Source organism: Cajanus cajan, chromosome 11 (genome assembly GCF_000230855.2).
Source record: "Cajanus cajan strain Asha chromosome 11, NIPB_CcT2T_4, whole genome shotgun sequence".
NCBI classification, from domain to species: domain Eukaryota; kingdom Viridiplantae; phylum Streptophyta; class Magnoliopsida; order Fabales; family Fabaceae; genus Cajanus; species Cajanus cajan.
The window spans coordinates 29,450,362-29,568,914 of NC_138527.1; the positions used below are offsets into that span (position 1 = coordinate 29,450,362).

Sequence of the window (118,553 nt, forward strand, 5' to 3'; positions counted from 1 at the left end):
CTGACAACAACTTATGCTTTCCCTTGTCCTTGTCCCTCTCTCACTCTTCTCCCCAACCAGACAGAGAATCAAAATTACAAAACAATTTTAAGTGACCTCAATAGTTCTTTGTCTACTATTTAAAAGAGTTTCGGTATGGGTAAGTAAGTAAGTCCATCAAGAGGATATGCTTCCATTGAGTAACAATTTTCGATTTAACTTCTTAATGTATTAACAAATAATTTATGTGTTTTATGTTTACATGCAAGCTTGTAACAAGTGTGCAAGAAAGAGCCCTACACTTCGAATAACTAAAATATATCATGTGATGGATACTCCCTAAGCTGATGATAAACACACCTCCACTCTCGTATAAATACACTCTCTTTTTAAAATATATATATATATATATATATATATATATATATATATATATATAAAATGTCTAAATTACTCTTTAAAAAAAATGAAATTCCTAAATTTACACCTCCCTCCCCCGCACCCCACACTCCACATCCTTCTTCTTCCCAAAGTCTCTTTCCGCTCAATGTCATTAAGTAATATACTTTTACAGTCATTCTGAATAGAAAAAAAGGACTAGCCCCACCATAACCAGCATAAGAAAGACTCTTTTACAATCATTAGCATTCCGGAAAGTACTTTTATAATCATTAGCATTCCGGAAAGTACTTTCCGGAATAGTAAAATTATTGTTCACATAATTCCGGAAAGAACTTTCCGTAATAGTAACTTTAATATTATGGAAAGTACTTTCCGGAATTATGTAACAAAACATTTCCGGAAAATACTTTCCGGAATAAGAATTTAATATTATGGAAAGTATTTTCCGGAACATTTTTATATAATTCCGGAAAGAACTTTCCGTAACAGTAAGAAGAAGAGGAGTGCCAGGAAGAGAAAGAAGAGGGGTGTGCGAGGTGCGGGAAAAAAAAAAGAAGAGGAGTGCCACAAAGAGAAAGAAGAGGGGTGTGCAATATCAGCAAGTGATCTTGTAAGAGAAAGACTCTTACTTGTTCTATGGAAAGAAACACTAGTACAAAAATGACTTTTAAAATCGGACATAAAGTAGCCATTTTAAAAGTGACGCGGTGGCTTGTACTGCAACAGAACGGCCCCAGAACGGCCCGTGCTGCAAGCAGAACGGCCCGTACTGCAAGCAGCACGGCCTGTACTGCTTGCAGAACGGGCCGTACTGCTTACAGAACAGGCCGTACTACTTGCAGAACGGGACGTTCTGAAAGCAGAACAGGCCGTTCTTCTTGCAAAACGGCCCGTTTTGGTGTCGTTCCAGACTAAAGTTTACATGCTTATACAGGATAAGGGAGGTGCAGGAAAGGGAGGTGTAAATTTAGGAATTTCATTTTTTTAAAGGGTAATTTAGACATTTTATATATTTTTTTTAAAAAGGGGGTGTGTTGATACGAGAGTGGAGGTGTGTTTAACATCTGCCTACTCCCTATGTATTGTGTTTGTGACACTAATTAAATTCGTACGGCCCACAAATCTACAACAGGTTACGTGGCCCATGTATCTAACCCTTATATGTCGTACAACAAAATATATCCAACAAGTTAAAAAAAAAACTCTTCTTTCTTGATTTTGAATAATAATTTATTTTATAAAAATATAAATATTTTTATTTTTATCTTTTAAATTTTAAATTTTAAATTATTATTTTTAATTTTTATAATTTTTTAAAAAATATATTTTAATCTCCTAGATTATTAATAATATATTTTTAAGTGATAGATTAAGATAGTTATATAATATTAATTTTAATGTGATATTTTTATTAATAAAAGGTATCACTAAGTAGATTTTATAGAATAATATTTGACATATTCATGAACAAAATTTATGTATAAAAACTAAAATAATTTTTTTAAAAATTATAGAAACTTAAAAGATTAGTTCTTAATTTGAATGATTATAAATAAATTTATTTTAAATTTAAAAGACTATAATTATATTTAAACTTTTATAAATAATGAATTGTGTTTTGAGATATCTTTGATTCTTCTTTAGCTTCACTAACTATCTAGTATTTTAATTCACAGAAAAAGTGAACTAATATTTTAATAGGTTAAATATTTATTATATATAATTAAAATTTATAATAATTTATATAAAAAAATTATATTTATAAATATAAATTATATTTAAAATTTATATAAATAAATATTTTTAAACATGTAATATTTTAAAATTTTGATAAATAATTTATATTGTAGTATAATATTATTTTTATTTATTAATAAATTATTTTAAAATATTAAAATTTAATTTATATGTGATAATAGAATTTGAATTAGATAAAAAAAATTTAAAAAAATATTTTTGTTGAAAAAAATCTCTAAAAATGATCTATATAAGATAAAAAATTATATTTAATATATAGGAGATTATGGCAAGCTATCAATACATCCAATGAAAGTTATCAACAAAAAACTACTAACAAAAGATCATAAAGAAGTATAAGTCAATCTCACCAGATAAGCTCGTATGAGCATACAACGGTTGTGATTCTACATGCATAAGTTGATATTTGATTAAATTAAACTTGTTTAGTAAATATGTTCATATTAATAATTTTTAAATTATTTTTGTAAAATATTTTAACTAGTTTATAAGTTCTAAGTTATCAAATTTTTTCAATTTAAGGGGGGTGTATTGGTTTAGGATTTCGTAGGATTTTAAAAGACTTTTTTTGAGTAAAAAAGTCCATTGGTATTCAATCAGGATTTTATGTCACTTAAAAACAATCCAGTGGTATTCAATCTAGATTTTCAAGATTTTTTAAAGAGTCCATTAAAATCCACTGGTATTCATTTGAGATTTTTTACAACTTAAAAACAATCCATTGGTATTCAAAAATATAAGGATTTTAAAGGATTCTTGTGTGAGAGGGATTTTGAAGGACTTTTTAGTGTTATCTATAAATACCAGATTCATAAAACAATCCCATCCAAACCCAACGGATTTTGAAGGATTGTTTGAAGTGATTTTTCAAGTGTTTCAATAATTTTCAAGTGAGTTTTTCATTTTTTTTTCTATGCTCCTGTCTTCTCCATTTTTTCTCTACTAATAATACTACACTATTGTTCATTGATCATATATAATATTATAGTACTGTTCTCATCTCATTCTCCTATTTTGTGAAACTCTGATATGTAAATGATAGTGTCATTGACTTGCTCTATTTTTCTGTTCGTTCTCTTTAATTGAGTTGTTTTATTTTATTCTATGTAGTTGAATTTGTTCCTTTATATAACAAAAAAAATGCTTGAAATTTCAACTTTTAAGTGGTAATTTTTTTATAACACACGTCAAGAAAAGAAAAAGGTGAAAGATGAAATTGATATCATAATCTCTAAATATATATATATATATATATATAAGATGAATTTGTTAGGGTTTCTGTGAGTAGAATGAGATGAAAATGGATCTTAGTTGGGGGAAGAACCCTCTCAGCATAAAAACTGCGAACTCTCTCATTCCCTTGAATTTGTTACTCTTATCCCTCCTTTTATGACTCAACAATTATTTTATTTTTTTTTACTATGAATTTTTATTTTTATTTTTATATTGTGAAATTAAGATTTTTTTTATATTTTTTTAAAAAAGAAAATTAACATAAGGCATTGCAGTATCTAATTTTTTAGGGTTTAGGATTTATGCCTTCATTAGCTTATTTTTAAAAAATGAAATATTGTTAAAATATTTGTTAGAATAATTTACATTTATAAATATCGTTAAAAATTATCATATAATATATAACTAAAATAATATATATATATATATATATATATATATATATATATTTTTTTTTCTTTTCTATATCTAAATACTTCCGTTTATATAAAAAGATTATATATCTAAATATTTTCTCAGTATTGAATATACTGATTTTTTTTTATATAAAAAATTATCTTTTGTTTCTATATTTTCGTTTTTACATTTTTTTTATAATGATTGAGATAGTTGATCCATTTGGATAGCCAAGATATATTCGATCTTGTATAATTGGTGTGCTTCTAAAAATAATAATATAATTTTATTGATTTTGTCTTTTATCCATAATTATTTATATAACTAGTTTTCAACATATATTATTTTAGTAATTCAAATGGGAGATTCACATGGAAATAATAAAGAAAAAGGAAAAGAGAAAGAAAACTATGAAGCTTGAACCAAGGAGGATTCCGATGAATTGTTACAATTGATAGTGGATGCTATAAAAAGATGATAGAATATTATGGAGAATTATTATTATTATTTATCTAGACATTATTGTTTTTTTTATTATTTTTATCTTTGACTCTTTTTAAATTTGAATGCATGAATTTTTTTTTAAATCTTATCAAATTTTAAAACTTCACAAAATCCCACAGAATCCATTAAAATCCTGATTTAAAAGTCTTGTAGAATCCATTAAAATCCTGATTTTAAATCTTGTAGAATCCTGCAAAATCTTAAAAGTCATGAAAATCCTGCAAAGTCTTTTAAAATCCGCAGGATTTTTTTTCACTAAAAAAGTCCTTTAAAATCCTAATCCAATACACCCTCCTAATTCTCGCTAATTTACTTAAAGAATTACCTTTTTTATTTTATTTTAGAAACTACTCTTTTTATGTATTATGTCACGTTTTATCTAACATGTTTTCCATTTTCATTCATACAAAGCGACATTGTGCATCATTGACAACAAAATCGTCAAATGTCCACCACTCTTTTGTAATATAAAATTTAAAAATTATTATCTTAATTAATTTTTAAGATGATAGACTATATATTAGAAATAAATTTAAATATTAAAAGGTGCTTATAAATAATTTTAATTCAATCAACTAGTTTTTAAACTTTCAGTTTTTAATTTATAATTATAAATTTTTAGTTAACTTATAAACTACTTGTACCTGCACGAGGGTATTCCGGTAATTTTGCTACTCATGTTGAGTCTTCGTCCTCCATGATGTATCCTAGGGAAAGAGAGGGGTACCTGCAAAAGGCACTCCAATGCTTAAGTCAGTCAGTCTCAGAGATATCAGTGCTAATCAAACTGGTAATTATGAAAACGTACCTCTCTTTGTCACTAGTCACACTTATTTATACTAACCTTGGTGGGCTCAGGCCCATATGCAGGCCCATAAGAGGATCCATTAACGATACGAGAAGTCCTCAGTGTGATCACGCGAGGAGTTATAGATTCTTCTAAAGTGTTTTCCCTAATATTTATACCATTATCTGGTATACTACTTTTTATTTAACACATTTTAATATAAATTGAAATGATCGATTAGATAGGATAATCAGCTGCATTCAACTTCGTAACGTTTACAGATTCATTATTTATCTCAAGTATAAATATGAATTTAGATTGTAAGTTGGCATCACCTATAATGAAGGGGGAAAAGGACTGAATATACATTTGTTTTCATTAAGAAAAAAAGAACCGAAAAGATTCTAGAGCTGAATTGTCGAGCTTCATTAAATAAGTGAGTCACAATCGTTTATTTTAATAAATTTCTACTACTAATAAAAATTTCTTAAAAAGTGTTACTTACATTTCTTCATGTGTTCTTATAACATGAAAATGATGTTAATAGGCTGCAAGGAAAGTTAGTGAGAGATGTAGAAATTTTAAATAATGAAGTAGTATTTATATATAAGTTTATAGTATTAAATATATAAGTTTTAATTTTTTTAAAAAAAATATAGATATATATTAAAAAAACATTTATGAAATTTCATATTTTAAAAATATCGAATGATTTTTTGACCATTTTATTTTTAACACTTTCAAAAATATATTTTTTTTTCTATATAAAGAATTAAATAATTATTTAACCATTTATATTCTATATCAAAATTTTGACCTTTTTTCTTTTTTAAAAATAGTATAATGAGTTTGAATTAATCATCACTCTTTAATCCTTTTACTAACTTAACTTAACTATAATTAGTACTATTTCCATCTCATAATGAATATGATCCTAGGTTACACCAACTAGTAATGAAGAAACTTTATGATTAATCTTTTTTAATTTACTAAATAATGTAATATAATACTCATTTTTTAAAGAATATTATGAAGAGTATAAATGAAAAGACGAAAAAAAGATAACTAATATTATATTAAAATGTTAATATGACACTTATTTGGAGACTTTTTTTTTTCAAACACAACACTTATTATAAAATAAAAAAGTATTATATATAGAGTTAATCATCCCTACACTCTCAATGTAAAGTTTTTTATACTGACAACCAATCATATCTTTTAAAGTTGATTATTTTGTTATTATTTCATTAAATAAACAACTGACATGTCACTATTAAAATATATGATTGGTTGCCAATATAAAAAAACTTTACACTAACAGTGTATAAGTGATTAACTCTTATATATATTATAAAAAAATACTTCAAAAAATTTATATATTAACTTTGACTTTTTTACAAAATAAAATATAAAAAAGAATATAAATACCTAATTTTTAACATAACAAGTATGAGCACATTATTATAAATTTATAATATATATATATATATATATATATAATTAAATATAAAAAAATCTTAATGAGGCACCCATTGTGATCATGTAGATCTGATCTCTGAGCAAAACATAATATATTAGAAATCTCCTAATCAGTAGTACTCCTTTGTTGTCTATTCCTCCATGAAGAGGGGTACTATTTCATGAGTATAGAATAATAGTCCACTTTTGTATAGATCAAATTCAAAGAAATATTCACTTTTTATTTCGTTTAAAAAAAATAAATTCACAAAAATAAAAAACAATGATTTCTTGAAAATAAACTAAACCAAATATATTCATGCTACTTGTTACTTTCCAAAACGAGGCAGAGTAGCTTGTGCTTCATTATGGCTTCTTTGTTTTGTCAATCTTCTGGTCCCTAACAAATCAACAAGCCCAGCATCAAACTTGATCATATCTTAATGGTGCCTTGCTGGTTTAATGACTAGTACCATGACTGTTTCTTGATTAGGAGAATTCATGCAGACAAGTTTCTCAATCCGAAAAAAGTGCATATTGTTGGTCTATCTATATAATCAATATGTGGATACCCAGTTGGATTTTAATTTTATTCAGCAAGCTAGGTTTTTCTTCTTCACATTAAATTCTGGAGATGAGGCCATTAAATGTCTAATTCTAAAAATTTTACATTCGAAATAATCAATTTTCAGCATGAGTGAATGTGTTAAAAAAAATGTAATGACTAGAGATATAACTGAAATACACTATATAAGAAGAGTTCGATAGAATTAGAGTGATAATCTATTTTTCAATAGTAATCAATGATTTGATACACACACCTTTGGGTTTACGAAAGGCCAATTTCCTGATTACTCAAAACTGGCTCCTAAAACTTTGTAGAAGTGAAAAATCTAGTTTGGTTAGTAATATAAAGAGAATTAATGTGTGTGGTGCCTACAAATCTATTCATGGATGGACACTAGAGAGAGAGCAAAGCACACTTTCTTGCGTCGAGTGGCCACTATCTTAGGTCCTCCATCATGATATATACCTTCTCTGTAGCATAGCCAAATTGGCGTATGCATGAATTGACATTATTATTAGGTCATTATGAGAGAAATTAAGAAGGTCACAATTGATGTTGAACTTTCAGGAATTGGTACATGCAAGTTATTAAAAACGGACCGAGACTTGTGTTGAAATCTTTCCCAAAAGCTGGCACACCCCTTTTTGTCCTCAGCTGGACATTTAGATAGAGAGTATGATTTGTGGAAAGTTTGTGTTTGGTTTAAGGTTTCCCCAACAAGATGCGCGTATTTGACATGAAATTGAGAAGCCATGAATCCTAACTTCTGCGTTGTATGCGAATTTAACGTGATTTTAGAGTTAAACGGATGTAGAAACAAACTATTATTTTTGGGTAATCCAATATTAGGATTGTTCAAACAAGACAGCAAGAATCTAAAAACACAATAAACACACAGACCCCAGATTTAACGAGTCATGCGTGCACAACAATTATTGGTGGAATGTAAGCATGAAAGATAGGCAAATTCAGAATGAACAAAATATATAATTGAGAAAGATAGGCAAATTTTGACATATTTAGCTACACTTTTACATCTCTCGTAACCATAGTTAGTTGATTTCAAATACAATACTTACATTCTTTTACAATTTCGTTTTCTATTCTGTTGAGTATATATTTTAAGATTGATAAAAAAACAAAAGAATAATTTTACATTTATAACAAAAATTATATAATATCACTTTTGTATTTATCTTTTTCTATCACTTCATTTATTATAAAGAAAGATAAACACCAAATAATATTATAGAAATTATTATACAATTTTTGTTATAATGTAGTTTCACTCAAAATAAAATGATTTTTTTTCTAACATTAATTTAAAAGGTTAACTCAACTTAACTATTTTAACTATAATTCAAACAAACATTTAATACTCTCCCGATGTTTCCCCATCCTAGAGAAGATTATGGTACTATATTAAAAATAGAGCAGAGGTCCATCATTCTTAATATAGTTATAAAAGAAAAGAGAATTAGTTGTTAATTCTAAATTAAAACAAAATATTTTAATCACATTCCTAAGCAAGTAATACGTCTTTAACACGGGTTGTCTTACCGCATATTTAATTTGGAGCCTTTAAGAGAGGAGCACAGAAGCCAGTGGAAGAACCATGCAACCAAATTACTTTGAACTATGTTCATAGAATCAATATGCGAAGTGATCAAATTCACTCTTTTATTTAGGACGAAATTGTCGCTGTTCGTGTCACATATTCTCAAGAGTAATGATGCTATATATATGGGTTTGCATAGTCTTAACAAAATATTATAATTTCTTATAAATTAAGGTGAAAACAAACAATGTGTGTGTAGGAAAGTTTAGAAGCTATGATGAACCAAGCAACTCCTTGATTCTACTGTGGAGCCAGAGAGCAAAGAGCGTAGTAAAGACAAAATGGTGGTGAATTCAGAGAATAAAAGACCGATACTATAATGGGATGGGAATGACGACAACCTGAATAGTATAGGTCAGAATATTTTAGGATGATTTTGTGTCATACTCTTTTTGCAGGGATGATGTTTCTTCTAAATTTTGCTTTGGTTTTCTTTTTGTCCGCGTGATGATTTTTACTTATTGTCTTATTCACATGGATAATACTGGTTTGTGTCTCACAATTAAATTATTTAGTATTTATTTTGTGTACACTTAGATGAAAATTAATTACTGCTCTACATAATGAATATTTTGTATATTAGTATGATTAAAAAATATATTTATTTTAGGAAGTGAGTAAAATATTTCATTTGAAAAAGAATCAAATCAAATGATAAAATATTTTTTCAAATTTTTTATAAGATTACTTATTTTGTTTAATACATAATTATGTCTTAAAAATTGTTTATTGCAACTTAAAGTACCAGAAAATAACAAATAACCGTATTATTAATTTCTTAAATAAACTACAAAATTGTAGAAAATCAAAAACTCATTTATATTTTTTTTAATTTAAGAGCGAAATTAAAATTTTCAAAAATGCAATCCATAGTAAAATCTTTTTAATAATTTAAAATATATAGGTTTAGGGTTTAAAGAATACGTATAAAATAAAATAGTTTAATGAAGTATTGAAAGAATATGCTAGGATGAAAAATGGAAGTAAAAGGTGTTTGGATGAAAGAAATGAAATGACCTCACTATAAACCATTATCTTTAGCGGTGACAATGAAGTGGGTGGATACAATTTTCTCTACATTGATCTTTGTCTTCATTTCCATATCATATTCATCCTTGTTTTCATCTTTATTTTTTATATCTAATATATATGAAATTTGTATTATCATTCTCGTATTAGTTGGATATCGAATATATTCATATCTATTTAAAAATTAATTAAATATTATTTTAAATATATATATATATATAAATAAAAATTTTAACATAAAATAGTAATTATAAAATTACATGAATTAAACTTTATTTGGCATAAATTAAAAATAGAATGAGAAACTATATATATTTTTAGTAAAAATTTTAAAAATAAATTAAATATTTATAAATTTTAAATGAATACGTGTACGATTATGTATGTACTCATCCCATCCTCATATCTAATTTAATGAATTGGATATTATTTACTTATATTTAAGCAAATCGAATATTCTCTATTAAAGTCTAAACAAGTTTGAATACTCACAAATATTTATCATCTCTAATTATCATAGTATATTTATTGCTATATGTTGCTTCCTTAATGTCAATATTGCAATAAATAATTATATTTTTATAAATAATGATAAAGGTGTAAATACTTTATAGATAAAAAAAAAGGTCTAAATACTTTTAAAATGAGCTTTATTTGTCAAAGATAGCAAGTAGTAGTTCTTCCATTGTAATTGCTTGTAAAGTTTATTAACAGGATATTTTATTTTATCAAGTCTTGCATAAAACGTGAATTTTCATTTTATTTTGTAGATTTTTAGTCTTGTAAATTAGTGCTTTTAATTACATAGGTTAAAGATTATTTAATAAATTTTAATAAATATATTTAATTATTTTAGAAAACAAATATTAAATATTTATATTTTAAATATTAGAAAAAATATATTTTTTGTTATTGTTATTTTTCCTTAATATTAAATATTTTTTATTTTCAATATAGTGTCCTTAATTGATTTTATTTTAACTACTTTTCCTTAATCAAATAAAAAAAAAAGCTTTTAGTTTTATATCATTTCTCTAACTTACACATTAGGTATAGTTAGAGAAATAAATTTAAAAAAAAAAAAAAAAAAAAAAAAAAAAAGAAACATTTATCACATGAAAAACACAAAAGTCATTTAATGTTTATATTATTAGATATATGTAAAGTCTTTAATTCATGTAATTAGCTGGTGCATAAAATAGAAAAATCATTTTCATTATGTGTTATCCAAAATATGGGATTTTACGTTTTAAGATAAGAAAAATGTCATTCCTCGAAGAAAAAAAAAAACGAAGAAGCGAAAGGCTAACTAACATACAGTTTTTATCGTATTCTTTATTATTGATTAAAATTCGTGTAAACATCATTAAAATAATATTGCGTTAATTTCATTCAATAATAAACAGATCTTGTTAAAGAGTAATCTAAAACTACTAGTTATGAAAGGGTTTTTTACTAAAAAAAAATTGGTACATGCATATTGAAAATACTAGTTAGGCTCATGATATATACACCTCTTTTATTTTTTAAGTACACCTCCTTTATTTTTTTTAAAATTATAAAATACTGTAGTTTTTTTTTTATTTTCTAATTTTACACCTACAATTTTCAATTTGCTACTGTACCTGTCTGCGGGCACACTCGTAGTCTTCTGGGGTGTAGGAGAGCCGAATGGGAGCTTCAAGTGGATTCTTCAGAGGGGGGAGGTACCTGCAAAAGGTACTCCGACGCTCAAGTCAAGACAAGCACGATTTTCTAGGGTAATAAATGAACAGTGACATACCTCGTTACGTGTGACCTATTTATAATACCTGACATGGGCCTGAGCATGGTGGGCCTTCTCTGACATTTACCAAATTAGCTAATACGATGTTAATCGGCTGATTATGTCTTAATCATGTGCTTATCCTTGTTAATCATAATCGTCGTTCTAATTATTCGATGCTGACTTTTGGCCGAACCGAGACAAAACGGCCGAAACGTCCTCTCTCGGCTTCTGGCCGAGCCGATAGGGGAAGAACACAGTTCTTAGTCCCCTGTCGAGCCAAAGTGGTATTCGAGCAGTGTCATCTGATAGTACATGACGTGCCGGTCCACGTGGCCGATCCACACAAAATGAGGTGTATTAAGGTATTGTTAGCTAAATTTGGGTTAGTTATATCTGCACACAAAATGAACCAAAAAGAGAACAATTATATTGCAATGGTTCAAAGGATGAGTGGAATTTGTTCAATAAATCTCATCCAAAAAGAGGTAAAATTGAGACTTAACATCGGCCTACAAAGAAGGCCAAGTGGTTATCACTGGTTCGAACATAACATTGTTTGCTTCAACCATTTACCACCTCCTACAACGGATTTAAAGTAGGGTTTTTCAAGGTGATGATTCGGCCCGAAAACGGCAACAAATACTTTTTTGATGAAGCAGGAGAGGCATTTTTTCCTTTGTATTGGACTCGGGCGCCGAGAAAATATGATGTGGTGTCGAAGTCCAAGATGTCTGCTGAGGAGAGAGCTGACTTGGAAGTGTTAGAGAAGTTGTTGCGGCCGTTGCCGTGCCGAGATCTCGTTCGCCTTATGAAATCAGCCCAACCTGTTGATGATTTAATTGGTATAGTGTCTGTCCTTTACCTGAATTCCTGTGTTGCCATTGATTTTGACTAGTATTTGTGCAGGTATTATGGCGAACTACAAAGACAACTTGGATATTCGTGCCCTGATCCAAGCCTAAGTCGCAAAGCAATCGGCTCCACATGGAGAGAGCCGGGCTCCGGCCCGTGAACCGGTTCGACCTCAACAGCAGCCGAAGGAGAAGAGCAACCAGGATGCTCACAAAGCGAAGAACAAGAGAAGGGCTGAGGCCGAGGCCGAGGCGCGCTGGCAAAAGCAACAGAGGCTGCCTGTGCTTGTGGCCCCTCAGGGCCTTGTGAGTCCCAGCTTCTTGGCGTCGAATGTTAGTGCCTAAGACTACCTGAGTCAGGATTTGACTTCGGAGATGGGGCAATCCATACTGGGGCAGATGACTTCGTCCCACAAGTGGACTTTTTTCTGCGAGTTGCAGGCTCGGGCCCTGGCTTTGGCTCAAAGCATTATGATGCAACTGAACGCCGAGGCCGACGGGCTGCGCCGACAGCTGACCGAGTCGGAAAAGTCCGTGCAGGAGACCTTGGCGGCTCTATCTGAGGCTCAAGGTCATGGCAAGAAATGTGAGGCAGAGCTGGACCGTCGGAGCCGTCAGAATGATGACCTGACCTTGAAGGTTCAACGATTGGAGCATCTTTTGAAGGCCGAGGCTGAGAAGTCGGCTTTGCTATTGAAGGAGCTGGAAGCCGAGAAGAAGGACTTCGGCGCATATCAGGAGAGGGCTAGGAGCAAGGTGCTTTCTCAGCATGAAACCGGTTTCGCCCAAGTGGCTCGGCAAGCCCGGTATTTTGGAAGCCTGCCTGTGGACTTTCAATTTGATATGACCATGGACTTCTATCGGGGGAAATTTGTCAATCTGACCGAAATCCCGTCGAATGAACAGCCGGACACTGAAGTTCCTGTTCGCCATGAGGCCGAACCGAGTGGCGACGGCCATGTGCGAGAGGAAGTAGCCGAGCCGGAGCCTTCGATCCAAGGGGAGCCCGAGGCACAAGCTTAGGGTTATTATGTTTCTTTTTTATGATTTTGTATGCTGGGGCCGATAGTGCCCTGTCGAGCCGAAGTGGTATTCGAGCAGTGTCATCTGATAGTACATGACGTGCCGGTCCACGTGGCCGATCCACGTGGCCGAGCCGAAATGATGTCTGAGCTGCGTCAATATCTGATAGGACATGACGTGCCGGTCCACGTGGCTGATCTACGTGGCCGATAGGGTCCTTCCGGTACAGCTACTTTCTTCTTTTTTTTCACACATTTTTTTTCCCTTTTATTTTCACATGCTACCAAAATAGGTGGGGTGAAGGAAAGGTAAGAGGTGCATGTTAAAATTGAAGAAAAAAAAGGAAGATGTATGAAAAAAAAAAGTACTAAATTAAATATTGTAAATGTAAAATTAAAAAATTAAAAATTAAAAATATTTTTAAATTTTAATTATTTTTTTTTTCAAAAAAGAGGTGTAATTATAAAAAAAAGGAAGTGTATATATCATGAACCTACTAGTTATGAATTTGTTGGGTTGATCGTTGAGCTGGGCTTGTTTCTACTGTTCTTCTGATGTATTGGGCTAAAATGGGTGAATTCTCTGAAAGACCACTTTCACAAGTGGTCCATGGGTGCATCATCAGTTTTCACCCTTAGATGCATCTAAACAAGTGACCATAATACACCTTACCACACTGGATCTAAATTTTCGATTTTTTTTACTGATTTTTTTTTAAATTACCCAAAAAAAAAATATGTGGCAACAGACGCAGCTGCTACTGACACTCGGAACGGGCCGTTCTGAAATCAGAACGGGCCATTCCAAATGAACAAATAACACATAAATATTGGACCAGAACGGGTCGTTCCAAATGACAAAAAAACACGTGACGAATGGAACGGAACGGCCAGTTCCAACATCAGAACGGCCCGTTCCGAATTCAAAAATGACACATCAATAATTAAATCAGAACGGGCCGTTCTGAAAACGGAATGACCCGTTCTAACTACAAATTTGTCACACGAATTTTTTAAAGCAAAATAATATTTTTTTTCCATTCTACTAAATTACATCTACACCCTAAACCCTAAACCCAAAAAATCTTATACTAAGGTCCATAATACAAGACCAAACAATATAAACTCTTGTACTACCAAATATATAAGAAAAGTGGTCATCCACTAAGGCTCATAATACAAGACCAAACATTATAAACTCCTATACTACCAAATATATGAGAAAGGCGGTCATCCATGTAAAGTCCAAGTAAAGATAACCTTAGGCCCACCAAACCCATTGGGCTCACTAAGCTCAGAAGTAAACAAAAGCCCAAAGGCCCACAAAGCCCAAAACTAGGCCCAATAAGCTTAAAACCCAAAAAGTCTTATACTAAGGCCCATAATACAAGACTAAACATTATAAACTCCTATACTACCAAATATATGAGAAAGGTGGTCATCCATGTAAAGACCAAGTAAAGAGAACCTTAGGCCCACCAAACTCATTGGGCTCACTAAGCTCAGAAGCAGTCAAAAGCTCAAAGGCCCATGAAGCCCAAAATTAGGCCCAATAAGCTTAAAACCCAAAAAGTCTTATACTAAGGCCCATAATACAAGACCAAACATTATAAACTCCTATACTACCAAATATATGAGAAAGGTGGTCATCCATGTAAAGCCCAAGTAAAGAGAACCTTAGGCCCACCAAACTCATTGGGCTCACTAAGCTCAAAAGTAAACAAAAGCCCAAAGGCCCATAAAGCCCAAAACTAGGCCCAATAAGCTTAAAATCCAAAAAGTCTTATACTAAGACCCATAATACAAGACCAAACAATATAAATTCCTATACTACCAAATATATGAGAAAGGTGGTCATCTATATAAAGCCCAAGTAAAGAGAACCTTAGGCCCACCAAATCCATTAAGTTCACTAAGCTCAGAAGTAATCAAAAGTCCAAAGGCCCATGAAGCCCAAAACTAGGCCCAATAAGCTTAAAACCCAAAAAGTCTTATACTAAGGCCCATAATACAAGACCAAAATAAAAGTCCAAAGGTCCATGAAGTACAAAACTAGGTTAGTGAGCCCAATGGGTTTGGTGGGCCAAAGGTTCTCTTTACTTGGACTTTACATAGATGACCACCTTTCTCATATATTTGGCAGTATAGGAGTTTATATTGTTTGGTCTTGTATTATGGGCCTTAGTATAAGACTTTTTGGGTTTTATGCTTATTGGGCCTAGTTTTGGGCTTCATGGGCCTTTGGACTTTTGATTGCTTTTGAGCTTAGTGAGCCCAATGGGTTTGGTGGGCCTAAGGTTCTCTTTACTTGGGCTTTACATAGATGACCACCTTTCTCATATATTTGGTAGTATAGGAGTTTATATTGTTTGGTCTTGTATTATGGTATTAGTATAAGACTTTGTGGATTTTAAGCTTATTGGGCCTAGTTTTGGGCTTCATGGGCCTTTGGACTTTTGATTGCTTTTGAGCTTAATGAGCCCAATGGGTTTGATGGGCCTAAGGTTCTCTTTACTTGGGCTTTACATAGATGACCACCTTTCTCATATATTTGGTAGTATAGGAGTTTATATTGTTTAGTCTTGTATTATGGGCCTTAGTATAAGACTTTTTGGGTTTTAAGCTTATTGGGCCTAGTTTTGGGCTTCATGGGCCTTTGGACTTTTAATTGCTTTTGAGCTTAGTGAGCCCAATGGATTTGATGGGCCTAAAGTTCTCTTTACTTGGATTTTACATAGATGACCACCTTTCTCTTATATTTGGTAGTATAGGAGTTTATATTGCTTGGTCTTGTATTATGGGCCTTAATATATGACTTTTTGGGTTTTAAGCTTATTGGACCTAGTTTTGGGCTTCATGGGCCTTTGAGCTTTTGACTGCTTCTGAGCTTAGTGAGCCCAATGAGTTTGATGGGCCTAAGGTTCTCTTTACTTGGTCTTTAGTATAGGAGTTTATATTGTTTGGTCTTGTATTATGGACCTAAGTATAAGACTTTTTGGGTTTTAAGCTTGTTGGGCCTAGCTTTGGGCTTCATGGGCCTTTAGACTTTTGATTGCTTTTGAGCTTAGTGAGCCTAATGGGTTTGATGGGCATAAGGTTCTCTTTACTTGGACTTTACATAGATGACCACCTTTCTCATATATTTGGTAGTATAGGAGTTTATATTGTTTGGTCTTGTATTATGGGCCTTAGTATAAGACTTTTTGGATTTTAAGCTTATTGGGCCTAGTTCTGGGCTTCATGGGCCTTTGGACTTTTGATTGCTTTTGAGCTTAATGAGCCCAATGGGTTTGATGGGCCTAAGGTTCTCTTTACTTGGGCTTTACATAGATGACCACATTTCTCATATATTTGGTAGTATAGGAGTTTATATTGCTTGGTCTTGTATTATGGGCCTTAGTATATGACTTTTTAGGTTTTAAGCTTATTGGACCTAGTTTTGGGCTTCATGGGCCTTTGAGCTTTTGACTGCTTCTAAGCTTAGTGAGCCCAATGAGTTTGGTGGGCCTAAGATTCTCTTTACTTGGTCTTTAGTATAGGAGTTTATATTGTTTGGTCTTGTATTATGGACCTAAGTATAAGACTTTTTAGGTTTTAAGCTTGTTGGGCCTAGCTTTGGGCTTTATGGGCCTTTAGACTTTTGATTGCTTTTGAGCTTAGTGAGCCTAATGGGTTTGATGGGCATAAGGTTCTCTTTACTTGGACTTTACATAGATGACCACCTTTCTCATATATTTGGTAGTATAGGAGTTTATATTGTTTGGTCTTGTATTATGGGCCTTAGTATAAGACTTTTTGGGTTTTAAGTTTATTAGGCCTAGTTTTGGCCTTTATTCATAAGATGTTTGATGTCATTGAGGAAGGGGTTTCATATCTCGCTCAATTGAAAAACTATACTTAAATTTTAAATGTGATTTAGTAGAATGAAAAAAAAAAAAACAAATATGTAGCCAAAACGGGCCGTTCCGAATTCAGAACGGCCCGTTCTGGTTTAAGTAATCATATGTTATTTTTAAATCTGGAACGGGCCGTTCAGATTTCAGAACGGCCCGTTCTGGTGTAGTTTATCACGTGTTTTTTTTTTTTCTTCTAGAACGGTCCGTTCTAGTGCATTATTCCTGTGTTATTTTTTCATCTAGAACGGGCCGTTCTGGTTTCAGAACGGCCCGTTCTGAAAGTGACAGCTGCTGCGTCAGTCATCATAACACGTGTTTTTTTTTATAGATAATTTAAAAAAAAAATAGTTAAATATTCAGAAATTTTATCCAGTGTGTGAAGGTGTACAATATATTTTCTCACTAAATCACAATCTCAACCATTCATTGTTTTTAATATTATATCTATGGTGATTTTAAATGCACCATCCATGGACCACTTGTCCAACTTCTCTATCATAGATATCACCTTTAAAATGAATTGGGTTTAAAAGGAGCCCAGTGAACCACACGACAAAAGAAATTTGTCACTTACATGGATAACTAATTTTATTTTTTCTACATTTTTTTGTTATAATAAACTAGAGAGATCGAGACACTTCGTGCCTCTAATAATTATACACAGATAAATATTAAAAATTATACAAGATATAAATTTTTTTTTTTACATTCAAGAATATAAATGTCTACTAAAAAATGAAGATCAAACAAGTAATTACTAAAATATATCTCCTTTATAATAAGTATAGATTAAAATCAATATTTATTTACGATTGAATGAATAACTAGTTTTTAGAAGATTAAAAAGAGGAAGAAGTAGACAATGATTTGCATCATAACAAGAACGTTTATGTTAAACTATCAAAAATAAAATATCAAGACTTAAGCGTAATTATTTTTGAGGAAAAAATAATTTACGTTTGTTTGTATTTTCCAATATTTTATGCACAATTCTTCTTAATCTTCTCTAATGATGGAATGTTAAAAAAGAAAAGTGTTGCATATGATTCGAAATTTATAACTCTTTTATAATAGGCAAATGTTTCTTCATTAGTAGTCACGTCTTTAAAACCTAATAACTATTCATGAAGAATTACAACTATTTATTTCTTTTTTCTTTTTTGCCCATCAAAATAACTGATACTTTTAACATTTATACATTATATATAGACTACACCAAATAAGATATTATAAATTCCAATAAATTTATCCTTATAAAATCAATTTAATAGTGACAAAATCTTATAAATAACATATAATCTATTTTAATATAAAAAAGCAAATTAGTTCAAACACAATTTTAAGTTTATATAGATCATAATTTCTTTTTCTTTTTGTAATGAAAATACAATTAAAAATATACATATTTTTAGTAAATTGAAAGAGTTCATATTTAAAATAATAGATCATAAAATAATTTAGGTATAATGATTCCTTATTTCAATGTATATTTGAAATTATTTGGGTTGAACATAACGCGCAAGTAAAAATAAACTTCCTTCCTAATTTGGATAGTAATTGAAGTTATATATTATTGCACATTGGATGATGAAAATATAAAATGATCTATATTAATTTTATTTTATTCTTTTACAAATTTATAACTTGTGGATGATATGTTGTATTTACTGGTTGAATTTCACCTATGTCTTATACTTTATTTCAATTTAATAACTTATCTCCAAGAACATATTTATTAAGGTAAATTTTGTTTAGAGTTAAAACAATAAAAAAAAAATAGTTATAATTCACAATGATCATTTAAGGGAATCAATGAGTTATTAGTTAAACTATACAAACTAATATATATTAAATTTATTAATTATTATTAGAAGAATAATTCAAAATTTAAATTAGATATAGTCATGAAAATTCAAGAGAAATTATTTTAAGAATTTATAATCTTTAGTATATTATTTAGATTTATATATTTTATCATTTTATTTCCATTTTTTAGGCATTTATTTTTTTTCTTTTTAAAATTATGATGGTTATAACATTTAAATATTACATTAGAGCTTATATCTATTTATAGAGTCGAGAAATAAAATTTTAGGGTGTGTTTTGTTTAAGATTTTGAATGTGTGGATAATTTCATTATGTTAAAAAGATTTTTTTTTTCATAGGTGACATTAAAGTTTGAACACACAAATGTTTGAAATCCCATTATTTTATGTTAAAGCAAGCATTTATGTTTGAAGATAAAGTTGTATTAACTCAAAATGGAAATAGATAAAATATCACTTCAAAAGAAAATGAGAAAGAGGGAAAGGGAAGAAGAAGCAACTTCGAGCTTCCAAGGTGTATCCTACCACCACCTCAACTTGTTTTTTCTCTTTCACAAATCAACCACAAAGAAGAAAATAACTTTAGTAACGAAACTATCAAGCACTTTCTTAAATACTCTGGATTTGTGAAGAGAAAAGAAAGGTAAAAGAGAAGTATTACAAATATTATATATATATATTATTGTAGATAATATAATATTATATATTATTATATAAATTATATTATATGTATAGCCTTTTAATTTTTAAAATGATCATTACAAAATTCAATTATTTATATTTTGTTTCTTGTTATTATTTTAATCTTTATAATATATCTAGTTTTTTATTTTAGTTCATATAATAACTTATTTATTTTAAACTAGTTTTTTTAAAAATTAATTAATTTATAAAGACTAAAATAAAATTATTCACATAGTTAGAAAGATAAAGAAAATAAATATATGCCATGGCTAAAATCAAATATAAAAAAAACTAAAATAAGAGAGAGAGATTCTTACATTGTATTTATTAAAGAAACTATTTATGGGTTTTGACTTTTGAGTAAACAGAAGTGTGGAAAGGAAAAAGGGTATTTATAGATTTTAAGAAACAAAATCTTAAGTTAACTTTTATTTTTATTTTTATTATTTTACAACATTGAACGATGAAAGGCCCGAGTTTTATCCACCGAAATAATAAACGGGAAGGTTTAGATTGAGTTAAAATTTGAAAATATTTTGTAGCATATTGTGCATATAGTAATATTAATATATTTTGCAAAACTAAATTAAAATTGTACAGTAACTCATTCCCTCACTCTCACTCTCACTCTCACAACACAACAATGAGTCGCAAGAGAGACAGGTCCCACTTTTCCCGCCACGACGCCGCAAAGCGCCGCCGCCCCTTGCCGGAGCCCGCGGAGGAGGAGAGACCCACTATAAGGCCGCCGCCGCCGTCCGCGGTGGTCGTCATGGGCCTCCCCCAGGACTGCTCCGTCCTCGATCTCAAGTCCCGATTCGAGATCTACGGCGCCATCTCCCGCATCCGCATCGACCGCGACGCCGTTGGCTACATCACCTACCGGACCAGGGACTCCGCCGACGCCGCCATCGCCGCCGGCCTCGACCCCTCCTTTGAAATCACCGTTAATTCCAAAAAGGTGCGTCCTTTCTTTTCCCCCTTTCTCACTTAGGGTTTCGAAACTCCCAGTTTTGGTAACGATTGTTTAGAATTTTGACGTAAGTTTTGAAGAGAACTATGGTGGAGTGGAACTGGACGCAATTGACGGTGATAAGGCCTGAAATTGAACTTATTTGACGAATCCTCAATTCTCTACTTCATTTTATAGAATTTTGGTAAAAGTTTGAATCTTTAAGTTGAAGATAGTGTTACAATGAAGCTTGGAAGTTGAAACTGAAGAGCTCTGCTCAGTAACTCGTTTCTTGTAAAACTGGGTTAAAGGGGTAAATTAATGATTTACGTTGTAGTTGCATTTTTTGTCTGCAACTTTCGATATGGTGGAAAATGGTCGTAATTGCGGTTGCAAAGAAATCAAACCTTGAGGTTGTTGTGGCCTTGGTTTTCTTAGGGTTTGCTTTATTTTAAGTAAGGGTAAAATGAGTGGTTTAAATTATTTGAGTGTGAAGCTTTCTTAATTGAACTAACTTAATTTGCAGTCTCATGCATTTTCATTTTGATAGGTGGCAGAGGGTGGGGGGATATACTATATAATCTTCCATCAACTAGAGCTAAGACCTAAGTAGTGTTTACAAAGCTTGGACAATCCATACAAGCTGATTGTGAGGTTGAGTTAGACTGTATGTCTAAATTCTAATTATGAGAAAATTGATGATTAATATGCCCTATATTTGGTAATTGATCCTTACAAGTTGGTAATGAGTGTAAGGTTGAGTATTATCATACATTTATTATTTGTTGGTCTAATTATTCATTTGGCTTTTATATTTGCATAAACTTTACCTCTAAATCTCTACACTTCAAAATTGTACGTTTTAACCAGTACACAAACACTTTTAATTCCATTATGGTCCCTTTTGTTACATTTTTTTATCCATAGGAAAGATTACAAAGACGTGATGAGAATCGAATCCAGGTCCTCCCGCATCTGCCCCAATCCTTTCCCCCCTCCCCCCTCCAACCACTAGGCTGATCCTAGTGGTCTGTCCCTTCTGTTACCGATAATGACATGATAACGTTGTTCTATCTAGACTGTTAAAAACTGCTATAGAACTGAAACTTGCCCTGTTAAACCACCGAATTTTTTTTGGTCGTTTTTATTCACCACCAATTTTAAAATGAAGGATTTTTTTTCCCTCTCTTTAACTCTCTTTTCCCTTCTTCTTCTTTGACTCCCATAGCTCACACCTAAACACAATTATGAATTCTCTGTCCTTGTTTAACTATTCATGTATAGAACTTTACATGTGATTGTTGCTCCTGAGGAGAGTTGGGTGGTTCTTGTTGTGGAGACGGTGGTGCTTGTTGTTGCAGCAGAGGAGAGTCTAGTGGTTGCAATGGTTGTTGCAATGAAGGAAGCTTGGGCACTACTCGGTCCAATGAAGAGCTAAGTGGTGATTGTTGCTGGGGCGGTGGAGTAGAATCTTGTTTTTAAATTTTTTGGCAATTAAAAATAGCCAAAAAGTTTGGTTATTTTATACCGCTAGTTTTAGTTTTATAGCGGTTTTAAATAACCTAGATGAAATGGCATTGTCATGTCACTAACAACAAGGACCAAAACAGACAATTTTTAAAATAAGAATTAAGAACTATAAAATAAAGTTTATGCAACTATAGGACCTGTTGAAAATAGAATAAATCAATCAAAATCCAATTCTGATTGTGTACAACTCACCAGAAGTAATTGTAATTAGAATTTGTATTATTCCTAGTTTTCGTTATTATTTAGCCATAGCATTTATAGGGATAATTATTCCCCTGATTTTTAGGCTAGATTAATGTACATATTTGTTTTCTCTTTCCCATTCATTTCCCATATTGTATCAAGTATTATTCAGAGAAATATAATCCATATTTCCGCAAGACCAAATGAGGAAATAAACTTTATTTGTTTTTTATATATGCACATATTATCAACGGAGTGAAGGCTAGGGTGGATCACGCTGGAGCATAACTTTTAGCCGTTAGATTAATCTCATCTCTCATGTTATACCCTGATTCTATCCCACCGTATTATTCTTCTCCCAAGTCTCTTCATCTCTAATGAAAGTCTGCCGGATGATGTTCCCCTGTTCTTTATACTTGAAAATGAAGCATTGAATAGTTAAAAGAACGGTTCCAAGATGCAAACAATTAAGATCTGTGTCATGTTGGGTTTTCTACTTGAAAGCGAGCGGCACGAACTCCGTTGGTGGCTCCAGCAAGTCCAAACAGGAAGCGAGATTCACCACCTACTTCCACAGCACCGGTGGGAGAATGCGATATGGTGGTGGGTTGGATGTATGATAAAACCCTGGAATGAGATTAATCTAACAGTTAAAATTATGGATCACCTATTAAGGTGGTCCAAGGCCTTCATCTATCAACCCTTGACCTTTTAATTAATAATTGAAATGTCTTGTTTTGCCCTCTAAATGAGTTTACTATAAAACCACTGAAACTGTTTTTTAAAACCTTTGCGGTGAATGCATTGTTCTAGTAATTTAGAGATGTTTGAAAGAGATTGATGTGTAACAGGTTCAGGTGTTGTGGGCAACGGATCCTCTGGCCATGTGGAGGCAAGGAGTAGGTAATAGCAAGGATAAAGGGTCCATGTCAAAGCTCGTGCGTGCTGAGGTACCCTTGAGCAAGCATGGAAGAGGTAAAAGACTCGCGTCGACTATAGGTAACACCAAACGCAGTGAGGATAGCTCGGGTAGCTCAGTTTTAGACGTGCCTTTCAAGGGCAGAGAAATTGTTGCATATGATGATATCCTCTAACTATGAAAATCAGTGTGTAGAGAGGGTTATCTTATTCTGTATCAATAACTTTAATTTGGCATATTGATCTTTGTAGTTTTCCCCCCTTTTGTTGAGTATGTTCTCAATTAATGAGATACTAGGAAGTAACTTATGGATATGATTGTGATGTTTAATGCCTACATCGTAAATGTAATGTAAATAGTTGGTTTTACATTGTGTTGTCTCGTCAATTCTTTGGATTTGAAAGTAAAAGTTGTTCTCCTATGATTTGTTCACATCAGAAAACCTCATTATTTTGAATAAACAAACTCCTAGATTTGTTGTTGAGAGTGTGATTGTCAATATTTTAGTACAGATTTAAAACTGAGTTAGTCCCCAATTTTATTAGACGGCACTCATTTTACTATTTTAATATAAAGTGACAAATAAAAAAGAGATTAAAATTAATATTTTTTGAAGTTAGCAAATAATGGAGGATTTTTAAAATATCAAAATTTGAATTGCCTCATTTATTTAATTTTGATTTTTGAAGACTATTTTATTGATTTACTTTTTTTATATATTATTTTTCTTCAATACATTGTCTTTATTTTTGCTTGTGACATTGCGATTTTGCGGTCATTGGTTCTAGGGGTGGACAAAACGAACTGAACTGAACTTATAAAAACTATATTGAACTTAAAAGTAGTTTATATGAACTGAACTAAATTAAATATTAGTTCAGACGAACTGAACTGAACTATTCTTTTGTGTCATTGAACTGAACTGAACTATACTATAAAAACTTGAACTGAACTGCAATTTAAACTGCACTAAACTGTTATGATATTTTGAATTGAACAATTTTGACTCATTTATCTATCAAAATAGGACACATTTGTCAACTTTACTTTATTTTCCATTTTATTTAAAATTTTCAAAGGAAAAAAATATAAAATTAAGCCAAACAAACTTAGTGAATTTTAAGCCTAAAAATAAGTAGTTTAACATAGCTCAATTGATCCGTTAAGTTCAACAAAATTAATACAATTTTTTTTCAAATCACTTTTTTTCTAAAATTTTGGTTATTAAACTATCGAACTAATCTATTAAGACATAACATGTTAAACACATTTAATTTTTATTTTTTTATAAAAATAGTTCAATTTTTATAATTCAGTTCAGTTTTTATAGTTCAGTACAGTTCAACTTTACAACAGTTCAGTTCAGTTTTTTTTAAACAGTTTAGTTCAGTTTTTTTTACAAACAGTTCAGTTTTTTATAATACAGTTCACCACCAGTTCAATTCAGTTTAGTTTTTTTTGCCCACCCCTAATTGGTTCATGACCAACTCAGACATTGATTTACAAGTTTGAGGGCTTGTGTTTTAAACAAGAATTAATTCTTTTTACTATATACCTGTTTTAATATAAAATTTATAGTTGAAATTAGTTAAATGTAAATTTTAATTATGTTTAATAATTTAAAACTAATTATATTATAACTTTAACACAAATGAACATGATCAATGGAAAGTGAATGTTTATGAATTAATTTATTGAAGTTTTCTCTTGTTTATAAACTCTGCCAAAGGTTCCAGTGGTGTTCAATGATTTGCCATCAAGTGTTTTGTTGTACAGTTTGATTGTTGCGTTCCATTGCAAAACTTCATTTCTATATATATTTTTTTTCCTATATTATAGTTTATGACTTGGAAGTATAAGATAATTTGTGGCTACATTTTAGGAAATGCTCAGTTGTGTATTATAATTGTTTTTTACACCATTATGTATTATAATTTTAAACTAACTCCTTTATTAAACTATCTAAGTGTACTTAGTTAAATTTTATTTTGATTATAATAGGGATTTAAACTTACGGATAATGCTAGTTGAATTTACTAAGGAAGAAAAAAGGTAAAATACTAATATATCAGTGATGTCAAAAAAGAAGGTAAGAATGAAGAACTAACAATTTTTATTTTCTTTTGCATTATCATACAATTATAAGTCACTATGATAAATTTATTGGTTTTTTATTATAATTATTCTAAAAGGGGCATCAAAACTGATTTTTAATTTTTCTTATTCATAAAACTCAAATTTATTTTTAAAAAATATTGTACAAACTATTTAATCAATTGGGTCAACTCTTTTGATTGATTTTTCTTCTTTTTTCTTTCACTTTATATTTTTACTAGATATATATGTCACTTTATTTCTTTTACATTATATATATTTTTAAAATTAAATTTATATTTTTTTAATGCAAGGCGCTATAGTCCATAGCGACACAAAGTCGCTATTGACCATAGTGACCTCTTTTTTATTTTATTTTATTTTTATAATTTTTTTATTTTTAACATTTAATTTAGCATATTTTAAAAAAAAATTATTTTTTCTACTTATTTTTTTTCCCGTTATTTATACTTTTTTTCTTCACTTAATTATTATTTTTTATATTATATATATTTTTAAAATTAAATTTATACATTTTATTAATGTATAATAGAGGTATTATGACTCATAGCGATATAAAGGCGATATAGGCCATAACGACCTCCTTTTTTTAAAACATTTAGTTTCTCTTTTTTATTTTCATTTTTTATTTTATACTTCTTTTTTTTCGTTTATTTCACATGTTTTTTAATATTATTATATACTAAAATTTTAAATAAATTTTTTATTCAAATTTAATTAATAGTTCTAAAATATGCATGAAGCCTGCGTGTGTGTCGTTATTGTTGGCTGTAGCGACTTTAAGTCAAGCACTATAGAGTGTAGTGACTTTTGTAGTATAGCATTCATGGCTTCTAAAAAAGAAAAATTAACACATAGCACTGGTATCGTGTCACTATGACTGTAGAAAATAACTCAAAGACATAAATAATTTCAAAACAACCCGTTTAAGTAATTTGTTTTGAAAAAAATCCTAGAACGGTCAATCAACATGATATGGACCCATATGGAAGAGAAAGATGAATCAGAGAAACGAGTGTGGAGTTGGGGTGCTGGAACGGAGGGTCAGTTAAGAACAAAGATTCTTCAAGACGAAAACTTCCCTCAACTCCTTCATCAACCCTCTCTCTCCTCCGTCTCTTCCCTAGCCTGTGGCGGCGCTCATGTCATAGCCTTGACCTCTGGTATCAACTATCAACACACCATCTTTTCTTCTTTTAAATGCACTTTATTTTGATCTTAATATCATGTTAAAAAAATCATGAATTGTAGCTGGGAAGGTGCTATCACGGGGGAGGGGCAATTCTGGCCAACTAGGCCACGGTGAGGTTGTGAGTAACGCTTTGTATCCAAAGGCTGTAACATCATTGGATGGTTACGTCATAACCCATGTCACCGCTGGCTGGAGCCACTCAGCTTTTGTTTCAGGTATGGATTATTCTTCTCTTTCTCTCCCCACTGTGTTTCTCAAGTGTATCTCTGCTGAAACTCGAAAGTGATTGTTTTTCTGTGAATTCGGTCTTGAATTTGGAAGTCAATGTCGTATATCTGTATAAAATGTTAAATAAGTTTTTATATTTAACTCTTTACTATTATTTTAGTTTATATATATCACTTTAGTCACAAGTTTATTTGAGTTTTGGACTGATATGAATATCAATTTGCATTTTTGGAAGACTGATATTACAACTTCTAGATTCTGAAACTACTAGCATATTTCAAATTTAAGGATCAAAATGGGTTTGTTACACTTTTTTTTTTCTGTATTTTGATTTTCAGATACTGGGTGTGTGTTCACTTGTGGGGATGGCTCGTTTGGTCAACTGGGGCATGGGGATTATGCCTCGCACTACTCTCCTGTCAAAGTGTCATGCTTTGTTGATCAGCATGTTGCGCAGGTGGCATGTGGCATGCACCATTCACTTGTCTTGTTAAAAGGTATTGGATTGGTTTTGGTGGTGGTTGTCTAGAATATGTATTTGTCTCTCACTTTGTAGTACTTTCATTTTGCTCCTTTATTTGGCAAAGGTCGTTGTTGTTATGCTGATTGTGCAGGAAATCAAGTTTATGGATTTGGCTCTGGGAAGCGTGGTCAACTGGGTGTCAACGATAGGATCAAATCTGTTAATGTTCCTAGAGTTGTCAGTGGCTTTGAAGGTGTTGAAATCGTTGAAATTGCTGCAAATGGAGATCAAAGTGCTACAGTATCTGGTAAATTCACCACTTTCACTTTGCATGGTATGTCATTTCCATTTTTGGGTCATCCGGTGACATTCATATACAAAAATTGTTGGCCTGAAAGTGGCACTACATTCTTCTCTAAATGGTTCTATTATCTTTAGTTGATGGGCATGTTTACACCTGGGGTAGAGGCTTCAAGGGCTTTGAAGATGCTCATGTTCCTCAGTGCTTGAACTCGACTTTGAATTTTACCAAAGTTGCTCTGGGATGGAACCATGCTTTAGCTATGAGTGGTATTTATTGACAATACATACCCAATAAACGTTATGGTTTCCTTGCTTTGTCACTCTCCTATTGAAGATGTGCATTTTGTTGTTATTTTTGCATAGGTGAGGAGGAGGTTTATATGCTAGGTGGGAACCACCCTGGAGTGCTTAGTGATCTTCAGAATATAAGACCGGCTAAGCATTTACCTGGTAATGCATTTGAGTTACTTTGAACCATAAAGACATCATAACTTATGTAGTTTCTTGCAGCATAGATCTCTCATCCTTTAGAATGTCACTTATTGCCATCGAGTTCCATATTTATAGATTTGAACTATTCATTCGCTGTCATCATCATCCATAACATGGCCGAATTTTTTATGGAAGTAGAATTTTTTGAAATTTTTTACCAAAAATGCACCTATTACACTTTATTTACACGTTTAGCACCATTCACTATTCATATTCAGAATTCGGTCTCCGGGAAATCGAATTCTGAACTTCAATTTTTTTTTTTTTTGTGAACTTCAGAACGGCCTGTTCCGCTTGCACACACGTAGAATGTTAATTTTGAAAATGGAACGGCCGCAGAACGGGCCATTCTAGAGTTATGCGTTAACGCATATCTTGAGAACGGCCGTTCTGCGGCCGTTGCATTTTCAAAATACACATTCTACGTGTGCAAGCAGAACGGGTCATTCTGATTCTAAAACAGGCCGTTCCAGTTTCAAGATTCGCGCTCTCTCACCCTCAAATCAAAAAAACAAAAAAAAATTAAAAACTCAAATGCATTTACCTGGTAAAACATTTGAGTTACTTTGAACCATAAAGACATCATAATTTACGTAATTTCTTGTTTTATAGATCTCTAATCCTTGAGAATGTCACTTATTGCCATCGACTTCCCTATTTCTAGATTTGAAATATCTAATCATAAACACAATCTGTGTATCTTTCATCCTATAATAAAATACGGGTGGTGGCACTCGCGGTGGCAGACGCGCCGGGGCGGTGGCACGGTGGCGGTGTTGGGTGGTGGGTCACGATGACGAAGAGAAGAGAAGATGGTGAAGGAGTGAAACTGAAAACCCTAACTCCTTTTCTTTTTCTCCCACCAAAAGTCTCTGACCTAACCCAGCAAGAACTATGCAGTAACCCTCCCTGTGTAGCGTGACATTCGCCTCAATGAATAACTGGGCTGTGGGCCAAGGCCCAGCGATAGTTTTTTGTTAAGTGGGCTCGTAGTAGTAATGACATTCTCCCGCATCCGCATCGACCGCGACGCCGTCGGCTACATCACCTACCGGACCAGGGACTCCACCGACGCCGCCATCGCCGCCGGCCTCAACCCCTCCTTCGAAATCACTGTTAACTCCAAAAGGGTGCGTCCTTTCTTTTCCCCCTTTCTCACTTAGGGTTTCGAAACTCCCAGTTTTTGTAACGATTGTTTAGAATTTTGACAGAAGTTTTGAAGAGAACTAGGGTAGAGTTTGGAACTGGACGCAATTGATGAAATTTCAGCTTAGTTGTTTAGAACTCGATAAATTTTTGAAGATTTGAATTTTAAGGCGACGGTGATAAGGCCTGAAATTGATTTCAAAAAAGGTCAAATATTAAAATATCAGTGATGTCAAAAAAGAAGGTAAGAATGAAGAACTAACAATTTTTATTTTCTTTTGCATTATCATACAAGTATAAGTCAATATGATAAATATTGGTTTTTTTTATTATAATTATTCTAAAAGTGGCATCAAAACTGGTTTTTAATTTTTCTTATTCATAAAACTCAAATTTATTTTTTTAAAAAAATTGTACAAAGTATTTAATCGATTGGGTCAACTCTTTTGATTGATTTTTCTTCTTTTTTCTTTCACTTTATATTTTTACTATATATATATATGTCACTTTATTTCTTTTAAATTCGCTAAAGTTAATCTAGTATAGATTATTGAATAGTTGTACGTTATCTTAGATTCAATCTTCGTCATTACTACTATAAAAACAAGTATATATTATATTTATTAAATTGAATATCTCAAGTAAATTATAATTAGTTCAACAAATTTGATGATTTTTTTTTATCATTTGTCTGAATATTAAACTGCAGTTAAATATTTAACTAGCATTTGTAGGATAGAATGGTTTAGTGACGTTTAAAGATAACAAATATCCACACTTTTGTATGTATCATTTTTATTAATTATTATTTTTCTTACATTTTGTTGGTATAATCTTCAAATATTGCACTTTTTCTGTTTCTGTATTTTTAAAATATTGTATATTTTGTCCTAGTAATTTCAAAATCTCGCATAATTACCTCCTTAATTACATGTCATGTGACTGGTGTTATTGGTGAAGAAGGATTCATATTAGTGCCATGTATACAACCATGTAAACATTAGGAGTCAATGTTTTCACTTCAACATTAAACTAATGGAATGGACACTTGAATAACGGAAAGACAATATTTATGAAAAGTTAAAAATATAAGAAAAATAAGTTGTAGAAAATACTTTAATAGGTGTTTGGATGGAGGATTTTGAAAGAAAATTTTGAGAGATTGTGCAAATTTAGGAGCTAAAAGTAGTGTTTTAAAAATCGGATCGGACTGGCCGGTCGGATCAGTTGAACTGGGAATTGGTGGTCCAGCCGGTCCAAACCTTAAGTTGGATTGATTATGTATTTGACCCGTTTTAAATCGGATTGAACCGGTCAATTTTTCGGTCTGATCAATGAACCGGTGGGTCAAACCGGTTCAATCACAAATTTTTATTTTTATTTTTTAAAGGGACCACAACCCACAAAAATAACAATGAAAATTAAATCTTTTAATGGAAGAACAAAGAGTCTTATTAAACATAACAATAACTACTTGTTTTAATGTATTTATTTGTAATATATGCAACTTAAATAATTTTTATAGCATTATTAATTTTAAATTATATATTTAATAATATATTATCTATGTAGATATTACATATTTTATCTTGTGATATTAATTGCAAGTATATTATATATGTAGATATTATTTATATTTTTAATTTGTATTAATATACAGTTTAACATGTAACTTTTTTTTATGTATTTCTTTATACAAAATAAAAATAATGATAATTTTGAATAATATGAAAATTGAGATTTAAAATAAGATATAAATTTTTTAAAATTTTTAAGTATAAAATATATTTAACATGAATTTTTTTAAAAAAATAAAAATAAAAACCGGGTCATGTGGTTTAATTAGTGACCCACCGGTTCAACTTTTGACCTACTGACCCAGTACCTTAACCGGTTTGATGATCGGTCCGGTTTTTAAAAAGTAAAAATACTATTAAACCATTAAGTAAGAGTTTTTAATTTTTTTCAATTAGAGTATTTTTAAGAATTAAATTAATAAGAGATTGTGTTGCTTTTTATCTTTATTTTGAAATTAAATTTTAATATTTTTTAAATTATCTATTATTTAATAATTAAAAATAAATTAATATCACAATATAAAACTATTTGTGAGAATTTTTAGTTAAATGATAACGTAATTTTGTAATTAAAAATAGTTCCCTTGATTAAAATAGTTCCTTATCATAAATCTAACATATAATTTATATTTTTAACACTATTATAAAATTTAATTATAATGTATTTTATATATTAAATATTATTTATTATAAATGTTTAATTATGTAAAATAAATATTTGTCTGAATACTAAAATAGTCATTTATTAAACTCATTTTAAAGAGTAATCGACCACAATTAACAACCACAACTTATCACATCACATTCTTCTATATATAACTTTAAATAAGTATCTTGAACGAAGTTATTTGTAGAAACTCTTATTTAATAAGAGTATTTTTAACTAATTTTCTTTTAATAAAAATGATTTTAGATATTTTTTTAATTTCTCATTTCTCTCCATCTATTATATATATATATATATATATATATATATATATATATATATATATATATATTTGTTTTAAACTGAATTTATTTTTTAAGTTAAATATGTTTTTAGATCTTGTAAAATGAGTATTTTTTAATTGTCTTTATAATTTATTTTTTATTTTTTAGTCTTTCTAAACTATTTTTGATTTTATAAAATAAATAAATTTTAGTTTTGTTCCCTATAAAATATTTTTTCTTTGATTTTCATTTATTTAAAATCATTATATTTGTCACTAATGACAATTTCAATATATATAAATAAAATTTGTTGTAAAGACATAATTTTTTTTTGAATGTGTTATTCACTAATTATGGGTAATACCTAAGAGTATCACTTAACTTTTTAATAAATAAGTAGTTAAAATTAATAAATAATAATAAAGATTAAAAATAATAATTTTAAATTTTAGAAGAATAAAAAATAAATAAATAAAATTTAATAAAATCAAAATCAAAACTTGTTCACTTTATAAAAGAAAATTAAATCTTATTTGTAAAAAACTATTATAATTAAAAATACATTTGTATTAAAAAAATAAATAACTTATTATAAGATGTAATTTATATATTTTAAAATATTTATTTATTATGAATTTTTAATTTAATATAATTTCCATACTTAATTTTGTTTTTTTTTCATAAGTTATTATAATTTATATAAAATGATCATTTCTTATGTGCAGTTTCAACAACAGATGCATAAACAAAAAAAGACTCCGTTTCGTGGTGCGATTAGAGTAACATAGTCGTCAACACTCAGAGACATAAAAGTAACTGAAACTCAAAAGCGTTGATATGGAAGAGAAAGATGAATCAGAGCAACGAGTGTGGAGTTGGGGTGCTGGAACGGAGGGTCAGTTAGGAACAAAGATTCTTCAAGACGAAAACTTCCCTCAACTCCTTCATCAACCCTCTCTCTCCTCCGTCTCTTCCCTAGCCTGTGGCGGCGCTCATGTCATAGCCTTGACCTCTGGTATCAACTATCAACACACCATCTTTTCTTCTTTTAAATGCACTTTATTTTGATCTTAATATCATGTTAAAAAAAATCATGAATTGTAGCTGGGAAGGTGCTATCATGGGGGAGGGGCAATTCTGGCCAACTAGGCCACGGTGAGGTTGTGAGTAACGCTTTGTATCCAAAGGCTGTAACATCATTGGATGGTTACGTCATAACCCATGTCGCCGCTGGCTGGAGCCACTCAGCTTTTGTTTCTGGTATGGATTATTCTTCTCTTTCTCTCCCCACTGTGTTTCTCAAGTGTATCTCTGCTGAAACTTGAAAGTGATTGTATTCCTATGAATTTGGTCTTGAATTTGGAAGTCAATGTCGTATAAGTGTATAAAATGTTAAATCAGTTTTTATATTTAACTCTTTACTGTTATTTTAGTTTATATATATCACTTTAGCCGCATGTTTATTTGAGTTTTGGACTGATAATATTAATTTGCATTTTTGGAAGACTAATTTTACAACTTCTAGATTTCTAAACTACTAGCACATTTCAAATTTAAGGATCAAAATGGGTTTGTTACACTTTTTTTTCTTCTTTTTTTTCTTTCTGTATTTTGATTTTCAGATACTGGGTGTGTGTTCACTTGTGGGGATGGCTCGTTTGGTCAACTGGGGCATGGGGATCAGGCCTCGCACTACTCTCCTGTCAAAGTGTCATGCTTTGTTGATCAGCATGTTGCGCAGGTGGCATGTGGCATGCGCCATTCACTTGTCTTGTTAAAAGGTATTGGATTGGTTCTGGTGGTGGTTGTCTAGAATATGTGTTTGTCTCTCACTTTGTAGTACTTTCATTTTGCTCCTTTATTTGGCAAAGGTCGTTGTTGTTATGCTGATTGTGCAGGAAATCAAGTTTATGGATTTGGCTCTGGGAAGCGTGGTCAACTGGGTGTCAACGATAGGATCAAATCTGTTAATGTTCCTAGAGTTGTCAGTGGCTTTGAAGGTGTTGAAATCATTGAAATTGCTGCAAATGGAGATCACAGTGCTGCAGTATCTGGTAAATTCACCACTTTCCCTTTGCATGGTATATGTCATTTCCATTTTTGGGTCATCCGGTGACATTCATATACAAAAATTGTTGGCCTGAAAGTGGCACTACATTCTTCTCTAAATGGTTCTATTATCTTTAGTTGATGGGCATGTTTACACCTGGGGAAGAGGCTTCAAGGGCTTTGAAGATGCTCATGTTCCTCAGTGCTTGAACTCGACTTTGAATTTTACCAAAGTTGCTCTGGGATGGAACCATGCTTTAGCTATGAGTGGTACTTATTGACAATACATACCCAATAAATTTTATGGTTTCCTTGCTTTGTCTCCTATTTAAGATGCGCATTTTGTTGTTATTTTTGCATAGGTGAGGAGGAGGTTTATATGCTAGGTGGGAACCACCCTGGAGTGCTTAGTGATCTTCAGAATATAAGACCGGCTAAGCATTTAACTGGTAATGCATTTGAGTTACTTTGAACCATAAAGACATCATAACTTATGTAGTTTCTTGCAGCATAGATCTCTTATCCTTTAGAATGTCACTTATTGCCATCGAGTTCCATATTTATAGATTTGAACTATCCATTCGCTGTCATCATCATCCATAACTTAGCACCATTCACTGTTCATATTCAGAATTCGGTTTCCGGGGAATTGAATTCTAAGCTTCAATTTTTTTTTTTTTTGTGAACTTTAGAACGGCCCGTTCAAGATTCGCGCTCTCTCACCCTCAAATCAAAAAAACAAAAAAATTAAAAACTACTTAGAATTCGGTTCCCGGAGAACCAAATTCTGATCACAAAAAAAAAATTTTGAAGCTCAAAATTCGGTTCCCCGAGAACCGAATTCTGAATATGAACCGTGAATGGTGCTAGATGTGTAAATAAAGTGTAACAGATGCATTTTTGGTAAAAAAATTTTAAAAAAATTCCATTTCCGTAAAAAATTCTAACATGGCCACTTTACTGATAATTCTTGTATATTAGTTAAATGTAAATAAAATCTTGTAAACTGAGTGTATCTTTTGGAAAGTACTCAATATATTCTGCAGACCAAAAGAGGCAACCAAAGTGTAGAACTATTAGATTGCGTAAGTTTATGGAAAAAAAAACAGTAATATGACACTGCATGAATTTGGAGGTAATTTAATGGGATAAGAAAAATGCAGTGTTTTGTATTATATAAAATTCTTAAGGCTAAAAACCTATTTTGGTCCCTTATAATAATTGTTTGTTTCAATTTAGTCCCATTTTTATTTTTGGTCTCAATTTAGTCCCAAATAAGTTAATTGGTATCAATTTGGGATTTCTGTCCAAATTATTTAAATGGAGTTAACTGTTGGCCACGTGGATGCCACGTAAATGCATAAGTGGATGCCAAATTTCGTGAAAACACCTAGAACCAGAACGGCCCGTTCTGAAACCAGAACGGGCCGTTCTGGGTGCACTCTTGGTGTGTTAATTTTGTATCTGAAACGGGCCGTTCCAGATGCAAAATTAAAACACCACAAGTACAGCAGAACAGTCCGTTCTGAAATCAGAATGGGCCGTTCTGGTTTCGGAACGGGACGTTCTGAATCCAGAACGGCCTGTTCCAGAACTCAGTGAAGACAATAAAATATTCTTTATTAATTTTTTTAAAAAATATAATAATTTTAAAAAATATTTTTTTATGGTAAAAATTTTAAAATTACTTATTTTTATAAAATATAATTCTTATAAATAGAGTAATAATTTTTCGTTTTTCTCTTTCTGTCTGAAAAAATATTTAAGTATCACTTTATAATTTTTTGCAACTTATTTAAAATTAGAGGAATAAAATGATAAAAATTAATAGGATAAACATAATAAAATTATTAATTTATTTTCTTTTAGTGTCTTCTAAATTTTTACATTCATCTAAAACAAAAATATATTATATGTTAATTTGAATTAATTTAACGAAGTATCATATGATTTTTAATTTTTAAAATTTTTTTTATAAATTTGATCTATACATAAAAAACTTTTTAATTTAACAATTAAATTTTTAAAAATTTAATATTAAACATTAATTATTAAATAGAATAAATCTATTAAGACTTACTCTTGAAGTAAGTAAATTTTTTCTTCATTAAAAATGAATATAATTTTACCACAAAATAAAAAATAATTAAACAATAAAGTAAAATATAAAAAAAAATATTAAAGTATTTATTATATTAGATATAACAACATAATTAAAATATAATTAATAATATATATTTTATAAAATTATTAATATTTTATATATAAAAAAAAGAATGAAACAAATTTTAGTGCCCCCATTATGATTAACTTATATCTGTCCCTGCATGTGGTTGTGTGGTGAAATGTTAGTCATGTGTATCCTCTTCCTTTACTTCAAGTTCTACCTCTTCAAGAACAGGTTGTTGTTGTTGGGGTACATCGTTAATGACTTCAAGAAAAAATATCATATCATTTCATCTTTTACTGCATAGTGTCAATTTGTTAGTAAGTGGTTCACTCCAGTTTGAAATGAAATAAAATTTGCTACAATTGTCTTTAGTGATACATTGCATTGTCCTTAATGATACATTGTATAGTCTAACTGTTTAGCAATTGAAGTTATCAATTTCCATTGACAATATTACCAAATTCAGTGTTTGAAATACTTTGTACCTTGGGTCTTTTTCCTTCCACGATTTACAATCGTGAACTATAATCATTGATCGTTTATGTTTAGCAGTCTGGAACCAGAACGGTCCATTCTGAAACCAGAACGACCCGTTCTGGTTGCACATTTAGTGTGTTAATTTTGCACCTGGAACGGGTCGTTCCGGATGCAAAATTTACACACCAAGAGTGCACCCAGAACGGCTCGTTCTAGTTTCAGAACGGGCCGTTCTGGTTCCACCTATGCATCTACGTGGCATCCACGTGACCAACAGTTAACTCCGTTTAAATAATTTGGACGGGAGTCCCAAATTGAAACCAATTAATTTATTAGAGACCAAATTGATACCAAAAATAAAAGTGGAACTAAATTAAAACAAACAATTATTATAAGGGACTAAAATATTATTTTAGCCAATTCTTAAATGGCTTTACTCTTTATAATATTCTTTTTTTATTTTGTATAAGATTTTAGAGAAGTCAATTTGGAGAAAGTCCCTGGCCTTGATGAGATGAAGATTACTGATATTGCTACCGGAGCTGAGCATTCTGTCATTGTCACAGGCAAGATGCAGTCTTGCTCTCAAGCTAGTTTAGAATCACATAAAAGTGCTGACTTCTTTCATTCCTATTTTCAGAACATGGAGAAATAAAGACATGGGGTTGGGGTGAGCATGGTCAACTTGGTTTAGGGGATACTTGCGACCGAATCAGTCCTGCTACAGTTAGTCTCGATTATGATCTGAATGAAGCTGCATCAATTAGAGTTTTCTGTGGAAGTGGGTTCACGTTTGCTATAACCATGCCCTAGATTATTCTTAAACTTGTTTAAACGCTAATTTGATATGTGCATGTCAAAAGTTGTCAGCAGCTTGGTTCTGAAATTCAGTGTGTTAGTATACAGAAAACTTGTTTAAACGCTAATTTGATATGTGCATGTCAAAAGTTGTCAGCAGCTTGGTTCTGAAATTCAGTGTGTTAGTATACAGAATGGTACATGCCAAGAAAGTTCTATTTCTGAAATATTATTTTGGATTCAGGATGCATTGTTCTGGAAAGCCATAGGCTCGGCTCCACGAACACCTCAAAAATTTGACAACTATGAAGAAGGGAAGTGAATATGAATGATCCTCTTAGAAAAATAAAGGATAGCTGTTCACATCTTTCCAATTTATAGACTATGATAGAACATGCTATGACATTCCCATTATAAGTGGGTGATCATTCACCATATTATTTTCCTTTTTACAATAGAACTCCAAATTTTAGTCCATTTAATACTGTCATTCTCCCAACAGAAAATGAATTGGAATATTTCGGTTTCTTATTATATTCGAATAGATTGGGACTTTCGAATGTCTCGACCCTCGCTGCTCATCAATTGAAGAAAAATAAAGAAAAGAAAAATATCAAGCTGGATTTCAAAGCATTAATTTCTAGAACTGTAAAGATACGCTAAAACTGAACTATTTCTCATCTTTTACAATTGATCATAAAGTATGCCAATAACAACATTCAAAACAGTGAAGACTTGTGAACCTTACTACAAACATTTACTCGTATCATTTGATACGGTGAGGCATCACTTCCACAATTACATGAACATGTTAAAAATGATTGAATGGGATTAGTTTGACATCAATCAAGATATCTACATCTAAAAGTGGCACAAGGACTAAGTAAAAGAATTAATGAACTACTCGCTGAATATTTTGTACAAAAGCGAAAAAATGGGGGAAAAAATTGGTGACTAACCTAGAGCATGTCATCATCTTCTATGTTCTACAGATATTATCTCATGCTAACTCTCTGTTACATCAATCACTAATGATGAGAAGATTATTCTCATAGCCATGGCTTGTAACAACAGGGCGTAACGGATCAACTTTCCATTCTCCATCTACAATGAATTTCATCTGCAACAGAAAAACAAGTAATTAAAATGTCTGCTACGTGTTTCATATCGGGCACTACATCTACAGGTTTAAGACATCATTACAGGATAAAATACAACTAACCTCATATCTTCCAGGATACAGCAGCAAGTTCACAGAAAACATACCACTACTTAACTTCTCCAGCTTTCTCTGCAATAAAATTACTATTTGCTAAATATTTTATGTATTTACGTCTAATGTGCTCAATATAAGTAATCTGAAAAGCATCCCGGGAATCTATATAAAAATATTCGGTCATTCCAGATCAGATTTGATTTAGCAAAATACAAAAGACAAAAAGAAAATCAATATACTTTTATCAATCAACCACCTACAATTGACCGAATCCTGGATATATAACACAGGCAGACCTATCAGGTAAAAAATAGTGGTTTATGAATCCTTAAGTCATATTGTACGCATAAATTCTACGTGGTTTATCTTTGAGCAAGGTTGTGCGTGTTCCGTGACCCATGCGAAAGGCATAAAATGGTATGAAACCCATGCTGAGAAGGTGAGAACCATGAAACTCATCTTGAGAAAGTGGTGGCGGCATATGAATGGTTTTAGTACATCTATTTACACAAACAATATATTGTAAAACAGGATATAATTTTTTATACCTTTTTTCTTTTTCAGAATATACTGTTTCTAGTTTAAGAGAAAAACACAAACTGTTTTTTTTGTTATATTTGTTAAACATGTTTTTTAATTTGTAAAATTTATTTCAGCTGAAAATATTTCGAACATATTTGTTTTAACATCTACTTTAACAATTAAAAAGTTCTCGGCAAGAGAGCAGACCTTGGTGGACCAACCATCAAATGATCCTGTTAAAAGTACTTCTTCAGCCTTAGTTGGCCAAATTACACAAGTAGTCTTTAGCATTTGCAAAGCTTTTTGAGCATTATTAATCTTCTTCTGCTTTTCTTCAACAACCTTGTGTGCATCCCTGGGAGAAATGAATATTGTCAAGATTTATGTTATGTATATATGACACAATAATTGAATCGTATCTCGGGGATACATTATTGCCAATGCCATCTTTCCTTCTAACACTGCCAACTTAGCCCGTATAGAACGCAACCTGTCTTGAGCATTTATCATCTCATTTTCCTGGAATTCCCAAGCATCGGAAAGCTTTGCTAGATTATCAGAAGAGTGCTTTGGGTCCTATTCAAGAACATACAGCAAGCAGATCAGGACTAGCATAGGATCCCAAGGAAAGGCCTTAATATTAATGTTGACAATTAACAGTAAATGAAAAACTATTCTACTGAAAGAGAACCCTTAACCAAGATTCTTTGCAGTAAATAAAACTAAATTTGTGGTAGCTATTAGCTCCACCTGCACGAATTAAATCACGCAAACAACTGTTCAGTATCTTAATTGTTCTCAATTTATCAACCCACAGAGCCTGTGAAACTCCTTGCTAACACCAGTCAATGCACACATACAGCATATCTGTAGTCCATACTAAGACCCAAGAGATAAAGGGAGATGCCCAAAAAAGTGGAAGATTTTGTATAGACGAGAAGCATCAATTAAGTTTCTTTTTTTTATGAATCATATTGGATAGGCTTAATGCACATAGTTTTAGTAACATTCAATTTCTTGGAGTATAATATGTTAATTATAAGATGAAAATTGATAAACAGATTGTGTTTGTATCCTTTGTTGACTCCCTTGGCTTGTGTGGTTCTCCCAGCCCAAAACATATTGCACAGAAAAATTCCCCTCTGCCCTCAAAAATAGAAGTGGCAACAATATCTATTCATAATACATACTAGTCAGGTCCAAACTTATTGCAAAGCATAGAAAAGACATAAATGAGCTAAGCTAACATCACTAGTGCTTTAAAAAAATAGAGAAAGACCTGCAGCAAAGATCAAAGATTGGATATACTTCACTGTTGTTTATTTCAAATAATTTGTAACTCGTAAATAAGACCCCCCACCAATAAAAAATAGTAAGATCATAGGCAACTGCAACTCACAGGGCATCAAATAGGTAAATCTTGTGTTGTTTCTTTTCTACTCACAGGGCATCAAATAGGTAAATCTTGTGTTGTTTCTTTTCTTTTTGTTGGGGTAATTCACAGACAAGTTCCATTACTAGTTTATTATATTATCACACTCACTGTCTGCATTGCAGTTATATCTGTGCTAGACCTCAACGAGTGAAGAACAGAAGATAGCTCCAATTTCAGATGCTGTATACGGGATTTAATGTCATTATTATTTGCATTTCCATCAAGAGAATATAATCCTGTTTCTTTGTTTATAAGTTCAGAAGAAAACTCCCTTCCGTTGAGGATATCAGGTTGTCCTGAAGCACCACTGATACCTCCTTTCTGAGTTTCACCAGGAACAATTTCAGCATCTGTATATCATAAATTCATAATTATGAAGATATCAGTTGATCCCGACTACAACAATAAGACTACAACAATAAGACGCAACCTAAAAATGTAAACAAGATTACCTTCAAAATCTGCATCCGAAACACCAGTTCTCTGAATAATCCAACTTCTCCACATCTCTGGCTCAAGCGAGTTTCTTAAATTTTCAGAACCTAATCCGTGCTGATCATGTTTGATCCGAGAACCACTAAGATGAGTGCTTGTAGGGCTCAATGAGGACGCTCTACTACTATTTTCAAGGCCAGCAGCTAACTTTACAACACAGGAGATACCCAAAAAAAAATATTTTAAAATTTCAACATAATGAGGGACATCAAAAGCGATATTTCAAAAATTCATTATCTCAGATTCAGGGTATTAAACATTAAAACTATAGCTTAAACTAATAGGTAGAAATATATAATAGAATAAACATTGGAAATGTGAAAGTTTGATAATAAAAAATTCAATATTCAAATGCTCCAGAACTCCAATATAGTTAATAATATCTTTCTTTAATTTTTCTTTATACTTTTAGCATATGACGTAAAGAGTAATGGAAACTAAAGAACAGCCTAGAACATTTGAAGGGGATAATATTTACTTACTGCATTCATTGTTGTTCTATGATCCCATTCATCTTTATCTTCATTACTTTCGCTAAAAACACCATCTTCTTTCTCTATTAAGCCAAGTCCTAAAACACTATTTCTTTGTTTCTCCAACCGATTCAATATACCCTCAATGCCAGATTCACCGGTTTCAATTTTCCTGTATAACAGAAAGTAACACTCAGGATACCGCTTGTCACTTGAAGTTACATATAATTCATCTATTGGGCAATAGGAACAGAACAGTACAATGGGAAGAAAAATAAATAGTGGACACTTATAAATTAGCTCATTGTTGCCAGATTAAAAGAACAACAACAAAGCCTTCTCCCACTCGCCACATTGATTAAGCGACACCATAATGTTCTGACATAAATCATATCTACAGAGAAACAACTGTCACCTAATTCTCACACAATGGTTTTCCCTATAGCTTGGGTCTCCCTCTACCTCTAGCAATTGGGCCGCCCTTTGTTTGATTTACCTTCCCCACTTGGGGCAGCTTCCACATGTTTTCTCCACACATGCTTAAACTACCTACGGTAAGCTTCTACCATCCTTCCTCTAATAGGTTCACCAAACTGTCTACAATGCACCCTAACCCTACCTCGTCTAGTATGTCAACTCATCTAACGCGACATTCTTATTTCTTCTACATTGAATTTATTATCCCGTTGGTTTTGCATCAACATCCAGTTCCATAACAACATTGAAGGTCTTATAATTATGCAGTAAAATCCCCCCTTAAGCTTCGTCTATATCTTTCAACCACAAACAACACTCAAGTCACTCCTCCCTTCCATCCATCCTGCTAGAATCAAGCTGCAAGATTAAAATCGCGCACAACATTTCCAAATTCAAACATCCAAAGCCCATGTGTGGCCCTCGAATCTCCCCTACACATCAAGAAAAAGAACACTTTAATCTTTACCACGAGAAATTCCAAACATCCAGAAACACGGGAAAGCGGCAAACAGAGCCCTAAAAAGCAAAAAAGAAGAGGAGAGGTGCATCATTATAACGGGATTCTCACACTGAACCATCCGTTCGAGAAGAAGAAGAAGAAGAAGAAGCAACCCCAGAAGGCCGAGTTGCATTACCCTCAATTCCACCGCTACCCCTATCTTCAAAACCGCGAATTTCCCCCAACCCATCATTCAAATCCCACCCAAATGCAAGCCACCCTCCTTCGTTAACAATAGCGTTGACCAAATCCACCCTCCCCGCAGCAACCAACTCCTCCTTTGTGGGAAACACTCCAGGTTTATCGGAACCCTGCATGAACTCCAAAATCTGGGACTCCAGAGAGGAGAACTCGCCCTCCCAATCCTTGCAGCGCCGCAAGAACCCGGAGCAGGACCAGCACAAACCCTTGTAACAGTTGAGAACCGAACCCGGTTCGTTGAGAAGCGCGAACCGGCGCAGCCTCCCGGTCGAGGCGGAGGAGAAGTAAAGAGGGGGGCAGAAGAGCGAAGGGGTCAAATGGGGCGAGAGAAGAGAAGAAGAGGGTGCGGTGAGGAAGTGCATGGTTGGGGCATTTCGTCGAACAGTTACTCGGCGAAAGAGAGCGTGAGCGGTGCGCGAGGACAAAAAAGGGAAGTGGGTGTGAGGAGCGCAAAGGAAGCAACGAACAATTCCTATTCCTGTAATGAAAAGAAAAGGGAAAGGGAGTGACTTTTTGTAATTACGCACTTTCGTGACAGAAAGATAGATAGAGATAGAGTGTTCTGGCATTTATTTTCGAATTCCTCACTTCTCGTAACGCCAGTCCAACAAAACGAATCCTCGTGTAATAAATGTCATCACCTTGATAGCCGAAATAAATTATTTTTTTATAACAAAATATACTATTTTATATCTAAATTTAAACAAAAACTTATTACTAAAAGAATAAATAACATTCAAACTTAAATAAAAAGTATTATAAAAACCATATAATTAAAATAGTCAAAATTAATCTAATATTCAAAATTAAAATATTTCAACATTTAAAATTAAAATAATTCATCGAACATAATTAATTTTTTTTAAGTTACAAAACTTACGGTCATTATTTAAGTAATATATACTCGTTCTGATAAAATCATTATATATTATTAATAAAATCGTAATATTATAAAATATTATTAGGTAATAATTATAGTAATAAAATAAAATAACAATAATAATGAATTTGTAAAACGTGAATATATACTCAAATCAATTATGGTCAGATCTAGTGGATTAGAATAAGATTTATTTAATAAAAAAAATCAAGTTAAACTAAATTTATTTTATATCATCGATTTTATTGTCTGATATAAAACACGTGGTAAAAAAGAAGTCGAAAAAAAACTAAAATATTATTAAAATAAGAAACTATTTTAAATAATTATCGTAAAATCATTTGCTTCTTTTTAAAAAATATATATATATGATAGTATACCAGCATAAATTAACTTATGCTTTGTTTATAATTTCTAAAATAATACTACTTAATTATTATAACATTTTATATTAAATTTATTTTCTTTCTTCAATTTGTAACATATAAGTTCTAATATTATATTTAATTAGTATGATCAAGTTACTTGATGTTTCTATATTTTATTTAATACAATTTTTTAAAAATTATTAACATTTATTAGATCAACTGATAAATTTATTCTCACATAAATTAACTTATGTAATAATACTACTTAATTATTATAATTATTTTATATTAAATCTACTTTCTTTTTTCAATTTGTAACATATAAACTCTAATATTATAAGTTACTTCATATTTCTATATTTTATTTGATAAATATTTTTAAAAATTATTAATATTTGTTAGATTAATTGATATTACACTTAATTTTCAAATTTTAAAGTTTTGTATTTGTAAAGATAATTATTTTTTAATATTATTTTTATTATTTAAATAATTAAAGATAAAATAGTCTAAAAAAATATGTACTTTTAATTAGATTATTGTCTTTATATATATTATAGATAAAAAAAAATAAGGAAAATATGAGAAGAAAAGCGTAGAAAAATAGATAAGAAATTGAGTAGAAATAAAAATTGTTTGGTAAAAGAAAAATAAGTAAAAATTTAATTTTAATTTAAAAATAATAAGTAAAAACTATTATTATTATTATACTAGTGTATAAAAGATATTTTATGTTTCTGTGAATTATTTTTATAAAATAATAAATAATATATATTATATAATAGTAAATGATTATTAAAAATACAAGTAGTTATAAAAGAATAAAAAAAATTATAATTTGTAAAAAGATAGTTATAAAGATAAAATTGTTCAAAAATGTTAATACAGACAATCTCCTTTATCCATAGTACAAATTATTATTATTGTTGTTGTTATATTTTATAAATAATTTTATTTATAAATAATAAATAACTCATTATTATTATTATTGGAAGTTTAATTTTTATAATAATTTTACTTAAAAATAATAAATAAATTTTATTTTTATAATTATTATATTTATTTTTTATGGATTTTAATATTATTATTATTATATATATATATATATATATATATATATATATATATATATATATATATATAAACCCTATTTTTGCAACAAAAAAAAATTAATAAATTCCACACACTTTCCCTCATTTTAAAGAAGTTTTACAAGATAGACCCCAAGTTCAAATATTAACACTTTCATCTTCTTTAATTATATTAAAAACACTTTACTTTTTAATTTTTCTTTATTTTTCAATAATTTTTTACACTTCTCTTCTACTCCTTTTATTTTTCTTTCTAAATACACCCTAAATATAAATGCCAGTAACTAGGATAAAATGTTAATTTTAATAAAAAAAATAATTATAACATCAAAATTATTCAAAAAAAAATAAACATGTAACTACAACTAGATATGCCCCTGTATACCAATATCTGGTATTCTTAAATATTTTTCTTTCATATTCTTGTATAATTGTCTAAGTTATTCATTGTCTTGTACAAATAGTTCTAACAATCGAGGTAAAATTTTGGATTTTGTTTAAAAATTATAGCTAAAATCAAGTATTGCCCTTCATCAATTTTGTTTAAGTTGTGCAAGCTTCGTTTTAAAAGTTTTTATAGATAAATAATTAATTTAATATCGATTTGTTTTTTCACATTATCATTCAATTACTTATTGGCAATAAAAAAAGGAATTATGCAAACATGTTGAGAAGATTTGTGTAGTACCTTCTTTTAGGAATCTCAAAAAAATTATCACATAAATTGAGATATTATTTATGCAATAAAAATGAACAAAGTTTAAGATATAATAAATAACTTGATAAAGAGAAATAAACTCATAAATTGTTATTATATAAAATGTTGTACTTGAAATTTTACTCTGATGCATTATGATATAACTGGTACCTTGGAATATATATTTATTACTCAATCATAAATACACATACCATCTCAAAACTCAAAATGCAAAGTTGCAAGTGCAACCAGATGCACACCCTGTTTAAATTATCTTGTAACACTGATATATAGCACCAAGGACGGAGCCAAGGGGGGACCTACGGGTGCCACGGCCCCCCCAACAATTTTAATTTTTTTTTATATACATATATATTACTATATGGCACCCCCTATTTTTAATATAAACTCATATGTATAATTAAATGAATAACCCAAATTTATTTTTTTATTCAACTTTTGGACTTCTGGTACGACCTGCTATGTGGTATCACTTTGGAATTTTTTTTTTTTTAAAAAAATGTAGCGCCTCATTTGATCATTCCAATTCTTGCCTTCTCAAGTCTCAAGTAACACTGGCAATAGGAATAGGATTGGGTAGTGACTATTGACTAGTTAGCATCACAATTCACAGCTTGCACCACGTCAATCAATAATCATCAATTCGTCATTGATTCTTATTTCATAACAACACCTGCACCGCATCATTGGTTCTTCAATCTCTCCTTGGCTCCTTGCGTCTTCAATCTCTCTTTTTATTTTAGTTCTTCAAAAGGTAAATTAACACTTCTTTTTTGTTACTAATATTTTAATGAATGTTTTCTTTTAATTGTTTTAATATTTTCCCCTTTGCTATTATGCTGAAAACCCTTTTCCCCTCAATTTAATTAGAATTTGTTAAGAGTGTTACTGTGTTAGTGTTGTTGCCTATTTCGTATGATTTTTATAGTTTTAAATTCTTTTAGGTTCAATGAAGATGAGGAAGACAACTATTGAATCATTTTTCAAAAGAAAAGAGAGAGATGATGAAGAAACACTGTCTAATACACCAATTTCAAATTTAGATACAAATGTTGATGATGTTGCTGAAGTTGATGAGCAACAGCCACCTCCTCCCAAAGCTTTGAGGACTGAACAAGAAACAATTGAGAGTGGTACCTTGATTCGCGATCCTGGAAAACGTTTACAAATTTGGAACTATCCTATTAATCAACAAGATGATATTCGTAGGGCGTATGTGAAGTTTGGACCATATCAATTTTTAATGGATTTGTATCCACTTTCAGGTCTTGAAGATCATCCTCGCCGATTTCAAGCTCATTGGTTTAGAATGTTTTCTTGGTTAGAATATTCACCGGAAAAAGATGCTGCCTATTGTTTTCCATGTTTTTTATTTTCTAAAAAACCAAGTCCATTCACTTCGGCAGGATTTAGAAATTGGAAGAAAGTGAATAATGGAAAAGATTGTGCATTTTTATCTCACATGGGGAAAAATATTAATTCTGTTCACAATGCTGCTCTTAGATGTTTAGAAGATTTCAAGAATCAATCATGCCACATTGATAAAGTGTTGAACAAGCAAACTTCACAGCAAATTCTAAGCAATCGGTTGCGTCTTAAAGTATCCATCGATGTGGTTAAATGGTTGACATTTCAAGCTTGTGCTTTTAGAGGACGTGATGAGAGTTTGTGGTCAACAAATCGAGGTAACTTTCTTGAAATGATTAAACTCTTAGCTTCTTATAATAACGAAGTAGATCAAGTTGTCTTGGAGAATGCTCCTCAAAATGCAAAATACACTTCACCTACTATTCAAAAAGAAATTTTAAATGTTTTTGCTAGAAGGGTGCAAAATGAAATTCGAGAAGAGATTGGTGATGCAAAATTTTGTTTGATTATTGATGAAGCTCGAGATGAATCTAAGAGAGAACAAATGGCTATTGTTATTAGATTTGTTGATAAGAATGGATTTGTTAAAGAGCGCTTCTTGGATTTAGTACATGTGAAAGATACTACATCATCCACTCTTAAGCAAGAAATCTGTTTAGTATTGTCTAATCATAATCTCAACATTGAAAATATTAGAGGCCAAGGATATGATGGAGCTAGTAATATGCGTGGAGAGTGGAATGGTTTGCAAGCTCTTATTCTTCAAGAATGTCCTTATGCATATTATGTACATTGTTTGGCTCATCAGTTACAATTAGCTCTTGTTGCTGCATCTAAAGATTCAAGTGATGTTCATGCTTTTTTTCAAAACTTGAGTAGGATTGTTAATGTTGTGTGTTCTTCTTGCAAACGCAATGATGAGTTACATGATGCTTATGAGACTGAAATTGCACGTTTGGTTGCAAATGATGAGATTGAAACTGGGAGGGGAGCTAATCAAATTGGCACACTACAAAGACCTGGAGATACTAGATGGAGTTCTCATTTCAATTCAATATGTAGCCTTCTACGCATGTTTAATGCAACTACTTCAGTTCTTGAAGATTTGGTGGTTAATGGAACTGGCTCTCAACGAGGTGATGCTACTTATGCTTTCAGAGTATTGATGTCTTTTGAATTTGTTTTCATTTTACATGTTATGAAAGAAATTATGGGAATCACAGACAAGCTTTGTCAAGTTTTGCAGCAAAAGAATCAAGACATTGTGAATGCTATGTGTTTGGTTTCTAGCACAAAGTCACTAATTCAAAAGTTAAGGGATTTTGGTTGGGATTCTCTTTTAGAAAATGTTAACTCTTTTTGCAATAGCCGAGGTGTACCAATTCCTGATATGAGTGCTACTTACTCTGACATAATTCGAACTCGGCTTAAAAAGGATTCTGTGACAGTTGAGCATCATTATCGTGTAGATATATTTACTGCAGCGATAGATTATCAATTGAAAGAATTGAATAGTAGATTCAGCGAGCAATCAACTGAACTTCTTATGTTGAGTGTAGCTTTGGATCCTAAAGATGCATTCAAATCATTTAATGCTTGTGATATTTGTAGTCTAGCTAAGAAATTTTACTCTTCAGATTTTTCTGACCAAGAAATGATTCATATGGAATATGAATTGCAACATTATGAGTTTGATGTGCCAAAGGATCCCAAATTTCATAATTTGTCAACTCTTGGTGAATTATGTCAAAAACTAGTAGAGGTTGGCAAATCAAATGTTTATCCTTTAATTGATCGATTGATACGACTTGTTCTTACTCTGCCCGTGTCAACAGCAACTACAGAACGTGCTTTTTCAGCTATGAAGATTATAAAAACAAGTTTGCGCAACAAGATGGAAGATGGTTTTCTTACTGACTACATGATTGTTTATATTGAGAAGGAGATTGCACGAAGATTTACAACTGATATGATAATTGATGATTTTTACTTCATGAAACAACGACGGGCACAACTTAAGAAATAAAGGTACATACTTGAATAACTTGATCTTGCAATATGTTCGATATATTTATCAAATGTAAATATGAGAAATAATTTTTATTAAATTATGTTAATTATTATCTAGTTTTGTCAGATAATATGCTTTTGATACTTTAATTTTCATTTATTATAAATTATATATTATTTATTCTCGGCCCCCCAGTATTGAAATCCTGGCTCCGTCCCTGTATAGCACTAATATTAATTATACAACAATTGGTGTATAAAAAAAATGGAACCCAAAAGCTAATATCTATGTATATTTGACATCTAATATTTGTTTGATAAATAAAGTATTTTTTTTACCCTTCTAAACAAATATTTAAGAGATACAACTATTTATCAACAATGTCACTCTATGTTGATTTTGACATAATTTTATAAGTTGTTATATTCATGCATTTAAGTTTTTGATCTTATAACTTCTTTCTCTTTTTTTTTATTGTTCTTTTTTATTTCTCACCGTATTACATCTATCATTTTTTGTGCATTCTTTTTTTTTTTTTAAACAAAGGAGGATAAAGTCCAAGGAAAACAAAAATTACAAACGGTGATTGTGGGTTAAAGGCAATCTCATATTATTCTTCATAAGCAAATTAACTTCTCTCATAAGAATTGAATCTAAAATACGCAATTTAAGTTCCCAATGTAAAGCTCTAGAGGTAAGAAAATTTGCAACATTGTTGCCCTCTCAAAGCACATGCGTAAGACAAAGGTATCAATCCCTCCAAATACAAAATCTAATGGTGGAGACCATGGTAAGCTAGGGGTGAATACATATTTATAAATTATTATACAATAAAAACCAACCATTCAAACTACAAGAGAGCTTGATCTTGAATATGACATCAAAAATAATAAACAACCAAAGTAATTCCTTATACTAAACTTAGTTCTTGTACATTTGGATATGGCACTACTTTCTTACATGCACTAAGTAAATGACTTGCCAAACAATTATCTAACTATATATGCTAGATTCATATACCCCATGACAAAATTGTATTAGAAGAATAGAATGATTGAGGTGCTAAACAATTTGTACCATTTGCTTTATTCATTATTATGATGAAAAAAATAATTATCCATCATATAAGTGAACACTTCATTGTAAATGCGATGGAATTTCAAGTTAGGAAAATTTCATTTGAAATTCATATGTGAAAGTAGTTGCCAACCACCAAATGAAAGAAATACTAATAATAGATGATATGCAGAAGGTGTTTACATAATAATGTTTCCTTAGTGTATAATTATTTGTTCCTAATGGTAACAATTTTACCTGGCCACTTGTGTTTGGCATGCCAAGGACATATGCTTGTCCAAAATAACCATGAACAGAGAGGATGACTACATTGATTATTGTTGGTAACATGCTTAAAAGTTTCTCCAAGTTCACTAGGTCTGGTGCTTTGAGTACTTCTGATAGATTTTACTTTGTCTCGTTCACTCTTCCTCTAGTATCTCTCAATCCTCTCTAACCCCCACTCCTTCAACTTGTCAATGAAATTGGTACTAACATTGGCATTGTGTTACGACTTTCAACACCCTTAGCCTCTTATATATAAAAAATTATAAACTCTACATTACCTCAAAATTTTGATATGTAGTGTCTTTGGAAAGTCCTGAGAGGAATACATCAGCCACTACCAGTGCCATTTAACATTTAAAGCTTTGTAGAATAGTTCATGCTATCATTTGTCATCGACCTCTGCCAGTGTAGATGACAAAAATGGAAAATGAATATTAAAGGTATAAATTTGGTGCTAGTAATATAATATTTATGAATTTCATCTCACACTCTTCCACCTCAAAAAAAATTACAATTTTAACATTATTATCAAAAAACTTATGGAGTGAAATGACAACTTTACTACTTAAACACACTTCTACATTAGTAATGAATAAAACTTACTAGTTTGACCATCATTTTTCATGACCTCTTGAAGCAACCCAAAATAAGATGTGTCATTATTATCAACTTGTAGTCCATGATAATACCGAAACAATATGTTTTGAAGTGTAACATACAAATGATTAACACAAAAAAAAAGCAAAGAAAAAGTCATCAAAGGTAAAATCTCATTAACAAATTAACAACTTGCAATGCTTGTGATAAAATAGGAACATGGGTATCAGGACAATAAAAAGGAACTCCGACAATGTTAGGTAAGTTCGATAGTCCTTGGCTTGAAGCAACATACCCATATGTTGGGAATTGCATTTGGGGTACCATAGGATGTACCATAGGCTATATTGGGGGTACCATAGGATGTATCATAGGCTACATTGGGGGTACCATAGGATGCATTGGGGGTACCATATGCTGCATTGGGGTTAACATAGGTTGTAGTTGGGACATAATAGGGTGACCGCCACTGGAACAAACAACATGTTTGATTATACAATTTCAATAAAATTATTAATCATTGCTAAGACATGTACGTAACCATTTCTCAACATGCACATTACCACAGTCATGTACATACAGGGGATTATGTTTCAACTTTTTTTCTTTCTTTTGCTTGTTACTACAACTGCTAGATTTCCCTTTCCCTTTCTATAGACAAACAATCTATTACTTAATAAAACTTAATCTACTTTGTCAGTATGGCTTCTAGGCTTAGTTGAAATTACATGGTCCTGACCCTTACTTACACTTGATGTCATTATTTTTGCATCTTACGAAATCAAAGAAGTTGATCATCTCATTTGTTACACAAATGAAACAAATACTCAATTAAAAAAAATTATAATTATTGTTAACAAGAAACTTACACTATCAGCTACAATGTTGGATTTAGAAGATTCTGATTGAGATAACTTATCATCATTCATACTCTTATCATTTGTACCAACACGCACTGGACATGTCTTAATATTGTGTTTTGTACTGGTAAAATTTGAACAATGTCTTGACCTCTTCATACCAATCTTACTCTTCTTTGGAGCACCTTTAGTCTTAACCACATTGGGATCACAAAAGTGCTTTCCTGATGGGTTTGGGGTGTCAACAAAATCCTCTAATTTCTCATACTTATCAATGAGCTTCAATATTTCATTCATTACCTCATTGTATAGTCCTTTCTTTTTTGAAGCTATTTTGCAAAACCTTGTACAAGCACCATAATATGCCTTAAACCAAGCAAGCTCCATCACATCAAAATCTACTCCCTTGGATGAGTATGATGACACAAAATCAATCTTAGCCTTTTTAGCCCATCGTGTCAAAATGAGATTGTCTAGAATATGGTCCACATGCTCCTATTTCATGGAGCAAAAAATATGAGAATAAGGAATACCACGTGACTCGAAACGCCTACATTCACAATAAAATATTGGCCTTGAAGTATCATAAAAAACTTTCATTTCAACATTACGATGACAATACTTAGTCAACTTCAAGATCAATTGGTCCCCATTTACTACTCACCCAGTAACAATTAACGTACTAACCAATACAATCTTCTCTTTAACTTCTATAAAAATTGTAGTGTAGATTTTTGCAGCAGCCTTCTCAATCTCATAAAGAGATGTCGTCAACACAAGATATGAATATAGAGACTTAAAGTTAGCCACTAATTCACTTTCTATATTCTCTCAAAGCTTGTTCAAAATCATGTATAAATTCAAAAATGCTGCATTTTTTCCTAACATATGTCTTCATGATTGAATTAATAGCTTTACATTGAGAAGTAGTACGTATACGACCAAAAAATATATCACGCAAGTACGTAGTGGCCCATGATGATCTATTCTCATACATTTTGGAAAACCATTTGTTCCCCACAAGTCTATGCTTCTCAACCATCTACATCCAAAAATCTTCAAATTCCTTCGAAGTGAAATTCGAATACATTGCTTTCTTGAAATCCATCAAGAAAGGAGAACTCTTAACATTTTCACATGTATTTTTATGCAAGTGCCAAGCACGTAGTCGATGACATGTATCTGGAAAAACATGTTTTATAGCCTCCCTCATTGCCCATCCCCATCTATCACAATTGTTTTGGGATGTTTGTTCCCCATTACTTCTAAAAATGATTTTAAGACCCATTTATATGTGTCAATGGTTTCATCTAACACCAAAACACAACCAAATATGACGATTTGTGAGTGATAATTACATTTAGAGAAAATTACCAAAGGATAGTTTTACTTGTTTTTCTTATATGTCGTGTCAAACGTAAGAATGCCACTGAAATAACTTCCATATGCCCAAAAAAGTTGCTTCAATCTACCATCACTATTAGTTACAAATTTTGCGTACAACATGGGATCATTGTCAGCCTTCCCACGAAGATAACTCAAGGCAGCAACAACATCTCCATCTTTAATCTCACCACACATTTGACTATCTAAATAATTATATAAATCTTTCTTGGTAAAACCAACACCAGCATCTCCACCCTTTTGAGCCACCACGTACCCCATTATATGACAAGTTTTGGTACCATTTGAATGTAAGCTATCAACTTGAGCTTTATCTACATCCATCAATCCACGGTAAGCTAGGAACAAGTGCACATATCTTGAAGGTGTTTATTCATGGTTAAAGGCCACTACAAAACACGTTGTTGTCCATATTGATTTCTTTAAGTTGTAGTGTACATGAAGCCTAGCTTGACACTCAACTCGTGTAATACGTCTGTGATCTCTTTTCCTGTCTACCCTTTTAAAGTGCTTTTTGTAACGTAAAAAAAATAAATTCAGTAGCTAGAACGGACCGTTCCAAACTACTGATTGGGAACGGGCCGTTCCGGAAGGAGAACGGGCCGTTCCGAAGGATCTATAAATAGGGGTTAGGGGCCTTCAGGAAAATGTGAGTTTTTAGAGAGAAGTTTTAGAGAGAAGGTCTCTGGGTCAGTGAGCTCCTTTCTCTCCCAAATTTCTCTGTTTGACTCCTTTTCTCCTCTAGATCACTAACTCCTTCTGACTTTTCTTGAAATTCAGATTAGAAAGATTGCTTTGGGAGGATTAAAGTTTCGGGTTAAGCTTTGGAAGGGAATTCTATTTCGTCACAGTTGCTGGCTATTTTGAGCCAATCTTCAGGTAAGGGAAGCTAGAATGTTTGTTATTTAAGTTGCATGTGAGATTAGAAATTCAATTGATGCATGAAAGTAGAGGATCCATGGCTGGATCGGAGAATTCGCTCATTTTTCGAGGTTTTGGGAAAAATGAGATTTTCAGGTGGAATTGATGCATCGGATGGGTGCATGTAGATTTGGAGTTTGTTTTTATGTTGTATGGAGCCTATGCATTGTGTTTTTGTGTTTGCATGTGGCTGGATTTGTTAGTTTGGATGAGAGTTTCTGAACTCTCTGACTGGGATTAGGCTAGGGGCAAGTTGAGCGCGCCAGGTGTGGAAGAGCTTAGGGCTCTCGGGTTGGATGTTGGGCCAGATGTGATTTGGTTGCGTCAGGCGTGGATACTCTTAGGAGTCTCTGTTTCAAGGACACCGAGCGTGAGTTGAACACGCTGGGTGTGGATGAGTCTTAGGACTCTCAGGTTGGGATCAGGCTGGGCGAGCTCAGGCTACGCCGGACGTGAATATGTTTATGAATGAATTGATGCTTATGCATGTTTAAAGTTGAAGTTTTAGATCATGTATGTATGATATATGATGTATGGTGAGGTGTGATTCATATGTATGCTTTGTGATGATACGTATGAATGTTTGAATATGATATGACATGTGTATATGTTCATATGAGTATGTTTATTGATCATAATGGTAGGTAGACCATTTATGATGTATGATGCATTATTGCATGTGATGTCTTATGACATGTGTATGATTGTTGATCATGATGGTGGGCAGACCATTATGATGTATGATGCATGATTGCATGTGATGCCTATGGCATGATTCTAGCCTAGGACTTGAGGAGAGGAAAAATATTTTCGAACTGGAAGAGCTCACATAGAGTCTCTTGAGAGTGGTGCTTGGATAGGCCACTGATATATGAGAGTGGTGCTCAGGGAGGCCACTGGATTTGGGAGAGTGGTGCTCAGATAGGCCACTGGGTTGGGTGAGTCTCCTCTAAGTCCTTAGCTAGTGTTGGAGCGGGGTATGAGGTCGAGGGTTATTCCCTTAACCAAGTACTCGGGAAGGTGCGTGGATCCTTGCGGATAGTCGGTGAGCGAACTCCACTATTGACTTGGTTATGCATGCCAAGGTCGTGGTAAGCCCGTACCTAGTTGTGTTATACCTGACGGTGGATCTGGACTTCCAATTGTGTAAGTGACATCATCTGAGTAAACCCGAGTGAGGATTATATATCCTGTTTAGCTCTGACCGAGCGGGCGCATTGGGCGTGAAAACGGTTGGGGTGGTTTCGGTAGGATGGAATGTCACTTATACAGCTTTATTGTTATGGAGATCTCCTAGGTGTATGCGTGACGAAGCATTAGATGATTGATATGCATTGATATCTGTCATGAGATGCATTTATTGCATGATTATTAATATGATGAAGTGTGGTGTTTGACTTCATGATTGGTGAATTGTATTCTATACATGAATAATATTGGATAGAGTGTATGGTGTGACTCTATGAACATGATTGATAGTGGGATGATGGTGTAGTATAGATTATTATTCTATAGTTGTATGATTGATTTGTGAATTCTAGCTTACCCTTCTGTTTCCATGTGGTGGAACTGCGATGATCATACTTGGTATGGGAGCAGGTCAGGACTAGCTTGGAGTTGAGGTGACCGCTGCGAGACGGGGAGTTGGATCCTCGTGTTAGAGTTACCATTTTGGGTAACGATTTTGTTTGTGCTTGACCGGCACTAGGGAATATTATTTTTGGGATGACTGTACATATATAGAGTTCTATTTTATAACCAGAAACTTAGTTATTTTTATTTTTATTTGTACATGTATGGATGAGTTATCCAGCTTAATATTTCTCTTAGTTTCACTAGCAGTAGTGCGATTCCACTAAGTGTATAGACCCTGGCGGGTCGTTACACTTTTAGCTTCTCAAACCTTGTTTATTACATACAAATTGCCGCATTATCACTTTTCCATTGACATTACGTTTCACTTCATCTTTTCTTACCACAAAACCATGACATTTTGCATATTTCTCATAAAAGTCATATGCTTCCTCTTTACTTCCAAACTAGCTCATATTTATCATTAGCCGTCAAGTCTATAATTTTTTTAAATTTACCATCTCTTATGTTCATATTTGAATTCACATTTTTATCACACTGTATATTATGATACATACTATCATTTTCATCAGATTTTTTAGAAGAAACGGAATGTTTAACATCTCCATCATTACTTAAATTAACCGTTGACAAATCATCAAAGTTATCCATCAAATGTAAAGTTTACCCTCCGTTGTTTGAGAACTATTAGAAGTTATCACCTGTCAAAAACCCACAACTATAAGGTGTTTAATGCATACAATATCATCAAGTAGCAAAAGAGAAACAAGAAAATAGATCAGTATGGACAAGTTAATTCCACGTAATATACTAGACAAAAACCTAGGCACACTCATAACCATAAAAAGTATACAATAACATTAATTTGGATTACAAATTAAAAGTCCATTACACAGGCCATCAATATAGGTGAAAGAAACTTTCAACCTAATCATCCAAGAAACACGTAATAAAAAATCGTTGCAATATTCCAGAAATTAAAAAAATAAATAAATAAAAAGAGCATAGCGCATGCAATCAAGGAACGAATAGGGAAAATCAAATTGATAGAATCGGAAACAAATTGCAATTAAATAAAAGAAAACGGAAAAACCTAATGCGAGATTGATCGAATCTGCAAAATTAAGACTAAAAGAGATCTAAGAAGGGGATTTTAGACAATGGGGAAACAAATAAAATTAGGTGCTTGCATAAAGATCGTATGTTTATTTATCCTAATGCCCCATTCTCAAAATCACAAAAATTCTCAAAAGCAAGTGTAGATATGATGAAATAAACAAAATCCAAACAATTAGAAACTAAAAAGTGATTTATACGCGCACAATCATTCATGGCAACATCAACCATAGTTCACAAATACTACATAACAAAATAAAAAATAAAACAATGGCTCATCGAACCCATAAAAGATAGAGGGAGACTTGGAAAACAGAAGCTTGAACTCTGGGAAGTGAATCGCACGTGAGAGAAATACCAGAAAAAAAGTGAAAAATGTGAAGCTTCAGTTATAAAAACTTAAAAACAGACATGAAATTTAAATAATGATGTGTACATACACATCAGTTACAACACCAAAACTCCTCTTTTATTGAGGGTTCAATAATAATGCCCTTATGTTAATTAGTTTTATTAAATTTATAAAATAAAATCATGATATACTAATTTTACCTTTTTTATTTATCATTAAATTTTTATAAATAAAAAAAAGTGAAGATATCATTTGATATCAAAGTTTATATGTCAATATCAATAAAATTAATATTATAAATGACAATATGAGAATTTGATAAGTGAGAGAAAATATTTATTTACTAAATTTTCTTCTTATTATTTGATAATAAAAATTGCATATTTTTATAATATTCAATAGAAATAAATGATAAAAAAAATTAATATTTATAAAATTATAAAGTGTTTTATAAAAAAATCATTATCTTTTAAATTATAATAAAGATAAGAGAGAATATGAATTTTCTTGTAATTAATACAAAAAATCAAGACCAGCACATCATACAAACTACAAAGTCATTGTGACTTGCTTTTTGTTTTATAAAATGGATTTAGTCTTTTGAAATGGATTTGGGCTTAGGCCGATAATATTGACCCAATATGCCTAGGCCTATTCCTATTATAATGCTTCTAAGGTTTATGATATATACACTTCCTTTTTTTTTTTTAAGTACACCTTCTTTTAAAAAAAATAATTAAAATGTTAAAATATTTTTAATTTTTTGTTTTAAACTTTTTGTTACATCCACAACATTTAATTTAGTACTTTTTTTTACATATTTCCTCTTTTTTTCAATTTTTATATGGACTTCCTTATTTTTTCTTCACCCTACCTATTTTGGTAGCATGTGAAAATTAAAAGAGAAAAAAAAAAGTGTGTGAATAAGAAGAAGAAAGTAGTAAATTGAAAGTTGAAAGTGTAAAATTAAATTTTTTTAAAAAAATTATAATATTTTATAAAAAAAAATTAAAAGAAGGAGGTGTACTTATAAAAAAAAGAAGGTGTATATATCATGAGCCTGGTTCCAATGCATTAATTGTTTTTGGGCTTTCATTTCACTTTTAATTGCTGTTGTGTTTAACTTGTGAGCAAATTTACCCAAAAAAAAAACCCTTATGATCAAAGTTTTGATTACTTTGCATTATCCTCTTTTAAAAAAATAGTAAATTTCCATTAACATTTGCACGTTCCTGAGAGTGACACGTGTCACAATTCACTATTTTTGTAGTTTAAATTTCAATTATTTTATTTTGAAGTTAAATTTAAGAAAAATATTAAAATAGTAGATGTCTTGGAGATCGATACTAGTACCCATATTTTGACTTATAAATAAGGATGCTTTTTTTATTCTTCAACTTTATATGTTATACTTTCCTTTTCTGTCTAGTTGTTTATTTCATCCAAACCAACAACAGAAAAGGTATCCAAATAAGGTGAAAGTAACACCATAGAACAAAGCATTATTTCCAACAAAAAATAATCTGGAAAACAACCTGTTAAAGCTATCCAAATCTTTTCAAATTTTGGCCGACAAATAGTGCTTATTATGATATCACGCTTTAGATCTTCTTTGTTTTTTAAACAGACACGTGTAATTGTCTGGAAATATTATTTTGGACAACAAAAACTTTTTTTTTCTAATATTTAAACTTGATATCATTAATCAAACTATAACAACTTTATATGTAAGTTAATTCACATTTATTTTTTTTTTCTTTTTGAATCATCCTTTAAGGAGTAGGAAACTCCATCAATCTGTTCCTTAAGTAAAGGAATCAGAACTTCAGAAGCATCCTTTGATCACTTTCTAATTCATATTAATGTTTGAAATGAATAGTTTTAAATCTTCTCGCAGTATTATGTTGAATTAATAATTTTTTTATAGTTCTAATATTACAAGATTTCAGTTTTTATTCCTAATCCTAAGATTCTAATCGAATATTATTATGTGATTTTTAATTTTCAATTAAATAATTTTGGCCTCTCAAATTATACGATTAGTCTCTTAAATATATATATATATATATATATATATATATATATTATAATTTTCATTCATGTATTAAATGATGTATTTATTATTACTAAAATTATTGATATATGTAACTTAAATAGGTAAAATTTTATACAATTGTAACATATGAGATATTAAAAGTACACAATTATTGTATTTTAAAAACTAAAATTGTTCAAATTAAAAATTAAGGGGTCAAAATTGTACAATTATAATACTTAAGAATCTTGAAACCAAATAGCTAGCAAGAATTGAAATCAAAACAATTTGCATATATTAAACACAAACTTATATCTTGTGCGACAGTTGTAACGACGCGCCAAATCTCACACAATCTATAGCGTTAGGGAAAAATATACAAATACATTCCCCTTACAATACATAATGCATAAAAATAAAACTCTCACAATTAAACAATTATATACAACATGAGAATGGATGGCTAAAATCTCATATCTACATATATATACAACTAAAAATGTGACATAATATAATATACATGATATCTAGAAGCCACTACATCAATACAACAACATAAAATATCAATTCTCCTGTGTTGAGTCTCAACCAAAAAGAATATATGTCATCATCTCACAGTACCTACTCTTAGTCTACTCGCATACAAAGTATGGTTATAGTAGTTTCCATCACAAGGAAAACAACCAAGGTAAGCTCATAACAACAATCATCATAAAATAAGCAACAATAGAGTACAACATGTCAACTTTCGACTTCAACTTGAAATGCAACAAATACATCAACAATTAATGCATCATCACACATATACAACTAGGAGATCTTCAACAATTGAGGTTGAGCAGTCTAGGTGGCATAAACCCTACCAAATCCAGCTTTAGACCTGTCTCAGTCAGGTCAAGTATAGGACAATGTTAGGAACTATGAAGAGAACTAGGTATAGATAATAATAGTTGATTGCTTAGGTGTGCCACTTAGACTCGAAGGTCCAGTATTGTTGTCAGGGCAGAAGGGTTTGGATATGAGTCTACCACGACCTTGGCTTGCATCACCAATCCACAAGTGGAATTAGCCCACCCACTACCCTCTAAGTACCACGCACCCTCCAATACCTAGTTAAAGATTACATCTCTAACTAGATACCTTACTCATTTGGTCATTCAACCATAACATGGATCGGCTACTTCCACATGTTGCCTCCACACAATACTAAGAGATTCAACTTTAAAAACAACTTTCAACTTATCACCTTAGTACTATGTATCTCAACATAGGACATATGTCTTCACCACATGTCCCCTACTTTATAACTTTACAACAATAGACATATTATTCAACTTTACAACAATAGGTATTGTTGGGATTCATCCCAAGTCCCACATCTGTAAAATGAAGGAACATTGGCTAGTTTATAAGGGTGTCCACCATTCCATATAGTATGAGGCCTTTTGGGAAGGAGCCCAAAAACAAAACCGTGCGGGCCTAGCCCAAAGCGGACAATATCATACTATGGTGGACCAACAGGTGGACTATCGGGCCCAACAAGTGGTATCAGAGCCAACGGTTCGGCTGGGTTTGATGCGGGAAGACCCTCAGTGTTGTGCTGATGCGGGAAGACCCTCAGTGTTGTGTCTCGCGATGGAGATCCGAACTTGGTGCCTTGTGTCGAAAGTCTTCCTGATTGTTCAGGCGGCGTGTCTCGTAGAGTTAACGACGGTACAAGATGGTGACGGATTATCGCTTGAGGGGAGGAGGTCACGAGACATGTGGTCCTTGGTCTGAGGGGAGGTTTGTTGGGATTCATCCCAAGTCCCACATCTGTAAAATGAAGGAACATTGGCTAATTTATAAGGGTGTCCACCATTCCATATAGTATGAGGCCTTTTGGGAAGGAGCCCAAAAACAAAACCGTGCGGGCCTAGCCCAAAGCGGACAATATCATACTATGGTGGACTAATAGGTGGACTATCGGGCCCAACAGGTATCATATTACAACTTCAATAAACAACTTTAGCAACTATAGTCAACTTTCATGCAACTTAACAACTTACACATCTCAACATCATTATAACATCATCAACTTTAATACAACACATCAATATAACATCATCAACATTAAACAACATGTACGCAACCTCAACCAACAACTATACAACTCATGCTCATCATTTAAAAGTCAACAAAAGACAACACACACATGTACTAGTACTAAACTAGATCATGTAATACGCACCCTACACGGCCCAGCCTGCGCCCAACGTTAGAGACATAGAGTGTCTCTTGGTGCTTACAGGCCTGACGCAGCTCCTCCTACACCTGACGCCTCAAAGTGAGAGGCCTAACTTCCCGCACTTAGCGCCCAATAGAAGGTGGCTCTCTGCCAAGGTCACGCCCAATGCATTCATCTCTACGCTCCTTGTGACCTCGGTAGAGACTCACCCTTCTACTTCATTAATATCGTGCCTAGCGCACCTCATCTTGCGCTCCACACACCTCATCTCACACCCGATACCCTTCAACTAGAGGCTCAAATTCAAATTCTTGCCTGACGCAAACAAGAGATTTGATTCTCTATCAAAGGCCCGCTCGACACCATAAATGCACGCCCGGTGCATGCTCAAAACCAGCACACCCAACTTCAATTTTTCATCAAAATTCTGCATTTTCTGCGGACCCCAACACATGCAACCAGATTTCATACATTTACAACAATATAAAGCGACTAAAACAACTTAAAATATCAACATGCAAACCAAAATGAGATCAAAACCAAGAAATTCCTCATTTGACCCAAAAAAACCCAAACAACTAAGAACTCCATCTTTTCCAGTTCAAAACCCCAGATTAATCCATCCACAGCTACATTTCTCACCACCTCAGCTCAATGATTCAATAATCAACCAATGTAAACTTTCCTAACCTGCAAATCTCGAGCCCCGAGGTTTTCAAGAAAGACAAGCACCAAGAAGAAGAAATGAACCCAACACCAACTTCACTCCAATCTGCAACACTACTTGGTCTTAACTCAACAATGTATACCACCTGAACCTTGAGAAAGAAAACAACAGTGTATAAGTTTAGAAAATGAGAGGATATATAATGATTTATTTAACTTTTTATCTAATTTAATTTTTATTTATCAAAATTGTTTATAAATTAGATATTAATATTTTAAAATAAATTATGAATAAATAAAATATTTTTATAAATCTAAAATATAATTTATGCGTTTAAAAATATTTGTGTAATAATTTTAAATAAAATTTATGTATTTAAATATAATATTTATTTGTATATATAACTTATTATAATTTTTAATTTATATAATAAACATATTCATTGCACAGTTTAAGATACTAGTATTTAATAAATTAAAATTGAGAAATTAAAATCGTATAATTGTTATACATAAAAGAAAAAAACTCATTTAAATCTATTATTTTATTAATTTTCTTATTTACTTTTACAAATAAAATATTTTATATTTTAAGATATTAAATATATTTAATTTCTTTTTATATAATATAACACGTTGATGATTAGAAAGACTTTGTAAAAAGATTTATATAGTTTCATTAGTTCAAAATCAATACTAAATACTGATATTATATTGATTTATGTGATTCATTGTTTATTATCACAACCTTTTTCAATCGAATAATTTCCACTGATCAACGCCGAATAATGCCTTTATCCTTGTCCTCACTCTGAAGTCAAGGATGATAAGAAAACAGCAACACCCATAGAATCGGCTTGAAAAATTGAGTGGGATTATATTTATCTATGCATATTATTATTTTGCATGTTGAGTATGTGAATATAAGATAAACAAGTGTTAAATTACTCTATTTTATTAAATTGAATCATAGTCTACTATTAATGGGTATGGCAGTAATTCAATACATACTCTATTTTAATTATTAATTTTATGTGAGAAGAGTTTTATTTTTATTTAAATTTATTTTATTTAATAATTCATGGTTAACATTAAATTTTAATAATTTAATTATTAAATTAAATTTTTTTAATACATATATTAAATTTGTAAATTTTTAAAAATTTAAAAATTATTTAATACTCTGTTTTATTAATCTAAATTAATCAATAATCATAAAAATATTTTATACATTGATTAAGATTAATAAAATAGAATATTAAAAAAAATTTAAATTTTTAAAAGATTTGTAAATTTATCTATGTTTAAATTTATGAATTATTGGTAAGTGGATTCATCTTTATCCTCTCTTTGTGTGTGCTTACATATACATATGTGTACGTGTGCGTATACGATTAGTAATATTTATTATGAAAATAAAATAAATTAAATTATTTTATATATGATTAAAAAAAATTTAAATATTTTTTTAATATAACTATTTACACGTATGAGTCTTATATGTGTCCGTCCCATTATTCATAAGATATTATTTAATTATTTATTTAAAATTGATAACAAATTTTGTTGCAAATATTGACAATTACAGATTTTTATTCCATCACTAATTATGATGTTACGATCTTTTGTAGTGGTCATAAAGTGCAGAATTATCTCATTATTGTATATTAATGATAAGCAGCAAGACTGTCAATGGTGGAATTAGCACGGAATTGTGTGTTTACTTGTCAAAACTCAAAACACAGACATCTCACTTTCATTCTAAATTTTATTTTTTAGAGAAAAAAAAAATTTCTGCTTTAATTCTATGGATATGGACGAACTACTTGTAGCCGTGACTTTTTTTTTTTCGTTTTAAATTTTTAATATGTGTAATATAAATATAAATATATATAAGTTATTTATTTATTTTTTAAATATTTGTTTCAAAAGGTAATTACACTTTTTAATTTAATAAATATTTTACATACTTCTTTATAATTTGTAGAGATGATTATTATTTATTTTTAAATAAAATATTAGCTTATCATTTTTAATAGTTTTCTCTTTTTATAATATGTTATTCTTATTTTAAATCTTATAAATGATTATATTTACAATCAAATAATGTTATTAGTCTTTCTTTTATATTGATTTTGTAATATTGTGCAATTTTATTAATTATTGTTAAGTATATTAAAATATATGTTGTTGTGTTGATTTGTTGCTTGTATGTTGAGGAGTTCTGAAAATTTATGAATTCTTAAGATTTTTAACTGTTTAGACGTGTTTTTGAATAGAGATAAAAGTTGGATTAATAGGGAAATGTATATAAAGTTTTCTTTGAGATTTGAGTTCCATAAGTTCATTTATTAAAGAAACTTAGAGAGAAGAGTTATGGAGTTAAAAAGATTTCTTTCCCCCTTCTTAGTCTGTTGAGAGTGTAAAATCCTTCCTTAGAGGCCTAGAGTGGTTGTGTTGTTGATTCATGCTAATGGAGCCAAGAATCATAGCTAAAGTGTTGTGTAGAGCTAGCTTGGAGCTCTGTTTTGTTCTTTCTTCTTCCTCTTTTCTCTTCAATTTGAAGGTAAGGGAAGATAAAAATATTAATTCTTAATGAATTGTTTGAGTGGTATGTGGGTTGATTTCCATAAAAACATGGTTATGTTGGGTGATTTCAAGTTTTGAATGTTGAAGTTGGGTTTTGTTGCTTATAAATCCGTGGTGAGTCAAGTTGGTTCACAAGTCCACTCACAAAAAAAAAAATATAAAAAACCATAGTCCACTTATCTGAAAAAAAAATAAATTAAAATCCTATATCTCACTCACAATTTTTTATATAAAAAAACTCATAATCCACTTATTCATCCAACTAAATGTCACACAAGAAGGATTATTAACTAGGTCAGAGACTTATTTTCTTGGAAGAAAAAGAAAAGAAATTAAAAAAATATTATGTGCTGGACATTAGAATTTTTTTTTAATAGATTTGACTGGATAGATATTTAAAAAATATGGTTGGACATTAGAAAAAATAGATTTTTTTTAAAATTAAGTGAGTCAATTTATTTAACCCATGGTGGGTGGGGTCAAACTTAGAAGGTGAACTAGGTTTGGTTGACTCACTTATTGGCCAAGTTGTGGTAGGCCAAGCCAAGTTGAACTAGGTGCACTACAAAAAATGTTACATGTAGTGACATACAAAAAGTGTCACTATAGGTACAATATATGTAGGTATATGTCTATTTGACATATAGTTACACACAATTTTAGTGTTGATTTTGAATGGGATTTAACAACATATTTTGTGTGTCACTGTAGTCTACACTCACACTTTTTAATAATAAATATACCAACATATATTGTAGTTATTGTGTGGGTAAAAGTAATTTTTAGTGACATATATAGTGCCACTATAGGGTATGTGTCACTGTATGACAATTTTGTGTAGTGGTGGCCTGTTTTGACAGCTCTAATTGATATGTTTTAGTTGATGCTTGTGTTGCAAGTTGATGGTGGTTGTTGAATGTTGAATTGTTTAAGTTATTATATAATTAGTTTAATAGTTTTATACCTTGTTGTTATCTTTTGATTATTAGCTTACCCTTATATATGTTTTTTTGTAGTTGGAATGAAATGATTATATTTATACGGAAGTACGATAAGAATAGACTTATGGAAGAGGTTGAGTTAAGAGCCATGATAAATGACGATGTAGCTTGATGCTATTTTTGGTATCTAAGTTGTAGTGTTATTTGACATACAACTTATATTTCATTTTTGAATTACATGATGGATAGGATAAGATAGCTTTAGTTGATGAATATTTATGATTTTTTGCTTGATTTTCATTTATGGACATATATATTATTTACTTGTATATCCAAAAACTATTTATATGTTAAATCTAAATAGTTGTATTTGTAACTTTTGTTACGAGTAATTGAGTTGTAAAGTATTATAACATGTTGTTGTGCATCGAGGGGTTACCACACATATACATTGGTGAGATATTGTCCGCTTTGGACCCAAGTCCTCACGGTTTTTCTTTTTGGACATCACCCAAAAGGCCTCTCGACTAATGAAGACAAGTGTGTGTATATAAACTCATGTTCATCCTCTTATTTGAACAAAGGAGGACAGTTTACCCCTTCCACCTGCTGTCGAGCCGGTCACGGTCACCTGATCAGACCATCAACTCTGATACCACAGATATACACATGTCCATCCTCTTGTTTGAACAATGTGGGACTTTGCTTGCATCCTAACTATCCTCTCTTCAAACAAAGGAGGGCAGTTTACCCTTTTCACCTGCTAGCCATCATACTCGTCGAGCCGGTCACAGTCACTTGATCAGACCATCGGCTCTGATATCACAGACAAGTGTGTGTATATAAACCTATGTTCATCCTCTTGTTTAAACGATGTAGGACTTTGCTTGCATCCTAACACATGTTAATTCGTTACAAGTATGTTAACATGTTTTTATCAATAAACTATGTTTACAAAAATTTTATAAGGGATCGATAACTTGAAATTTGAGACATGAAAAAATCATCTCTTTGTAGTTTGTATTAATTACTATTTTTCATGTTGTTTTTTCCCCTCATGCTTTCATTCATATTGCTATTTTTTTCCTGAAGTTATAATGTGTTTTTAACCTTGAGTTTACTAGTCGAAACATAAAAACGCAAACCATAAAAACATAAAAACAAAAACATAAAAACACAAATCAGCATGATATCAAAAAGCAAACCTCGATAGTATGTGAAATAATATTTATAATATTGGGTCTTAAAATAATATTTAATTTATTTTCATGTAAATAATATATTTTAAATTATTTAATATACTTAGATAAAATAATACACAATTATAAATATTTGTCATTTAATTGATACTTACATATATTTATTAGATGAAATGAAGTTTTAATAGTTGTCTTCCTGTAATTTAAACCTAGCTAGCTTCATCCCTATCCCACTTTATTATTTTTTATTCATCAAAATCGAATTTAATTATCAATTTTGTTTTAAAACAATTCATATTCAACCAATCAAACTAGAGAACCTTTTACCCAACTGGAATTTTTTGAAAAAAAATTACCAAAAATGTACCTGTTACACTTTATTTACACATCTAGCATTATTTACTGTTCACACTCAGAATTTGATTCCCGGATAATCGAATTATGAGCTTTAATTTTTTTTTTTGTGATCAGAATTCGGTTCTCGGAGAACCGAATTCTGAGTAGTTTTTTTTTTCTAAAAAAAAGGAAAATGGAACAAATTAGATAAAATAAAAAAAGAAAGGGATAAAATTCAAATAGATATTTTTTTTTGTATTTTATTCAATATTAATTCAAAGTTAAATAAATTGAAACAACAAAGTTCTTATTCTTTGTTTTTGTTTTAATATTTTTTCGAATCGGAATAGAATTCTACTAAATATTTTCATTCGATTTGTTTACTCAATTCATGAGGTGATTAATAAGTATGTTGATTTGGAATCACAAGATGGGTAGATGTCACAGATGATGAATTTTTTTCTTAATTATGTTACTCTATTTCTTCTTTTTAGTCATCTTTAATAATTTATCGATGAATTTTCCATTTTCAATTGTATCTTTCAAGTAGTATTTTTGCTTATCTTTTTTTTCTAAAAAAAATGGAAGTAAACGACCTGTTCCAGAACTCAAGTTATGCGTTAAAGCTTAACTCTAGAACGACCCGTTATGCGGCCTGTTCCAATTTCAAAATTAACCGTCTAAGTGTGCAAGCAGAACGGGCCGTTCTGCTTCTAGAACGGGCCGTTCCAGTTCCAAGATTCGCGCAATTTGGGCCACAAACAAAAAAAAATTAAAAACTACTCAGAATTCGATTTTTCAGGAACTGAATTATGATCACACACAAAAAAAATTTGAAGCTAAAAGTTCAGTTTCCCGAAAACCGAATTCTAAGTGTGAACAGTGAATGATACTAGATGTGTAAATAAAGTATAACAAGTACATTTTTGATAATTTTTTTTCAAAAAAATTCCAGTTGGGTAAAAAATTCTCAAACTTGATACACTATTAATTGTTATGAGAGCTATCACATGGCCATATATGGCCTATGCCCTGCAAAATGCAAACTAGAATCTGCAGTGTACATTCAATTCAAGCAATGCACAGTTTAAAAGACAGTTTATGTAATATGGATTTTTAAGGAAAGTTCATGTCACCAAACAAAAAAGCTTAGCAAGACAGTTCTCGTTTCTTTTTCATTTTTTAACCGATAAAAATACTCATTTAAAATTTAATAATTGAAGTACTTGTAACTAAATAATATATTTTTAAAATAATATAACTCTAACCAGCATTAATAATTTTTTTATTGAAATTATATCAGCAACAATTACTTAAAAAAATCTAAAAATGTGACTGTGAAAATGACGACTGACCACCACCTGAATAGCATAAGAGGATTTGAACTCGTGCAGAAAAAATGGTAGAAATTCATTCTAAATCTTTATTATTTTGGTCCAAAATACATACTCGAATTATCTTAATTTCATGGATCGGACTAATATGATCTATTTTTCTAATGATGTTGCATTGTTTGGTCTCGGGGATTTTAAGTTGGTCATCGGTGAAAGTACTCGCAAAGACATTGTAAAAATATGCCCAATATGTATTATATTTAAATTTTAGTGTTGTTAATTTTGATGAATAATAGGATTATGATATGTAAGTTATTAAGAATTTCTGATAAAGAATATGATGTAAAAACAATGACATTTAAGTTATTAAGAATTTTACAAAGAATATGATGTACGTATGAAAGTTTACACAAGTAGGGTTTTTATGGTCAGGATTATGAGGCTCTCAAAGCCCATATATATATATATAGGCATTTCTCATGTATTACCATCCTTACGAACAATTGTAGTATAAAGAATATCATTCTGAAGCTACCATTGAAAGCATTATTTTATTTTTATAAGAGTTCATTCGGTAGAAATAATAGTTGTATACCTCTTCATTAGAAAATGAAAAATAAAATAACTGTAGTACCAAGGGTTTTTCGGGTAGATATATATTTCTTTCATGTGTATTTAGAACCGTCAACAAATTAGGGTGATTCGGTTTCAACCCAGTAGGCAACAATATCCCCTAATTTGTTATGTGTATAAATATGTCGTTTCTAGACTTATTTTCATGGATATGAAACTTATCTGTTGTTTATCCATATTCATCAATTACTTCTTGTTGTACTGGTACTTCATTTCAATGGTTGTTATATTTTCTAAGCACTTACTTCTTACCTTACTCATCTCCTATTGGTTGTTAGATATATCAATTTTTCTTGTTTAATCATTTAAATCATCCATGTCCTAATTAACATTTATTTATATTTTCAATATATTATCTCCCAAAATAAAATAGTGTGATAAATTATTAATTATATTTTAATTTGAAAAAATCTAAAATTAATTTATTTCGTAAAAACTTTTAATCTTGTGTTTGAATTGTTTAATTTTTTATTCTGCCAACGAGTATACGAATTTCACACCAGTTTTTTTATATGGATATTATACGTACGCGTGTTTACTCGTGTGTGTCATTGTTCGAAACCATTATTTAGGACTAACTTTGAAAATCTAGGGGAAAAGCTGTGAGAGATCAGAGAAGGATTTTAAAATTAACATTTAAGAATCAATGACTTTATTTGTATTTTAAACTTGTCGCAAAAAATTAATCAAACAGTACAGAAAATTGATATCAGACCATATTCAGCAGAAAGTTTATACTCTCATTACCCGTTTTCTTTTATGATTGAAACATTTGAAAAGTTTACAATTTCATTTAACCGGTTTATAATTTTTTTTTTAATTAACAGGAGCTTGTTTTGTGTGCAAACTTATTTTAAAAGTTTATAACTTATTTATATAAATTAACTGATGTAGCTTATAAGTTTTTAACTTTTTTTTTATCATCATTAATTCACTTAAAATTCTTCTTTACAATTTTTAATGTTGGAAACAATTCTTTTTTCCTTATTCTACATATTAGTCTCACTGTTATCATTCATTATAACAATGTTGCAATTTAGAGTGGGCCAAAAGCCGACTCAGTCATATAAATTGACGTAATATTTTTGGTTGACGCTAAATAAGTTGACACAATTTTTTTTGTGTTGGCTAAGCCGTCAATAACAAATTTATTTATTTTAATTTTTTATTATCAGTTTAACCGATACTATGGCGACACAAAATTTATTTTATTTTTTTCTTTATGTTCTTTTTCCAACTTATCATTTATTCGTTCGTATTTTTAATATTCCCAGGACTCGATTTGTGAACCTTGAGATCTTAAGTGAACTTGATAACCAAGTGCATCAGAACATATTATGCGTATATAACATTGAAAAAATTATTTTTATCTCTCAAAGCACGTATGTTATTTTAAGATGTAGCGTCAGTTTTTTTAACATTAAATTTAAATTAAGTTTAGTGTCGAAAAATTAACGCTATTTTTTAAATATAGGGTCGATTTTTTCAACACTAATTTAATTTAAATTTAAATTTAATTAGTGTCGAAAAAGCCGACACTATATTTAAAAAATAGCATCAGCTTTTTTGACACTAAACTTAATTTATATTTAATGTTGAAAAAGCTGACGCTACATCTTAAAATAGCATCGGCTTTTTCGACAATATTTACATTGGCTATTAGCTCACGCTTATTTTCTATAACTAATTCACTATTTTCTTGTAGTGATTATTATTATTATTATTATTATTATTATATATGTCATTTTATATTAATCAATTACTTTATATCAATGAAATTTACTAAATATTTTCAATTCAATTAATTAATTTACTATTTTATAGTTTACAAACTTTCAGCGAACTTATAAATTTTCGACTAGTTTATAAGTTAACACCTTAATTGTAATGAACTTTTTTACAAAGAATGAAAGAAGAAAAAAAAAACAATATCTATTCTTAATTGCAATATTTCTTTAAATTTTTTGGGTGAGTAAGTCAAATTTTTATTTGTAGATGATGTTTTTAAACCTAAAATCCTCAACATAACAGTATCTAAAACTTGTGACGGTGGCAATTAAATTTAATTGAGTCCGACTCATTTAAAGTTGTAAAGTTTTCTCCAACTAATTAATGTTATTCGTTTTAATGTTCAGAAAAAGTTCATGACATTCTTGAAAGATTGATCAAGCCAAAATGTCTTGGTCTACGTCAGCGCTTGTGCTCGAGAAGCCAAAACATATCTCTTGTGTGGAGAAATTAAAGCATGTCTAGATAACTAGTATGTAACTAGCTAGGTTGCAATTCTGGCTAATATGTAGCAGTTTTCTTGTAGTATTTTCACCTAAAAAGGGATCCACAATTCTGGATGATAATTGAAAGATACATGTACACTGACTCACCACCTATACTTTTTTCTTAAACATAAAAACAAAGTTATTCATTTTTTAAGGAAGAAAAGCTCCAGTTTATTCAACGGGAAATCTACAAGTTTAGATTACTAAAAGATGTTTTCTTGCAAGGTTAGGAAAGATTATAAAAAATCTATCTTATTTATTCATAACTATCTGATTTACTCATAAATAAATTTATCTAATCCATCTATTACAATAAAATAATCTATTACAATAAAATAAGTAATAGATCAAATATAATCCATTCACTTAATTTTACAGATATTTAATGATCTATCCATTACTTTTTCAAAATTCATTAAAAAATAAAAAAATAAAATATTTCAAAAATAAAAAAATATTTAATTTTTAAAATATTGTTTTTATGAATATTAATGCTTGAAAAAATTATTAACAAATGGATTAGATGATTTTTTCATTAAATAAATTACATAAATTAAATATTTATGTAAATTTTTAATACATGTAAATGAACTAATAAATTATTTTTATCTGATTTATTATAATCTACTTAAAAAAATTATTTAATTCATTCATTTGTCACCCATACCAAATATCAACCTTAACGGAAATTTATAATGAAATTCACACTAACAAATAACAAAAACAAAAAGAAGCTAATAATCAAATTTAAGTCATAGCTAATGTGAGCCAATAGTTAAATATATATATATATGAGTCGACTCTATCTACTAAAAGTTATTCATAAATACTTAATACTTAAACGGTAGTATTTTTTTGGGTAGCTAAAGTAATCTCTTAATGGAAAGTTAAAATTAACCGCTCGAAAACTAAGATCCATTCAAAGATTTTTAATTTTTCCTAACAACTGATATCATCATTACGTATGAGATGATACCAATCGAGAAAAAGAGCAAGTAACACTAGCTAGCAGTGCATTCATATATACCATAAAGCTTTAAATAGAGAAAAGAGAAGTAGTAGAAATATATTAATTATGTAATTGATCAATAAAATATATTAATAAGAGAGTGTTTTTTTTTTTTTTAGTTCGTTCCTAGAGTAACCACTATTGATAGCAGTGGCTAATCTCCTCGCTACGTTGGAGGCACCTCAAAGGGTGAGATAGCTTATAAAATAAGAGAGAGAGTTCAAGCTGTATTTATATTGAGTGTATTATAAAGGTGATTAACTACTTATAAAATAAACAATGTTGACAACTTAACCAATTAACAAATTTTCAACTAGCTAATATATTCTGTGACATATTTTTAATATACATATATCAGGAATGAACATTCCACCATACACTTAATAGATAAAGTTATTCATCATTTATGTCCTAAACGGTTAATTGATAATTACTTAAATAATATGATTAGTGACAGAATAGTTACATCCAAAAGTAATTTCAATTTTGGAACATTTTAGTAAAACTTAAAACATAAATACTTTTCCGATGTTCAATCCTAATATGCAACCTATATAATCTACAAATGGTACAAGTGGTCATAAGAGAAAGATAGTGGCATCCATTGGAACAGGTTTGAACGTAGGAGCTTCAGTGCATGGTCCCCACACACCCACTGAGCATAGCAAATACCGCACGCAATCCATGTATATTTGCCCTTGCATGAGTCATGGTAAACGTATATAGCACAAGCTATATAGTATTTTTTCGTTTGGATGTATTCTACAAATTGAATACCACATGCTACAGTATCTCAATCATCATACGTACGCCATTCAATCATTGTGCATTATATAAATCGGTGTTGGGTTCCAAGTTCCAACCCACCAAACAGGAATGCCTAACAGTCTAATGTATGGAACCATAAAGAGAGGTAGCTATAGGAACACAAACATCTGAGAAATATTTTGGGAAAATGTCGGGTGCAGAAGATAAGGGAAAAACTGTTTCTCTCTCTTTTGGGTCACTTCTATGCTGTAGAAGTGGCTTTTCTTCAACTTCAAGTTCAACAACAGAAAAAGAAAAAAACAGTGATGAACTTAGCAAAAACAGTTCAGGATCAGCCAAGAAACCAGGAGGATGGAAGGCTATGCCTTTTATTTTAGGTCTTGTTCTATGTTTATAGTTTTCTTCTATAATCATGTCATCATTGTTTTTGTGGCTAACTTGTTTGGAGTTGATGTTACTTAATTATTACTTACAGGGAATGAAACGTTTGAGAGGTTTGCAGCATTTGGTTTGTTTGCTAACTTCATGGTGTATTTGACAAGAGAGTTTCATTTGGATCAAGTTTATGCTTCAAACATTCTCAACATATGGAGTGGTATTACCAACTTTTTCCCTTTGATTGGCGCCTTCATTTCTGATGCATATATTGGTCGCTTTCGGACTATAGCCTTTGCTTCCTTTTCTTCACTCCTGGTACTCATTTCTCTCTTTCTCTGTAATTTTTTTTTACTATATATGCATTCAGTTTCGCGTTCACCGCATCAAAATCAAAGCAACTAAAATTAGTTTTTGTATTTTTTTTATCATATGTGATTTAAGCTTCAAAAATGCATACCCGTGAATTAAGAAGATCTAACTCAGTTAAGTGAGTAGCGTATATGAGTTTTCTAAATATAAAAAAAAATAAATAAATAACACTTAAATTATAATAGTTTGAATGAACACAAAATCGTGCCACTTTAATTCTAATATGAGTTGGGCCGGAAGTTATACCTTCTAATTATAATAGTATATATGAATGAACTAGTTTCATTATTGTCATTTTTTTTTTAGTATGGTCGCATAAATTTCCGTAACTTCTGGTTCTGGAGAACACGATTGATAGTTGCCACTAGGCAGGCATGAAAAACGTTAACCAACTACCAACCACCTAGAGTTGTTATGTTCATGATATTTTTATCCAAGTTTTATGTTTTTGTTTTACTTTGTGGTTCTTTTAAAACGATATTAACTAGGAGCGGCTGCCGTTTTAATTTACTAAATAAAATGGTCACTTTATTTGCACCTGTTCAGCCACGTTTTGCTTCGAATTCAATTAGCGTTCAATATCATAGTCACCTTTAATTAAAGACTGAAATGACATAAAATTGTTGAATTTTACTATAATTATTATATGCCAGGTGATTTGTTAGTTAACTTTTTTTTCGAAAAAATGTATAGTTGATAACATAATTTTGTATACGAATAAAATCATATTAATTTTGAGAAATTATATACATATATAAATATATATATATATATATATATATATATATATATATTATTAAAGAGAAAGATACAAAGAAAAAAATGTCAAATAAAATAGTTGATATGATGGATTGGAGAGCGATGCAAAAAGAAATAGTGTATAAAAGTTTTATATGAATTTGTTATATAAACAATATAACTCTTATATTTACTTTTAAATTTTAAAAATTAAAATTATGATTTATTTAAATTAGAATTAATATTTTTATATAAACTGAAATTTCAAAATCAGACACTGCGTAGAGTCACTGGAACCATGGATGGGCACATATAGAAAGAGACAAAAATGGAAAGAGAAAAGAGAGATGATAATGCAATTGCGTGACTTATGGATTGTACACAAAAACATGACCGTATGTGTGTTGATATTCATTAGGATTTTCCCAGATACGGATGTTTTTTACAGCGTTAAATTAAATTGTCTACATAATTTGTTTATATTTTTATTTTTAAATTTTTATATCGATGTAGATAGTAATATTACAATAGTTTGATAAATAGCAATATTGTATTATGTTTATTGTGATTCATAATACTTTTAAAAAAAAAATCTCTAGTTTATAGAATATACAGCAAAAGTAATCGTAGAGGTTATTCACTTATTTAGAATATGTCCACCAAAACACTTGACACTAATACCCAAAAAAAAAATCATCAACACTATATTTTTCCTATCTCTATTTTTGTTTATGTATCACTCATTAATTATATTACTTAGCTTTTTTTCTTTGGATGTCTATACATAAGGGACTTAGGGGGTGTCTACGGATATTTTCTACAAAAAAAAAAAAAGAGTGTAATTTGGGTGTTAATTTACAACTTGAGATCATTTCTAAGTATTAGTATTAGAGATAAAAATAAAAACATTAGTGAAAAAAATATTTATTATATTAAAATATTTTTTTATCTATATTAATATATATAATGAAAATACTCATTTTAGTAACTTTCTTAATTTTCATATTTTACTGACTATTATACCTTTTTATTAAACTCAAAATCTTAAAATTTAAAAACTAATCGTAATACTAATTGAATTAACATATCTTTATTATTTAATTTTAACTTTTATCTTATTTTTATCGACCCCACTAGTTCTTTTATAAAGAGAAAGACTTTTAATTTTTTACTGATTATTAACAAACCCCGTACACTATATATGATATTCTCCTGCTTTAATTGTCTGACTATATATTATATTTTAATGTTTAACGTGATACTGACACGCAATTTTGTAATAGTGAAGTTAAATCATTGTCCACGTGAGCTTAATTTAATAGTAAAGATGGAGCAAAGGCAACAATTTTAATATATTCTAAGCAAAGGAGAAAATGAATCGAAATTGTTTGTAATGGAAAATGTTGTTTGTAAATATTAAAAAAAATTCCCGTTTGTTATTTTGTAAGAAAGATTGAATATGTTTTTAGTTTCTAAATTTTTATAAAATTTTATTTATAGTCTCTAAACAAATTTTTTTATACTAATTTTAGTTTTTAAAATTTTATCAATTTCTATTCTTAATTTTTGAACTTTTCTCTCGTTAAGTTTTTTTCGTTAATGTAAAAAATTTTAGAGATTAAAATTGAATGAATTTTTTTAGAGACTAAAAAGAATTTAGGAATTAAAATGTTATTGAACGACTTTGTGACTTTGTCATTTATCTTCGCCGAGTAAGACAAAAGTTATTTTATTTACTTTAAGATATAATTATATGAAAAGAGAATTATTATCATATACAGTGTTGATTATTAATTATTTATGATAACTAATCCTCACGAGTCACCTGCACTGGGCTAAGTCTGACTTCTGCCACTATCTTTTATCTTCTTTATCCTTTGCGTACATAAATCGTTTTCATAGATGCGATTTCGGACGTGACATCATTTTGTATTTTTGTATTTGACTTTGATTCTCGGATGTTCATTTGATGAAAGGTGGTGAATTTTCCTACCACAATTTTGATTAATTCTTTACAAAATTTGTTATTTATAATAAATTTTTGTTAATAAAAAATATATATATAGTGTTGGAAAGAGAGTGTGGTGCTGGATGATTTTGTTACATACATTTGTGGCATAAATAATTGAATTTTGTAATGTGACAGGGGATGACCGTGGTGACTTTAACCGCGTGTTTAGCACAGTTGCATCCTCCACCATGCAGTCCTGAACAACAAGCACTGAACCAATGTGTTAAAGCCACCACACCCCATGTGAGTGTTCTTCTTACGGGGCTTTGCCTTTTGAGCATAGGCTCTGCTGGCATAAGGCCATGTAGCATCCCCTTTGGTGTCGACCAATTCGATGCCACCACAGATGAAGGGAAGAAAGGGATCAACAGCTTCTTCAATTGGTACTACACCTCTTTCACAATTGTGTTGTTGATCACTCAAACAGTGGTTGTGTACATCCAAGACTCCATTAGTTGGAAGATAGGTTTCGCCATCCCAACCGTGTGCATGTTTTGCTCCATCATCTTGTTCTTCGTGGGAACAAGGATCTACGTGCATGTGAAGCCTGAGGGAAGCATTTTCTCTAGCATTGGGCAAGTTCTAGTGGCTGCTTATAGAAAGCGAAAATTTGAGCTTCCGAGTGGGAAGCAAGTTGATGGGGTTTTCTATGATCCTCCACTTAGTGGGACTCAGATTTTGTCAAAGCTTCCGTTCACCAACCAATTCCGGTAAGATTGATCATATCTCTATTATTAAGGATGTGTATCCAAAGTTGCAAGAGCTTTATCTTAATTTATAATATAATATTATTGTGGGTGCGTGTCATTGTCATACTATCATTGACCAATAATTAAAACACGCTACCAATAATTATATTTTGAATAATATATTATCTAAAACTTGGATTCAACTTTTGGAATTATATTATGTTAGTATTCTTTTTTCTAGTGAATTTGACGAAGGAAAGTAAAGCTAGTAATATTACTATATATGAAAATATCCTAATAACTAAATAAACTAATGGGTTAAATGATTTATTATTATTTTAAAAGAAATTAATTAGATGAGTTGATTTATATTTTTAACAGGACTTTGAATAAAGCAGCTATAATAATGGAGGGGGAACTAAACCAAGATGGGAGTAGGGTAAATGAGTGGAAACTTGTGAGCATCCAGCAAGTGGAAGAGGTTAAATGTTTGGCAAGAATTTTCCCAATCTGGGCTGCTGGGATCCTTGGTTTCACTTCCATGGCCCAACAAGGAACATTTACTATCTCACAAGCACTGAAAATGGACAGGCACCTAGGACCCAAATTCCAAATCCCACCTGGCTCACTTTCAGTCATATCATTCATGACCATAGGTTTGTGGGTCCCATTCTATGACAGAGTCATGGTGCCAGCACTCAGAAGAGTCACTAAGCATGAAGGGGGCATCACTCTCCTCCAGAGAATTGGAATTGGCATGGTGTTCTCCGTTCTGTCCATGATTGCTGCTGCATTAGTGGAGAAAGTGAGAAGAGATTTGGCAAATTCAAATCCAAATCCAAATCCTTTGGGCATTGCCCCCATGTCAGTCCTGTGGCTGGCTCCACAATTAGTCCTTATGGGCATGTGTGAGGCCTTCAATATAATTGGACAAATTGAGTTCTACAACAGGCAATTTCCTGAGCACATGAGAAGCATTGCTAATGCCTTGTTCTCATGTTCTTTTGCTGGGTCTAGCTATGTTAGCAGTGCAATAGTCACTGCTGTTCATCATGCCACTAGAACACATAGCCATCCAGATTGGTTGACCAATAATATCAATGCTGGCAGACTGGACTACTTTTACTATCTCATAGCAGGAATTGGAGTCCTCAACTTGATTTATTTTCTCTATGTGGCTCAAAGGTATCATTACAAGGGAAGTGTTGACCTCCTAGATAAAGCTCAAGATATGGAGTTAGCTTCAAAAGGAGAATTAGATTACTATAGTGCTAGGTATGAAGATTCTAAATAAATAGGAGGAAGAAAAATAAATATATATACATCTATGTTAATTAGTATATATGTCTATCTTTTCCTTGGTAGTACTGGACTATGTAACAGGTTTCAATCTATCAATTTTCTAGTTAGGGTAAATAATTTATGCACTGATAATGTAAAAACTTATATATTATTATTTAATCACAGAGAGTTATATGTATCGTAAGCTTATTAACTTATACAATGATTACTTTAAACATAATGCAAATGATAATTTTAATTGATTAACGACCTAAATAAATTAAGTTCATGACTTGATATATATTATCTAATTTTATTTTTATACAGGATAATGTTATTTCTATTTTTTTAACAAACTTTAAAATGTAGAAATAAATACAGAGAAAATGAAAAGTAATGCATAAAAAAGAAGATAATAAACGTAGTACGTAGAAAGAGACAAAAAAAAAAAAAGTAACTACAAAAGCTCATTATAAATTAAATATAACACTGCCCTGTCTTATATGACAAGAAATCAGCAAGCTTCCGCACTGAACGAAGTATCTCAACCAAACAAGGGCTTTATGTGCGTGGAAAACCATTTCTCTCAATTATAAGTTAACAAATCTGATGTATATTAAGATTGCGTTAGTCGTTATTCTATCGTTCAATCACTTATTATAATTTAATAATTAAGATGTGAGAGTAAGTGCGCAAGGCACAAAATCATATTTCAGTGAGTTCTATTTTAAAAATATCACTTTCTCGTAATGAAATGAATAATATTATATCTTATTAGGTTAAGTGCGCAAGGCACAATATCATTTTTTTAATAACTTCCTTTCGTTTTATTAAAAAGATATCGAATAAAAAGTGAATAATGTTAATATCTTAAAGTAATAGAAATGTAAAAGGATACAATATTTTTAATTTAATAATTAGAAGAATTTTGAAATGATGGTATTGGAAGACGTAGAAGTATTCAAATTAATTATTTTACTACTTAATTTTTTGACGAAATAGTGTTTATCATTATTTATATTTGGAAACTTTTCAGTTTACTCCCTTAAAATTGGGATAGTGACTCATTGTGCACTTTTGTTTTTAATTTTTTTAAAAGGTGCAATATGATTTTGTAAACTTTTAAAGAGTTTAATTTTCACATACACCAATCATGTGAAATGTAAGTGTGTGCTGTCTCTAAACACGAGTTTGCTGTCTCTAATATATCAAGATAACTTTCTTGGGTAAAAAATATGTTGATAATTTGGTAAATAGTAATTTTCTTCATGAAAGCGGTGAACAACAAGAATTAGTTCTTGAATTAAAAAAAATGTTAAATATGGCAATAAAATGTTAAATAAACTTCTAAATTTAATTATTTATTGTTATTTTAGCCTTTAAATATATAATAGTATTATTACTTTGGTAATGTAATTTTTTTAATTTTTCATTAATATAATTGTAAATTTATACTCTCTTTTTTTTATATAATTTTCTTCTATTCAATGACTGATATGATAACATGTTACATACCAAAATAACTTTTTACATTTACATTAATATTATAAATATATTTTATTTTTACATAAAGGGGATAGGATATTGTTGAGTTCATTACAAAAACAACTACTTAATTTCAACTGGACATTTGTCAAAACAAAAATGTTGTACAAACATCACTTTTTTTTAGTGTCGCGTTTGATCACTTCTACTCCACATCTTTTGCTTTCGGCGTGAATAGTCTTTATCAAATCAAACAAGCCAAGATTTACTTCAGGAAGAGATCGATGCAACTTTTGAAAGGAACGTACTTGTAGTCTGTGTGTAATTTATAGTGTGGTAACATTGAAAACAATCCAGAATGAACGTGCTTGTTTAAGGGGAAGATACACGAGTTTTAATTTGGTGTAAAAAAACAAGAGTTTTAATAAATGAGTATTCGGATTATACTGTTTGATAAACCGATAAAAATACAAAAAAGTGATAGAAAAAAAAATAAAAGAAAGTAAGTGAAAAAAAAAAGAAGAAAAAAGCTAGGTTCATAGTGCACCATGCGGTCAGGGTTAGCACAGGACTTGGTCTAGACGTGCGATGGACCAATGACTAAGAAGAACTCAAAAATATTAAACAAATCTACTCTTCCAATCTTCCTATTCTTTTTTACTTCTCGTTTTTTTAAGTAAAATTTTATTTTTATTTTTTTATTATTTTAAAATTTTAAGACAATATTAATTATTATGTTATTAATAATTTTTTTTATGTCTCACATAACTTTTGATTAACTTACACATGATAACTAATTACATTTATTATAAAACAAAAATGAAATAAGATATAATGAAAATATGAAAAATTTTTAAGTTTATTGATTTGTATAAAGTAAATTTAATTAAATGACTATTATAAATGAGCCAATGTAGTATATAATTGTATATAATTTTTATATTATTTTAAAAAATAAAATTATAATCTCTAATGTATTTTATTTCTATATTTAAATAAAATGTAATATGATTATAGAGATATGTTTATTGTTAGCTTTTTGTGATTATTACATTCATAAAAAAAATAAAATTTATTCGTTTTTGTCTCTCTAAAAGTTTTTAAGTTTGATATTAAAATTTTAGTCTTCAATTTTGTTTTTTTTTTCTTCTTATTTGGTCCTAATTTAGAGATACACCATTTTTTGGTTCTCAAAATTTTTTAAATAATACTTTATAATAAACATCAGTATAAGAGTAGATTGAATAAAAAAATATTATACATTTTTTACAGATTTTTTACATTTATATTATTTAGTTAATATAATAAAACATGATATTTTTAATTAAATTATATATATATATACACACATTTTTAAAATGTCTATTATATGGTATATCAAAAGAAAAACCAACCCTGCATGCTTGCAATAACAGGAGGTGACGATCATATATCAGACAAATATTATATCATTTTATAAAAAGAAGATGTGATGGCATAAAAAAATGGCTTGTCACTTCTCCTTGCAATCATCCATAGGAAAGCATTCCATTTTAGACAACGACATGATCACATCTTCTTATTCTTCGATCTGAGGAGATCAAACAAAATCAAAATAAGTGCATCTCCAATGAATTATTTATTAGATTATTTATAAGTAACTCTATGTACCACGTTATATCAATTTTGATTCATTTTATGATTTTTATAAATAACTTTACTAAAATTTAAATAACTCATAAAATAAAGTAAAACTGATATAATAGTGATATATCATATAAATAATTTCATTAAAGATGCTCTAATACATATAACCAGACACACTCCATTAGAGCCAGTCAACCGAGGCTGATATGAAATCTTAGAAAGCTGAATTAATCTACCCACTTTCCCCACATCATAGGACCATGATTCATTGCATCATGCAATTGAAGGCTCAGAAATGTCACATATACGGACAAACTAAACCATTAATGTGATACAGTGTGTGGTGTACTAGTCTGCTTCAGCGTCTAATCGTGGGAGACGTGGTGTGAAATGTGTCCATAACTTCAGCCTTTTCACATGTATCAGATTTCCAATAACAGTGATATAAACAGCTACGCATGGAAATATATGCCACAAGATGAAGGTGTGTTTGTTGCGATATATAGTGCATGCTGGACCATTGATGTTGTGTTGGGACTCAAGCATGACTTGTGAAAGGTGGTAATATTAGCTTCGTTGAAAGAACTTGTGGTCGAAAGTGATTAATAACACCAATCAAGTTAGTAAATAGTTGGCTTGCTTAAGTATATGGAAAGAGATTCACTGTTTGATCATATCATAATATATGTAAAAAAGTTTCGTTGGAAGAGATAAAATTTATTTGTATTATTAAAAAAATTGTCTTATCATAACATGATACATAATATTTGTAATTAAAAATTACTTTTATCAATATTTATATTCTCATAAATGTCAAGAAAATGTATATAAAAATTATAATGACATATAATATGTGTTGTTGAATCTTATTTAAATTTAATATTGAAATTATGTATTAATATATATAAAATAAATATATATATATATATATATATATATATTTATGACATTTTTTGTATGCCATTATATATATAATAATTTTTTGTTTAGTGATATTTGTTAAAAAAAATAGTATAATTATCTGTTAGACCTTAATACAATAAATGATTAAAGATGATAGTATTTAAGGAATGATTAAAAAAATTGACATATTATCATTATCTTATGGGAGTTTGACTTAATAAAAAGTAAGATATTAAACCTTTTCATTTTTTACCACATCAAATTAATGTGTCAATCATGATAATAATGTTTATAGAGCATGCATAAATCTTAATTATTAAATATGTCATTATTATGTATAGACAAAATTAGACATAAATATTTGTGATATAATCATACTATATTATTGATAAGGTGTTATAAATAAAGTTAGGTCGTTAAGGTGTTATATCAAGCCTTAATTAGTTAATTTATGATAAGGTGTCATTGTTATAAATAAAATTAGCTAGGAAGATATTATCATCAAAACATGTAATAGGATTTGTCGAGAGTGAATCTCCTCCTTTATAAATATACAATTGTATTATAGCCTGAAATGAACTTGATTAAATAAATTAAATATATTTTAAAAAATGATTTTTTTCTTAATCTTCCCATTCTCTCAAGAAAACTAATTATAAATTTTTTAGTTAAATGTTGAAATATTATTGATGTAAAAAATTATATGATTAATTAATGGAATATTTCATATTTATTTTGTGTGTGAAAGTGAGGAAGGAAGAATCGCAATCCACCCTTACTTTTTTATACCGTGCGTTTCAAGAAGTCATTACAAAATTGATTTTAAATTATATGTTTGAATTTATGTGTTTGTTTTGTCATGATTTTAAGGTTTAAGATTTAGGATTTTTCATGATAGATTAGTATTTTAGTATATATAAATTAAACATTTATTATATATAATTAAAATTTATAATAAATTATATATAAATAAATATTATTTTTGAATATATAAAATTATATTTAAAATTTGTATAAATAGATATTTTTAAATATAAATTTATACTTTTTACAGTAAGATAAATTATATTTTAAATTTATGATAGAAAAATTATATTGTAGCATAATATTATTATAATTCATTGATAATTAATTTTTAAAATATTAAAATTTAATTGATAAATAATTATGATAAATAAAATAAAATTACATAAGAAGTTAAAGAAATCCTTAAACAAAAAGAGGAGTAAAAGAAAATTCCCTATAAACTCTCTTTGAGGATAGAGATTCATATTTAACTAAAACTTTAGTTCATACAATGCACAAACATGTTTATAATATAATTAAATTTTATAATAAATTATATAAATAAATATTATGTTTGAATATATAAATTATATTTAAAACTAGTAAATATAAATATTTTTAAAAATATAAATTATATTTTTGATTTGTGATAAGTAAATTGTATTATAAAAAAAGTTATTATTATTTATTGATAATTTATTTTAAAATATTAATATTTAATTTATAAATAATTATTATCAATAAAAACTAAATTAGATAAAAAGTCAAAAATATCCATACATGTCAAAATCTTAGTTACTTAATTTGTTGCCTCCTAATCAATTAGATGTATCATTTAAATGAATTGATTACCTTCTAATCTTGTCATGTTAAATTTCTTTGATAAAACAATTTATTTTGGTGAGAGTAAGACTACAAATTTTGTTTCTGCCAACCAAATTAACTCTGTTTTGAAACAAAATGAAAAGATATACATGATGCTCGCTTTAGTGAAAGAGAAAACAACTTAAGTGAGCTTCCTATACTAAAAGAGTTTCATGAAGTATTTCCAGTATATGTAACTAGTTTACCACATGATGAGAGAGACTGAGTTTATCATAGATTACTTAGTATTGTCCCTATATCTATGACACCCTACAGGATATCCACTAATGAGTTAGTTGAACTTAAGAAACACGCAGATGAACTTATAAAGAAACAATTCATTAAACTTAATGTATATCATTTTAGGAAGCAACTATGTTATCAATGAAAAAGAAGGATGGGAGTATGAGGTTGTATGTAGACTACCACCAACTTAACAAAATAGACAATCTTATAGACCAGTTAGTATATATACTATCTAATAAAATGAAGAAAAAAAACATTATTAATATATTAAAAAAATATAAAGTACATAGTTAAAAAGAAAACTAAGAGTAAGAAATATTGATATTTATATTTATTGTGTAATAATTATTAAATAAAAAATTATATAATTAATTTATTAAAAAAATTTATTTTGATTAAATAAATGTATTATTTATTAATTTTAATCTAGATTAATATTATATAAAGAATTTTTAAAAGTGATTAATTCAAATAGTAATTTAATATATAATATAGTGTTGATGTTATAACTAGACAAGTTAATTGATTAAGTCATTTAAATGGTGATAGTTGAAAGAGACTTAACTTTAAGATTTTTAAAATTTATATAATTAAAAATAAAGTGACTTATAGAATGAAAATTATATCAATAAAGTTAAAAGTGCAATTTATTCAAATATCGATGTATCTCATAGTTGTATTTTCCAGACAGCATTTTTTTTTCTCCAGAAACTAAAATTGTGTCATGTTATGCAAATTTCATGAACTAATTTAACTAGGTGTATTTGAACTTTAAATTAAGTTAGGGATGGTCAGTTTAGTTCATGGTTTTGACGGGTATAAGAAGAAATGTGTCTTCCTCGTCTAAAATGGAGCAAATTAATGCTTTGAGCATTTTTTTTATTCTTCTCATTCTGTGTGTAAAATAATAACTTTAGTTGATTGCAAACTCTTCAATTATTTCTCTAATGATGAATTATGGGTGTATTCTAATAATTTTTTGTACATAATTGACTAACTAAATGCTTTTCGGGTAGTCAAGTGGTAAATGATGACTGATGAGAAAGTATAAGTGAACTTACTTGCAACTTGCAAGTGACTTAATGATGATCAATGGATATATCTTCTCTAATAGAGTCACATGTCAATCTTTCTTTTTTAAGTTTTCACACAAGGCATTTTGGGCATTATTACTTCATCCAAAAAAATAAAAGAAAACGGTGCACCAAATTAATTTGTATAATTTTAAGTACTAGTTAATATTATATAAAAAAGTAAATTTAGTCCATCATTCTTACCGCCACTTCCCTTCAGTTGTCCATATAATTGACATAATTGATCGATTTGGTTTCTAACATTATGGAAATAATCAAGTTAATCACTAACTTTAACGATCATAATTGAATTTGGTCTTAATGTTTGTGACCAAATTAATTAATGTACCATAAAGTTTCGAGTTAAAAGTCTAATAGTGCGATAGATTTTTATAGTTTAAATAAAAATTAATTAATTTTTATGGTTTGAAATTAAAGGCTGGTTTTTATAGTTTAAAGAGTTTAAATAACCGTTAACTGTAGTTTTAAAGACCAGTTTGCCCAAAAAATAACTGGGCTTCTCTAATACTTGTAAACAATTTGGCAAGAGTTGCAGGCTGAGTGAGAAAAGAAATTGGCTAATGATATATACACCTTCCCTTTTTTATAAGTGCACCTCTTCTATTTTTATTTTTTTAAATCTTAAAATATTCATAATTTTTTTTATTCTTTAAATTTTTAATTTTATATCACTAACTTTTAATTTTTTATTTTTTTTTTTTCACACATCTCCTTCCTTATCTTTTTTAGTTTTCATATGCACCATCTTTCTTTCTCTAATTTTTCACCTATTTCAGTGGACAGTTTTAGTTCTCTTGATTTTTATATTACTCTTTATTTTCTCACCTTTTTCACTTTTTCGCATGCACTCAGATCATAGAACTGGTAGGCGACAACATTGTAGGTACGTGTATGTCGCAACCGAGATCGCGACGGGACGGCGAAAAATAAATTCAAAAATAGGGAGTCGCCATCAATGTTATTTTTTTTTACGGAAAAACATTGAAAAAACCATAAATTAGAAAATGGTCTACGAAAATTAGATTTTTGGGTTCGGAAGTCGATTACGTGTAAGGAAGGTATTAGCACCTTACAACGTTCGTCTTAAGACAATTAACTTTAATTAATTAAGCAAATTTATTATAACTTTTAAAATATTTACTTCACCCCACATTAATATAAATTAACAATCAAATATATAGTTTAATAAATGTTTTTATTTTAATGAGTACTAAAATTATTATTATTATTATTATTAAAAATGAGATAATATTGTTATTTTTATTTTTTTTTGGCTCGACAGGAGTAATTTCCTACTCCTACGTATCTTCATGCGTAAGGAAGAATCAGAGTCACGTAATTCTTTGGTAGAAAATATTTGGGTGTTGGAATTTTTTTATTAATTTGTTTATTGTTTTTCTTTTAAAAAGGTTAGGATTTTTGAACTGTCACAGCTCATACATCCCAAAATATAAAAATTGACAGAAGTGTACACCAAAGCCAGAATTTAATTATTAAAAAAAACATTATTATTGTTAATATTGTGGTACATATTTAAAAAGATTTTGGTTAGATATTTTTTATTTTTTAGGGGAAAAGTAAAGATATCAAGTTGTCACAACTTGTATCTTAAATTTAAAGGTTAAAAAGATATTACATCTAATAAATTATTTTTTTCAATAAAATCTTTGATATAATGACCTCAAATATTTATATTAAAAACTATGATAATATATATTTTTTTATATTTAATTATATTTTAAACTTAAATAAGAGAAACTTTTAAGATAATAAATTGTCACAATTTGCACCTTAAGCCCAAGAATTAAGGGAATGTCACATTCCAATAAACTCTCTCCTTTTTTTTTTTAAATGAATTAAAATTACATGAACATCTAACACATTTATATTAGGAAACAACTTAATCAAGTAAAATCAATTAAGCTAATTTTGTTAAACAATAAATAAATGCTATACTCTAAAATTAAGGAAACTCCTCATAATTTTATCACTATTTTTATTATTTATTATTATTAAATAAAATTAACTAGATTAATTTTTGTTAAAACAAGAAATAAAAATTATCACCTAAGATTAAGAAAATGCCCCATTTAATTAATCTCATTTTGCTTCTTTTTTATTTATTTTTTTTTAAAAAGAAATATTATTAATATTGATATAATAATAATAATTACTATTATCAATACCTTTCTTAATTAAAATGACTTGAGGACCTAATATACATATGCAAATAAATTATTTAATTGATTATCTAACCCTTTGTTATAAAATATAAACAAGCAAAATACCATTTTCTATTCATGTCTGAAACAATTTTGGCAAAAAGAAGATAAGGAATTTGATTAGATGAGTTTAGGGGTATTTGGTTATTGATGGGCTTTAGTCCACGTTGGTACCAGGAAGAAACAAAGTGATGGTCTCTCACCATGCTGAGCCCAAAACGGAGCAAAAAGGAAAAGGAAAAAAAAGAAAAAAGAAAAAAAGAAAGGAATAAAGGAGAACGGTGGCATTAAGTCACGTTTTATGCAACAGAAAAGGAAAACATGAGTGAGACCACACATTAGGGTTGTGCAAGCCACATGCGGCTTCCTTAAACCATCTTCAGCCGCACGAGGGGGTCGACTATCGGCACTGCAGAAAGCGAAGAAAGATGGGGATGGAGGAGCGAATCGTGAACGAGAACAACATCCACCGTCGAAATCATCTCCGACGGCGGGCGCGGTAGAGTTCACGGCAACTCGACCCACTTTGGGTTTGTCACGGTCGCGCACAATAAAAGCGTAAGGGAGAAGATGGAAGCGTATATCGCCGCCACCGGAAATCGCTTCCGGCGACGGCACATGGCGGCGCACAACGGCTTTCGAGTTCCCCGGTAATACTCACTTACCTTTTTCTTTCATTATCACTTCTTTTCCTATTGGGGTTTGGTTTTATTATTCAGAAGATAGAGACCCTATTTACTCATTTCAAGATTCAAAACATCAAAGAGATCAAAATACACAAAATATTGATACCTAGAGTTGTGGTTCTCTTTTCTCCTCCTCCCTACTTTGCCCGGATTCCTTTGTCTTCTTCACACGCTTGCTCTTATTAGTTAGTCACTTGGTGATTTTTTTTCTTCTTCTTGAATCCCTCCATTCCTTTTGTGTTGTGCTATTTATAGATGTATGATTTTTGAATTTGATTAATCTTTCTCTGCCAAATCCCTAAATTCAGGGAAATGAAAGGTTTGGTGGTTCCAGCAGGGCATGGTGGCTTGTTTGCAGGGCATGGTGGCTCCGTAGCAGAGTAGTTAGGGGTCAGCTGATTGTATCCAAAGGAGGCAGAGGAAGATCTTTCTTTTCTTTCTTCCTTTTTTGTTTTTATTAATTTTTCATTAATTTAATGTATGTATGTATTATTATTATTATTATTTTATATGTATTGATATAATTTTGATTTATGCAAGAAGGCAAAATTTGGAATTAACAGATAGTTTCCTCGACAATTTTTATCAAACTAGACAAATATTTTTTCTTTCAACACTTCTTTTTCTTTCACCCCTCCAAAAACTTTAACATTTGTGACACTCTTACTACCCCAACACATATATAATATAATTTAATTAAGAAGAATAAACTTTCAAAGGATTCGTAAAAGGGTTCACATAAAACTTCAAATCTGTTCTTTCTTCAATATAAGAGAATGACTGAAAAATAAAACTTGAAAGGTAAAATTTAAGAGTTTACAATTTTAAAATCATTTATTACAATACCAAATCCATATAAATATTCTGTCCTAGAAATCCTCTGCCCCGATGTCACACTATCAGAGCATTTCCATAATTTAACTGTTGGCATTCTAGATGTCACTCGTAGCCGGATCTTCTTCACCTAAAATATCCACAGTTTATACGGTGAGAAAAGAAAATATCTATATGCAAAGTACATACAAACACATCACAATATAATCTCATCATAATTCATTATTTATTAATATATATATATATATATATATATATATATATATATATATATATATATCAATCATTCATCATCTTCACATCTCAATTCACATTTAACATATCTCATTTCACATACATATTTCAATCCATCATAATCCACACCAATTATACAATTTACAACATCATTTTCATATTCATAATTCATGTCAATCTTACAATTAACAATATCATTTCCACATCCATAATTCACACCAATTTTACATTTAACAACTATCATTTCCACATCCATAATTCACACCAATCTCACAATTAACACTATGCCAAGACCTCGCCACATCTGACACAAGTGATACGGGTTAATTGCCTCTCACACCAAACCAGGGTCACGCCCTCCCTGTAGCATCACTTATCAGGGGCCGTGCCATCCCTAGTCATTAAGGAGTACGCTCGTCCCTGAAGCATCAACTACCCAGGGTTCGTATCATCCCTAATCATCCAGGAGTACGCTCGTCCCTGAAGCATCCACTACCAGGGTTCGTATCATCCTCGATCCTTTAGTGTGAGGAACCACAATCACATTACAATCCACATAGTCTCTTGCAATTAACTCTATGCCAGGGCTGCCATAATCGACATAAGTGGTGTGTGTTAACTGTCTTACTCATCCCACACCATGCTAGGGTCACGCCCTCCCTGTAGCACCACTTACCCAGGGACCGTGCCATCCCTAGTCATTAGTGTGAGGAAACACATCGCAATCACATTTTTAATCATGTCCACACAACATCTCATCTCATATCACAATTCCATATCACATACACAATTCCATATCACATACATAATTCCATATCACATACTCAACAGATAAGTCTAACAAAATAAGGGTTTACACATCCTCAAACAATTCACATCTCAATCATCAATTCTTATAAAATAATATAAGAATAACATTCATAAACTAATATAATAAACATTGGAATTATCAATTTAATATAATTTTAACATAAACAGTAAAATCCCCAATTGTTCAAAAACCTAACTCATAGGCACTTTTCTACAATTTCGTTCTCACTCTCAGATCATCATTCTTATAAATTATTAGCATATCTATAATCCTCAACACATACAAAATCTAATGGGATCCTCAATTTCTCAAACAGAAATCATCCAATTTTTCACAACCTAACTTACAGGCACTTTTCTATAATTTCGTTCTCTCTCCCAGAGCATCATTTTCTCAAGTTAAACATATATTTGTAATCCTAAATATATATAGAATCACATAAGATAAGTAATCCTCCAAACAGAAATAATTATAAAATTATTCATAACCCTAAGAGCTTTTCCTCTACCCAATTCCCTCATGTAACTCTACATATAAATAATCTCCTTTTCCCCCGTACCGGGATAAATAGGAACTCGGGCAGAACCTCCTTCTCTTTTTCCTTAAACAAGGATCGGAACTAAAACTGGAGTAGAACCTCATCCTCTGAGTTCCTCTTGGTCTTTACAGAGAAGAAGAGGAACGAAAGAGAGAACAGAAGAGAAGAGAGAGTGAGAATGAGAGGTGTGTAGAAATGAGAGGATTTGAGGCCTATTTATAGGATTTTTCGCCCACCTACCACTACGGCCCGTTCCAAAATCGGAACGGCCCGTTCTGGGCCCTTCAAACCTACGTAAATTTTTCAACTGGAACGGCCCGTTCCCAAACCAGAACGGCCCGTTCTCAAACCCAACAGAACGGCCCGTTCTGCTTCCAGAACGACCCGTTCTCCAAACCAGAACGGCCTGTTCTCCCATCAGAACGGCCCGTTCTGCTTCTACAATTTTGGCCATACTCACTATTCTAGAACGACCCGTTTCAAAATTGAAACGGCCCGTTCTGGGCCACGAATTGGGCCCTTGGCCCACGAAAAATGGGCTGTTACAACATTAAGTTTAGTGTTATGAAAAAAACATTTTCACTATTTTAGAGTACTATGCGGATAGTGAAATTAGTGAGAAAATTGAAAGAGAAAGGGAAAAAGAATAATGTAAAACTAAAAAAATTAAAATTACCTATCAAAATAGGTGGGGGTAAAGAAAAATTAAGGGGGTGCATGTAAAAAATAAGGGAAAGATATATGTAAAAAAAGTGTTAAATTAAATGTTAGGAGTGTAAATAAAAAATAAAAACATTTTAATAATTTAATTTAATTTAATTTTTGAAAAAAAGAGGGTGTACTTATAAAAAAAGGAGGTGTATATATCATGATCCAAGAACTTTAGCTACAAATTTGTTTTGGCCCATCGTACTCTTAAATGGGTTGGGGTAAGCCCATATGGAAAGTGAAATTAATAATTAAGTCCAAACCATTGTATTTAAATACTTAAATTACTTAAGTCATGCACTCTCTTTTTGTTTCCCACTAAAGATATATCCTAATCGATGAGACTAATTCCCTCGTATAAGTAAAAAATTTTGAAGTAAGTTTTGAGTTTTCAATAGAGTATTTTCGATATCCATGATCAATAATGAAACTCATGATAACATATTTAAAAAACTCAGTTATTTATCTATTAAATTGAACCATGTTGATAACTTAGGTTACATGCTAAAAGTATCTTTATTGTTTCCATAAGTTAACATATTGGTCCTCTACAAGTGGATAGGCATGGTAACATGCCTAGTCAAGGTGTGCTTTTACCTTTCATGTCTTCGCAGAAGAGTGATTGATTTTTAGTTCAAAATTAAAAGTGATAAATTTGTATTTTAAACTTATTCCTATTTTTGTCGAATTTTATCAAGTTTAGTTAAATCCCAAAAAAAGAACAATGATCACATTTTTGTATAAAAAGTCAAAGGTTCGGATTTTCTAAACCATATTACTAATACATTTTAAAGTGTTTGTACATATCTATTTAAACACTTATAAGATGTTGCCTTATTTTAAAAATTATAAATTATATCTTGATTGAAAATATTTTTTTTTAAAGTAACTAAATAATTTATTTGATCACTTATAAGATGTTTTTCATGTGATTTTGATTATAATGATCATGATTTTTGTGAGAGTATAACAAGATAGTTAGGACAAGTTATTAGAAAATGTTGTAGAGTTATGTTGGCAATATAATCAATGATTACTGATTTTGTTGATTTGTTTTTTGATACTACTTGACTAACAACTTAAATTTTACATTATGTTTTACTTGACGACTATACATATATTATATATATATATATATAATGTGCAAATTCATGTAAAGAAAGTATAAAATCTTAAGTATATTAGTAGTTTCACTACTAGTTAGTGATTTCACAAATTGTAGTGAGTATGACTGTTACAAAAATTATTCATCTTAAAATATAAAATATAATTTATATATTTAAAAATATTTATTTATACATAATTTAAATGTAATTTATATATTTAAATATAATATATATAATTTATTATAAATTAAGATCATATAATAAATATTAATCCACATACTAAAATACTACCTTACAAAAGCCAAATTTCATATTTTTTTCAAATTCAAATACAATAAAAATTATCCATAATTACTCGACTCCGCGTAATGATAGAATTTAAAATAATATATACAATATTTTAAGTTTATATTTTATTGACATCATTAAAAAAATTTCTATTAAAAAAAGAAAATAAAAATATTATACATTAATATCTGAAGTGAATTTCCATATATGAAATATTGTTTTAATTGAACGTATCCATTTTACAAAGGTGGCATGGAGACGATGGTGTGTGTCCATGTTTAATTGGGTCCAAAAATGAAAAATCCTACGAGGCCAGGAAGGCTAAAGAAGGTGTCCACAGAAGCGAAAAGTTCGGCCCACTTAGTTCCTCTTCCAATATATTATTTTTTCCTAAACACAAAACAAAACCCCTTCCTTACCCAAAGTCCCAAACCACCACACTCTCTCTCTCTCTCTCTCACTCTCTCTCTATACATTATCCCCCACTCGGCGCCGTATCACCCAACCAAACCCCTCACACCACACGCCGCCAAACAACCCTCCCCTCCGCCGCCGCCCCGCGGCGCCACCACCGTACGAACCTCGATTTAGTGGAACACGAACAGCAGGAGGTGCTTGGTTGCAAATGGCGTCCACCGCAAGCCTCGACGTCGCCGACGGCCCCGTGATGAGCCTAATTAGCAAGCGCCTCCGCGCCCTCCGCAAGAAGCTGAACCGCATCAACGCCATGGAGGACTCCGTTTCTCAAGGGAAGCCGCTCAACAAGGAGCAGGAGGAGGTCCTCCGCTCCAAGCCCTCCGTCCTCGCCCTCATCGACGAGCTCGAGAAGCTCCGCCAGCCTCTCGCCTCCGCACTCGCCGAGGAGCTCGAAGCCTCCGCCGCGCACACCCGCCGCGGCGCCGAAACCCTAGCCGAGAACTCCGGCTCCAGCGAGCCGCCGCCGCACTCGAACGACGCCGTTCTCGAGGACCTCCTCAACCTGCTCTACTTCGGCTCGCTCTTCGACGTTAAGAGCGACTTCGCCTCCACGATGCTCACCCGGACGCACGAGCGCGGCTGCTGCTTGACCTACGACTACGTCACCGACGACGCCACCGATCTGCTCGGCGAGAAGGACCTCGATTCGATCTCCGCCTTGCGCGCCCTTCTCGTTTCGCGCCCCGCCGATTCCAGCTTCTCGCACAAGAACGCGCTCCAGCGATGCGTGGAACACGCCAAGCTGTGGCTCGCCAAGTCCGAGCAGCCCATTGGACCTGATGCTGATGTCACTTGTATGCTTCTGTTTGGTTTTGCTTGTGTTTCGGTGTTGTTTGTTAACTTGTTATTCATGTTTTCTTTTTTCGGTTTCTATTTTTAGATGCTGCATTGAGGGAGAAGTTGAATAAGATTATGTCTTCGGAGTACTTTACTACTACTCCTGAGATGAAGGCTTCGGTTGAAGTTGCTGCCGCGGCTGCTGGGGGGAATTACGTGTCTTTCCATGTGCCCGTGCATGGTTCTGTGGTTCCGGTTGAAGTCGAACAACCTGTTTTTCAGTCTCAGGAGAAGGTATAACTGTTATGCTAGCTGGATTTTTCTTGTTTTTATGAAATATTTGCGTTTGGATGTGTGTTGCTTGTTTAGAATTTGTAAAATGTGGATTCAGTTTAGTAATGTTCATGGCTTGGATGATGTTTAGTTTAAATTTTTTGGACTGCTTTGAAAGTGAGGTACACTAGCGTTCTGCATTACTTAATTTGGTGGGGCAAAATGTTGCAAAGTGCAAAATGGAGTTATCCCGAGCACTTGCAATGTTAGGACTTAGGAGGCACCCTTTCATGTTAATGTACTCTATACATGTATGTCTTTAAGTAGATTGTTACTATTCATATATCAATTCATTTGAATTTTGTTCTACACGGTAAATCTACAATATGTGCAAAACAACAACGACAAAAGACCTAATCCTACTAGGTGAGGAATGTGTGCAAACCTTGACAAAACTTTATAAATATTCTCATTATAGAAAAATGTATAAACAGAGGTTATGACCTCTCGTTCCTGTTTCTTACAAATGGTATTTCAGCATGCATGTATAAATGTTAATATTTTTCAATCTGTGTGCAATTATTCTCCAATATGCCAGGAACCACCCTATTGCAGTGGAGAAAAGTGATTTTTCAATATTTTATATGTTTTTGCCATTTGCTTGAATTTAAGAGACCCTGCTTTAAGACATTTTTTGAGAAATTAAATATTATTTTTATGTAAGTTGAGTCTTTGATTAAAGGACACAATGTTGTGAAATTACCGTTAATAGTGCTGCCATAATGCCATAACGTGGTGTATTTTGACCCCTTTGCCATAGGCAATTTGTGAAGGGCGGCCTGGTATTTTGGGTCCATAGGCATCAAATGGTGTGTATATATGGTGGAATTTCAGCCTTCCACTATATTCTGCCATTGATAGGACGTGTATGCCAGTTCTGTGCTGCTGGCATAGGCCTTGTCTTTCAACATTCAATAGGATTATAGGTAGGAATTCCATATAGTTCATAGGGGGATTGGTAGTGTCTTGATAACCTGTGTGACTTTCCCTAGATTATTTTTGCCGCAGTTGACATTGAGTACTTGTTTTTTTCAATTGAATTCAAATTTGTTTTTACTAATAAGTCCTTGGTTCGAGGCTTCTAGCTATCAACTGTTGTCACGTTTAATAAGTGGTGAGTTAGTGTTGGTATGGTTAAATCTCCTGTTTCTGAGGAGTTAGTGAAATAATCAGTGACATGTAGCTGTCTTTATAAGTATGTGGCTGTCTCAAATGGCAGATGGAGTGCTACATGGGTGTGTCCAAAATGATGATATAGGGTTTAAGAGGGAACCCCTCCATTGGTTGTGTATTGGGTGGCCAAGAATGATTTGCAACTTACTAGGAAATAAGTTTTTCTTATCTCCTTGACCCTAACAAGTGTGTTGTGTACTGTGCTTATACACCAATAATTTGCAGACCACTACTATTACTATGGTGATTAGTCGGCAAATATCAGTTTATATACTTTGTTTGAAGTGAATTGAATGCTGTTCCATATGTAATGTAATAGTGGTGTGCAAAATTTGGTTTAAGTATTTAATTTTCATAATCACGCAATCATGCAACCATGTAGCAATTTTGTTCTGAATTGATATAGTTTATCAACTAACATGTTTAGCATACCCAATTGTCAATCTGTATACAGTTTCATCCCTCAAAGAAGTAATTTATCTGGGACCAAGTAACACAAGTTGTCACTTTCAGGGGCTAAATTGTATATTGAATTTTTTTTTTATAATTTTTTTATCAATCATTATGTCTGGATTTAACAAATATTTTTCTTGGATGTATGCTTGAACTTGGAGTTTGATGAAATATATAAAAGAATGCTAAAATCATGTAGGTAAATACTGTACTTTTTTTTTGTTAGCTTCCAGAGGATTAGTAAGTAACAAGAAATGATATTTGGTTCATAGTAGTCAATAGCGGGCGGAGTGGCCGCAATCGCGGCGCGTCGGAGCAGAGCGGCCCAACCCCGCCATTTGGATGCTGTCGCGTCGCAGATGAGTGTTGCGGCCGGAGCGGCCGTGGCGGCGGCGGAGCGGAGCGGCCAGAAACGCGAGAATCGCGGCGCTTTTTCTGACCTACCCTTCATTAAGGGTAAGTTTGTATTTTCGTTGGGCTTTATTTGCCCTAATTTTACCCCTCCCTCTCGCGGAAGTCTCCCTTTTCTCACTCGCGCACTCCCTCTCCTCTCTCTCTACTCTCGCACTCCCTGGACTTCTTCTCTGTTGAGGCAGTCATCCAGCTCCGACGCACTGTTCCGACGGTCCTCCAGTTCCGACGCCGCCGTCCAGCTCCGTCGCTCGTCCAGCTCCGACGTCGTCCAACTCCGACGCGCCTCCAGCTCCGACGCCGACGCTCCAGCAGCTCAAACGTGCCCTCTTCGTGCCCCGTCTGTCTTCTTTCTCTTTTATATTCCTATTTTATATTTCAAGTTTTCAACAGATTTTTTTTTTTTTTATTTCTCATTAAATTTAATTAAGCAGAATTTTTTTTTAAATTTCTGAATAAATTTAATTTAGCAGATTTTATTTTTAATTTCTGATTAAATTTAATTCAGCAATTTTTTTTTAAATTTTTAATTAAATTTATTTCAGCAGATTTTATTTTTAATTTCTGATTAAATTTAATTCAACAATTTTTTTTAAATTTCTAATTAAATTTAAATCAGCAGATTTTTTTGATTTTTAATTAAATTTATTTCAGCAGATGTTTAATGCATGAAGTTAGAGTTTGTTTTTAGCTTTTATGTATATATTATTAATTATTTAATATATATAAATTAATATTAAAATAGCGGTTATCCCGCTCCGCGTCATCCCGCTATCCCGTTTTTAGGGTCGACCGCTCCGCTCCGCTATCCGGGATTGACTACTATGATTTGGTTACTTAACATTGGCTGAGCTTTTCATACATTGATCATTTTGTTTTAAATTTAATAATTCATTTTAAATCCTCAGTCATGGCTTAAACTTTGTATTGTATAAATTTACCTATTATCTATCTAACCCATGTCATTGCATATGATAACTTTTTATATGTAACAATAATTATTATACACTACTAGAATTCTGGTGCTCTTGTTGAGCAGAATCCCTACAAGTGCTAGATTAGAGTGTATGAAGAAAATATTGCTAAGAATGAAGAATTGCTGTTGTTTCTGTTATGAATTTATGATAAGTGACAGAACATGAAGATCTCCTTTCCTTGCTTGGGCAACACCCTTATTAGTGAGAAATCTCAGTTAACAAATTATTATTCTGATCTGCCCAATTCTGTAAACATTTTACCTATTCAAAGTTTCAAACTGGATAGACCGATGGAAGGCCTCAAGTGTATGATGAGTAATAAGAATAAGAAATAGGCTCCATCAGTTATTTGTATACGTGCTGAACAGCTATGTGTGGTTTATCTGACATTTATTAATGTGGTTTATTTGGAAGTTATTTGTATTAATTGTGTTGGACAGTTGTGTCATGTTTGTGTGTACATTAGGTTCGGATGGGGGTTGATTATTAGAGTAGTTTTTTTTTTTCCTGTGGATTGAAGGAGATCGCTCCTTACAAGGGGAAACCCTTGTGTGTTGAGCACTTGTGCTGCAAATCTGGTTACTAAACTGGATTGTTTCTGTAATACAATCAGTGTTTTGTGTTTCTAATTCCTGAGTGGAACACTCTCCCTGGCCTCCTAAATTCCCTTGCTACTGCTATAACCACTCTGACTAACAATCTTCTGTGGATTCCAAAATGTAGTGCAATATTCCTAATAGATGATAGAGAAATTTACTTGTAGGCCTTTTCAGCCCCATGATTTTCATCTGCTCCATTCATGTTTATAATTGTGGAAAAGATTAAAATAGCACCACTACTAAAATTACCATCGTTATTTGTGCAAATTTTGTGCAATAGTTTCCATCTGCTCTGTGTAGCAGCATCTTGCAGCCGGAATTTATTTTACTACTTTACATTATGATTCAAATACAATAACTAATATGATTCAATTACCTAGCACTAACTTTACTACATTATTCAATTGAAGTATTATCGACAAATAATTCAGACAACTAGACCATAAGATGAGAGTACTGGGGGAGGGGACTGAGCAGTGAGACGATGAACTATTTAAACTTAATACACTTTTTTGTTTGGTCGTATTGTTCGACCCTTTTGCTTTAGTTGAAAACGTTTATGCAGTGAATCTGCATCTCTTTCTGTCCTAAATATTTGAAGTTTCAGATTTGGTTGTTTGGTTTAGTATTATAATTGCATATCCCTGTTTCTTTCTATAATTTATATTTGCTTGTACATGTAGCTTCATCTCTTTTAAGAATCTCTGGACAAATATTTACTGTATGTTAAATATTTTAAGCAATCCGTGTAAATATGGCAATTTAAAAGTCTTTTTGTTCCCATTATTCCAGGTTTTTTAGAATAGTTTTTGTTCTTTCTTTTCTTTGGTATGATATCTGTAGGACTTAATGTGTTCTGTGATTTTAAGTTTTCAATGCTTGTTACTTTTGGTAAAGAACAACGATTTTGTCTTTGATTGACACCAAAATAAGTTGATACTTTATGCTTTTAGCTTACACAAGTTCCATACGCTTTTTGTAGGATGAAGGAACCACAAATTTTCAAGGACATGGATCTGAAGATGACCAGTCTGATCCTGAAGAAGAGCTTCAGAAGGTTTGTATAATTTCGGCTTCAATCTTGGTGACATTGAAATCGATCTGATGCTAATGTTTTTTCCCCCTGCAGGATGATGTAGAAGCAGAAAATGCAGGTGAGGTGGTGTCAGTTCAACATGAACAGACCAACCCACAAGGTGATGTAGATTATAATCAACGAGATGTAGAGGCCAAGGAGCAGCAGTCTTACCCCAGGCGGGGTTATCAGAACCATAGAGGTGGTCGTGGTGGAGGTGGTCGCCGGGGCTATTCAAATGGTCGTGGAGGTCGTGGTGGTGGTGGTGGCAGAGGAGGCTACCAAAATGGCCGCAGTCAATACTATGATCAGCCTGGAAATTATTATCCAAGGAACTACTATAACAACAGAGGAAGAGGTGGCAGAGGTGGTGGCTATGCTTACAACAACCATGGGCCAGGTGGTCATGTGAATCATGTGGCAGGTGATGTGGGGGTGCAATGATAATTAATTATGAATTGTCGATAGTGCTTATTACTGTCACTAGTTGGTGGTGAACCATTATTTATTCGCCTGGCATGAACATGTTTTGAACAATTTTGTTTGACACTTGAAACGTCTAGACTCCACCATTTTGTAGTCCAGTGGCTAGTGTGGACCTTTGTCCGAAATCTTACAGGAAGAAACTATATGCGAATATCTCGTGTTCTGGAATGTTGCTCTTGAAGCTTTCTGCGATAGCCTGCCAACTGTATATGCAGGTAGATATTTCTGTTTCAAATTAAGTATACAGCGGTGGGACCTCCTTCGACCGAGAGGCACAATTTGCAAAATTAGTGCCTCGCTACGAAAAGTACAACTCCATTCTAGATGGATTTTTTTTTTTTAATTTCCTGGTGCCATTATGTTTAACCAGTGTGGTCACGTTACATCTTTATGTCTACTTGCGATGGATTCATTGATGTGTAGCATATAAGTAGAACCATAGAACCGAATCACCTTTTTTTTTTCTTGTATTTTTTCCTGTTAATATGGCCAGCTGCAGAGTGAGCTGTGTTAGCGCAGCGGAGATTGCCAGCATGTTTAGCCATAACTTTGAGCAATCATACATGGCATTCAATCCACACTCCCAAGTCATGTTCTACCAAGCTACTTCCATGGTTGCCACAATTTCCCCGGGACTCCACCATAACTTTTTTTTTTTCCTGCCTATTTTCTGGCCAGCCAACCATATTAAATGAATGTTTTGCCTGAATATTATGACGGGATGTTTTTTTTTTTTTAGGTGAGGATAATGGAAATAGATTTTGCTTATATGATTAGTAATGAATCGTTAAAATTAAGATCGTCCCGCCAACCTGATCGATCTCAGTGGCATTTAACAAGTCCGGGTATAAGAAGTTAGATTCAATACGTATTTGGAGGACGGATATGATTTATATTTCGGGTCATCTTATATAATGGTATACGTTCTTCTAAAGAGTTTTTAAATAATTATGTATTAAGAATTTGACTTAATCATGTTTTGAATAACATGCTATAATATTTATATTGTATTGGTATTGATATCATTTAAATTAAAATATAGCTTTAATTACTTGTTTAATCTTTATAGGTATACGTATTTTATCTTTTAGTTTCTATGCTTTAAAAATCATTTATCTATGTTTTTATATAAACTCGTTCAATTCCATTTTGGTTCACGTCGTTAAACAAAAGTTTACATCGTTAATGATGAATAACATGATACCGTTGCGCTACAGATTGTTATATTTTTTGTTTTAGTCCTTGTGTACGTGCATCATTTCGTTTTTATTCCTGTACTTAGACAATTTTTTTATTTTTTAGTTTTAGTTTTTAATTTTTATATTTTAGCCTTTACACTCATACAATTTTTACATTTTAGTTCTATATTTGTATTTATTTTACTTTATTTTATTTTTATGTTTTAGTCTTTATTAATACTTCTCTTTCTTATTTAACCGTTTCCTTACTTTCTACTTATTATTTTTCTTCTCATCAACACCTATCTTTTCATTTTGTAGTTTTATTTCTTTTAAATCCTACATATTAATTATCATTGATCTTAAATTGAAGAGTCTCGAGGTTACATAGTTTAAATGTGCTTATCAAACAATGAGATAAATTAATAGTGATTTGTGATTACATTTCGTGTAATGGCCAAAGGTGTTAAAGAAATAAAATGAATTAAACTAGATATTATAGAATACCAAATTGTAAATGTATACTTATTTTATTTTATAATATATAATATTAAAATTATTATATTGTAAAAATAAGTTAGGTTAAGTCCGTCTTGTTTCAAATATTGTTGATTTTGATTGAATGTAAGATGATAATAAAATTAATCCTGTCAAAATTTTGAGTCTTATAAGAACATATATAAACCCTTACACGAACACATAATCTTAAAGAGAGTAACTCCAACAAATTTAAGAGAATAGTGTGAATGTGTTGTGTTGTTGGCTTGTTGCACGGAACATGTATGAAGAAAAAACGTGAATGTGTTATGTTTGTTGCACTATACAATAGTTAGAATAAAGGACTTCAGTTTCACTAATATTTATAGAGATATGAAATTTATTAAAATTTTTAAATTCTAATAATTTATTACAAATAATAAAAACAATGTTAGCATTTCTCTTGTAATCAATATTTCTCTACCAAATCATTCCTTATGTGCAGTGATTGTATTTATGCCAGACCCACAAATTTTTACATATTGCACTCCCTCAAAAACCACTCCTTTCCAACTAAATCAAAACAAGGTACCTTTTGGATTAGTGACAATCAAAACAAGGTACATATCTCACTCTGATCTAATTGGCCACAGATATCAGTCGCAAGAAAATATAAAATAAAATCAAAACAATGTCAAGACAAGGTTGTATAACATGAACAGAATATCAAGTATATATCTTAATAAATATATAATATTCTTTTAAAGCTTTGCACAAACTTCTAGTAGCCTGGTTCAGTCTGCAGGAAGGACCATGACCATAATATAAACAGCTCAAGTGGATAACAGCACACCCTATTATTCCTCTGCCTGATTGGTTGTCACCATGTTTGGTTAGCCTATAGTCTTTAACACGTTCACTTTAGGAACAATATCAACTGAATTTTTTGTCTTTATTTTCCTTCATCTTTTTTCTTTTGGTCCATTTGTTCAAGAGGGACAACCTTCACTAGAAAACATCTGAGAATGGGATCCGAAAGTCCATAAATAGGAGAACAGAACATTATTAAAGAGAGTCATAGGATGGCTAACCTATTTCTGTGTTAAAATAATAAACCACGTGGAGTTAATTCCCATAATATTTTATATAAGAACGGATAGGGTTGCTCTAATTTCTGTATAAACAAAGGCCTCAAATGTAACTAATAGAGTCTCATTAGAGGGCTACTAATTTTAAATCCATACAAACGTCTGGTGGTGAATGAAATTAAAAGATTCCATCGATTGAATTAATATCAGCCTTTATTTATACTCAAGCATCGTAATATTTGTTTTGATGCTAATAAGGATTTACTCAAACCACGGAAATGAATAATATTGACAAAAATAACTTTACTTTGAATTGTGTTATTATTTTTTAGGTTTAAATATCTTGCTAGTTTTTTTTTTTTGAAATATATCTTATTAGTTCTTATAACTAAGGTATTTTAATTTTTAATTCTTATAAAATTATTACAATTATTTTAGTCTCAGAAACTTTTTTTTTTTTTTTTGTTAATTCTATTGACTTGGGGGATGTTTGATTCGTTTCAAATAAACTAAGTCTATACTAATATATAAAAGGGATATCACTTTCAATGACTACTTTTGGTTTCTATTTTTACATGGATCATTTTATCCTTTGTTTATTTTCCATAACTTTCTAAAACTACATTTTCTTATGAGTAATTTCTCATTTTTTTCCTTCTTTTTTCTATTTTATTATGAAACTACTATAATTGTTTATAAAAATAATTAATTTTTTCTTTTAATATAATGTAGACATAGAGTGTCTTTTTCCTGCTAGAATAAGGATTGATAAGAAAGGTGATAAATAATCATGAAGGTAAATTATTCATACGTAAATTTGGTCATCATCAAACACCATAGGATCGTCCAGACTTGCTGACAAGAATATTTCGATCAAAATTTAAGCAACAACGATGATGTGATCAATAAGAAGGTCCTTGGAAAGATAAAAAATTATATGTATATGACAGAATATTTCGACAATTCTTTATCTTAAACCTTATCTTTTTTCCCATATTTTTCTGACCCAATTCTCAAATCTCTCAATTCCTTCTTCAAACTCTAATTTCCTTCCATTTGCGCACACACCCTTACAAACTTAAAACCTTAATGATTATTTATCACCTTACTAATTATCATCTATAAAAGGATATATTTTGATAACTATCTTTTTAGTTTCCACTTTTTAGTAAAACATTATACTTTTTGGATGTAAAAAAAAAAATTATATCATTTCTAAATAATCTATCTATCTATATCTATAAATGAAATATATTTTAGTAACTACTTTTTTAGTTTTTACTTTTAGTGTACCATTATACCTCTTAAATATATAAAAAAAAATTTATATCATTTCCACTATTTGCCTCTAACTATTAGAGACACGAAATGTCTCGATCCCTCTAATATATATAAATGAAATAAAAACTGTCACTTTTAACGAGTTAGGAAATTCATGTGCCCCTTGATAACTATTTAACATTTCTTAATTTTCACCGTTAGGTAATCTTTAATAAGATGTTTTTATATAGATTTTTTTTAACTATTGGAATTTAGTGATATGATTTTCACGTGCAGAACTAGTTATTTTATAACAACATATAAAAACTGAGTTCTTGCAGTAAAAAATAAAAGAAAAAAAAGTGGAATGATTGTGGAACCTCACATAAAATAAATTAAGACCTAAATTAGATTGTTTCATTAGAGTAAAAAAAATGTAAAATTTCTTAAATTATACGTGTCATTGAAGTGCCTCTAAAAAAGTATTAAGAATACAAAATGAGTTAAAGTGTCACATTACCCCACCATGTGTTTTGTAAGTATATATTTTGGGGATTAATATACTAGCTGTATTTAACTATAAAATCTTTTCAACTAAATTATATTCTTTAAAAAATTAAAAATATTAAATTTATCAATAATTTAAATTACTTTTTTAAAGTTATCTTTAACATCTTTTTAATTATTTTTTTTCTCTTTTCATTTAATTATTTCTCATCATATTAATTAATTAATGTTTGAAAAGAGAATACTGTCAAACTATATTTTATGTGTTTATTTATCTTCTCCAATTTAATAAGATGAAGAGTTTTTATCTAATTAAATTTAAAATATTTATTATTTTTTATCTAAAAAGATTTTTAATTAAATAAAAATAGTTTAAAGAAAATATAATTGATGCAACTGATATTTACAAGAGAATCTTATAGAAAAATATAAGTAAAAAAGTTTAAAAAGTTTTATATAAAGAGACAAAGATAGTAATAGAAATAGTTTTACGAGAACCAAAAGTATGTGTCCACTTATGTTAGTACATATTAAAAGTTTTACTATAATTATTTATTTATTTTTGGTAACCAATGTAATTAGGGCCTTTGAGTCTCTAATAGGATCTTGATCTATCTTCATAAATTTTAATTCATAGTCGAATACTTAATCACACGTAAAATTCATTGTTCTTCTAAAAAAAATATATTATATGAGAATCGAATAAAAGTTCACTCTCACATACTCGGTGGAATTTGTTAATTCAATTATACTTATTGGATTTGCAAGTATTTTTTTTAAGAGTGTTTCGCGAGGAATTTAAAGAGTTTATAAGTTTCTTATAAGTTTACAAGTTCTTTTAACCAAAATAAGTTTGTTTAGTATGTGAACTTATTTTAAGAGTCTATTACTCATTTTCATAAGTTAATTGAAAATAACTTATAACTTATTCTTTCTTTTTTCATAATCATTAATTTACTTGAAATATTTTTCTTATCCATTTTAATTTAGAAATTATTTTGTCTAGATGTTAGTCTTTCAATCTTCTAATTAAATAAATATATTTCAATCTTCTAATTAAATAAATGAATTCATTATTTTATATCAATCAATTAAGTTATTAACTAATCTTATCATATACTTTCAATCCAATCAATTAACTTACAATATTCAATTTTTTTTTACTCGTAACTTATATCTAATAAATTTGTACATAACTTACAAGTTCATTTTATTAAACATGTTATTTAACTTTTAGATCTTAAAATAGCGAAAAACTATTGTCAAATAAATAAAGTAGTATTCAATCAAGTTTTACCGAGCTTTTATTTTTCAAGTAAAATACTTTCTAATTAAATGATGTAATTAAAAGTTATGCTTATTGAATTTTTATTCATAAATTTTTTTAATTGTGCCCAATTCAATTTTTCGAAAAGAAAGAGAAGAAAACAAAAAAAAAAACCCTCTTAATGACCTAAACTAAAATCAGACTTAAAAATTTTAAAAAATTAGATTGAACTATTACTTAAGTCACATCTTCCCTAACTTAGGCATACTTTCACCCGAATTTGACATTCGTAGCTTATGATTATCCTGAAAACTGTCCGATTTCATATATCAATTAGGTGGGGATTTATAAAAGTTATCACTACCATACAATCGACTGGAATTAGATCCTATGATACAACAGAAGAACTCCACCAACAAAACTTCAAACATAAACCTTTTTTTTAACACTCAGAATGTCAAAGCATCCTTTGTCACTCACTGACTCAGCCTGAACTTTTTCTTATTTAATAATCTTCTTTTTTATTCTGATAAAAAGATATTTTTTTAAACAATGTTCCTCACTTGTGACATTCACATGACTCAGCTATCACTATTAGAAAATTGTCATTTTTCTGTAAAAAAAATATTCGTAAAAATTTTTTGCGAAAAATAATTTACAGATATTTCTTACAAATTTTGTTACAATTTTAATAATCATAGAAATTTTTTTCCATGGTAAAAATTTGCAAAAAAATATTGTAAGAATTTTATTTTGTTTCTTGCAAAAATAAATTCAGAAGTAATATTTACTAAATGGTAGAAAAATTTTGCAGGTAACTTTTCCTGCAAATTTTAATCTGCAAGAAAAATAAAAAAATATTTAAATTTATAAGTTTAATATTTTAAAAAAACTTCAAGTCCCACATCGATTGAAAATAAAATAATTAAAGAGTATATAAGTTGGGGCAACACTTACCTTACAAGTTGATTTGTATGGTTGAGTGTTAGACTTATAATCTACAATCTTAAAATTTAAAAGATTATGTATCACACGTTGGAAGCATGGAAACAAATGCTTTAGATGAATTCATTATGAACATTTGAAAGTTGAAGAATTATTGATAAAATTTATAGTAATTTCTTTAGCTTTTTTCGTAAAAATATTCCTACAGAATTTCTTGTGAAAAAATTCGCAGGAAACTTTCCTGCGAATTTTTCTTGTAATTTTTTTTGCAAGAAACTTTTCTACGAATTTTTTCGCAAGAAAATTTCCTGTGAATTTTAAAATTCGCAAAAATATATTATCTACAAAAGTATTACCTGCAGATAAAATTTTGCATAAAAATTTGTAGGAACAACGTTTCTTGCAAAATTTTATGAAAATTGGCAGGAAAAATCGCATGTAATAAGAGAAATTCTAGTAGTGCACATCTTCAATTGCCTCCAACTTTTGACTCGGATCCTATGGGTGTTTGTCAAACAATCGATATTGATGTTAATCCACCTATCCAATCATAAATTAATATAGTAACACTACTAGAAAAGTTTTATTTTCTTGCAAAAAATATTTGCAAATTTTTTTTGCGAATTCTTTCGCAATAATAATTTAACAATTTTTTTTACGAATTTATTTGCAAAAAATAATTTACAGATATTTCTTACAATTTTTTTTATGAAAAATAATCTATAAGAAATTTTTGCAAATTTTGCTACAATTTTAATGATCATAGAAATTTTTTACCATGGTAAAAATTTGCAAAAAATATTGTAACAATTTTATTTTGTTTCTTACAGATTTCTTGCAAAAATAAATTTACAAGTAATGTTTACTAAATGGTAAAAAAAATTTTCAGGTAACTTTTCCTGCAAATTTTCCTGCCAATTTTAATCCACATGAAAAATCAAAAAAATATTTAAATTTATAAGTTTAATATTTTAAAAAAACTTCAAGTCTGGCATCGATTAAAAATAAAACAATTAAAGAGTATATAAGTTGGGGCAACACTTACCTTACAAGTTGATTTGTATGGTTGAGTGTAGGCATGACAATCTAACCCGCCCCCGTGGGTACCCACCCGAACCCGCCCCGATTTGGATGGGGAAAACTCGTGTTTATCGGGTTCGGGTTCGGGTTTTTCCCGATTGATAAAATCGGGGGCGGGGACAGGGCCGGGGATGTTAATACCCACCCCGCCTCCGTCCCTGCCTCGCTTAATAATATAATTAAAAAATTAATTATATATATATATAAACCAAAATTATAAATATTTATATGTAAAAATTTATATTATTTTACTTTTCTTTTATTTTTTTTAAATTGTTCATATTTATTTAAAAGAAAAAAAGAAGAAAAAAAATAGGAGCGGGGGCGGGGGGCGGGGCGGGGAAACCCGAACCCCGCCGTGGGCGGGGATGGGGACCTAGATTTTATCCCTGGCGGGTATCGGGGGCGGGGGGCGGGGGCGGGGGCGGTTTAAATTTGCGGGGGTGGGGGCGGGGAACGTAAAACCCGCCCCCGCCCCGCCCGTTGCCATACCTAGTTGAGTGTTATACTTATAATCTATAATCTTAAAATTTAAAAGATTATGTATCACATGTTGGAGGAACAAAAGTTTGTAGTTATTTGATAGAGTAAAATTATGAAATAGAGAGACATTAGTATTTTAAAAATGTATTTTACAATATTAAATTTTATGTAAAAATATATTATTTAAATATTTTTTTTATTTACTAATTAACTAGTTAGATAATAATGTAAAAGTAGTCTTTTTCATATATATTTTTTGGTAGAAAATTCCACACAAATCCTTCATTAAAAGAATGGAATTAAATCCACATGACCTTATCACAATTTCCTCACAAATCTATTTAAATCATCCCTTTCAAACACATTTTTTTAAATCCTTAATTATCCCTGTTAAGAGATAGTTATCAGGACTAATATCCTACCATTTATTCTCTCATTATTATGATGTAATTTTCTGTTTTACATTGTAATCTTTTTCCTTTAAATCATATTGATTGCCTCACACAAATTGTGGTGAGATTTATCACATCTTACATGGTATCAGGTTACGGTTCCAAACCCTAGCCTCCAAACCCTTATGCCGTCATCTTCCACCACGGTCGTGCATTCTCCCCCAACTGTGCGATCGTCCAATTCTGTTTGCGGTCCTCTCTCATGGCTGACGATACCAGTCCTCCGTCTCTGCCGTTTGCTACCTTGGTTCACATGATCACCATTCGGCTTAACTCTGAGAATTTTCTTCTCTGGCGTAAACAGGTTACTTCTCTTCTTCAAAATCAGAATTTGTTTCACATTGTTGATGGTTCTGTTGAACCACCGTCCTCCTACTTTCTTCCTTGACCGAGGAGGCCCTCTCTAAGACACTCAGTGCTGACACTGCTCGGGATATTTGGAATGCTCTGCATACTGCCTATGTTTCACGCAGCAAGGCTCGTGAACTGCGCCTCCGTGACGAACTTCAACTCATGCGTCGTGGTTCCATCTCTGTGACAGAATATGGAAAGCAATTTCGCACTATTTGTGATCAGTTAGCTGTTATTGGTGCTCCTATTGCTAATGATGACAAAGTACACTGGTTCCTTCGTGGTCTTGGTCCCTCCTATGCAAATTTTTCCACGGGTCAGCTTGATCAGGTACCTTTGCCTCGATTTACTGATATTCTTTGTAAGGTCGAAAGCCATGCTATTTTTCAGGCATCTCTTGAGGAACCAACGCCCTCTTAGCGAGCTGCCTTCTATGTGAACAATCAACCTCGCTCATCTGGCAATCAGTCATCTCATAGTGGTAATCATGGACATTCCAATGATGGTTCTAATGGTGGTAACCATGGCAATTCTAATGGTGGTTCTCGTCACCGTCGCAACAACTCTGGTCGTCGCAACTCTTATGTCCCTCGATGTCAGATTTGTCGTGAACAGGGTCATTATGCTAACAAATGTCCGGTTTACTGGTACCCGGTCTTCTGAGTCTGCTAATTTGGCTCAGGCATTTGCTGCCAGTTGCTCGGTGGACACCTCAAACCAGTCAGATTGGTATATGGACACCGGTGCCACATCTCACATGACACCTTCTTTGTCTCAGTTGACTGATTCCCAAAATTATAATGGTACTGATCGTGTTTTTGTGGGTAATGGGACCTCTTTAAATATTACTCATGTTGGTTCTCTTTCTTTATCACATACTGTTCCTTTGTCAGATGTTTTGGTTGTGCCTAATCTAACTAAAAATCTTGTATCTGTTAGCAAACTGACTCATGATAATCATGCTAAAGCCATTTTTGTGGATGACTCCTTTGTTATTCAGAATCGAAAGACAGGCAGAGTTCTGGCAAGGGAACGATGTGATCAAGGACTCTATGTGATGAATCAAGGACCACAAGCGTTGCTTACTACTAGTTCTTCACTGCCTCGTGCCTCTTTTGAACTTTGGCACTCTCGTTTGGGACATGTTAATTTTGATGTTATTAATAAGTTAAACCAGCAAGGTTATTTAAATGTTTCATCTATTTTGCCTAAGCCAATCTGTTGCACTACTTGTGAGATGGCTAAGAGTAAACGTTTGGTTTTTTATGACAATAATAAAAGGGCTTCTGCCGTTCTTGATCTTATTCATTGTGATTTATGGGGACCATCTCCAGTTGCTTCTCTTGCTGGATATTCTTACTTTGTTATTTTTGTGGATGATTTCTCTCGCTTTACCTGGTTTTATCCATTACGACATAAATAAGATTTTTATGATGTGCTTGTTCGGTTCAAAGTCTTTGTGAAAAACCAATTTTCTCGATTTATTAAAGTTTTCCAAAGTGACAATGGCACCGAGTTCACGAATAACAAAGTACAAGATTTAGTTGCTTCTTCTGGTGTGCTTCATCGGTTCTCATGCCCGCATACTCAAGCACATAATGGTCGAGTTGAACGGAAACATAGACATGTTCTTGATATTGGTCTTGCAATGTTGTATCAGTCACATGTTCCTATTAGTTATTGGGTTGATGCTTTTAGTTCTGCGGTATATATTATTAATCGTGTTCCCTCTCAGGTGCTATCCGGCCAGATTCCATTCACACTTCTATTTCAAGTTGCGCCTACATATGCTAATTTTCATCCTTTTGGTTGTCGTGTGTTTCCATGCTTGCGCCCATACATGAAAAATAAATTTAGTCCTCGGAGTTCTCCTTGCATATTTTTGGGTTATAGTAGTCATCACAAAGGATTCAAATGCTTAGATCTGACCACTTCCAGGATTTATGTGTCTCTCAATTTGATGAAACTTGCTTCCCTTTTGCAGGTTCTCCTTCTTCTAGCATCGATCTTATGGTTTCTTCATTTTATGAACCAATCACAGGCTTCAAGTCTTCTTCGATGTCTGCTTCCTCTATTCTTCCGACGAGACCACCACCAGTTACTACTTTGTCTTGTCCATCATGTGTTTCCTTAGATCCTGCTCTGGCTCCCCATCCTGCTCCACCTGTTGCACCTGCTTCATCGGAACCTGTCTCTCCTCCACGGACTCCATCCCCAGCATCGACCTCTCCTATAGTGTTACCTGCTTCTTCTGATGCTTCTATTCAACCAGCCCCAGTTGTTGTTCGTATGCAGACTAGATCACAGAATGGAATTTTTCGGCCTAATCCGCGTTATGCCCTCGCTCATCACCAGCCTACTGCTCTTTTCACTGCTTTGCATGTTGTTACTGATCCCAAGGGTTTTAAATCCGCCATGAAGCATCCTCAATGGTTGGCAGCAATGGAGGATGAGCTCTTTGCTCTTCATAACAATCATACTTGGACCTTAGTCCCTCGTCCATCTGCTCCTAATATTGTTGGTAGTAAATGGGTTTTTCGTACCAAACACAAAAGTGACAGCACTATTGAGCGCTTAAAAGCGCGTTTGGTGGCTCAAGGTTTCACGCAAATTCCAGGTTTTGATTACTCACTCACTTTCAGTCTGGTTGTCAAGGCTACTACTATTCGTCTTATTTTATCACTTGCCATGCTTAATGGCTGGCCACTTCATCAGTTGGATGTAAAAAATGCTTTTCTTCATGGCCACCTCACTGAAACTGTCTATATGGAACAACCTCCTGGCTTTGTTGATCCTCGTTTTTCGACTCATGTCTATCGGTTGAACAAGGCTCTCTATGGGCTCAAACAGGCGCCCCGTGCTTGGTTTCAACGTTTGAGCTCTTTTCTGATGCGCTCTGGTTTTATTTGCAGCAGGGCTGATCCATCCTTGTTCTTCTTCTATCGCGGGTGCATCACTCTCTACCTCTTGGTTTATGTGGATGACATTATTCTTACTGGAAGTGATCCCCCCTTTCTCACTCAATTTATTGCTCGTCTTAATGTTGAGTTTGCAATTAAATATCTAGGAAAGCTTGGCTACTTCCTTGGTCTTGAGATCACTTATACTGCCGATGGTTTGTTCTTGGGACAAGCCAAATATGCTCATGATCTACTTTCCCGAGCTATGATGCTTGAGGCCAAACCTGTCTCGACCCCATTGGCTGCCGGTTTTCATCTTGTCAGTGATGGAGTGGCTTACTCTGATCCAACTCAGTACCGCTCTTTGGTTGGGGCCTTACAATACTTAACCATTACTCGCCCTGATTTATCATATGCCGTCAATGTCGCCACCGGCCTGAAACGGGCTTTCGGCATTCGCGAAGGATGGTTGGACTCTTTTATTTGTTTGAAAATATGGATTGCTAAAATGACTTATTCTCAAACTGAGACCTTGTCAGACGAGCAATTTTATTAAAAGGCTCACCAATCCATGTTAATCCCAAGCGGGACCCTCCATGGATTAGCGGTTTTCATAAAAAGGAAGGGTTCGTGGAGTCGCCACCAATGTTTTACTCAAAACATTGGAAAAAGAAGTTTAAGGCAATCGATTCAAAAATCGACTTCGGCCATGACAACCAGAGTCGGGTAAGGGAGTCGGTTACGCGTGGGGAAGGTGTTAGCACCCCACAGCGCCCCTTTCGGGTTCCCTATGACAGATTATTTCTAAAAATAATAGTGCGAAATTACTAAATTACCCCTATTTATTCTAAACAATTATAACTTAACTATCTACATGATGACAGTTAAATATACACACAGAAAGCAGTAAAAGGAAGGTCTTAAGAAGAAACCTTTGAAGCGTGCTTTTATATTCAAGTAAAACTGGGAAGCTTTTTGGCGTTCCCTCGCTCTACAAGCCCGCTCGCTCTCTCCTAGAAAATTTTAACTATGGAAATCCGGAGGATTTCCCTTCGACTCAGTTCGAGACTTAAGCAAAAAGCTCAGAACTCAAGAACTTTGTCGGATCAACTCTCCGAGTGATTTCTAGGCAGAGCACTGCTCAAAAAAAACCCAGAATACTCAAGAAGAGGGTTAAAACTCAGTGTGAAAGTGTCAAATGACGTCCAATTGACGTCATATTTATAGGGATGAGGCTCAATACGGTCTCTGGGGGTCAATACGGTCCGTATTGAAGTTTTGAACTACAATACGGCCGTATTGAATTCAATACGGCCGTATTGAAGTTCAAAAACCTCAATACGGCCGTATTGAAGTTCAGTGCAACCGTATTGAAGTTCAGTGCAGCCGTATTGAATTCAATGCAGCCGTATTGAAGTTCAGTGCAGCCGTATTAAATTCAATGCAGCCGTATTGAAGTTCAGAAACTTCAATACGGCCGTATTGAGTTCAGTGCGGCCGTATTGTAGTTCAAAATGTGCAGTACGGCCGTACTGAACTCCAAGGAGGCCGTATTGAGCTCCAAACCTCCCACTTTCTTATTTTTGGCTACTCTAAGACCTCTAAACCTAAAGATAGTCATCCTATGGTCTTCTGGGAGTCCTTCTGGCTGACTTTCCTTCGATCTTTGAGAGTCTTCGAGTCTTATTTCCGACCCGGACAATTTTAGGGGTCTACAGCTGCCCCCCCCTTTACTTAGTCAAACGGCCTTTTAGTGTACCGGTTGATAAGTAAAGGAGTTGACCCAATTGTCCGGGGAATAAGGCCATCCTTCCGACTTGTAGTGTCTTCCGGTGGAAAATTTGCTGAGTAGCCTCTCCAGGTTTTGCTTCGCTCGTCGCCCGAGCCGGAAGCTGCATACCTCCGTGCTTCTGAACACTCTGGTAGCGTGAGTACCCGCCTCTCCAGGCTCAACTTCACTCGACGCCCGAGCTGGAAGTTGTGAGTACCGCCTCTCCAGGCTTAGCTTCGCTTGCCGCCCAAGCTGGAAGCTGTGAGTACCGCCTCTCTAGGCTCTGCTTCGGTGCTTCTGACATCCTAGGCAGTTGAGTTTGCCCTCTCCAGGGTTAGCTTCGCTTGCCGCCCAAGCTGGAAGCTGTGAGTACTGCCTCTCCAGGCTCTGCTTCGGTGCTTCTGACATCCTAGGCAGTTGAGTTTGCCCTCTCCAGGGTTAGCTTTGCTTGCCGCCCAAGCTGGAAGCTGTGAGTACCCCGCCTCTCCAGGCTCAACTTCACTCGACGCCCGAGCTGGAAGTTGTGAGTACCCCGCCTCTCCAGGCTTTGCTTCGCTCGCCGCCCGAGCCGGAAGCTACATACCTCCGTGCTTCTGTACACTTTGGTAGCGTGAGTACCGCTTCTCCAGGCTCTGCTTTGGTGTTTCTGACAACCTAGGCAGTTGAGTTTGCCCTCTCCAGGGTCTGCCTCCGTGTTCTTGATGACGTTGGCAATGTGAGTTTGCCCTCTCCAGGGATCTGTGATGGTTTTGTCTCCACAGTCCACGATGCTGCTTTGACAATTTGTTTTTGATTTTGGTGCCGCTGAGGGCTGGATAACGCAGTGATCCGTCTAGGGGATGTGCAGTTACTCATAGGTTCTTGTGCCCCAACTTGTATTTGCATAGTTGGTACCCATGGGGAATTTCTGTTTCCTTGGGATGTAGACACGAAGATGCTCTTTCTGATGTGAGCGATGCCTTATGATTGGCTGACGTCCTTTGACGTTGTGGAGTATCCCGATTATCCTTATTCGGGTGACTCTTTTGGATTTTCTGATTTTTGCTGCCTCTGTGTAGGCTGTTATCCGCTGGGGATTCTGGATGCTGATTGTGATTAGCCTCTTCTGTTAGGCAGATCATCTTGACGCTTGATGTTTGGCCAAGAGCCGGATTCCACTTGGGGAATGATTATTGATCTTTTGATTTTTTCCTTTTTGTAGGAATGCCTCTTGAGTAGGCGACTGGGGATTTGGGGATCTTATGTATCCCAGAGTATTATTTAGGAAACCTCTACAGGCTTAGACTCACTCAACGCCTGAGTTGGAGAGCTATCTTCCACTGAGGAAGTTTTAAGTCCTTTGACTAGATATACTGCTTGGGCGATCGTGCTTCCATTGAGAATTTTGTCGATCTTGCTTTGATAGCTCTCGCTGGGGATTTGTTCCGTGAGCTTGAGTTGGGGTTTCTCTGGGGAGTATTATTTCTGCGAGCCTCTCCAGGCTCAGTTATTCTGTGGAAGTATTATTTCGCCAAGCCTCTCCAGGCTCAATTATTCTGTATGATGAATTGGTTTTTTTGTTCAGCCCGAGAATGCGAGCTGAGACGTCTTTTGGAGAGTATTATTTCGGCAAGCCTCTCCAGGCTTAATTATTCTGTGGGAGTATTATTTCAGCAAGCCTCTCCAGGCTCAATTATTTTGTGAGAGTACTATTTTGGCAAGCCTCTCCAGGCTCAAGTATTCTGTATGGTGAGAGAGTATTGTTTCGGCGAGCCTCTCCAGGCTCAGTTATTCTGAGAGTATTATTTCGGCAAGCCTCTCCAGGCTCAGTTATTCTGTATAATTTGTTGGATTTTCTGTATTTTGCCTTTTTGTTGATTTTGGCTTTTTCTGTGTTTTTGCCTTTTTTTGATTTTGGCTTTTTTCTGTATTTTGCCTTTTTTTGTTGTACAGAAATAAAAGTGTTAAAAGATTTAGACTCAAAGAGTGAAAAATTTCATTCATTAAATAAACATGAAATTTTGTACAAGGGAAATGATGGGACGCAGCCCATTCAAACAAATACATAAAAAATAGGAAAAAGAAAGCCGGTCTTCATTCTTCTGCCGGCGGGTCCTGTGGAGGAGCGGGGAACTGGCGGTGCATCCAGACCGAGAGGTTGTCGAACCCCTGCACCAAAGTGTCCAGTCGAGTATCGGTGCTCTGCTGCCATGCGCCGATACTGTGCTGAAAAGCATCGAATTGAGTATCGATGCTTTGCTGTAAAGCGTCAAAGCGGGCATCAAAGTAGGCCCTATCCGACTGTGAGGTGCCGGCCTCTGGCTGTGGGCTGCCGTCGCCCTGAAGATCAACGTCATTGAAGAGCTCGGCGAAGGCGTCGGGGCCGTCCGCTCGTACATACCTCCCTCCTGACCTCGCTATGATCTTCATACTGATCAAGGTGGAGGCATTAATTGGCTTCGGTGCCAATGGCCCTGGCTCTACGCCGTCTGGGCATCCCCAAGTCTCCGCAAGCCGTGAGAGGAGTGGGGCAACCAGGATGTATCCCTGCCTAGATCCTCCTTCTCGTGCCCCCAAGTTCTTAACGTGCAGTATAATGCTAATAAATCCGGCCGTGTCACCGACTCGGGGCTCTTCCACCTGCCATGGATGGTGCTGGTGAGGATCTTGTGACAGATCCGAAGAGCGGTCGGGAGCCGGGTGCCCTTCACCCCGGCATGATAGTCTTCGTGGCCTGTGATCGCTCTCCACATGTCGACCGGGGTCCACTGATCAGGCCACTCGCATATAGCATCTCGATATGCGAGCTGATCAGTCCTGCTGAAAAATCCTGCCTGGACGTTGAACTCGTCCAACGTCAGTGAGCGGTACCCCTGGTTTATCCAGAAGTCAACTGAGCAGACAGCCTCCCCAAAACTGTTTGTCGACTCAGTAACGCCGACAGTGGCCAGAAACTCCTTTGTCGCCGTCAAGTACAGGTGAGAAGGGGGATCAAGGAGGAATCCCCATCCTATACTGTCGAAGTAGCCTCGGACTTCATCCTCCAAGCCCACTGTACGGAGAATATCGAAGTCGAGCGCCCTCGACGGCTCGAAGGTGAATGACTCTATGAGCTGCAGCCGTTCCTGATGTCTGTCTGTCATCTCACGTCGAGCTGGGGCCCTCTGCCTCTTTCTAGATGATTCTGCCATTTCTGAGGTTTCTTCTTGGGGTTCACTCACAAGCAGGATGCAGAGGAATGAAGATTGGAATGCAAAAATGAGAAGGTAAACGCTTATTTATAGACAAATTTTCGCCAATACGTCCCGTATTGATTCAATACGGCCGTATTGGTGTAGCCGTTATTGGGCAATTTTGGCAACCAATACGGCCCGTATTGAATTCAATACGGGCGTATTGGAGGTCAATACGGGCGTATTGGATTTAATACACCCGTATTGAAGCTGAAAGGTTGCTTCAACGGTCGTCTTAATACGGCCGTATTGAATTCAATACGGGCGTATTAAATTTTTTTTTTTTTTTTTAAAGATAAACAGAGAATAAGTGATCTTCTAGTACACCTATCATCTGTGTGCATGTATGCAGTATGATGCACCTAATTCTATTTGATTCATTTTTCAAAAGAATTAACTGATGCGTTTTTTGCTTGGATTTTGCCATTCCTCCAGACGGACTGTGCGCTGCCGACTTTTATGACCGAGGAATGACGCATATTTGTTTTTTGTGTCATCAACCCAATGATCTTTCCCTTCCTTTAAAAGATGTGTCAACCCTCCTATTGACCACTATATCTCCATGTTTCCACTAGATTATTAAAAAAATCGCTGGGATAAGAGAGAAAAGAAGGAAAGGATATATTTTCAAAAGTTTGTGTTTTAGAAGGGATTATTTATTTTTTGAAAAATGGATTTTGTAAGAATGGCTTGGCCAATGGTAGGCTTAAGTGTTTAGGCTTGTTTGATTAAACACTTATGAAGTTAAGCACGTCTTGGTTATTAACATTTGTGATTTGATAACTTGGATAGCTTTTCTTGAGCCCCTTTGTTGAATTCAGTTGGTGGTACCATCATGGATTTATTCTGTTTTTCGATTGCCCTAACTTTTGCCTAAAACACCCATTTGTGGAGTTTTAGCGGGCTTTTATTTTTGTTCATTATTTTGTAACCCTAATTTTTGCCTAGGTCACCCTTTTGTGGGATTCCTAGCGGGTCTTTTGCTCTTATTTTTGCGCAGTCCCCTTTTTTGGGTTTCCTGCCGAGCCTTTTGTTTTTTAGGATCTTTGTCCTGAATGGATTTCTTTTTATCCATGACGGCACTTATTGAGGCCAAGGAAAGGTGCTCCAAGTTGTCACACACTTCCACATAAAAAAGATGCGGGTTTATTTTTATTAAGACGATTTTAACCTCATTTATGTTTATTCAAACAGGGTTAAATAATGTGGTCTAGAATTTTATTGTAAGCAAGAAAAGAAGCAACAAGAAATAATGAAGAATGATTTTATTATAATCATAGTGGAAACATGTGCCCTATCGAGGCTCGGGGGTCGGGCTGTCCCCGAGGAGTAATCTCTAATAGTCATCAGGTCTATACATCCCTATTGGAAGGAGAAGAACACTTGATGACGACGACCGGCCTTGACGTTTGTGAACCGGCCTTCCTAAAGATCTGGCTTAAAGAACGTCGAGAAGGATCTTGATTCCTCTTCGTTCTTTGATCTTTAACAGGGTTGTATCCTAACCCTTGTTTCCCCGGATTATCCTTGATGATGGGTAGCTCCGGAATTCCTTGGGAATCCTTGCCAAGTCCTTGTCCCGGCAAGTATCCATTCTTGGTGAGCATATGGGCTACCTTCTTCATTTTTCGAGGAAATGTCTCAACATTGGCGATCTCCAATGC

At 31.9% G+C, this 118,553-nt stretch overlaps 7 protein-coding genes and 1 long non-coding RNA gene across 11 annotated transcripts; 6 read left to right on the plus strand and 2 right to left on the minus strand.

Moving 5' to 3' along the window:
* The first annotated feature begins 20,317 nt into the window (after nt 1–20,317).
* LOC109806897 (uncharacterized) lies at nt 20,318–28,961 on the plus strand. The gene is made up of 9 exons (XM_083067464.1): nt 20,318–20,743; nt 23,299–23,538; nt 26,416–26,644; nt 26,733–26,888; nt 27,240–27,398; nt 27,489–27,671; nt 27,803–27,934; nt 28,031–28,117; nt 28,824–28,961. The coding sequence occupies exons 1-9, from the start codon at nt 20,426–20,428 to the stop codon at nt 28,871–28,873; spliced, it is 1,554 nt and encodes a 517-aa protein (XP_082923590.1). The 5' UTR covers nt 20,318–20,425; the 3' UTR covers nt 28,874–28,961.
* A 187-nt stretch (nt 28,962–29,148) lies between these two features.
* Nucleotides 29,149–37,549, plus strand: LOC109806090 (Regulator of chromosome condensation (RCC1) family protein). Of its 3 annotated transcripts, none has more exons than XM_083066556.1 (9): nt 29,149–29,289; nt 32,538–32,827; nt 32,917–33,072; nt 33,435–33,593; nt 33,684–33,866; nt 34,000–34,131; nt 34,224–34,310; nt 36,979–37,074; nt 37,149–37,549. In XM_083066556.1, exons 2-9 carry the CDS (start codon nt 32,650–32,652, stop codon nt 37,319–37,321), a joined length of 1,164 nt encoding a protein of 387 aa, XP_082922682.1. In that variant the 5' UTR covers nt 29,149–29,289; nt 32,538–32,649; the 3' UTR covers nt 37,322–37,549. The 3 variants fall into 3 exon arrangements, with proteins under 3 accessions (XP_082922682.1, XP_082922684.1, XP_082922683.1); XM_083066558.1 differs by having other exon boundaries at nt 33,711–33,866; XM_083066557.1 differs by lacking the exon at nt 29,149–29,289 and adding an exon at nt 29,411–29,549.
* Nucleotides 37,550–37,966: 417 nt separating this feature from the next.
* On the minus strand, nt 37,967–43,145 carry LOC109805790 (protein PTST homolog 2, chloroplastic). The gene is made up of 8 exons (XM_020367995.3): nt 42,493–43,145; nt 41,457–41,619; nt 40,932–41,121; nt 40,588–40,829; nt 39,475–39,620; nt 39,252–39,399; nt 38,529–38,597; nt 37,967–38,426 (listed from the first exon to the last, which is right to left on the minus strand). Exons 1-8 carry the CDS (start codon nt 42,984–42,986, stop codon nt 38,328–38,330), a joined length of 1,551 nt encoding a protein of 516 aa, XP_020223584.2. The 5' UTR covers nt 42,987–43,145; the 3' UTR covers nt 37,967–38,327.
* Nucleotides 43,146–46,209: 3,064 nt separating this feature from the next.
* Nucleotides 46,210–49,282, plus strand: LOC145949157 (uncharacterized). Of its 2 annotated transcripts, none has more exons than XM_083066846.1 (2): nt 46,210–46,435; nt 46,626–49,282. In XM_083066846.1, exon 2 carries the CDS (start codon nt 46,631–46,633, stop codon nt 49,073–49,075), a length of 2,445 nt encoding a protein of 814 aa, XP_082922972.1. In that variant the 5' UTR covers nt 46,210–46,435; nt 46,626–46,630; the 3' UTR covers nt 49,076–49,282. The 2 variants fall into 2 exon arrangements, with proteins under 2 accessions (XP_082922972.1, XP_082922973.1); XM_083066847.1 differs by having other exon boundaries at nt 46,211–48,185; nt 48,885–49,281.
* A 3,965-nt stretch (nt 49,283–53,247) lies between these two features.
* Nucleotides 53,248–53,589, minus strand: LOC145953496 (protein FAR1-RELATED SEQUENCE 5-like). Its single transcript, XM_083067465.1, has one exon. The coding sequence runs from the start codon at nt 53,587–53,589 to the stop codon at nt 53,248–53,250; it is 342 nt and encodes a 113-aa protein (XP_082923591.1).
* Nucleotides 53,590–73,338: 19,749 nt separating this feature from the next.
* On the plus strand, nt 73,339–78,931 carry LOC109801249 (protein NRT1/ PTR FAMILY 2.13). Its single transcript, XM_020362270.3, has 4 exons — nt 73,339–73,637; nt 73,736–73,953; nt 76,892–77,466; nt 77,827–78,931. The coding sequence occupies exons 1-4, from the start codon at nt 73,448–73,450 to the stop codon at nt 78,737–78,739; spliced, it is 1,896 nt and encodes a 631-aa protein (XP_020217859.1). The 5' UTR covers nt 73,339–73,447; the 3' UTR covers nt 78,740–78,931.
* Nucleotides 78,932–88,108: 9,177 nt separating this feature from the next.
* LOC114915981 (uncharacterized) lies at nt 88,109–89,198 on the plus strand. Its single transcript, XR_003804276.2, has 2 exons — nt 88,109–88,602; nt 88,947–89,198. It is a non-coding gene; the product is annotated as an uncharacterized LOC114915981 (long non-coding RNA).
* A 4,351-nt stretch (nt 89,199–93,549) lies between these two features.
* Nucleotides 93,550–100,086, plus strand: LOC109801493 (glycine-rich protein). The gene is made up of 4 exons (XM_020362575.3): nt 93,550–94,428; nt 94,515–94,705; nt 99,340–99,414; nt 99,487–100,086. The coding sequence occupies exons 1-4, from the start codon at nt 93,783–93,785 to the stop codon at nt 99,874–99,876; spliced, it is 1,302 nt and encodes a 433-aa protein (XP_020218164.2). The 5' UTR covers nt 93,550–93,782; the 3' UTR covers nt 99,877–100,086.
* Nucleotides 100,087–118,553: the final 18,467 nt, after the last annotated feature.

Excerpts from the sequence above, each read along its gene's own strand:
- LOC109806897 (XM_083067464.1), top strand. The coding sequence starts at position 20,426 with ATGAGTCGCAAGAGAGACAGGTCCCACTTTTCCCGCCACGACGCCGCA. Across the intron at positions 26,645-26,732 it reads TGTCATAGCCTTGACCTCTG|CTGGGAAGGTGCTATCACGG; the intron begins GTATCAACTATC and ends CATGAATTGTAG. Across the intron at positions 27,935-28,030 it reads CCATGCTTTAGCTATGAGTG|GTGAGGAGGAGGTTTATATG; the intron begins GTATTTATTGAC and ends ATTTTTGCATAG.
- LOC109806090 (XM_083066556.1), top strand. The coding sequence starts at position 32,650 with ATGGAAGAGAAAGATGAATCAGAGCAACGAGTGTGGAGTTGGGGTGCT. Across the intron at positions 33,073-33,434 it reads CCACTCAGCTTTTGTTTCTG|ATACTGGGTGTGTGTTCACT; the intron begins GTATGGATTATT and ends TTTGATTTTCAG. Across the intron at positions 34,132-34,223 it reads CCATGCTTTAGCTATGAGTG|GTGAGGAGGAGGTTTATATG; the intron begins GTACTTATTGAC and ends ATTTTTGCATAG.
- LOC109805790 (XM_020367995.3), bottom strand. The coding sequence starts at position 42,986 with ATGCACTTCCTCACCGCACCCTCTTCTTCTCTTCTCTCGCCCCATTTG. Across the intron at positions 41,122-41,456 it reads ATAGAACAACAATGAATGCA|TTAGCTGCTGGCCTTGAAAA; the intron begins GTAAGTAAATAT and ends TGTGTTGTAAAG. Across the intron at positions 38,427-38,528 it reads TGTATCCTGGAAGATATGAG|ATGAAATTCATTGTAGATGG; the intron begins GTTAGTTGTATT and ends TTTCTGTTGCAG.
- LOC145949157 (XM_083066846.1), top strand. The coding sequence starts at position 46,631 with ATGAAGATGAGGAAGACAACTATTGAATCATTTTTCAAAAGAAAAGAG.
- LOC145953496 (XM_083067465.1), bottom strand. The coding sequence starts at position 53,589 with ATGGATGTAGATAAAGCTCAAGTTGATAGCTTACATTCAAATGGTACC.
- LOC109801249 (XM_020362270.3), top strand. The coding sequence starts at position 73,448 with ATGTCGGGTGCAGAAGATAAGGGAAAAACTGTTTCTCTCTCTTTTGGG. Across the intron at positions 73,638-73,735 it reads GGCTATGCCTTTTATTTTAG|GGAATGAAACGTTTGAGAGG; the intron begins GTCTTGTTCTAT and ends TATTACTTACAG. Across the intron at positions 73,954-76,891 it reads CTTCCTTTTCTTCACTCCTG|GGGATGACCGTGGTGACTTT; the intron begins GTACTCATTTCT and ends GTAATGTGACAG.
- LOC109801493 (XM_020362575.3), top strand. The coding sequence starts at position 93,783 with ATGGCGTCCACCGCAAGCCTCGACGTCGCCGACGGCCCCGTGATGAGC. Across the intron at positions 94,429-94,514 it reads ACCTGATGCTGATGTCACTT|ATGCTGCATTGAGGGAGAAG; the intron begins GTATGCTTCTGT and ends TTCTATTTTTAG. Across the intron at positions 94,706-99,339 it reads TTTTTCAGTCTCAGGAGAAG|GATGAAGGAACCACAAATTT; the intron begins GTATAACTGTTA and ends CGCTTTTTGTAG.